We start from the raw sequence: 144179 nt of genomic DNA on the forward strand, positions 1-144179 counted from the left end.
GGAGCAGAAGAAATATTTGAAATAATCATAGTCAAGAACTTTCCAAAATGAACAATAGACACCAAACCACAGATCCAGGAAGTTCAGAGAACATCAAGCAGTACCCAAAAAGTCTACACCTAGACGTCACATACTCAAACTGCCACAAACCAAAAACTTGAAAAGAGCCAGGGGAAGACAAATAAATTTTTAAAGGGCAGAACGAATAAAAACATGGAGTATTTTAAAACATAATTTAAATCTATAAAAAAAATCAAATGATAAACTGCAAAATATGAAATCTAAAATTTAAAATCCTTTGGATGGCGCTTAACAGCCGACTAAACTCAGCAGAAGACAGCATGAGTAAACTTCAAGCAGATCAATAGACAGTATTGAAACAAGAGCAGAGATGAAAAATAATGAAAATAGAACAGAGCAGAAGAGAAATGTGAGACACAGTCAGAAGATCTCCAAAGGATAGGAGAGAATTTGATAAAGCCAGTACTTAAAGAAATCCTGGCTGAGAATAATCCAAAACTGATTAACTACCTCAATCTAGAGAGTCAAGAAGTTCGAAGAAACCTAAGCAGGAAAAATAAAAACAGACCTACACCTATGCACATTATAATCAAAGTGGAGAAAAACAAAGTTAGAGAGAAAATCTTAAAAGTAGGCTGGGCGTGGTGGTTCACGCCTATAATCCCAGCACTTTGGGAGGCTGAGGCAGTGGATCACCTAAGGTCAGGAGTCCAAGAGCACCCTGGCCAACATGGCGAACCCCTGTCTCTACTGAAAAACAAAAATTAGCTAAGGCATGGTGGTGTGCTCCTGTAATCCCAGCTATTCTGGAGGCTGAGACAGGAGAATTGCTTGAATCCAGGAGACAGGGGTTGCAGTGAGCCAAGATCGTGCCATTACACTCCAGCCTGGGTCATAGAGTGAGACTCTGTTAAAAATTACGTGTTATCTTCAGTGGGAAAATGCAAATTACAGTTAACTTCTCAACAGAAACAATGGAAGCCAGAAGACAATGAAGAGACACCTTAATGTGTAGAAACAGTCAACCTATACAGTGAAAACATCTTTCAAAAATGAAGGCAGGCTCCACGCCTGTAATCCTAGCACTTTGGGAGGCGAAGGCTGGTGGATGGCTTGAGCCCAGGAGTTTGAGAGCAGCCTGGCCAACATAGTGAAACCCCATTTCTACAAAAAATACAAAAATTAGCCGGGCATGGCAACACACACCTGTAGTCCCAGCTACTCAGGAGGCTGAGAAGGGAGAATCACATGAGCCTGGAAGGTCGAGGTTGCAGTGATCCCAGACTGTGCCACTGCATTCCAGCCTGAGCGTTGAAGTGAGACCCTGCCTCAGTAAAAGAAGAGAAGAAAGAAGAGGAGGAGGAGGAGGAGGAAGGAGGAAAGAAGAGGAAGAGGAGGAGGAAAGAAGAGGAAGGTGAAGAAGAAGAAAGTGGCAAAGTAAATAAGTTGTCAGACATTCTCAGATAAGCAAAGGCTTAAAGAGCTCTTCACCAGTGTGCTTACTCTACAAGGAATACTAAATTCTTCAGGCTAAAAAGTTCATGTTCCTAGATGGAAGCATGGAAATGCAAGAGGGAGTACATGCCAGAAAAGGAAAGTAGGTGGCTAAATCTAAGATTATTGATCATTTAGAGAAACAATAATAGCAATGTCATGTGAGCTGTATAACAGAAGTCAAATCAATGACAACAATAGCAAACAAGGTGAGGTCGAGAGCAAATGGAATTAAACTTTTGTAAATTTTCTGCATTGTTCAGGATGCAGGAAAAGCACTAATTACTAATGTAAACAAACTGTAATAGAGATATGTTTTGTAATTTATTTTGCAGCCACTAACAAAATGACACTAAAAGATATAATAAAAAGGTTAATGGAGGAGATAAATTGAATAACACAATCTTGATTAATACAAACAGCAGCAAAATAGGCATAAAGGAATACAAAAGAGACGAGATAGAAAACTAAGAGCAAGATAATAGACCTAAAAGTATCATTTTGGCTTCTGAGTGGAATACAGGCTGTAGATGGCAAGAAAGGAAGCAAGGAGACTAGTTAGAAGACTTTAAAAATAACACGGAGAATAGATAATGGAAGTTGGATCAGGTTGGCATTGTCAGAGGTTGTGCAAAGTGGCCAGATTCTGAATGTATTTTGAAGGTAGAATTAATAGGACATGCTATAAATTGGATGAGGGATATGAGAAAAAGAGAGGTGCTGAGGATGACTCCAAAGTTTTCTACCTGAATAACTAAAAAGATAGAATGTGAATCTGAAAGAAATTTAACAGAATGGTCAAGAATAGAATCTATCCATAAGTGTGAACCAAATGGTACTATTATGCTGTGGGCTATTATTTTCAAAGAAATCAAAGCTTTGTTAAACACAAAAACATGTCAAAGACACTTGAAATTGATAGAATTTTTTAACATTTTATAATATTAATAAATATTAATAAATAATTAATAAATATTAATAAATAAACCAAACTACAAAAAATAAAAATAAAAAAAGGAATTTCCAGCTTTCCCTATTCCCAAGACTCAACAAGAGCTGACTTGCTCAATCCAATGGCAAATACTCAACTCAATGGATTTATTAAGCACCTACAGACGCCTTCCAGAGTTACTTACCTCATTGGCATTAACTGCAAAGATAAAACATCCAACCAATTGTTCTTTTCGTGGACATTTAAGTGCCTGTTAGGTACCAAGCACTAATCATAGGCATTTGAAACCCAAAAGGAACAGAAAAACACAGCTCCTGCTTTCTAGGTACTCCTGGATAAACTCCATATAAACTGGCCTGCAGCCAGGAGTGCTGGCTCACACCTGTAATCCCAGTACTGTGGGAGGCCGAGGTGGGTGGATCACCTGAGGTCAGGAGTTTGAGACCAGCCTGGCCAACATGGTGAAACCCCGTCTCTACTAAAAATGCAAAAATTAGCGGGACGTGATGGTGGGCACCTGTAATCCCAGCTACTCAGGAGGCTGAGGCAGGAGAATTACTTGGACCCAGGAGTCAGAGGTTGCAGTGAGCTGAGAACACACCACTGCACTGTAGTCTGGAAGACAGAGCAAGACTCCATCTCAAATAAATAAATAAATAAACAAACAGGCCTGCTCATGTCACAAGGGGGAGGACAAGCGAGAATATTTAACTTTCCAAAGAGAGGAAAGGAAAATCAGGATAGCAGAGTGGACAAGAGCACAGGTTTGATGCCCAGACAAACCTGGACCATTTTTCTCACATGTCACATGGTAATAATATCTATCTCACAGGGCTGTTACAGAATTTAAAACTACAGACACTTACACACATTTACAGACATATAATTGTATCACAGCACCTGGCGCGTAATATACATTAAATAAATTATCATTATTATTATTTGTGTGAGTTATCTCTTTATTGGCTCTCAGCTCCAAATCAACTCTTCTTCACCCTGCTTTGTGAGACTCTGCAAATGTTTCTCCTTTCTCAGCTGGCAGAATTTTTAGCTTCACCAAAAGACAGCACTGGAGTGACCTTAAAAGGCAAAGATAACAGGAAGACACCTCAGCTTCAGATTCTTGTCTTCTAATGTTTTTATTATTACTATTATTATTATTATTATTATTATTATTCAGCATGGGAGCCCAGTGGCATGCTGTTGAGTTCCAGCTCTGCCCTCAGGCCACTCCCTCCACCAGCAGCCACATCCACCAGCAATGGCAGGCCACATCTACAGACCAGTTATGCTCAGCTCACACCCTCCAACAAGAGCAGACCACTTCTAGGGACTACGGCCACCTGCACCCTGGCAAGTTTCTTCTCCATCTGAAGGCTTGGAAGCCATGTTGTCTTCCAAGAAGTTTGCATCTCAGCCTTGGTTGAGGCAGGGAGACCCTTCTGGTCCTAAGTTTCTTTATTGTTTACTCTACCTCAGCCTACAAGTTATAGCTCCTTAAAGTCCTCTTTGGCCCCTCTGAGTAGTTAAGCACTTTCCTCTAGTAAACAAGCCTTTACTTATTAAATTTGTCCTGTTCAAATAATGGGTGTGGTTTCTGTCTCTTTGCTGAACACAGACTGATACATAAGGTTTACCAAAGAGAATGAAACTTGGTATGAATGAATAGCAGGTGGAAAGGTATGCAGACAAGAAAAAGGCTGTCAGGAAATTCCAAGTAGGTAGTTCAATAGAACTGGAGGGTGGGCTGTGGGTGGGACAGGGCTGATGAAGACAGATCTGATTCTGAAGGAATTTTTTTAAGTTATGAATTCTGCTTTCATTCTGTAAACAGGGATCCATGGTGGATTTCAAGCAAGATTCATGACAGATTTGCATTTTAGAAAAATCTCCTGAGTGGCAGTGTAAGAATAACAAGATGAGTATAAAACTTAGAGGGAGACAGAGCAGTGAAAGAATATTGACTGACATTGCTAGAACTCATGAACACCTCCAGTTGCCTCTATTCCCAGGACACAGGAACATTACACTTCCCGGCTTGTTAATGTTATGCATGGCCCCCTAATTTCCTTTGGCTGCTGAATTATGAAGAAACTGATGTGAATTACTTATGAGTCAAAGCGGTTAAGAACCAGTGCTTAATTATCCATGCTCCCTTCTTCTGCTGATACAAACCCTGAAGCCTCATATTGAGAAGACAGAGTTAGGAGACAGTGGACTCCCCACCAACCTGGGCCCTGAGTGACACAATATGACAATACACAGCCCTTTGCTGTCTTGGTTTAAGGAGCGTAAGGAGAAACAACCCACTGGGATTTTAGGCCCCTTAGATTTGGGACTACATGTTCCTGCAGCATGAACTTGTCTATCCAGACTCCATGCAGAGACTTTCTTCTCTCTCTTTTCAGCCAGAATTATAGTTAAACATGGAGTTTGTGACATAGATGACCAACTCTTGGATGAATACACTGAAGTGACCCTGAGTTTAATACAGAGTTCTGTGTCTCTCGATCTGGAAACCAGTCTTGAAAGAGTAAACATCAACTGCCTGGCACTTCATAGCCTCGATTCAGCCATGGTTGTCATCATTTGCCATCACATCAATTCACACAAAGATCAAATACTGGTGATCCACAACAGCTTAAAATCATCTTTTATATATATATGCATATATATATATGTATGTTTTTTCTATACACTATTGTTATTAGGAGAAGAATTTTACAGAGAGCTTTAACTTCAAGAGAGCAAAAAAATCATCCAAGCTGAGTATTGTCAAAAGAATTTCCCCCATAGCTCACAAACACTGTCCTCAGAGCACTGCTATTCAAACTATGGTCTCTGTCCAGTAATAAATACAGATCCATGACAAGATAAGTAAAGAAATTGAACTGACTATTGGTGGCCAGGCACGGTAGCTCACGCTTACAATCCCAGCACTTTGGGAGGCCAATGCAGGGGATCACTTGAGGCCAGGAGTTCGAAACCAGCCTGGCCAACATGGCAAAACGCTGTCTCTACTAAAAATACAAAAATTAGCTGAGTGTGGTGGCGGGCGCCTGTAATCCCAGCTACTTGGGAGGCTGAGGCAGGAGAATCACGTGAACCGGGAGGCAGAGGTTGCAGTGAGCAGAGGTCATGCCATTGCACTCCAGCCTGGGCGACAAGAGCAAAACTCTGTCACCAAAAAAAAAAAAAAAAATATTGGCCATCATCTCTTCAAACTGTTTATGTTGTCACACAGCTTTGGTGACCTATTTTTTTGTTTTGTTTTGTTTTCACTCGTTTCTTTGTGTCTCAGTTTAGGTTATTTATTTATTTATTGTTTTGAGACAGGGTCTCACTCTGTCACAGTTCAGGTAATTTCAATCAACCCTCACGTTCACTGCTTTGTTCTTCAGTTGTGTTTGACAGAGAAGGAGCACCATCATCTCAGACAAACACTGTCACTTTAAATACCAACTCCCTTTCTAGCCTCATACATTTCAAGGAAATCACTTCTCTTCTAACTACAATCAGCCAGAAAGAGCAAACAGTAAAACACAGATAACACAGCTCCGGCACAGAGGGAAGTAGGGGAAAGTCTCTTGGTAACTGCCATACTTCACTCTCATACAGTGCGCCCAGTGAAACAGTGGCCTTAATAAGCACATTCCTTTCCCTTCAGGTGCACTAAGATAGGGAAGCTAAACGCAAACTCAGGGGGTATGCCTGCAGCTGCAAAAAAAAAAAAAAACTTGTGGAAACAAACACACAACTCTCCCTCCCAAATAAACACAACAAAAATCACAAAAGCGTCCAAGCCTCCAATAAACTCTCCTACCCTAAATCCTTAAACACTCTTAGTCTGTAAAAAAAATGAGCCTCTAACCTAACTCAGCCAAAAGCCCCTCTCAGGTTTGTTTGCTCTAAAATAAACCTGTCCTTAACTGCCAAGCCACCTTTCATGTTTCTTTCCTTTTTCTTTAATTCTTACAGGGTTAAGTCTACTGATAGGCCTGTCAAATGCATACTTCATCTCTGCTACCATTGCTGTTTTTTCTTCTGGCATTCCCATTAGACTCTTCCTTACAGCGTCCATCTCTCTGTTGACATTCCCCATCTATTCATGTATGTTGTCCACCTGAGTCTGGTTCTGTTGATTGATTTTTCTCCTGACAGTGGGTTGTTTTTAGTTGCTCTTGTGTGTCCTGTGATCTTCGATTGAATGTTTGACATGTGTAAGACAGTAGAGACTGAAGCAAGAAGTATTTATGCCTGGAAATGGGCATGCATTTCCTTCTACTACCTGCTGGTGTGAGGGGTTGAGTTGATCTAGTGATGAGTTGAACTGGGTCTGGGTTTTGCTATTGCCATTTTAGTTCAGTGCACCACTGGCTTCAGATCCCCCTAGTGCTACTGCATCCCCTTGGTAAGGGCTGGGCTCACAATATTCATGCTCCACCCTCAGCTTTATACCTTCCCCATGTGCTCATCCATATTTTTTGGCCATCCCTTGCTGTAGACTGCTATTATTTGTTACCTGGTGCTTGCTGACCTGGTGTGGGGTCAGGGCCACTGTCTGTTGTTTTGTTCCAGTCTCAGTGTGAGGCAGGCCCAGTGTTCCAGGGCCCAGAGAATGAGGCTTTTTATCCATCCTTTCTTCCCCAGGAGGAGGGGCACTCTAATGGACTGGGACAATTTCCTGCCCGCAATTGCCATGGGCATTTTTCTTTTCCTTCCCAATGTGAACCCCAAAAATCTGAGACATGTCTCAGTTAATTTAGAAAGTTTATTTTGCCAAGGTTGACAACGAGCACCCATGACACAGCCTCAGGAAGTTCTGATGACATGTGCCCAAGGTGGTAGGGACACTGCTTGGTTTTATACATTTTAGGGAGACTTGAGACATCAATCAATATGTGTAAGAGGTACATTGGTTCAGTCTGGAAAGGTGGGACAACTCAAGATGAAAATGGGACAACTCAAAGCAGGCAGGGGGCTTCCAGGTCACAGGTATATAAGAGACAAATGGTTGCATTCTTTTGTGTTTATGGTTAGCCTCTCCAAATAAGGCAATCAGATACGCATTCATGTCAGTGAGCAGAGGGGTGACTTTGAACAGAATGGGAGGCAGGTTTCCCCTAAGCAGTTCCCAGCTTGACTTTTCCTTTTAGCTTAGTGATTCTGCGGCACCAAGATTTATTTACCTTTCACACCACCAACCTCAGTGGGATTTTCCTGCAGCCTGAGGCCAGCAGGGTTTTCTGCCCTTTCCCCAGCAGGTATGGCTTTTGTTTGTTCCAGAAGAATAGTCTGGAAGAGCTTTGTGCATTTCCTGCAGTGGCAGCTGCTCCCCTGCCCTAGGCTGGCACTGTTGCACTCCGTGCCCAATACATTCATGTGTGGGCTCGGTGGCCATCTATAGAGAAGCACCTGCAAGCGAGTGTGACCTCTCCTTGTCCAAAGATCCCAGGAGGTCCACACTTTCAGGCTGACTCACACATAGCCTTCAGTGATTCTTTAAAGGCATCGACTGAGCCAGTCTTCCCCACCTGTGTGGCAGAGCTTTCTCCTTCTCATGCTTGGCCACAGACAGCCATGTTCACACCTCCTCTCCTCAGAGGCTCTTGCCTTCCTTCAACCTCAGGCTGAATGGTTGCCCTGTGACTTCAGCTTCTGATGGGTTCAGGGAAAGCTATGATCTTATAGATTATCTGTTGTTTTACTGTTACTGGAGGAGTGAGGCCCATTCTGATTTTCTACTTCCTAGGTGGCAACTGGAAGCCAGAGCAATGTTTGCAAACATCAGTCAGATCACATCTCCTCATTGCTGAAAACCATGCTGAACACAATCAGAATGAAATCTCCATTTGGTGCAGGGGAGCTTTTAAGCTCCACATGGCCTGGCCCTGGTGTCCTGTCAACCTCAGCCCTCCTGACTCTCCAGGGCCCACTCTCCCCGGCCATATGAAGCTCATTCTCAGAGAAGTCCTCCACTTTTCATTCTTGCCCTGAGGGGTTTGCCTGGCTTTTCCCTCTGCCAGGAATGCTATTTCCTCCATTCTCACTCAGGTCAGAGGGGATGTTCCTTATCCTACAATCCTCAGTTCAAAGGTTACCCTCTCTGAGAGCCCTCCCCTCTTTCCAAAGTTTCCCCTCTCCCTGATCCCATAGAAGTTCAAACATCTTACCACGTTACATATGATTTTGGAAGCTTCTCAAAATTTATTTTTGGAATAAACGAGATGGATGAGGACAAGATTTCTCCCAGCCATATTTATTTGGTCCTCAATATTTTGCTCAAATTATCCAGGTTGGTAGTTCTCAACCTTAGCTGAAACAACAGCGTCCACCTGCCGAGAGTGAAGGCCCACAATAGGCTGCTCTGGGCACCTGGAGGCAGATGGGGTCAGGGACCGGATGTCTTTATAGGATCGGTCTCCTGGGATCATTCAGGGACCACAAAGATATCCAGTTTTCTGTAGGAAGCAAGACATCTGGTGAGTGCTCTATTCTACTTCAATCCTCACTCACTCTCACCAGTGAAGCTGCCTTAGGAACAACACCAGCCAAGCAAGGAGGGTGTTTGGTTTGGGGAAGAAATGATCTATTGACTCCAAAGCAGCCTCTGTGCTAGTGGAGACCCCATCTCAAGAGGAGGGATGGCAGACTCCACAATTCCCAGCTGTCAATACAGGAAGGGGCTTCGTTTTCCTGGGTCACTGAAAAAGAACAAGAGAACTCTGGGGACGTGGTCCTGGAGAAGACTCAGGGGGACAGTCCCTCCCAGAAACACTCTGGGAAAAGGTTGTGGAGTTGTTTTTATCTATAAATGTCCGTATCTGATAGTTCAGGATTTCTTGCTTTTTAGGGTTTCACTAAAGTTTTAGGTTACTAAGAATAAAAATTCCAGTTAACACATACTTCTGTATACAAAATAAGCTAGAAAGGGTTATGTTATTCGTGAAAAAAAGAATAATTTTGTCTAATTCAGAAGTTATCGGAAAGTTAGTTCAAATTACAGATTTGAAAAGGTTATTTATGAAACAATGTAGTAAGGAATCATTAAGTAGGGGAAAAAGATGCGAAAAAAGTTTAAATAATAAAATATTCTTTAAAACCTGATAGAGCATTGGAGACATTTGGCTAATTAACATTTTCATTGTTAAAGCCAAGTCTTGATTAAAGTAAAATAAGAAGTATTGTAAAGAAATGAATCAGCAGTTTGGCAATTCTTTTTTAAATATAGTTAAACATGAAGCTGGGTTTAGTGTGGAGCCAAATTTCACATGCATGCTTGCATTACTTCACACTGTTTACCGTTTTGCTTGGATAGTGCTAGAGTACTTATTGCTCTTGTGCCTAAACTGAATTTCTTAATTGCACAGAATTTATAATAATATTTTTGAACTTAAGGATATTAAATTGTGTATCAGGAATAAAATGTATAATATATGGGTTTTGGGGATTGGTAACACTGTAGCCTCCAAGGTATATTGAGTAGGAAAATTTAGTGTTGGTCTCCTGTTTTTTGTTTCTGCTTCTAGTTTTCAGTCATTTGCTGTTTATTCTCCTCTAGCTTTGTGTGTATGTATATGTGTACGCATATATATAAAACCATGATTTTTTTTTTAGTTCCTAGTGGAAGGCTTTTACTTGGTTCTGTGAATAGTTATTTTGTTTCCTATGCATTTCTGGCAAATCCTTATTTGTTCCATTTATCTGGAATTTCTACACTTCATTTGTTGGGCCACAGGAGTTAATGGAGCACACCAGCTTTCTATCCTTAAACTAATTTTTTGGATTCTAGGCTCCCTGATACTTTAAGTGTGTTGAATATACTCTAATAAACAGAATTTGAGTCATATTTCTCTCTCTGTCTGCCTAATTTCTCCAAAATTTGTAAACTATTTGTGAATATTCTTAATTCCTGGCAATGTGTTTGTTTGCACACAGTCAAGCGGGGTCAACTAGGGCCGCTCAGGGAGAGAGAACCCAGAAACGTGGCATGCTGGCAAAAGGGTAAGAATCTCTTACCAGCCAGTCACTGGCCTCTTTCTGTCTGCACAAACTGGTTAAATAAATAGTAAAAGTCACTGTTTATCTCCTCTGTAAAGTTTTAATTAATACAAAAGAGCTTTAATTAATTGGTTAATAATAATAAGAGGTTAAGTCAAATATTTTGTCAGAAAAGTGAAAAATGTAATGACTTTTATTTTGTTCATGTGACTTGAGTAATCTTTGGGAAATAAAGACAGTTTTAAAGATTGTTGGTAAAATACAAATGTCTTCAAAATGTAAACATGTGGCCTAAGTTATGTTCAAATATTAGGTTTGCTAAATGCTTTAAGGCCATAAACTGCTTCTTTAGCTTTTGAAAATTGTTTAACTTGTCTGTTTTCCCCCAGGTAAGGCCTGAGGACATGTGGAGGTGGCTGCATCCCTAGCTAATGCTGGAAATAATCAAACCTTATCAGAACATAACTTACCAGGTTTTACGTTAAAATTAAAATTGCTGAGAGTCACCGTTATAACATGTAATTAAGACTACTAGAAACAGTTTTACATGCAAGTTGTGTAAGAACAGTAGAATTTTTTTTTTGTAAAATATTATAAAAGGTTTTTGCTTATTTAAAATTTCTGAGTTATCATTTTGGCAAAATAAATAATTTGTGGTAATCTGGAATTCCAAAATCAAACTTCAGTTTTAAAACTTTCTTTCCTGGTGCCTAGCTTTTTGAATGGATCAGAGGGCCCTTGAAAACATCTGGAAAAGAAGTAAACATGTTTAGGTATACGGATTGCCAAAATGATGTTCAATCTTCTTTAGGTTATATTTTTGTGAATAATACTAACATATATTCCAAAATTGTATGGGGTTTCTAAAATTCTAATGTGTAAGTGTATGCTATCACTTATAATTATGGTTATTATGTTAAGTTACTGTAAACCACAGAAATAACCAAATTTCCTTGTATAAAGCTACTAACCCAAGTAGAACAAAAAAAAAAATTAAATGCCAAGAAAAGTCAGATTCTCATGTTAAACCAGCTGATACTGAAATTGTTTAGATATACAATTTGAACAAACTTCACAGTCTAAGTCAAATTACCTTTGATAACTCATCAAAGAGATGAGTGCTATGCACCTAATTTAGAAAAACAACTGATATTCAAGAGGATATACGTCTAATGTTAATAAGCATGGACTCATGGAGAACCAGGATGACCACCTTGTCCTTCTTGAGTCCTTAAAGCTTTTATTATTGTAGGGAAAAGAAAGAGAAATCAGACTGTTACTGTGTCTATGTAGAAAGGAAAGACATAAGAGACTCCATTTTGAAAAAGAGCTGTACTTTAAAACAATTGCTTTGCTGAGATGTTATTAATTTGTAGCTTTGCCGCAACCACTTTGCCCCAGCCACTTTGACCCAACCTGGAGCTCACAAAAACATGTGTTGCATGAAATCAAGGTTTAAGGGATCTAGGGCTGTGCAGGACATGCCTTGTTAACAAAATGTTTACAAGCAGTATAGTTGGTAAAAGTCATCACTATTCTCTAGTCTCAATAAACCAGGGGCAAAATGCACTGCGGAAAGCCGCAGGGACCTCTGCCCTTGAAAGCTGGTATTGTCCAAGGTTTCTCCCCATGTGATATTCTGAAATATGGCCTCGTGGGATGAGAAAGACCTGACCATCCCCCAGCCCGACCCCCCATAAAGGGTCTGTGCTGAGGTGGATTAGTAAAAGAGGAAAGCCTCTTGCAGCTGAGATAGAGGAAGGCCACTGTCTCCTGCCTGCCCCTGGGAACTGAATGTCTTGGTATAAAACCCGATTGTACATTTGTTCAATTCTGAGATAGGAGAAAAACCGCCCTATGGTGGGAGGCGAGACATGTTTGCAGCAATGCTGCCTTGTTATTCTTTACTCCACTGAGATGTTTGGGTGGAGAGAAACATAAATCTGGCTTATGTGCACATCCAGTCATAGTACCTTCCCTTGAACTTAATTATGACATAGATTCTTTTGCTCACATGTTTGTTGCTGACCTTCTCCTTATTATCACCCTGCCCTCCTACTACATTCCTTTTTGCTGAAATAATGAAGATAATAATCAATAAAAACTGAGGGAACTCAGAGACCGGTGCCAGTGCAGGTCCTCGGTATGCTGAGCGCCAGTCCCCTGGGCCCACTGTTGTTTCTCTATACTTTGTCTGTGTGTCTTATTTCTTTTCTCAGTCTCTCATCCCACCTGACTAGAAATACCCACAGGTGTGGAGGGGCAGGCCACCCCTTCATCTATTGAAAGTTCTGCATTCCATGACTCATCGTGGAAAAGATAAAATAATCCAAAGTGAATACATTCATGTAGTAACTTACAAATTACTAAAATAGTTTATAACCAATGTTTGGCTCTATATTCGTGGGAAAACAATTAAAGTTTCAGGTACATTTGGTCACCTGGTGGGCCATTTGAACATTTTGTAAAGGGATTTCACTCAGTTGTTATTTTCAGTGCATGTTTTCTGGTTGTATAAAAGCTTTCTTGGCCAGGCATGGTGGCTCACGCCTGTAATCCCAGCACTTTGGGAGGCTGAGGCAGGTGGATCACCTGAGGTCAGGAGTTCGAGACCAGCCTGGCCAAAATGGCGAAATCCTGCCTCTGCTAAAAATACAAAAAGTTAGCCAGCCATGGTGGAGGGTGCCTGTAATCCCAGCTACTCAGAAGGATGAGGCAGGAGAATCACTTGAATCTAGGAGGCAGAGGTTGCAGTGAGCCGAGATCGTACCATTGCACTCCAACCTGGGTGACACAGCAAGACTCCCTGTTTCCAAAAAAAAAAAAGCTTTCCCATGCCAGAGGGCTGATGTTATCACAGTAGATTATTATGCTACAGTGTAGTTTCACCAGGTAAAGAAAACTTTTTACGGTTTGGATCTTCTGAGAACGTCAAAGAAAAACTGTCCTTGCCATCCTCACTATTACAAAACTTCAGGACCTTGAACTTTGGGTTCATAATCTCACAACTGAGAAGGGTACCTCATCACTCTTGGAACTGTACACCCGTTGAAATCCTTAAGGTAAAACTAGAAAGGAAAGTTTCTCCCCAGAAGAAGATGGCATCTTGATGTGAACAGCTTTTTCCACGTTCACAGATTAAGACTTCTATTATCATGAAACTCTTTGAATATTTTTTCTTGCTTACGCCTCTATAAACAATAGAAGTGGATAGGGGGTCAGTCTGTTATGTGCACTTATGGGGTATACTTTTATTTGTGAAGAAGTTTACAGCCAGCCTTATACATGGATAAACTTATACTTTGATAGATAAAAGATGAAGACGCAATGTAGTTACAAAACTTTAATGGTACATACATTGCCTCATAATCAGTTATGAACAAAACATTGGTTCATTCCTTTTAACCCACATCATGGGTTAAAAAGAACACTGCCAGGAGGTCTTCACTATTCTAGAAGCGCATCATTTGTTAGGCCCTTTTTCCATGGTTTAAAGTAAAAAAAGCAATGATTAGGAATGTATCCCTTGTGATGGACTCTATAGTAAATTATACCATAAAGGACACAAGAAACTTAGAATTCTCTTGTGAAAGTTATAATAGAATTGGCTGAACAAGAAGTATCTGTGCCACTGCTGGCAATTGTGGCCGATGGAAAAATACATCAGGTGAAAATTATAGAAATTCAGTGGTAGGGGATTAACAAAGAGACTACTTGTTAAGTGAGTAGACTCTTCATCTAGCTCATTCTTTGCTCTATTTGATTTTAGGATGTTTGACTTATGGGGACCTCCAAACTCTTTGTATTATACTCCAAACTCTTTGTAATATCCTCCCAATAGTCATAAGAATAGTCTCCCTGGTGCACTGTATTCTCTCTAAGGTTTTAAACGCTTGCATGCAGCCATGTCTAGAACATCACACGGTCTCCCTTCAACCAGAATGACAAGAGCTGAAAGAAATGTGCAACCTTGAGGACACTGCAACCTATCAATGATGTGCTGAGACCGGAAACCCAAAATGATGGTAACTGAGAGTGGCGCTAAGGCCCTAAGTTTTGGTCACACTCTCACCTAAGTGAGAACCTGATCATAAAGGGGGAATATTTTTAAACAAAATTCTGCGAGGCCATTGTTTTGGACTAAGCTCATGCACTAGGCCCCAGCAGAACAAACCAAGCCAAAAGGGAGTTATCTGTGCTAAGAATTTAAGGAAACACACAGATTCTAGAACAGACCAGGGTTTGTTTTTTCTCCTGCAAATCTCTATAACAAACATTCCTGACAACATAGATATCCACCCGCTGAAGTTCCCATTAAATCTTTTAACCAAATTCATTTCCTCTTGTAAAAAAGCTCTGTAAAAAAGAGATCTTTACAGCACTGCCACACAAACAGCAGAACTTGGTCATGTGGGGCCACTTCTGAAAATCTGGGCCCATCCCTATTTCTCTGATAATTCTTATTATAAAGCATGCTTCCTCTTGAATTCTTTAAATGCAGAAAAACAACAGAAAATGAACTGAGCACATGAGTACTCTAAGGCTTCTGCCGCAAATGATGTTTCTGCCAGGTACGATCGCCGTGTCCTGTGCTCTGATATTTTCTATACTGAGCAGTGAGTAGCTACTCAGCTGCCACTGTCACTGCCCCCTCCCCAGCCTAACCAGCTAAAGAGCTGGATGTGGTCCCTGCCAGCTTCCCTGTGGCCTGTGAGCTAAGAATAGTTTTCACATTGTTAAATAGTTTAAAAAAAAATCTAAGTTTCTTGACACTGAACATTATATGCAATTCAGATTTCTGTGTCTAAGAGTTGTACCCGACACAGCCACACTTCTGTAATATATGGCAGAGACCATATAGCCCACAGAGCCGACAGTGTTCACTGCCTGGCTGTCTATGAAAACATCTGCCCACCCCTGAGACAGGGGATCCTATTCTTGGCAGGACTGAAGAGCCCTTGGTTCAGACGCAGACAGGGCTCCCAGGACGAGCACAGCTTGAGACATGGTTGTTTCATAAATTATATTAAGTATTTTTCCTCCCCCTTGTCCCTAGTTTGTAATTTCACAGTGGACAAATGGACAAACCATCATGTTTGAGTTTGAATGCATAGATACATGCAAGATATCTTACAAGAAACAATGCACATCCTTCTACTTCCTCTTTTGGCTCTGCTGACAAGTTTGGTCATGATGTCATTTTACCCCCACTATGCCTGAAAGTACACCAAATGTACAGCCGAGGCAGATACCACAAGACGCAGGCTCCACCCGAGGCCACTCCAGCTTTGCAGCCAACACACTGGCCACCAGGCAGCAGCAGCCAGGCAATGAGACAGAAAGCCAAGAAGGAAAATACGAGAGAAGGAACAATCAGACGCCAGCAATGCTGCATTTACTCCAGACTGAGAAGACAGAGACATGTTGTGAGCTGCAGCTCGACTCCTGCACTGCGCCCACTGCCAGCCACCAGCAGACACCAAGCTGTCCAGAGGGGAGCCAGGTGCACGGGGCAGGGGCAACATAAGCAGCACTGATTAAAAAGCAAGACTCACTCTCAAGACTAAAGGAGAAGCTATCTAAATTTCAGTATAAGCAGTAATTCACTCACTTCACTAGTGTTATATTTATGAAGTTCACCTTTGTGGAAAATGAGAGGAAAGGGGGAGCGATAAGAAAATGTCTTTTTAGGCCGGCCGCAGTGGCTCACACTTGTAATCCCAGCACTTTGGGAGGCTGGGGTGGATGGATCACCTGAGGTCAGGAGCTCGAGACCAGCCTGGCCAACATGGTGAAACCCCGTCTCTACTAAAAATACAAAAATTGGCCAGGCGTGGTGGTGGGCACCTGTAATCCCAGCTACTCGGGAGGCTGAGGCAGGAGAGAATCACTTGAATCCAGGAGGCAGAGGTTACACTGAGCCGAGATCGTGCCACTGCACTCCAGCCTGGACAACAAAAATGAAACTCCATCTCGAAAAACAAAAAAGAAAGAAAGAAAATGCCTGTTTCTAGAAATCTGTGAGATGCTTCTACCTGCAGCTTGATGCTAAATTATCTGAAGAGCAGACACACTTGGAAACCCAGCATCGTGTCCTCAGTCCCAAAGCTCTGGGGGCTGCTTCACAGCTGCTGAGAAAACTGAGGTGAAGAGTTCCATACTCTCCGTATTTAACACTAAAACTCTTGAACAGAAAGGCATCTGCAAGGTCCTCTGTCCCTCACACCATCTCTGTGTCTTCGACTTACTGCCTAAAGAACCCATAATCTTACAGCAGACAGGGGCCTTTCCGTACTGAGTGTTAGGGAATGCCAGGCAGAGGTCATTCCATGCTGTGAGGCCCCTGTCTCCTGCTACCCCCACCCCCTGGCCCTTATGAGGAGCACAGGAGATGTCCTGGTGATGGGCACACGTTGCTCCTCCCACCCAGAGCACAACCATCACCTGATCCATCTTCAGCACAGTTCCTGGAGCCTCCCCATCCATGTGGTCTATCCTGACCCCACAGGTCCCAGGTGCAGAGGGGCCACATCTGCATGAGAGACAGTGTCACCAGGCCGGGGAGGCAGGGGGTGGATAGGGGGGTATCACTTCGTGAGGCTTGCCAATGCATTGCTTTCATTTTTTCTGACCAGCTGCAGATAAATCTATTCTATTCCAGGAACTGTGATAGAACAGCAAGTACCTGCAGAGGCAGAGAGAGGGAGGATGCTCGCATCTAACTCCTAAGACGGGAAAGCCAGAACAACCTGCCCTACACAAAAGCATGCATGCTCTGCGCTCTGCACAGGTCTGCCAGGCCTGATTTCACTACTGGAAGGTTTTGGCTTTTCAGTCTCCAAGGAGGAACGAGTGTGTAGCTGGCTGGTGGCACTGGCCCTGCCCATCACCGCAGCTTGACAACCACTCCCACCTGCCACAAGGTCATCCATTGCCTCACCTGGCCTCACACAGCCTCTCTCCCACCCATGACAGCCCCGCCCTTGTGTGGGGCCCACTGTTTTCAAGGATCATGGGGGTCCTGCCCAGATCCACCTTGTCACCCTGAAGGCTATCCAGCATCCCACAGAGCCTTCCAAATAAAACCTCTCAAGGGGGCGCCCATGTTGCTCAGAATGTGAAGTGCAAAGGCCTCAGGGAGTTCCTGAGAGCTGGGGTCCCCTTGATCCGTGTAGGGTCAACAGGTTTCTGTGCCCTGAAGGAATGAAACTGGGAAAGAAGAGAGGAGCTGATAAAGAACTGATGTGTTCAGGTCATGCGGTTAAAAAAACAACTGCTCAGATGTTCTCTGCGTTAAGGAAACACCTCCAGAGAGGGCCTTCAGTCAGGCAGCTTCTCTCCCTCCTGTGAGCTCGTTGGGGCTGGCATCCTATCCAGAGCAGGCCCTCATTACTTCGGCAAATGAAGGTCAACACCTTCGAGTGGTTCTAGGCTCAGATGTGGGTTGGTCTCAGCTATACCGGGGGGGAAGCAGCACTGCCACCGCGGGGCCTCCCCTGACCCAGGGCCTTCCTCCCACCCCATGGCACGCACCCTTCACTGTCCAGCACATCCCTGATGCTGGCCTTGGTGATAACGGCATCGTCACACTTGAACCACTGGTCTTTGTGCTGCGGGATAAAGCTGGTGTGGTGACCACTCTCCAAGGTCCCTTGATAGTTAATGACAGCAAATAAGGAATACCTAGTGCAGGAGAAAAGGAGAGGGAGAGCGCAGCTGACTCAGTGCTGTCACTCATCACCGTCAGAAACCAGGCAGCCCCGGCAGGGAAGGGGAGGCCTGTGGGCCTGGCTGTTGATCCCCATGGACTCAGGCTGATGCACAGGAGGCTACAGGGACAAGGAGAGCCTGGTCACCCTGCTTGGCTCTCACCCAGGTCCAGCTGCTTCCTGGAACCACATCTAGTGGAAGTGGTGACTGCAGTCAGCAGTGGGGATCCTGGAATACCCCAGCCTTTCATCCTTTCTACAACGCCAAGGCAAGAAGAATGGACACTAAGCTTTCCAGATGGAAGCTCCCTTCTCCCAGAAGCCAGGAGTTGAGATAGGCTCCTCCAACAGGAGGGAGCATCTGTGGTGCCGCATGGAGCAGCCTCTCCTAGCAGAGCCGCGGGCAGCCAGGCGGGAAGCTGGTCAGTGGCAGGAGCTCTGCTGGGCGCCCTGCTGGGCACCCTGCAGGGCAGACAGGAGCCCACCCTTGGCTCTCCGCCAGAGGCCCCTGACACCCGCACTGCTGAGCACCACTTACTTGTTGTTATTGAGACTGTACTGTCCATGGGCTGCTGGGACTGTCCATTCATCCTGCTCTCTTTGCTATAACAAACAACAGCAGAATTCAGCATCATTTAAAATCATCAGACACAGAGACACAAGGCTCTCATGATATCAACGCTTATCCAGGCCCGACCACACACACACTGCACTGGGGTGCACTTTATGTTTCAGGTAGAAATAACCCCACGTTTTGTGAGGATACCAAGGCAGAGCACACCTGGGTCCCGGAGTCACCTGGCCTGGCCCCTGGCCCTTCCAACGTGGGTCCTGAATGGGCCTGGTGATGGGAATTGGATCTGGGACAAATGTGAGTTTGGTTTGTGACACAGAGATGGTGAAGGCACTCTTCCTCTCACATGTAAAGGGTTCATTTGAAAAGGGTAAGTCAAATCCATTCCACAACCTAGACAGCTGCTTCCTCAAAAGGGGCAAAGATTGCTGCTCATTATTTCATGACCGGCACCTCTCCTGGTGAGATGGGGGAGACGCGGGTGCTGGGAACAGGAAGTCCCATGCATTATTTCCGTGTTTTCCCATGGCTGTGGTTGGCCAAAAACACAAGATCTTTGAGACCCTGACCGTAGCAACAGTACTGTCACCTCCCTCAGTATGTGATGTCGTCATCAGGCTGACAACATGGAGCTCTGACTCTGGTGATCTTGTTTTATTCAAGAGGACATCTGTGTGCCACAAGATGGATGGGACAGCCATGAGAAAGGACACCAGGAAGAGGCTGATAACTAACAAAAGGCAACATGCTTTTCACAGTGCTGGCACTGGGATGGTGGCCCTCTAAAATATAACATCCTCCAAATCATAACATCCACGTCTCAACCCTCAGAACCTGAGACCGGGACCTCATTTGTGAAAACGGTATTTGCAGATGGAATCAAGGTAAGGATATCGAGATGAGACACTCCTGGAATGATCTGCCTGGGCCCCAAATCCAATGACCACTGTTTCTGACAGAAAAGCAGAGGGAGATTGGACACACACTCAAGGGAGCCGGCCGTGTGACCAGGAAGCCAGGAAAGGGACACGGCTACAGAAGGAACATGTGGAAACACCAGCAGCTGGAGGCTGTGAGGAATGGAATCCCCCTAGACCCTTTGTAGGAAGTGGGGCCCTGCCAACCCCTTGATTTCAGATTCCTGACCTCTAGAACTGTGAGAAAATTAATTTCTGTGGTTCTAAGCTTCCAAGTTTTTGGTTGTTTGTCACAGATCCATAGGAAACTCATATGTGTCTCACACATTAGTAAACAGCATGGTATTCTGGAGGCTTAAATTCCAAGGGCCCCACGATATTACATATTTGAAAAGGAAAATGCAATCTACAACTGCAAAAGCAACGATGTCTGTCTGTACTTCAACACCTGTTCTGCCAATTAAAGCTCGGCCTTCTCGCTGTGATCCCACCTTGATGACTTTGCCAGTTTGAAAGTGGATCCAAAATTGTTAGAGAAACATTCAAAGCAAAAACAGTGTATCTGGAAAAAAAAAAACTCATTAAAATGTGTCTTATCTTAAGATTAGGATAAATAGGTTTTTGGAAGGTGGGATTTATATTAATATCAACAGTCATCTTATCACAGAAGCTCCGAGCTGGGTTCCTGTCCTGATCACAGTCCCTGTGGACACAGAACAGGCCAACACCCACGCCTAACTGGAGGCCATGTCCAGCTCCAGGGGAAAGAACATGTGCGTGGTGATCTTCTGCCACAGCTTGGCTGAGTGTTCAAATCACTGCAGAAATAGGAAAAGGCAGAGAGAAGAGAAAAGAAGGCTAGAAATGTCACTGGAGTCTTCAGGGGCTTCCTCCGATAACATGTGTCTGTGTATCTCATTGTATTTTACTGAATTGCCTTTTAGCTACAACTGGAATTACAGATTCAATAACACAATGGTAATCCATGCAAGTCCTCATTTACAGGGTTCCAGTCAAGTCTTCAAATGATGGGATTGTTCCGTGATAACACCAAGGATACAAAAAGTAATCTCACAGCAAACCCAGCAAAGCACAGGCAACCAAACAAAGACCCATGACCCATGGCAGAATAAATGAACAACTTGTTTCTTTCACCAGACAGTAGGCAGTCTTTTGCCTAGATCGGGAGTCACGCATTCCAGCCAGTGAGCTAGGAATGGGTGCTTTCCACATTTAAAGAGCTGTAAAATGAAAGAAGAACATGCAACAGAGACTGTCTGACCGCACGTGGCCCGTGGAGCCTGGCACCTTCACTATCTGGGCCTTTAGAGAAAGAGCTTGCCAACTCCTGTACTGGATCCGAATGCTGAGGGCCTTTGTTCTAAAGTAAAAGAAAAACAGAAAACCTGAGGAGGGAGTAGCTGGAGGAATTTGGGCAGAAGTAATAAAAACACAACCACTCTCTCACGACCACTCCCCTCCCCTCCCCTACTTTCACTGTGAGGCCACTGCTTTTGTTTACCACAGCACAGACAGAAGGACAATTCACTCACACCCTCTTGTTTCCTCTGTGCTCTTGCTGACTTGCCGCAGTTATAAAAAATGTTGGCCAGGCATGGTGGCTCACGCCTGTAATCCCAGCACTTTGGGAGGCCGAGGCAGGCAAATCACCAGAAGTCAGGAGTTCAAGACCAGCCTGGGCAACATGAAGAAACCCCGTCTCTGATAATACAAAAATTTGCCGGGCGTGGTGATTCACGTCTGCAATTCCAGCTACTCAGGAGGCTGAGGCAGAAAAATAGCTTGAACCCAGGAGGCAAAGGTTGCAGTGAGCCGGATTGTGCCACTGTACTCCAGCCTAGGTGACAGAGTGAGCCTGTGTCTCAAAAAAAAAAACAAAACAAAAACTGCACACCAAACCAAGAGGCTGCAAGTTGTACTGTGGGCTAAAAACCGAGTCTGCCACTAGAGTTGGCTTTCTGGAAAGCCAACTATTTTGAGATAGGAACAGGCTACAATGGGCAGTTTCTTCATGTTGAGCTGATTCGTGGACTCCTGTTACTTATGGCAATCACTTTGCTTGATCTTGGCACTGCTACCCAACTACTCTGGTCTGGTGAATCTACAAGGTGTTTTAAAAAGGCGGGAGTGGTAAGGGAGATGTAAGAGACAGGAAAAAGAGAGGAAAGGGGTATTTTATCTCTTTCAATGGGTTGATTTTCCTACCAAAAACACCCACATACAACTATGAATGCTTACAATTTCACAATGAAAAAAAGAGAAAATGTTTTCCACCTTTGCTGCCTATCTCTTTAAAGAATATTTATCTTAAATATTTTGTTTCAAGAGAAGACCTGGGGAAGTGATAATTTTCCAAGTACCATATGACCCCGCAGTCAAATTTGAGCCAGAAAAATGAAAACTAATGTTCACACAAAAACTGTCCACAAATGTATACCACAATGTTACTCATAATAATCACAAAACTGGAAACAACCTCATTTCTTCCCATGGATGAATAAAGAAATTGTGGAACATCTGTACCATGGAACACAAGTCAGCAGCGAAAAGGAACGAATTACTGACCCCAGCCGCACCCTGGATGCATCCCCAGAGAGTTATGATGAGCAAGAAAAGCCAATCCCAAAGGGCTCCCTGTTGTATGATTCAGTTGACATGACATTCTGGAAATGTCAGGTTTATGGAAATGGAGAAGGAGTCCCCGCTGGCTGGGGTTACAGAGCAAGTGGTGAGGGAGGAGGTGATGAAGATGCTGGTACTTTCCGCATGAACGTCTCTGTATCCCAGCTAGGGCACCGCACCACAGCACTGCAGGATGTCACCATCAGGGAACTGGGGCAAGGGGTAGCAGATTGCTTCTTACAACTGCATGTGAATCTACAATGATCTCAACATGAGCAGTTTAATGTAGAGAGGAGAGAGGGCTGGGAAAGGTAATTTCCTGATGGTGCAGAGGCAAGAGGTAGGAGGGCTATGTTAGAAGTGCATCTGGCATGGGTGGCAGCTGCCACTGACAAAACCCACGGAACAGATGATTCAACAAAGCACACATCAAATTTTAAAGCTGAAACACTAGCAAAAATCTCAATCTTTTCACAACCATGTATGGAAAGCCTTTGTTTATGGTTTGGAAATTCTGCCATCTCACCTAGGACAAGATGAGAAGACCTCTAAGCAAAGTGGTGCCTGTTTCCTTGCTAGCTTTGGGATCTGCTCTCCATAGGACTCAAAAGGAGCCTTCACTTGCAATATAAAGTGGAGAAGGGTGTGCTCTCCCTCTCCTCCACCTTCCCAGGAGCCAGCACCATGCCAGGTCTCTTCTAACAACACAGGCTTCCTACACATTGTAGTTTGTGAAGTGTGGTTTCTCCCTCATGGCCTACTGTTTTAGCAATGCTTTTTTTTTTTTTTTTTTTTGAGACGGAGTCTCACTCTGTTGCCCAGGCTGGAGTGCAATGGCACAGTCTTGGCTCACTGCAACCCCCGCCTCCCAGGTTCAAGTGATTCTCCTGCCTCAGCCTCCCAAGTAGCTGGGATTACAGGTGACTGCCACCACACCTGGCTAACTTTTTGTATTTTTAGTAGAGGCAGGGTTTCACCATGTTGGCCAGGCTCTTCTCGAACTCCCGACCTACTGATCCATCTGCCTCGGCCTCCCAAAGTGCTGGGATTACAGGCATGAGCCACCGCACCTGGCCAACACTTTCATTTTATTGGAATTTACGACTAAGTTTAATTTAGTTGCAAAGACCTTCTTTAAGAAGGTTCTGGTTTCCACCGTTTCTGAATTAAAAATGTGATACCCCATTTTATTATGTGGACTTAGTGTTACAAAGTTGATGCTTTCAAAATTCTAAACATGCAAACTTTTGGCAGGGCACAGTGGCTCATGTCTGTAATACCAGCATTTTGGGAGGCCATGTTGAAAGGATCACTTGAGCTCAGGAGTTCAAGACCAGCCTGAGCAATGTGGCAAGACTCTGTCTCAACCAAAAAAAAACGAATTTTTTTTAAATCACAAAATTAGCTGGGCTTGGTGGCACGCACCTGTAGTCCCAACTACTGGGGAGGCTGAGGCAAGAGGGTGATGTGAGCCCAAGAGATTGAGGCTGCAGTGAGCTGTGATCATGCCACTGCACTCCAGCCTATGCAACAGAGCAAGACCCTATCTCAAAAAATAAAATAAACATGCAACTTTGGTCCTGTTGACTATGCAGCCAGACAGAAACCAAAAGCTTATACCTCTTCTAAGGAATACTTCCACTCAACAAGGACTCTTCTGTATTACCTTTAATTAATGCAAATAAAACAAAGACTATAAAACACTAGACAGTTTAGGAAGGTTTTCTACTCCTTTTACAATTGTATGCTACAGCTACTTAAATACATTAAAAAAAAAAAACTTCCTAAATCTTATTACTTATCCCAACTAAAGCAGTAAATGAACAATTTCAAAAATAGCCTTAAGCACAGAACATCACAACTAAGTTTTAATCACGTGCAGAGAAGGCTGTGGACCACAGGGAGAGAGCTGGACGTTTCTCAGCTCACACTCCAGGGTCAGTGTTTACTACAAAGGCTAAAGGAGCATCCAGTTTGGCTCTCAATTCATTTACATGAGGAGGTTGGAATAGCAGCTGCTGACACCGACACTCGGCACTGTGCAAAGCTGGGGAACAGAAATATCGAGTGACCGGCCAAAACAAAAGACAAACTAGCACGAGAGACCAACCCAGGCTAATGCTGCATCTTTGCTCAGGCTCTGTCCTGGGCATGTGAAAGAAAAGCCCTCTTTTGGTCCTGATCAAGTACAGCCTTCCCAACAGGAAGACGTGCCCCTTCCACGTGGGTGCAGGCAGGCTTCTCACCTTCGAGGCAATCCGTGATTGTGGTGGTTCCCAGACACATGGCTTTCCTTGTTCACCATGCTTCCTTTGCTCCCTGGGCTCAGGGGCCAGAATGGGGTGGAATAGCTGGGCAGATCCAAGCTGATGACCCAGAAGGGGTCTATGGCAGTGGAGACTGCTGGAAGCAAAGAGAGGGAATGATGCCCATGAGGACTGATGCCCTCCCAGCTCCAGAGGCATCCTGGGGAGAAGGCTGTGCCCACACCCTTTCCCTGCGGCACCCTTTGTCTCGGGGACACTTGGGACGGTGGGATGGATCAAGAGGAGCAGTGCTCACACCCGACCTGTCCTGGCTCCCAAGGTGGCCCCGGGGAGGGGTGTGTGTGAACCCTAAAGCCAAGGGCTGCTCCTCAAGCAAGGGCTTCCTAGCCTGGAGACCATCATAGTCACTAAGGGGCTTTGGAAGTGGATAAACTCATGGGCCCCGTCAGAGGCTCTGAATCCACAGGTCTATTTCAGCTGCATCTGGAACCTGGGGCCTGCAATCTAGGTGACACTGGAGACCTCTTGCACACTTCACAGAGTGTGCCCCAGCCAGGCTGGCCTTTTTTTTTTTTTGGCAGAGTCTCACTACATCACCCAGGCTGGAGTGCAGTGGTGCCATCTTGACTCACTGCAACCTCCGCCTCCCAGGTACAAGTGATTCTCCTGCCTCAGCCTCCCAAGTAGCTGGGATTACAGGTGCCCGCCACCACGCCCAGCTAATTTTTTGTATTTTTAGAAAAGACGGGGTTTTGCCATGTTGGCCAAGCTGGTCTTGAACTCCTGACCTCAAGTGACACGTCTGCCTCGGCCTCTCAAAGTGCTGGGACTACAGGCATGAGCCACAGCGCCCAGCCCCCAGCTGGACATTTAATGCTGCATTTCACAAGGCCAGTTCCTTGCTAGAGATTTATGTGACAACACTGAAAACAAAAACTCGCAGACTGGGAAATTTGCTCTCGATATTTATACAGGATTTAAATCTGAGACAATCTCCTGCTGACGGAATTCAGTAGTTGAGGGCCAGCGAGGAGGTCAAAACTGCGCAGAGCAAACTGGGTTTCTAATGCTTAAAGCCAAGGCCCCTGACGGTCTATGCTCCTTACAGAAAATTGCATCTGTGACATGGCCAGCTGTGGTCTTCCCCGTTTTTCATTGGTCTTATGCAGACTGCAGGTGGCAATCCATTATGAGTTCTGAAATTGTTTTAGTGGATCATGTCCAGGGTTTTTAAAACTTCAACTGGAGTAAAGAACAGAGCCAGGCACCATGGCACACACCTGTAGTTCAAGCTACTTGGGAGGCTGAGGTGGGAGGATTGCTTGAGCCCAGGGGTTCAAGGCCAGCCTGGGCAACATAAAACCCCATGCCTAAAAATAAAAACAAAACCCAGCAGCGTGCACTGAGGTTGGTTGAGAGGGTCCCTCTAATCTAACAAAGCAGTAGATTCTTCCTGCACTCAATGCTTGGAGCTATAAGCAAAGACCACACCTCAAAAGAATTAGGGCCGCTACATAGAGAAAATGGAATGGGAAACCATAAAATAATGAAAACTAACACACTTCAAAGCACATATGTAAATAATCTGCCATGCGTGATCCACCCCTTCTTGAAGGGGGTTATTTTTTTTGTTTCCTGGTCAAGGACTAAAAGAAGAGAAATGGTGGGGGAAGCTTCCAAGAACACACTACTGGCTGTGGACGACAGCCAAGACCTCCACACGGAGGTCTCGCATCCCACCGGGACACCCGCCCCAGGATCTCCCCAAGAGGAAGCACCTCTACCCCACGACCTTCGCTCTCAGGGCGTCTGTTAACCATTTCTCTTGTAGCCTCCTTAAAGACCTCTCAGAGCACACACAGTTCTGGAGACTGGTAGTTCTGGAGACTGGGAGATGTCAGCACAGCCTCGGTGGGTTTCGATGGCACCAAGCACATGGCCTGTCACTTACTGGCAGACTTGACAGGTGACGTCCGACTGCAGCCCACCAGTGAAGATCTGATCTATGAGGCAGCTGCAGTGTTTGGGCTTGTTGGCCTTCTTCCTGTTGTCATCACCCGGGGACAGACCATGTCTCTGGGATTAATGTCTGTGTGCTCCAAAGATGGGGAGTCTCCAAGGGAAGAGCACATTCACCCAGCAGAGACCCGAGGAACCCAGGGCCAATGCTTTAAAAGGCCACGTGAGGCCGGGCACGGTGGCTTTCGCCTGTAATCCCAGCACTTTGGGAGGCCAAGGCGGGCAGATCATGAGGTTAAGAGATCAAGACCAACCTGGCCAACACGGTGAAACCACATCTCTACTAAAAATACAAAAATTAGCTGGGCATGGTGGCACGCGCCTGTAATCCCAGCTACTCAGGAGGCTGAGGCAGGAGAATGGCGTGAACCCAGGAGGCAGAGGTTGCAGTGAGCCAAGATCTCGCCAGTGCACTCCAGCCTGGTGACAGAGCAACACTCCATCTCAAAAAAAAAAAAAAAAAAAAAGCCATGTGAAGACACTCCTCATTTCAGCAGAGGGTCTCCTCATTATTTTAACGTGATGAGAAATCACAGCACTTGGATTTGTAATGCTTTGTAAGATTGAAGCCCCACAACTTCAATCTTGCCAAGAAAGCCCACATAATACCCAAATGACTGAGTAGGGTAACTGATTACCTTTTTCATATAGAGAATGATTGTGTCAATACTTTTCTGGTAAGACAGCTGAACATATGGTGGGCCAGGTACACCCCAGGAAGCCCCTACAACCTCCCTCCCTGACTAGGTATCACCATGCCCTGAGTGCAGAATGCAACATCACAGGATGCTCTCGGAGTGTCCTCATCAGCTGGAGCCCCTGGGGGACAGCATGTCTTCCTGTCAGTTGCATCTGGAAGCGCCATGCCTACCCTGTCTATCCAATACACACTTCATCCATATCTCTGTGTGTGGATAAGTGAAGAAGAAACTTAAGTAGTGGAACTTAATACATATGTGGAATACATATTCTACATAACTTCACTCAACTAGACAGTAGGGATAGTGCATGGGGCTGTCTGTATATAGGTCATAGTTCAAAGAAATTGAATTATGACAGAGGAATAGAGACTGACCACTGAGCCTTCTGAGCAGAGGTTTAAGATTAGAGAGAAAAATGCTACCCAGAAGGAACTCAAATTCGTGGAACAAAATGTTAGAATATCCGTGTAGGAAGATGCAAAGAAAGATAAATGGAAAGATGCCATGGAGGCCACAAGGACAAACAATTGCATGTAACCAAGGGCACATGGCCGGGTCACCTCGCTAAAGGGTTCTGATGATCATGTTTCTAAATAGGGGAACCTTACATTGCTTTTCAGACATTTCCAGGGGAATGATATCAGAAGCACAAGAGTCTTGGTTAGGTGACCATGGACCCCTACAGCAAGATCACTGGCCCCAGTTGAGCACTTACCTCACTGATTATGACTCTCCACGGCTCCATGTCCCCATAGACTGTAGGTGCTAGGACAACCCCTGATGCATTCTAGGTAACTGGTGACTGTTTACTAAATAGTACATTTTATAAATGTGTGCATCAACGCCACTTCAGTGTTCACTACTAAATGACCACCTAGTTCCTTAGCTACTCAAGGCAAAAAATATATATATTATTATTGTTTTTCACATAGTAAATTTTTTATTGGAGGGGGGAGAACATCTAAAATCTACATTCTTAGAAAAATTTTAGTATGCAATACAATATTATGAATTATAATCTTTGTGCTGTACATTACATTTCTAGGCTTAATTGATCATAGTTGACATGACTACAACCATAAAGACTGTTGAGATTACAATGCTCTTTAAAAATAACTCTCTTCAAGAAAAAAATTGAAATGACATCTACAAAAAAGCTGATTGCATTTTTATAATAAACAACTATGAAAGAAAGAAAATATGTTTTGAGAAGAATTTAAAGTACTGAACTTAGGTTAAATTATTTAGTACAAAAAAAGTATTACAGTGTCATTTAACCCATTTGTAGTTTAAAGCCAACAGAATATACATACTTTTAATTGTCATCCTACTAAGAAGATACATACACTGAAATCAACAAGGCTTTAAGTTTTTCAATTTTTAAAGATGCATATTTTAACATTACTGAGACACTTTCCAACACATCTTCTAAGCAAGGCACCAGACTCCAAATTTTTTTTCATGTAAAAAATATTCGTTGGGCCGGGTGCACGACTCACGCCTGTAATCCCAGCACTTTGGGAGACCAAGGCGGACGGATCACCTAAGGTCAGGAGTCCGAGACCAGCCTAGCCAACATGGCAAAACCCCGTCTCTACTAAAAATACAAAAAATTAGCCAGGTGTGGTGGCGAGCGCTCGTAATACCAACTACTTGGGAGGCTGAGGCAGGAGAATTGCTCGAACCGGGGAGGCAGAGGTTGCAGTGAGCTGCAATTACACCATTGTACTCCAGCCTGGGGGACAGAGACTCTGTTTCAAAAAGAAAAAAAAGTCATGTTACTGACCTCTTCATTCATTTTACTGGTCTCTATAACAGACTTAAAAGAAAGGTTATAGACTGTAATTCATGCTGTGTGTTATTGTCTACCTCCTACTTATTCTTTACCTGAAGGTGAAAGGTCTAACCGTGATTTGGAATTGTCGTCAACCCCCAGTATTCTAAGCATATATTATTTTCATTACCAAATTGCATCTTCCCTGCTTGAAGGATTACTAGCAAAATGAGGTGGTGACAAAATCAACATGTGAGAAGTCAAAAGAAGGCAATCTGAGGCTACTGACCCCCTGGCCATGTTATACCTAAGAAGTCAGTCACTCGAGCAACCCTGGATAGGAGGCTACTTTGTGTTGTTGAGGTCACATCCACATCACCTTCTGGCTGAGATGGAGTGAGTTAAATCACAAAAGCTAAGAGTAAAGAGTGTTAGTCAAACAAATAGACCCAATCCTGATATCCCTGAGAATTTCAGATGGAGAAGCATTTTCAAAGAAAACAATTGTTTCACAATGATCTGACAATGAATTTTTCTTGCCTGTAAATTTTATTTGAAAAATAATGATAAAAATAATTACATTTTTCTGCCTTTTACACTCATCTGACCTAAAATAAAATTTCAAACCCCTAGAACCTGGAGGCTATCACCACATATCCTGATCATTCAACCTGGAGTTGACACACCTTCTCCAGTGTCACCACCATCCATGTACATACATGGCTAGTGATGCATCTTCATCAGATGCCTCTGATTAAATCTATCAAGCTCAGTTACTCCTCCTAGGAAGAATCAAGCCATGGGAAAACAGGACTAAGGTTGAGGATAAGAAAAAGGTGAAGTATGGAAAGTACTGGAAGACTGGAGACATGAAATGGGCTGGGGAGACAAGGAATTTAATGGGAGATCCTGAACACACAGGAGAAGAAAAGGGGCAAAAGCTTACAATGAACTACCAGAAATTGGAGGGCACATAAAGATGTCAAAGATAAAAGCCAATTTCACCTAATACACAACTCTGTCTCCAGCAGGTTCTATTCCTCCAGGCTTAGTGGGTGGTAACTATTGGAAGGTTGGCAGAGGTGCGGGAACTAAGAAACAAACCAAGACTACAAAATTACCACTGTGCCTACTTCAATACACCTTTCTTCCCCTACTCCAGGTAACACTCACATAGAAGGCACAGCACAAAATGAATGCCCACTAGTTGGTTAGTAAAAAGTTGTAAAGTAGGCAGAGAATGGCAAAGGCACCATCATACTGTTACCAAGCAAAGGAGGCTCGCTGCTCGAGGCACTAGAAGTCAATACTATAACACTGGGTTTTTGATAAAATAAAAACTTTTATTGCATGTCAACCAACAAAGAAATAGGAAGTCCAGCTCAAATCTGTCTCCCTGTGCTGACTTTAGGGCAATTATTTTATTAGAAATGGTTTTGAGTGTGGATTCTGGGATTAGCAGCTGCTTGGTGAAAGGAAAGAGGAAGTCTGGAAAGTCCTTGGGCATGTGCTCTTATCTCTTCATGCTACCTAAGGGTTCCACGTGCAAATTCAGTGAGGAGTTAGTATGAAACACGCAGTAGAAATTCAGCTGTAAGGTCAGCAAGCTGGGTCTGTGCAGACTCTAGTTGGCCTTATAGGTTCCAATGGATTTCAGCCAGTTTTATTAACCTACAAGCCCAGGCATTTCAGCATTTCAGCAATTTGTTTCTTTTATCTGCCATCCTGTAAACTCGAGAATTTCTATGACTGTGTTCTTTAACTCTTTGGCACATAGTTTCAACGCCCTTCTTCTCAGAGGTGGTCATTCTCACCCTCACCTTCTGGTTCCTGCAGGCTCAGTTCTAGCCTCCCACACTGTATTAGTCTTTTCTCACAATGCTATAAAGAACTGCCCAAGACTGGGTAATTTATAAACGAAAGAGGTTTAGTTGACTCACAATCTCACATGGCTGCAGAGGCCTCAGGAAACTTACAATCATGGCAGAAGGCCACGGAGAAGCAGCTACCTTCTTCACAAGGTGGCAGGAAGGAGAAGTGCTGAGAGAAGGGGAAAGAGCCTCTTATAAAACCACCAGATCTCGTGAGAATTCACTCACTATTACGAGAACAGCATGGGGGAAACTGCCCCCATGATCCAATTGCTTCCACCTCGTCTCTCCTTTGACACGTGGGGATTATGGGGATTACAATTCAAGATGAGATTTGAGTGGGGACACAAAGCCTAACCATATCACACATATCATACACACACCCTAACCTCCCCACATCCCATTCCTTGATGGGGGGGCAGGTGGGGAGGAGGGGTGACATCCCTTGTTCTCAGCCATCACAGGAACTCATGACCCTGTAGCTGCAGATTTGTGGCTCACATTTGTATCTTTTGGGGAAAACTGAGGTAATCAAGGTAGGGCTAGGCCCTGGGGACGAGGCAAGTAAAGGACTTAACCACGTCCGCACCTACCAGGGAAGGAGCAGAGACTCTGTTAGGGCGCCATGCCAGGGGCTGCAGTTTCAGATTCCTGCAGACTCCACCCTCGATCTGGCCACACTGTCCCCAGTTTTTGCGAGGTGACCTGGGGAGGGAGGACAGGACGGATGCTCCGACCTCACCAGGGACTCCACTGGACCGGAGCTCTTCCTCCGCCCAGTCCACGTGAGAGAGCTCCCTGGCCGGCCCTGAGACAGCTCCAGACCTGGCAGCCCTGGAAAAAGAAACTGATATCGCCATCGCTGCCTCCGCTAGAGGGCGCCTGGGGGCGGGGCGCGGGTGGGGCAAGGCGGGCTCCGACAGGAGGCAGGGCGGTGAGCCGAGAGGGGCGGGGCACGGGACCGGGAGGCGGGGCCAGGGGCCGCAAGGCGGAAGAGCCCCTCTAGCCCCCGACCCGGCGCCTTGCGCTCTCTTCACTCTCGGTCCCTCTTCGCGTTCTTGCCAGTCCCGTAGCGCTGGGCTGGTTTCCTCTGAGGTCTCTAAGATCCGCCTACTGCGCCCCGCTCGCCGCCCGGAAGCCCCCAGCCCCTCAAGGACGCATCACCTAATGCCGCAGTCACGGCCACCGTCACAAGCGCCCCCAGCCCCACCCCACCCCGGCCTGCCTGCCGTCTTTCTCCTGCCCCCGCCCCTGCCTACCAGCGCCACCGGGCCGCAGGTGCGGACGACCTCAAAATTCCTCGGCCCGCGAAGGCCGCCAGCTGCGGGGAGGGGAGGGGAAGCGCGGTCCCGCAGCGCCCGCAGGCTCATGTCCCAGGTATGTCCAGACCCCCGAGGCACCGCTCCCAGGGCGATGACAGCCCGCGAGGCTCGGCCTCGGCCCCCGGCACTTTTGGTCCCAGCTACGCCGCCTCGTGGCCTTCCCCCAAGTCCGAGGGAGAGGTGGGACTCTCCCCGACGCAGTTGGAAACCGGGAATCCCCTTTAGGGTCCCGTTCGTGGTGCACCACTGACTCCACCATCTGCAAAGGGATTCTCGTCCAGAATCCCCGAAGGCTTTAGGACAGCGCTTATTCTGTTGAATGAAGAGTCTCTAATTTTCGGAAAGACCACAGGCTAAAAGTCAGCTGAGTTTTCTTGAATAGTTATAGTTAAATTTGAGGCAAGAATTGAATGTCAGTTGATGGCCACAAAGTAGCGGACTGGTACGAACCTACTGGATGGTCATTCTGGTGACTACTTGGAGGCACCGTCCACTTTGTGGATTTGTTTCAGTTGAAATTTATTTCCATAGAACTTATTTAGGTCTCTGTTTATTGCTGATTTGACGGCTTTCCGTGCGGAGGGAAGCCTGTGACTTCTGTGCAGCGTCAGGTTGAAGAATTTAGCAGTGTAAAATGTGTTTTCTGCCTGCCTTGACTCGACAAACCAAATGTGCCCTCCTTTTCTTTTCCAGGTTGTGCCTTTTTAGCCAAGAAGCATGGAAACCATTCACGGCAGGCCCTACTGTTGCAGGGAGCTTGAAGGAGCTGACACACTGTCCAACACCTTTTACTCTAATGAATTGCACACCCCCCTCCAAACGGTTATTCGCCCAACTGCCTCAGAGGACAGGTAAAACAAAAACTAGAAAAAGCAGTTTTAATGTATTAGTGTATTTTATTATGTGAGGAAAAACATTTATTGTTCTGGGGCTCTTCTGTTTTTTGTTTGTTTGTTTTTGAGACGGCGTCTCGCTCTGTCGCCCAGGCTGGAGTGTAGTGGTGCGATCTCCGCTCACTGGGACCTCTACCTCCCAGGTTCAAGTGATTCTCCTGCCTCACCCTCCAGAGTAGCTGGGATTACAGGCATGCGCCACCATGCCCAGCTAATATTTTTGCATTTTTAGTAGAGACAGGGTTTCACTATGTTGGCCAGGCTGTTCTCAAACTCCTGACCTCAAATGATCCACCTTCCTCGGCCGCCCAAAGTGCTGGGATTACAGGCGTGACCACTGCGCCGGGCCGGAGCTCTTCTGCTTATCATATCACAGGGAAGGCAAAACGTGGCAATTAACTGCACCTTCAAGTGTCTGTAAGGAACTCGAGAAGTAAGTGGCTGTGTACGATAAAAGCCACACATCAAATTCATCCACTACATTCTAAACTCTTAGAATGGTCCCTTCCTTCATTGGGAGATTAATACGTTGTAAGCAAAGACTTTTGTAAATAGTACTGTATTGGTTCCCTAACATGCTCATCTACCATCTGCCCAAAAATACTCCCAGAATTTGCTGCTTATAGTTGTGTAAATTTTTGCTTCACCAAATTCCCTGTAACACATTAATTATACATTATGATTTAATTTATGAAAAGCAGTTTGGTGGTTTCTCAAAGAACTCAAAACAGAATTACTATTTGACCCAGCAATCCCATTATTGGATTCTAAGTTGTTCTTATAATTTGTTCTGTCAAAGGAATATAAGTTGTTCTACCATAAAGACACATGCACAGGTATGTTCATCACAGCACTATTCACAATAGCAAAGACATGGAATCAGCCTAAATGCCCATCAGTGGTTGACTGGATAAAGAAAACATGGTACATATACACCATGGAATAATATGCAGCCATAAAAAATGAGATCATGTCCTTTGCAGCAACGTGGATGGAGCTGGAGGCCGTCATTCTGAAGCAAACTAACACGGGAACAGAAAACCAAATATCACCTATTCTCACTTATAAGTGGGAGCTAAACACTGAGAACACATGGAGACAAAGAAGGGAACCACAGACACCGAGGCCTACTTGAGGGTGGAGAGAGGGAGGAAGGTGAGGATCAGAAAACTACCTCTTGGGTACTATGCTTATCACCTGGGTGACAAAATAATTTGTACACCAAACCACGGCAACATACAATTTAGCTGTATAACGAACCTGCATATGTCCCCCTGAACCTAGAAAAAAAGTTTTTTAAAAAAATTACAATGAAAAAAATTGCACCTAACATATCTAGTGATTACTGTGTGTCAGCACTCTACCAAATGCTTTGTATGTAGTAATTCTTTTAATCCTCATGACAACCCTATAAGTACTACTGTTATCTGCATTTTACATATGAAATAACAGATACACACAAGTAATTTGCCAACATCTTAGTGTCAGCATTTCCTGTATTGTATTTACTTGCATCATTTTGAGAAAAGGAAAAGAAAAAAACACCTCAAAATACCTGGACAGTGAAAAAATAGCCTGAGTGGTTGTCTACTTGTTTTGTGGTTGTTTGTTTGTTTGTTTGTTTGTTTAGACAGAGTCTCACTCTGTTGCCAGGCTGGAGTGCAGTGGCACGATCTCGGTTCACCGCAACCTCCGCCTCCTGGGTTCAAGCAATTCTCCTGCCTCAGCCTCCTGAGTAGCTGGGACTACAGGCGCACACCACCACGCCCAGCTAATTTTTTTGTATTTTTAGTAGAAATGGGGTTTCACCATGTTGGCCAGGATGGTCTCGATCTCCTGACCTTGTGATCCTCAGCCTCCCAATCATTTAAGAATTCTTTAGGAAACCAGACAGGAAGTCACCCAGCCTCAGTTTAAACACTTCCAAAAAGGACAGCACTTCCACACCAGGCAGTCCATCCCATTTTTGAATGCTCCTGATTGTCAGATCATTTTCTTTCTAATGAGAACAAGTTTTTACCTTGTAATTTCTGCCTGCTGATTCTGGTTCTTCCCTCTGAAGCTATGCAAAATAGTAATTCATCATCCCATGCTAGCAGCCCTTCAAGATCTGAAGATTCTCTTGGCCCCTGTGAGAGTTCTGTTTGCCAGACTAAACACTGGTTCTCACAGATTCAGCTCCTTTTTCTTCTTGCACTTCGCCTTTCACCATCTCGATCAGACTTCCACAGATCTCCAGTTTACAAACATGCTCTTTATATTAATAACGAAAAAGAATGATTTTTCCGTAATTATAAAACTAACACACATTTCTCATAATGTAGAAATCACAGAAATTTGTAAGGAAAACAAATTCTTTATTTTTCCAACAGAAAAATTATGAAAATGAAGCATAGGAAAGAAACCCTCTGTACTTCCTTTATCCAGAGATAATAACTACTGTGTTAACATCTTAATATGTGTCCTCTCCAATTTTTTTAAATGTAAAGATCATATTCAACATTTTTTAAATCAATTGCTGTTTTCACTTAATGAAAAGAAATATTCTTGTATTGGAGGAAAAGGAGCTCTTGTCACTTCTGGGTCAGTCCTTGCTGCCCCTACTCCTCTACCATTGACCTGATTCATAAGAGTGGTCTTCAGCTCTAAATTCCTGTTCAACTCCAAGGGCTGTCACATTAGGCAGAGCTTCCCTTGAGTCAAATAAAACCCTTAGTGGATTGTGTGTGATCCGGGAATGGGCAGTTGTCCCTGGCTCAAAAACAGCAATGTGAGGTTTTATATTTGGCCTAAAGGAATCCAAGAATTTAGGGCTGCCATATCTGAATGCACCATCAAAAAGCACTGTCAAAGGCTTTTCACTGAAATGTTGATCCCCTCTACCTAAACGGTCCTATAGTTGGTTAGTGATCAGCTCCAAAACCCTTTAACTGGCATGAAATTTAAGAGAAGCACATATTTTAACTGACTATAAAATTCAACATGATATATGGTCAACTATAAACTACAAAAAGGTATTATTTGAAGCTCGCTCTAGGTACAACCATGCTCCTGGCTCCTGATAACTACAACTTGCTTTCCCTTTTATTTCACATGAATTCTTTCCTTTCACAATCGCCAGATTGAGAAAACCAGGATGATCATCTGTTCTCAGAACCCCTCCTCTTAACCCACTCTTAAAAAGCAGCCAGACAGCTTACAAAAGAGTCTCTTTTCTCTCAGTGTTAGTGATGGAACGGCTCTGGACGGTGTTAACAGGACACTGGTGGTAACTCTGTTCTATCATTGCTGAGGCTCACCTCTTCAGACCAGGTGCAGGGTCCATGGCTCCCAATTTGAATCACAAGGTATCTCAACAGCAAAATAAAACAATACAAAACAGAAAGCCCCTGGTTTTTCAGGATTACCTTCATAATGGTAAGGATGAACGTGAGCCCTAGCATACGTTTGCACTCAGCAGCTTAGTTTTCTAAACACGGATGTACTTAAAGGGACACCCTTTTTAAATATCGTGATGTGTCCAGGTACAACTTAGATCATGTAGGCTATACCTACAACCTAGATGCAGCGATCATGGCACTCACTTGGCAGTTTTAACATGACGCAAAACGATTTCCTCACATCAGCCTACTTTTTTTTCTTTTCACATTAGGTGAGGTGAATACAAAAATTAGCCAGGTGTGGTGGCTCACACCTGTGGTCCCAGCTACTTGGGAGGCTGAGGTGGGAGGATCACTTGAGCCTAGAGGCAGAGTTTGTAGTATGCCAAGATCACACCACAGCACTCCAGACTGGGCAACAGAGCGAGACTCTTTCTCAAAAATCAAAACAAAATAAAACAATATAAAAATAGGTGACACAGTCTAGCTCCCCTGTTACCCAGGACTGGTCTACAGACAGGGTACTCCAAAATCACCCGAGGAGCTTTCTAGAAAAACAGATTCCCAGGCTTCTTCTATCTATGGACATTCTGACTCCCCAGGTCTGAGGTGGGAAGGTAATCTGCATTTTTTAGTTTTTCAGCTTACATTGAGAACTACTGAGCTAGCAGCACTGAAAATGTAAGAAAACCAGGACTATGGTTCTGGCTTACCTGATGATCAGGAGCAAGTTAGTGGTTACACTTTAATTACTTTACTCAAGTGGATTTTTTGGGACAATTATGCTAGCCACTATTTTATATAAACTTGCTTGATCTCCATTAAAAATATTAAGTATATTAACAGGTGGTATTTTTTTCTCATTTCTTCTGTTGAAAATTTAACTGGCAGGAACAGCTACTCAAAATCATCAAGATTCCTATCCTCTTTTTCATTCAGCTGACTTCTCCTTACTTCTAGCAAGTTCTCTTAGCTCACAGGGCAAACAAACATATCCATTAAGGAAGTGCCTTGAGAATTGCTTAGGAATTTATTATATAGTAGGATTTCATTATAGAATTTCATTATCAGTTCCCATTTTGTTTCTGGATTCACTTTGCTGTTTTCTGACTCTTAAAACATTTTTTTAAATAATAGTTATCTGCCAACTGAAAATGAGGTTTATGTTTATTTCGAGCTTTTCTTTAATCATGCCTCCCAGTAATTACTGGCTAAATTACTGAATTTGGGGTTTGATGCACAAAATCTTGTACAGTGACTTTAAAATGAAATATTGGTTCATCTATAGGGAATGTATCTTTTTCAAAAACAAGTAAACAATTTTCTATTGCTAGAGATGGTAGCACCAATAATTTGATAATTATTCTCTTTGTTATAGAGATGTATTTTATTTACATTGAGAACTACTGGGCTAGCAGAAAGGGAGAGAGAGGGAGAGAGACATGGAGAGAGAGGTGAGAGAGACAGTGAGAGAGAGGGGGAGGAAAAGAGGGAGAGAGAGAAAAGGAGACAGAGAGAGAGATAAAGAGAAAGGTTTAAAATTTCATTAAAATTATTAAAACATAACCCTCATTTTTAGTTGGTAGATAACTACCATTTTTAAAAAATGTTTAAGAATCAGAAAGCAACAAAGTGAATCCAGAAACAAATGGGAGCCTATAATGAAATCCTATAATGAAATCCTAAATTATTACATCCTAAAATGTCAATCTTTATTTTAATTTGGTTCCTTCTCTACAATTGTGTGAGTATTAAGTCTAAGGGTAGGGAGACATGATACCTTAAAGTAAGAGAGAAATATGACTTATTTATGCATTGTCTTTTATTTTAAATAATTTCCTGCAACTTTCCAGCTTTAGGTGGATGCCAGCCCAAATGATTGATTAGCATTTTCTACCGGCTCATCTTCCGGGGACAATGTAATATACGGGGGTCAGATGTTGAGAAATTGACTCATTTAGGTTTTGAACGTAACTTTTACAAACTTAGATATTAAAGCTTAGGTTGTCATTAATCAAATGCATTTAAATATTTTTCACTTGTCATGTCCCCCAAACCGTGTCTGTTGATCGTTGTCAGACAGCTAGGGAGGACGTAGAGGTCTGAGAGCTGAATGCCAGCATCCCTTCTATAGCACCCCAAATCAGTAGGCCCAGGACTCTCCTTCCCTAGCTAGTGCAGGGTTAGCAAACTTTTTCTGTAAAGAGCCAGATGGTAAATATTGTAGGCTTTACTGTCTCTGTCCAGCTATTCAACTCTGCCATTGTGGGGCAAAAGCAGACATAGACTGTATATAGTCCATAAATGAATGGTCATGGCTGTATTCCAATAGACTTTTGTTTACAAAAACAGGCAGGGAGTTGGATTTGGCCCATGGGCCATGCTTTGCCAATCCTCAATCTAGTGACTTCACAAGATAATACATTCCATTTGTAAGACAGTCCTGAGTGTTGCTTCTTCATTCTATTCAACAATTATTACAGGTTGGTGGCAGGGGGGGGCGGTTATGTTAAGCCAAGCACTGTACTGGTAAAGAGAAAAAAGTAGCTCCACAGTTCATACCTCTTTCTCTTTCCCTCTCTCTCTCTTCCTGTCTCTCCCCTTCTCTCTCCCTATCTACCTACCTATCTCCCCTTCTCTTTCCCATTCTCTCCCCCTCTCTCTCCCTCCCTTTTTCTCCCTCTTTCTTCCCCCTTCCTCCTCTCACCTGCCTCCCCCAACCCTTCACCCTCCCCTTCCTCTCCTCCATGTTTCTGACTGGCTCCCACTGTTCTCAGGGTATAGTCCAGGGGATTTAGAAGGCCCCACAGGATACTGTCCTTGTTTTCCTCTCATGCTGCACCTCTCACCGTGGCCCTTCTCTACATGCCCCAAGTTCTAGAATTCTATGTCAACTCTTCTAATAAAGTTCAAAATTCAACTCTATTTTCTCAGCCCCTAAGATCTGGGTAAGTTCTACTCAGATCTTTACTCCATGCCTTGTGGAATTCCTCCAAATTTATCCAAGTTCCCGGGACAAGGATAGGGATAGCATTTGAAAGTCTCATGGTCACTTCTGACTTTGGGTTCCTGGTTCCACTTAAAACAACACACTGACCCAGATGTGAAACTCAGTCATCCCTCCTTTTTCTCTAAGGACCTTGTCCATGCAGAGCATTTGTGAGCCTGGTAAACTTCACTGAACTGTTGGGGATCAGGAAGGAGAGTCAAACCATGCCATGCTACATGTAACCAAAACACCTTATTAGCCATAACTTCCACATTCTTAAAAGGTCTTTAACCAGCTGTCACCAAGGGTTTCTCCCTGGGTTTTCAACCAGTGCAGTCTCCAGTAGCCTCACCATCCTGCTGGCTCCTCTCATCTCCCTCTTCCCTTACTCCCCTTTCCTCTCCTCTCCCTGTTTCAAGAGCAAACCAACAAGTTTCTCCCACTGCAGAGCAGTTTAATCAGTCTGAGCTTGCTTGAGCTCCTACCAACACCCATACTTTCAGAGTCTCTGTGTCTACAAGTGGCTTAGCAGAATATTTTACCAAACAAAAGTAATTCTTCCCTAAGAGAGATTCTAGACTGAAGCCAACACTGTCAGGAATTTTCCAGTCTATTAAACTCTAGGCCTTTCTACCTGCTATTCCCTTGCATGTCCCAGTATTTCCTCTCTTTCCTCTAGATAATTGCTACTCATCCTTTAGAACACATCTTGTGATTCCCCCAAGAATCCTTCCTCCTTAAAGGATTCCTGTTTGTCCTGCAGAGTGCCTTATGGGTATATACCATAATACCAATCCAGGACCAATTAAATCCAAGCTTAAGTTTAGGATAGATGCAAACTGAGGCCATAAGGGAACTGGTTAACTTCTGACTCACCTTGAACATGGGAGGGTAAGCATTTTAAGGTCCCAGCTTTTTTTTTTTTTTTAATTATTATACTTTAAGTTTTAGGGTACATGTGCACAATGTGCAGGTTTGTTACATATGTATCCATGTGCCATGTTGGTGTGCTGCACCCATTAACTCGTCATTTAGCATTAGATGTATCTCCTAATGCTGTCCCTCCCCACTCCCCCCACCCCACAACAGTCCCCGGAGTGTGATGTTCTTCCTGTGTCCATGTGTTCTCATTGTTCAATTCCCACCTATGAGTGAGAACATGCGGTGTTTGGTTTTTTGTCCTTCCGATAGTTTACTGAGAATGATGGTTTCCAGTTTCATCCATGTCCCTACAAAGGACATGAACTCATCATTTTTTATGGCCGCATAGTATTCCATGGTGTATATGTGCCACATTTTCTTAATCCAGTCTACTGTTGTTGGACATTTGGTTTGGTTCCAAGTCTTTGCTATTGTGAATAGTGCTGCAGTAAACACACGTGTGCATGTGTCTTTATAGCAGCATGATTTATAATCCTTTGGGTATACACCCAGTAATGGGATGGCTGGGTCAAATGGTATTTCTAGTTCTAGATCCCTGAGGAATCGCCACACTGACTTCCACAATGGTTGAACTAGTTTACAGTCCCACCAACAGTGTAAAAGTGTTCCTATTTCTCCACATCCTCTCCAGCACCTGTTGTTTCCTGATTTTTTAATGATGGCCATTGTAACTGGTGTAAGATGGTATCTCACTGTGGTTTTGATTTGCATTTCTCTGATGGCCAGTGATGATGAGCATTTCTTCATGTGTTTTTTGGCTGCATAAATGTCTTCTTTTGAGAAGTGTCTGTTCATGTCCTTTGCCCACTTTTTGATGGGGTTGTTTGTTTTTTTCTTGTAAATTTGTTTGAGTTCATTGTAGATTCTGGATATTAGCCCTTTGTCAGATGAGTAGGTTGCGAAAATTTTCTCCCATTTTGTAGGTTGCCTGTTCACTCTGATGGTAGTTTCTTTTGCTGTGCAGAAGCTCTTTAGTTTAATTAGATCCCATTTGTCTATTTTGGCTTTTGTTGCCATTGCTTTGGGTGTTTTAGACATGAAGTCCTTGCCTGTGCCTATGTCCTGAATGGTATTGCCTAGGTTTTCTTCTAGGTTTTTATGGTTTTAGGTCTAACATTTAAGTCTTTAATCCATCTTGAATTAATTTTTGTATAAGGTGTAAGGAAGAGATCCAGTTTCAGCTTTCTACATATGGCTAGCCAGTTTTCCCAGCACCATTCATTAAATAGGGAATCCTTTTCCCATTGCTTGTTTTTGTTAGGTTTGTCAAAGATCAGATATTTGTAGATATGCGGCACTATTTCTGAGGGCTCTGTTCTGTTCCATTGATCTATGTCTCTGTTTTGGTACCAGTACCATACTGTTTTGGTTACTGTAGCCTTGTAGTATACTTTGAAGTCAGGTAGCATGATGCCTCCAGCTTTGTTCTTTTGGCCTAGGATTGACTTGGCGATGCAGGCTCTTTTTTGGTTCCATATGAACTTTAAAGTAGTTTTTTCCAATTTTGTGAAGAAAGTCATTGGTAGCTTGATGGGGATGGCATTGAATCTATAAATTACCTTGGGCAGTATGGCCATTTTCACGATATTGATTCTTTCAACCCATGAGCATGGAATGTTCTGCCATTTGTTTATATCCTCTTTTATTTCATTGAGCAGTGGTTTGTAGTTCTCCTTGAAGAGGTCCTTCACGTCCCTTGTAAGTTGGATTCCTAGATATTTTATTCTCTTTGAAGCAATTGTGAATGGGAGTTCACTCATGATTTGGCTCTCTGTTTGTCTGTGATTGGTGTACAAGAATGCTTGTGATTTTTGTACATTGATTTTGTATCCTGAGACTTTGCTGAAGTTGCTTATCAGCTTAAGGAGATTTTGGGCTGAGACAATGGGGTTTTCTAGATATACAATCATGTCATCTGCAAACAGGGACAATTTGACTTCCTCTTTTCCTAATTGAATACCCTTTATTTCCTTCTCTTGCCTGATTGCCCTGGCCAGAACTTCCAACACTATGTTGAATAGGAGTGGTGAGAGAGGGCATCCCTGTCTTGTGCCAGTTTTCAAAGGGAATGCTTCCAGTTTTTGCCCATTCAGTATGATATTGGCTGTGGGTTTGTCATAGATAGCTCTTATTATTTTGAGATACATCCCATCAATACCTAATTTATTGAGAGTTTTTAGCATGAAGCGTTGTTGAATTTTGTCAAAGGTCTTTTCTGCATCTATTGAGATAATCATGTAGTTTTTGTCTTTGGTTCTGTTTATATGCTGGATTACATTTATTGATTTGCATATGTTGAACCAGCCTTGCATCCCAGGGATGAAGCCCACTTGATCATGGTGGATAAGCTTTTTGATGTGCTGCTGGATTCTGTTTGCCAGTATTTTATTGAGAATTTTTGCATCAATGTTCATCAAGGATATTGGTCTGAAATTCTCTTTTTTGGTTGTGTCTCTGCCAGGCTTTGGTATCAGGATGATGCTGGCCTCATAAAATGTGTTAGGGAGGATTCCCTCTTTTTCTGTTGATTGGAATAGTTTCAGAAGGAATGGTACCAGTTCCTCCTTGTACCTCTGGTAGAATTTGGCTGTGAATCCATCAGGTCTTGGGCTCTTTTTGGTTGGTAAGCTATTGATTATTGCCACAATTTCAGAGCCTGTTATTGGTCTATTCAGAGATTCAACTTCTTCCTAGTTTAGTCTTGGGAGGGTGTATTTGTCAAGGAATTTATCAATTTCTTCTAGATTTTCTAGTTTATTTGCGTAGAGGTGTTTGTAGTATTCTCTGATGGTAGATTGTATTTCTGTGGGATCGGTGGTGATATCCCCTTTATCATTTTTTATTGTGTCTATTTGATTCTTCTCTCTTTTCTTCTTTATTAGTCTTGCTAGCGGTCTATCAATTTTGTTGATCTTTTAAAAAAAACCAGCTCCTGGATTCATTAATTTTTTGAAGGGTTTTTTGTGTCTCTATTTCCTTCAGTTCTGCTCTGATTTTAGTTATTTCTTGCCTTCTGCTAGCTTTTGAATGTGTTTGCTCTTGCTTTTCTAGTTCTTTTAATTGTGATGTTAGGGTGTCAATTTTGGATCTTTCCTGCTTTCTCTTCTGGGCATTTAGTGCTATAAATTTCCCTCTACACACTGCTTTGCATGTGTCCCAGAGATTCTGGTATGTTGTGTCTTTGTTCTCGTTGGTTTCAAAGAACATCTTTATTTCTGCCTTCATTTCGTTATGTACCCAGTAATCATTCAGGAGCAGGTTGTTCAGTTTCCATGTAGTTGAGCGGTTTTGAGTGAGTTTCTTAATCCTGAGTTCTAGTTTGATTGCACTGTGGTCTGAGAGACAGTTTGTTATAATTTCTGTTCTTTTACATTTGCTGAGGAGAGCTTTACTTCCAACTATGTGGTCAATTTTGGAATAGGTGTGGTGTGGTGCTGAAAAAATGTATATTCTGTTGATTTGGGGTGGAGAGTTCTGTAGATGTCTATTAGGTCCACTTGGTGCAGAGCTGAGTTCAATTCCTGGGTATCCTTGTTAACTTTCTGTCTCGTTGATCTGTCTAATGTTGACAGTGGGGTGTTAAAGTCTCCCATTATTATTGTGTGGGAGTCTAAGTCTCTTTGTAGGTCACTCAGGACTTGCTTTATGAATCTGGGTGCTCCTGTATTATGTGCATATATATTTAGGATAGTTAGCTCTTCTTGTTGAATTGATCCGTTTACCATTATGTAATGGCCTTCTTTGTCTCTTTTGACCTTTGTTGGTTTAAAGTCTATTTTATCAGAGACTAGGATTGCAACCCCTGCCTTTTTTTGTTTTCCAGTTGCTTGGTATATCTTCCTCCATCCCTTTATTTTGAGTCTATGTGTGTCTCTGCACGTGAGATGGGTTTCCTGAATACAGCACACTGATGGGTCTTGACTCCTTATCCAATTTGCCAGTCTGTGTCTTTTAATTGGAGCATTTAGCCCATTTACATTTAAAGTTAATATTGTTATGTGTGAATTTGATCCTGTCATTATGGTGTTAGCTGGTTATTTTGCTCGTTAGTTGATGCAGTTTCTTCCTAGCCTTGATGGTCTTTACAATTTGGCATGTTTTTTGCAGTGGCTGGTACCAGTTGTTCCTTTCCATGTTTAGTGCTTCCTTGAGGAGCTCTTTTAGGGCAGGCCTGGTGGTGACAAAATCACTCAGCATTTGCTTGTCTGTAAAGTATTTTATTTCTCCTTCACTTATGAAGCTTAGTTTGGCTGGATATGAAATTCTGGGTTGAAAATTCTTTTCTTTAAGAATGTTGAATATCGGCCCCCACTCTCTTCTGGCTTGTAGAGTTTCTGTCGAGAGATCAGCTGTTAGTCTGATGGGCTTCCCTTTGTGAGTAACCCGACCTTTCTCTCTGGCTGCCCTTAACATTTTTTCCTTCATTTCAACTTTGGTGAATCTGACAATTATGTGTCTTGGAGTTGCTCTTCTCAAGGAGTATCTTTGTGGCGTTCTGTGTATTTCCTGAATCTGAATGTTGGCCTGCCTTGCTAGATTGGGGAAGTTCTCCTGGATAATATCTTGCAGAGTGTTTTCCAACTTGGTTCCATTCTCCCTGTCACTTTCAGGTACACCAGTCAGATGTAGGTTTGGTCTTTTCACATAGTCCCATATTTCTTGGAGGCTTTGTTCATTTCTTTTTATTCTTTTTTCTCTAAACTTCCCTTCTTGCTTCATTTCATTCATTTCATCTTCCATCACTGATACCCTTTCTTCCAGTTGATCGCATCGGCTACTGAGGCTTCTGCATTCTTCACGTAGTTCTTGAAACTTGGCTTTCAGCTCCATCAGCTCCTTCAAGCACTTCTCTGCATTGGTTATTTTAGTTAAACATTCGTCTAATTTTTTTTCAAAGTTTTTAACTTCTTTGCCATTGGTTTGAATTTCCTCCTATAGCTCGTAGTAGTTTGATCGTCTGAAGCCTTCTTCTCTCAACTCGTCAAAGTCATTCTCCATCCAGCTTTGTTCTGTTGCTGGTGAGGAACTGCATTCCTTTGGAGGAGGAGAGGCACTCTGCTTTTTAGAGTTTCCAGTTTTTCTGCTCTGTTTTCTCCCCATCTTTGTAGTTTTTTCTACTTTTGGTCTTTGATGATGGTGATGTACAGATGGGTTTTTGGTGTGGACGTCCTTTCTGTTTGTTAGTTTTCCTTCTAACAGACAGGACCCTCAGCTGCAGGTCTGTTGGAGTTTGCTAGAGGTCCACTCCAGACCCTGTTTGGCTGGGTGTCAGCAGCGGTGGCAGCAGAACAGCGGTGGCTGTAGAACAGCGGATTTTCGTGAACCACAAATTCAGCTGTCTGATGGTTCCTCTGGAAGTTTTGTCTCAGAGGAGTACCCGGCCGAGTGAGGTGTCAGTCTGTCCCTACTGGGGGGTGCCTCCCAGTTAGGCTGCTCAGGGGTTAGGGACCCACTTTAGGAGGCAGTCTGCCCGTTCTCAGATCTCCAGCTGCGTGCTGGGAGAACCACTACTTTCTTCAAAGCTGTCAGACAGGGGCATTTAATCCTGCAGAGGTTACTGCTGACTTTTTGTTTGTCTGTGCCCTGCCCCCAGAGGTGGAGCCTACAGAGGCAGGCAGGCCTCCTTGAGCTGTGGTGGGCTCCACCCAGTTCGAGCTTCCTGGCTGCTTTATTTACCTATGCAAGCCTGGGCAATGGTGGGTGCCCCTCCCCTAGCCTTGCTGCCGCCTTGCAGTTTGATCTCAGACTGCTGTGCTAGCAATCAGCGAGACTCCGTGGGCGTAGGACCCTCCGAGCCAGGTGCGGGACACAATCTCCTGGTGTGCCGTTTTCCAAGCCTGTTGGAAAAGCACAGTATTAGGGTGGGAATGACCCGATTTTCCAGGTGCCGTCTGTCACCCCTTTCTTTGACTAGGAAAGGGAACTCCCTGACCCCTTGCACTTCCCGAGTGAGGCAATGCCTCACCCTGCTTCGGCTCGCGCACGGCGCACTGCACCTACTGTCCTGCATCCACTGTCTGGCACTCCCTAGTGAGATGAACCCGGTACCTCAGATGGAAATGCAGAAATCACCCGTCTTCTGCGTCGCTCACGCTGGGAGCTGTAGACCCGAGCTGTTCCTATTCGGCCATCTTGGTTCTGCCCCCAATTTGCCGGTCCCAGCTTCTTGTGTAGATGGTCTCCTTTAGTTTCCTCGCTTGGCTGATTTCCATATCCCTCATCTTAAAACAAAAATGTAAATTTGACAGGATTGGCCCTGCCCTAAGGGCAGGAGTGGCTTCCCTGCTTGCTTACTTCACTGGGTTCCTATTTACCCTCTATGTAGCACTCATCCCTTTCTGTCTTGTCAAAAAGCTAGTTGTTTTTAAGATTTTTTTTCTCTTCCCAGTATTTTTAGTTGTTTTCAGTGGGAAGTTTGGTCTAAATAACCTAGGCCGCCATTACTGGAAACTGAAAGTCATTAAATCCTTCCTAAGTAGGAAGCAGAACTTTTGCCAGATACATTTGCAGGTGTTTTTGTGAGGCTGTGTTCCTAACCAGAAGATTTCATTCCTCTATCACAGTAAGCAGTATAGGAAACAAATCCATCTCTTTGGCCTTACTCATTTATTCAATAGTATTATTTGGGTACTTCCTGTGTGTCAGGCGCTGGGTTAAAGGTTACAACAGTGAGCCAATAGAATACCTGCCCTTCACTCCTTTGTTAAGAAAAAGCAGAGAAAATCATCTGAGCTACCAGTTCCAAGATTTAGGACTAACTAATTTAGGAAACTCCCATGTCTCCAGTCCTCTGCATAGTACTGTTGTAAGGGGTGGGACTTGGAGACATGATTACCATACAAGGTAACTATTGAATAGAATAGTGCTTCTAAAACTTTAGCATGCACGAGAATCACCTGGAGGGCTTCTTAAAACATTACTGCACCCCATCCCCAGAGATCCTGATTCTTAGGTTTTGAGATGGAGCCTGAGAATTTGCATTTCTAAGAAGCTCTTAGGAGATGCTTATGCTACTAGTCTAGGGACCACTCTTTGAGAACCATTGTTATAGTAGCCCTAGATAAAACTTATGAGCAAGTAGCTCCTTTACAAGATTAGGAATATTCCTTTACAATGCTCTCCATTTTTGAAAATCCAACGATAATCTTTAGCCAAGACCATTTAATGAGGAAGAAGGATTTTCAACAAATAGAGCTAGAACAACTGGATATCCACATGCGAAAGAATAGATGCATGAGATCCCTTATCTCATATTGTATCCAAAATTAACTAATCATGAATCAAAGACCTAAGCGTAAGGGCTAAACTGTAAGATACTTAGAAGAAAACATAGTGATAAATCTTCGTGGCCTTGGATTTGTAACTGTGTTCTTAGATATGACTCCAAAAGCATAAGCAATAAAAGGAAAAACAGATCAAGTGAACTTTGTCAAAATTAAAAAACTTTTTTGCTTCAAGGGACACTATCAAGTAAGTAAAAAGAAAATGCACAGAATAGGAGAAAATATTTGCCTATCATACCTGACAAGTGACTTGTATGTAGGATATATAAAGAACTCTTATAACTCAAAAATGAGACAAATAACAAAAAATGCAAAGGATCTGAATAGATATTTCTCCAATAAAGATATTGCCAATAGGAACATGGAAAAAAAGGCTCAACATCATTAGACATTGGGGAAATGCAAATCAAAACTACAATTAGATACCACTTCACATCCACTAGAATGGCAATAATTTTTTTAAATTTTAACAGAAAATAACAAGTGTTGGCAAAGAAGTGGAGATATTGGAATCCTCATACAATGTTGGTAGGAATGTAAAATGGAGCAGTTACTGTAGAAAACAGTTTGGCAGTTCCTCAACAAATTAAACAGAATTACCACATGACCCACTTCTAATTTAATTCCCCAATGAATTAAAAACAGCTATTCAAACCAAAACTTGAACATGAATATTCATAGCAGTATTATTCACAAGAGTTAAAAGGTGAAAATAACCCAAATGTCCGTCAACTGATGAATGGTGAAACAAAACGTGATATGTCTATATGGTAGAATATTACATAGCCATTAAAAGGAATGAAGGGCTGGGCACAGTGACTCACGCCTGTAATCCTAACACTTTGGGAGGCCAAGGCAGGGGGGATCACCTGAGGTCAGGAGTTCAAAACCAACCTGGCCAACGTGGCGAAACCATGTCTCTACTAAAAATACAAAAAATTAGCCAGGTGTGGTGGCGGGCACCTGTAATCCCAGCTACTCGGGAGGCTGAGACAGGAGAATCATTTGAACCCTGAGGTGAGGTGGAGGCTGCAGTGAGCCAAGATCGCACCATTGCACTCCAGCCTGGACAACAAGAACGAAACTCCATCTCAAAAAAACAAATAAATAAATAAATAGAATGAAGTATGGACACATACTACAAAATGGATGAACCTTGAAAACATTATGCCAAGTCAAAGAAGGCCATCACAAAAGGCCACGTGTTATATTATTCTACTTACAGGAAATGTCCAAAATAGGCAAATCTACAGAAAGTAGATTAGTATAATAGTTGCCAAGGGATAGAGTGAGGGTGGGGAGTATAGGGCATGATGGCTTAGGAATACAGGGTATTCTTGAGATGATGAAAATGCTGTAAAGTTGACTGTGGGGATGCTCACACTTATCTGTGAATAACCTTTAAAGCCATTGAATTATACGCTTTATTTTTTAATTAATTATAAATTTATAAAATAGAGACAGAGTCTTGCTATGTTGCCCAGGCTGGTCTTGAACTCCTGAGCTCAAGCAGTCCTCCTGCCTTGGCCTCCCAAAGTGCTGGGATTACAGGCATGAGCCACTGCACCTGGCCTGAATTGTACACTTTAAATGGATGAATTGTGTGGCAAGTGAATTAAATCTCAATAAAGCTGTTTTTAAAAATAAACACATGGGCAGATGCAGTGGCTCACACCTGTAATCTCAAGCACTTTGGGAGGCCAAGACGGGTGGATCATCTGAGGTCAGGAGTTCGAGACCAGCCTGGCCAACATGGTGAGACCCCGTCTCTACTAAAAATGCAAAAATTACCCGGGTGTGATGGCACGCCCCTGTAATCCCAGCTACTCAGGAGGCTGAGGTGGGAGAATTGCTTGAACCCAGGAGGCAGAGGCTGCAGTGAGCCAAGATCATGCCACTGCACTCCAGCCTGGGCAACAGAGTAAGAACCTGTCTCAAAAAAAAAAAAAAAATTAAAATTAAAACAATAAACACACTACAACTGATGACCAAAAAAAGGATAATTTGTAAGTCCTCAGAAATTTAACCTCATTCTTTCAGCAGTCCCATGATGCCTAAATAACCAGTATCATCATCTACCTGACACTGAGAATTCTGTGTTCTGAAGATTTAATCTGAAAATACTTATGAAGTGGTAGGAATTTTATGCAATCTGTTATGCAATTTTGTGCATCTGTTATGTTGCTAAGGCTCTTTAAAGTCTCTCTTTTTTCACAGGTATCAGGAATTAAGGGAGTCACTTCAACAATGTAGGCTTCCTTGGGGCGCTGAAAGAGAGTACGGTGGGATAATACCAATTTCACTCCCGGAGGACCACAGGCCAAAGCGTGAGCCTCCTCGTGTCATGGGCAAAGGACATCAGCATTACGGATTTGGTGGAGAAACCTGGCCAAGGTAAATAAACTTTCTGCCATTCACAGAGAGGTCTTTATTATCCATTTTTCTTTACTTCTATTGTGTGTCCTTTGTTTGCTTAAATCTGTCTTCAAACTTATTTCTCTTACTATTTATGAAAAGACACAGAATGAAAAATTAATTTCTAGTTGTGAAATAATAATAAATGAATGGTTTTTGCTCTCCTTAGTGATGTTAAAATATTGTGATCAGAAATTTTGATTCATTTAATTCCTTTACTTACTTATTGTATCCTATCTAAAACTAAATGGGAATATTCCTGAGATAGAAAGAGAGAAAACAATTAAATTTTAAATATTTTTGTTTGAGCAAAGACCTGGCCTAATCTGTACAGGTGCTCTTGGTTTTTGGAACTTTTGATTTGTAATTTGTTTGTCAGTCTTTTTGATAGTCACTAGAATCTGCTGGGCATTGTTTTCAAGTGTTAAAAGCTTTCAATAATAGTTTATAAATCTTAAAGTTACTCAGCAGCTCTATTCAAAACACATTAAAATTCAACAGAAAGCAGAAAAAAATCTGAATAGCAAATGTTATATTAAATATTTCCTAAGGATTAAGACATTTACTCACAGCAGAGTCTATCATACACTTGACATGGAGCCTTCTTCCTCCTGCTTTATCTAATAATCCTGATTATCTGGTTTATGAACACTCTAGTTAACTAGTTCTTTGTTCTAAAGCAGGTAAAAGAAATAAATTAAGGAAGACAAGCCACAGCAAGAGAGAGAAACATTAACAACAGGGACATGTGTCAAAGCCTCAGAAAAGCAATAAAAAGCAGACAAATAAAAAGGCCTGACAGTCACAGGCCAATAAGAAAGATTCAGACATCAACACACATTATAGATAGTGAGGACCTCATGTTCATTCATTCACTCAACAGATGTGTTTAAGCCCACGCTTTCATGGAACTGTAATGTCTTTGTGAAGCAGACCCTGCCATCCTTGTTTTACAATGAATAAACAGACCCAAGAGATTCAGCACCTTTCCTTGGGTCAGACAATTATAAAGTTGTGGAATAGGGATTTGAGTCCAGATGTATTGACTCCAACACCCAAGTTCTTTTCATCTGTTCATTTTATTTATTCATCTGTTTATTCATTTATCTGCTCAGTAATTTAAGCATAGGAAGCATTGTTCTAGAGACTGGGGAGATAGCTCTATATGGAATTTACAGCTACTGCCCTCCCAAAATTTAATTATTAAAAAATGAACAATACTTTATAAGAATTAGAAGTATTCATATGGAATTCCAGCATGTAAAAAGAAAGCTAAAGACTTGTTTCTTAAGGGTAATCTACTTTGAAATGAGATTTGTGCATGATCTCTTACTGAATGTGACAGGGAAAGAGAAAATACTTGTTCCACTTAGAATGCCAGTTATACCTGGCATATCTCTTAATTTTTTTTTTTTGAGGTGGAGTTTCACTCTTGTTGCCCAGGCTGGAGTGCAGTGGCATGATCTCAGCTCACTGCAACCTACCCCTCCCGGGTTCAAGCAATTCTCCCGCCTCAGCCTCCCAGCCTAGCTGGGATTACAGGCGTGCACCACCATGCCCAGCTAATTGTGTATTTGTAGTAGAGACGGGGTTTCTCCATGTTGATCAGGCTGGTCTCAAACTCCCAACCTCAGTCCACCTGCCTCGACCTCCCAAAGTGCTGGGATTACAGGCGTGAGCCACCGCACCCGGCCAATCCTGTTCTTCTTAAACTAACCATTGCTCTCCAGCCTGGGCAACAAGAGCAAAACTCCATCTCAAAAAAAAAAAGAAAAAAAGGAAAGAAAAAAAGAAAGAAAGAAAAAAGAACAAGATTATGAGAGGATATTAGATTAGCTCACAAAACTGTAGGATGCCTAGAGAAATAGGCTCATTGTTCGGCATCCAGGAATAGAGGCCACTCCCAGGACTGGCCTCATCAGGGAGGAAGTGCCTCTTTAACTGGACACCTCTGCTGCCACCTATTGGCAGTTTAGATGTCCCTCATGAAGCTCATGTTCTCAGGCTACTCACAGTCAAATCAAAGTCTAGTATAGATGTGGATGATGGACAGAACTTAGGGCACATTTGCACTCTGGCTGCTAGGAAGGCTGGGAAGTGGGGTGTTCCAAATGTGGGGAACTAGCAAAATATAGAGAGCGTATTGTAAAGATGATAGTCTTGAGTGCCAGTGGACTGTCACTCTAAACAACAGCAGCAACAATAACATGCTTTTCTATTCAACACACGGTACATGGACCAGCAACATCAGCATCACCTAGGAAATGGTGAATGCCACATCTCAGCCCCCACCCCAGATTTACTGAAACAGAATCTGCATTTTAACAAGATACCTCAGATAATTCCAACATGCAGCAAAGTTGGAGAACCGCTGCTTCAATGTAAGAAAATGTGACTGGGCGCGGTGGCTCACCCCTGTAATCCCAGCACCTTGGGAGGCCAAGGTGGGCAGATCACGAGGTCAGGAGGCTGAGGCAGGAGAATCACTTGAACCCAGGAGGCGGAGGTTGTAGTGAGCCAAGATTGTGCCACTGCACCCTAGCCTGGGCGACAGAGTGAGACTCCGTCTAAAAAAAAAAAAAAAGCAACAATTTTCATACAAATGAAAATACACTCACCTCCCCAAAAGCGGAGGCCAAAGGAAAGCAGTTTCCAACTTTGCTATATCCAATTCCAAGTGCCCACTCCTGTCTAGTTCAGTTGTAGTCTTGTCCCGATATTCTATACCTATGCTCTCTAATAAAGTTAACCATCACCAATGCATCCTATATGAAATAATAAGGAAAATGAAGAAGAAAAAAGAAAACATGTAAAAGTATATAAGACACAGCAAGGCAGAAAATATGAGAAGCGACTATAGCCCTCATTCCTGCACTTGGTCATGAGGCTATCATTGGTGTTATAATTTCCTTCCTCCAGAAAAGAAATCATTGTATGAAAAAGACACTTGCACACACATGTTTATAGCAGCACAATTCGCAATTGCAAAAATATGGAACCAGCCCAAGTGCCCATTAACCAAGTAGATGGAGAAAACGTGGCATGGATATACCATGGAATACTACTCAGCCATAAAAAGAAATGAAATAATGGCATTCACAGCAACCTGGAGGGAGTTGGAGACCATTATTCTAAGTGAAGTAACTCAGGCATGGAAAATCAGACATTGTATGTTCTCACCTATAAGTGGGAGCTAAGCTATGAGGACACAAAAGCATAAGGATGATACAATGGACTCTGGGGACTCGGGGGGAAGGTTGGGAAAGGGGTGAGGGATAAAAGACTACACATTGAGTACGGTGTACACTGCTTGGGTGATGGTTACACCAAAATCTCAGAAATCACCAGTAAAGAATTTATTCATGTAACCAAACACCACCTGTTCCCCAAAAACTATTGAAATTAAAAATGCTTTTATAAATAATAATAATTTCCTTCCTTCACTACCTATTCCAAGTTCCCTTGCCCTCAGCCAGTACCTGAGCTGGTATGAGTACATTACTTGATAGAACAATCCAAAAGTATGCTCTAAGAGATCTTAGCTTTTTAGTGGTTCTGCCTGTGTAAGGCTGCTCTAGTGTTTCATTAACTCCATGCTACTGAAGACAATACTAGGTGTTCAAAAGTTTCCCCAGGTTCCAGAAATACTCCTTTCCCCCATCATTGTATAACATCCTCTGGCCCTTGATATTCAGGATCAATCATCCTGCCCAAAATTGCCACATCATCATCAATTCAGCTTCCAATGCAATTGTGACCATTGTTGTATCCCCTGATGGAAGTGTTTCTCCCTTGACCTCTAAACCACCAAAGCTCAAGGTGGCTGGGGAGGGAGTCAAATTTTCTCAAGTGTAACCATAAGTATAACAGTAAGAAGCACCACTCCCACTTCCACTCTTTGGTTTTCAGACCATTCATTCTGGCTAAGGGGGAATCTATTTATTGGTCACTGGTTCAGAGCTTGTCCCACACTCTTTAGGACAACACTCAGCCATGATTGAATATTCAGTAAGCCATCCTAATGTTCTGTAAATATGGCAAGATATAACATTCTATGAATATGGTGAATCATTTGAATTCAACCAACTGTTGCCCAGTGTCTTTTGTGGTAAATTGAGTTCTTTAGTCAAAAACAATATTGTTTAAGATGGCATGGCAATGAATGAGACATTTAGTAAGTTTACCGATGATGTTACTTGCAGAGGCATGGTGAGAAGGGAAGGGAAATCCCTATTTTGAAGAAGTGTCTAAAATTATGAGGATAGGTTATCTCTTTGATGATGGAAGGGGTTCAATGTAATTATCCTACCACCAGATGGCTGACTAGTACATCCAGGGATAGGTCACCCACGATTGGTCACTTCTGCTGGCAAACTCAAATGTGCCAATAGCCAGGTGAGTCTTAGTGAGGGAAGTTCATGTCACTGAGTCCATATGTGATAATTTCTGTGCTGCTGCCATGATCACTTCGTTATGAAGCCACTGAGCAAGCACCGGGGTGACTGGAGAAAACCTGACACACACAGAGCTGGTCGTTGTATCTACCTAATTATGGAGAACATCCTCAATGGTGGGGTTCTCTAGGTGAGCATTCTTGTGGGGTACAAATAACCCTCACACTCCAGGGCCATTCGGAGGCTGGGAAAAGCAAGTTTCTTGGAATCTGCATTGGGTAGATGATATTCGGAGTACACGCACTATAAAAATGTAGGCTGGGGCCTGGCACAGTGGCTCACGCCTGTAATCTCAACACTTTGGGAGGCCGAGGCGGGTGGATCATCTGAGGTCAGGAGTTTGAGACCAACCTGACCAACGTGGTGAAACCCCGTCTCTGCCAAAAATACAAAAAAATTAGCCGGGAATGGTGGCAGGTGCTTGTAATCCCAGCTACTCAGAAGGCTGAAGCGGGAGGATTGCTTCAACCTGGGAGGCAGAGGTTGCAGTGAGCCAAGATTGCACCACTACACTCCAGCCTGGGCAACAGAGTGACACTCCATCACACACACACACAAAAAAAATGTAGGCTGCATGTTCAAAAGATAATTGGGCAGCCACAAGTTGCAGTTGAGCATAGTCTACATGAAAAGGTTATAGATGAGGTCCATTCTCTTTTGACGACTACCCCCCAGTCTCACTCTCCTTCCTAGAGGGAACCACTGTTACCATTTTGGTGTCTCCTTCCATGCCTTTTGTTATGCACTTACACGGTTATACATGTACACATTGAAAATATACAGTGTTATTTCATATATGTGTGGAATCACTTGATACATAGTATTAGGCAGTTTGGTTTTTTTTTCTCTCTACAATCTAGAAATAGTCACATGTCTGTAAATGTAGATAAACATAGATATACATCATTCTTTTTAATTTCTCATAGTATTCTACAATATGGATGCATCATAGATTATTTAGCCATCATGTATTGTTTCTTTTCTCTCTGTTTCTTTTTACATTAACCATACTTTAAAAAGCATCCTTGTACAAGCCTTCTTGAGCTCATGCTCAAAGGTTTCTAAAAGGCAAATCCAGCTGGGCACAGTGGCTCACGCCTGTAATCCCAACACTTTGGGAGGCTGAGGTGGGCGGATCACCTGAGGTCAGGAGTTTGAGACCAGCCTGGCCAACATGGCGAAACCGTCTGTATGAAAATTAGCCGGGGATGATGGCGGGTGCCTGTAATCCCAGCTACTTGGGAGGCTGAGGCGGAAGAATCACTTGAACCCAGGAGACAGAAGTTGCACTGAGCCGAGATCACGCCATTGCACTCCAGCTTGGGTGACAGAGCAAGACTCCATCTCAAAAAAATTTTAAATAAATAAATACATGCCAAATCCTATGTGGGTCACAGTATAGGGATTTTTTTAAATCTTGGTGCATGTAGCCCAAATGATTTATATTGTCATGATAGTGTCTCAAAGTATTTATTTCCTCATACTCTCAGCCATCTACATTATCAAAATGTATAGTTTTTCCCCATCTAATGAGTATAAAGGGTATCATGGTTATGAGAATGTATTTCTCTGCTTACTAGTTGGGTTGAGTACTTTTCTTATCTTTTAGGTATGGCCATTCACATTTCCTTTTCTATGTTTATTCTTCACCCATTTTTATTGTTTGTATTTTACTTATAGATTCTTGTTGGTTCTTTATGTTCTGGAAACAATCCTTTATGTGTTATCTTTATTAATATTTGCAAATATTTCTTCTAATTTTTATTTTATTTGAACTTTTATGGTTTTTGTCTGATAATTAAATTTAGCTTTTTAAATTTATTTATTTATTTATTTATTTATTTATTTATTTATTTTTTTTTTTGAGACAGGGTTTCACTCTGTTGCCCAGGCTGGAGTGCAGTGGCACGCTGTCAGCTCACTGCAACCTCTGACTCCCAGGTTCAAGCAATTCTCATGCCTCAGCCTCCCGAGTAGCTGGGATTACAGGTGTGCGCCACCATGCCAGCAAATTTTTTCTATTTTTAGTAGAGATGGGGTTTCGCTGTGTTGGCCAGGCTGGTCTTGAACTCCTGGCCTCAAGTGATCTGCCCACCTCAGCCTCCCACAGGGCTAAGATTACAGGCGTGAGCCACCACTCCCGGCCTTATAATTAAATTTGATGATGAAATTTTCTTTCAGGCTTTTGACTTTTAAAAGAAAATTATTGTTTTAAAGGTCCTTCCTACCACCAAAGAAAAAGCATATTCCTATACATTTTCTTTTAATTTTTATATAGGTTTTTCCCCAAATTCTTTAGATTTTTAAATCCATCTGAAATTATCTTTCTGAATAGTGTAAATAGAGATGGATTATTTTTCAAATGAATACTGAATTTTTTCTATATTAAAAAATACATCCTGGCTGGGCATGGTGGCTCATGCCTGTAATCACAGCACTTTGGGAGGCTGAGGCGGGAGAATCATTTGAGGCCAGGAGTTTGAGACTAGCCTGGGCAACATAGCAAGACTGTGTCTCTACAAAAAAAAAAAAAAAAATCAATAAATAAAAAATTTTAAAATTTTAAAAAAGAAAAATACATCTTTTTTCCACTGGTTTAAAATGACATCTTTGGCCAGGCTCAGTAGCTTGTGCCTGTAATCCCAGCACTCTGGGAGGCCAAGGCAGGAGGATCTCTTGAGCCCAGGAGTTCAAGATAAGTCTGAACAACATAGCAAGACCTCGTCTCTATTTATTATAAAATAATAATAAAATAAAATGACACCCTTTCATATATTGAATTTCTACATATACGTGGATATATTATTAATCTACTTGTCTTTTACTATCTCACCATTATACTGTGTTAATTTTAAAACATGTTTAATTTAATCTTTTCTTTATTTTCAGAAAGCTTCCTATTGAACAATTTTATTATTTGACCCAGAACAAAAAAAGTGATGTCTATGGAAATGATTCTTTGTAAGTCTGGATTTTTTTCCTTATATAAAATCAAATAACACTTTTAAGTGGAAATGAGTTATACGAGACATTTTTAAAGCCCCAAATGGGGACTTTTAGAGAAACAAATTATTTTTTTTTAAATAGAGACAATTAACGTCAGAAACCAAGACCAAACAAACAAAAGCAAATAAATAACAAACCAATAGTTTTTAGTGTTTAAAGAAATCAAGAAAATAAACAGGAGCTGATGAATAGTAATGTTCAAAGGGATTCCTAAAAGTTATCTTTGTCCATTTTCCTGCCTTTGACCTACTTACCCAACCTAGTAAGAATCTGCTACATTTATTAAGATATCAATAGAAAATGCCATAGTGGCCCTCAATAAATTTTCAACCAGAATTTTACAAGGATAGAAGTTTTTTATTATCATCTACAAATAACTCTTAATAACACTTCCTAAGTATCTTTTTTAACGTAAGGCATACTTGTTAATTTACCCATCGCTTAAAGGTATTCTTTTCAAGTGTATTATTTTATTACACTTTTAAATAGTTTGTCATGTACATTACAAAAGCATACATTTTTATTTTTAGATAAAAATAAAACACAGCTGGGCACAGTGGCTCACGCCTGTAATCCCAGCACTTTGGGAGGCTGAGGAGGGTGCATCACCTGAGATCAGGAGTTCAAGACCAGCCTGGCCAACATGGCGAAACCCTGTCTCTACTAAAAATATAAAAATTAGTCGGGCGTGATGGCGGGCGCCTGTAATCTCAGCTACTCGGGAGGCTGAGGCAGGAGAATCACTTGAACCCAGGAGGCGGAGGTTGCAGTGAGCCGAGATCGCGCCATTGCACCCTAGTCTGGGCGACAAGAGTAAAACTCTGTCTCAAACAAACAAACAAATATTAAACACGACAGAATTGAAGTGACAATGAAACTATCACTTCTTTATTAAGAAGTACTAGTTGTTGATAGGTAAAAATTTAATATAGAAGTTAGCCACTAGATGGCGCCAAAAAGACAAAATTTGTATTTGTCTCGGTTTATCCCTTTGGGATTAGTGAATTTTGCAAAGCAGATGTGAGGGTGGCAGTAAAATTAATGGGCTGATTTAGGTCAAGGAAGAGGTGTCTCAGCATTTGTTACTTTCATTTTATCTTTTCAGATCTTGAAGTTTTAAAAAAGATTTTATATTTTAAATTTAAATTTTTTCATTTCAAATCAAATCAATTTTAGGCATATGCTTATCAATATTGTAGTGGAATTTGTCACATGAGAATAATTTTAGATGCTAGATTAATGTATTATATATAGTTGCCAATGTATTAATAACAACTCTAGATTCCTTGGATTCATATATTCATCACTTCCCTGCCCTTTGTGCCCCCACCATCTTTCCAACTCAGTGATGTTGATAGAAGATAGAACATGCTTTTTTTAGTTTCGTGCCCACAGATTTAGAGACGAAATTTAAAAAGATATAAACTTTTATAGTTCATGGGAATCACGTGTTTATAATACATTACAGGATAATAAATTTGTATGGCTTACATGCCACTTTCTAGGGAGTATCTGCTAGCATGGAGGAACATCTAAAAAATTAAACAGTGTATTCAATTTTACTGACTTTTACTATCAAATTGATAACATTCTGTTCATTTTTCACACCTGAAGTCTTTCAGAATTTTATTTGCATAGGCTGAAACGAATTGTTGAAATCCAATGTAGATGGATGATTACCCATCTTTAGTCGACTTTTTTCCAGAGCTACAGGATTATTTCTTGGCATGCAAGGTTCGGAGTAATTAGTAAATGCACAGCCTTGGAATGAACTGCTTCAGAAAAGGCATGCTTCCAGGAACTTGGTCAGCTTTGTTCTATTCTCTCTGCTGACCGGGCAACATTTACTATCATGAGAGATCAGCAACACAGAGCAAAGGTAGAAAGCACACATGGTACTTAAATATCCTCTCCAGCCGGACCACACTCGGGTCACTTTAGGCCATGAAATTGCACCACATGTATAACGTCGGGCTTCCTCAGAGCACTTTAGCTACTGCCTGATTATGAGAGTAAAGGTCAGAAACAACCAGAGCTCTCTTATCATTAGAAGTAGTCATCCCTTGTATCTTCACCGCAAATGGAAAATGCAGAAACAGTAGTGAGCAGGACTGAGGTTAGAATAAATGGATGGAAAAATTAATCAACAGACAACTGAGATAAGGAAACAACATATCTCTGTCTTGTCAATATTCAGGAATCCAGAAAGTTAATCAAGAATATTATCTTAATGACATTACAGTTTGAAAATTGGGTATATCATTATTATTATTTTTTTGAGACAGACTTTTGCTCTGTCACTCAGCAACCTCCACCTCCTGGGTAATCCTGAGTAGCTGGGATTATGGGCATGCACCACCATGCCTAGCTAATTTTTTTTGTATTTTTGGTATTTTGGGTATTTTTCTATTTTGTACGTTGCCCAGGCTGGTCTCGAACTCCTGAGCTCAAACGATCCACCCGCCTTGGCCTCCCAAAGTGCTGGGATTACAGGTGTGAGCCACCATGCCCAGCCTATATCATTAATCAAGTTTCTAATAGGAATATAACCCTTTAAAAGCCCTTAATATAAGTTAGAACTTGTTTCCTGTTTTTATTCTAGGATACCCAAGCCGCCTAATTCAACAGTGGGGTAAGTAAATAACTTATACTTTTCTTCTCTGTTATAATCAAAGAAAAAAAAATTGACATTTCCTATGTCTTAGAAGTGTGAAAACAAGTGAGACTTTCCATGAAAACTTTTCTTTTTTTTGAGACAGAGTCTCACTTTGTCACCCAGGCTGGAGTACAGTGGTGCCATCACAGCTCACTGCAGCCTGACCTCCCTGGGATCAGGTGATCCTTCCACCTTCACCTCCCAATTAGCTGGGACTACAGGTGTGCACCACTATGCCTGGCTAATTTTTGTAATTTTTGTAGAGATGGGTTCTTGCCATGTTGCCCAGGCTGGTCTTGAACCCCTGGGCTCAAGTGATCCGCCCACCTTGGCCTCCCAAAGTACTGGATCACAGGCGTGAGCCACAGTGCCTGGCCTGAAAACTATGTTTTAACAGTTGGAAGGAAAGGCTGGTGCAAGTCCAGGGTAACATTACTTTGATTTCTCTCCTATTATATCCCCTGCAAATCTTTTTTAGTAAATGTTTTATTTTCATATAACTTTAAGTTTATAGAATTATTAGAAGATAGTGTGGAGAGTTCCCATATACATCATATGCAGCTTCCCCTATTGTTAACATCTCACATTAATATGGCACATTTGTCACAATTAATGAACCATTGCTGATGCATTACTGTGACCCAAAATCCATGCTTTATCCAGATTTCCTCAATTTTTCCCTCATGTCCTTCTTCTGTCCCAGGATCCCATCCAGGGTACCGTGTTACATTTAGTCATCATCTCTCCTTAGGTTCCTCTTGGCTGTGACAGTTTCTCAGACTTCCCTTGTTTTAATGACCTTGACAATTTTTAGGATTATTGGTTAGATATTTTGTAGAATGCCCCCAAATTGGGCTTTGACTGATATTTTTCTTATGGTTAGACTGGGATTATGTATTTGGGGAAGGAAGACCACAGAGATAAAGTTCTGTTTTCATCACATCGTAGCAAGGGTACATGCCGTCGGCATGATCTGTCCCTGGTGATGTTAACCCTGACCTCCTGGCAGAGGTGTCCTCGGCAGGTTCCCCGCTGCACACACACTCTTTCTTCCCTCCTTTCCACACTGCACTCTAGAAGAAGCTCTCTGTGTGTCTGTGTGCAACCCACACTTAAGGCATCTGGATTTATACTCCACCTTCTTGAAAGCAGAGTACCTGCATAAATTATTTGGCATTCTACATGGGAGATGTATCTATTCCACTCCATTTATTTATTTATTCAATCACTTATTTCTCTCAGTATAGACTCATGGAAATTTATTTTGTGCTTTAGTACTTAGTAGCAATCAAATACCACTTTCTTTTGTTACTAAGATTGGCAATGAGGAGCTCTGTGAGTTCACTCGTATATTCCTTTGACATTTCCCCATCATTGTGGGGTTTTGGCTTTTTTTTTTCCCTTTAGCATTTCCTTTCTTTCTGTCACTCTGAGATAATCCAGGCTCACCTTATATAATAGCTCCCAGAGTGTCCAGGCACAGTGGCTCACGCCTGTAATCCCAGCACTTTGGGAGGCTAAGGCGGGCGGATCACAAGGTCAGGAGTTCAAGACCAGCCTGGCCAACATGGTGAAACTCCATCTCTACTAAAGATACAAAAAATTAGTCGGGCATGGTGGCATGCACCTGTAATCCCAGCTACTCAGGAGGCTGAGGCAGGAGAATCGCTTGAACCTGGGAGGCAGAGGTTGCAGTGAGCTGAGAACGCACCATTGCACTCCAGCCTGGGTGACAGAGCAAGACTCTGTCTCAAAATTAATAATAATAGTAATAATAACTCCCAGAAACCCTGGCTCCTTTGATTGGGGACAGGTGTTAGAAGCCAAGATCTGAGCACCCAGTGTCCTCCATGCCACTGGAGTCCTCTGTCAAGCTTAACAGAAATTATTAAGCTGCCATTTTAAAAATTGTGTTTCAGCTAAAGACCTATTCAAAAGGCTATTAAAATTAACGCCTAGGTTTTTTTGGTTTTTCTATTTTTTAAAAAACGACAAAGTGAAGAACCCTTGTCTTGAGCTTTTCAAATTCTCTTCATAAACAGTTTGAAAAGTAGAGTCCTTTTTGTTAGGTCATATTTCTTGGATTCACCTTTCTGCTTGTAGCCTGGCAAGTTCCAAGGTGGGAGGCCGGAAGTCTGAGATCAAGGCATCAGCAGGGTTGGTTCCTTCTGAGGACTGTGATAGAGACCCTGTCCACCGCCTCTCCCCTGGCTTCTGGGCTTTGCTGGTGATCTTTGGCGCTCCTTGGCTTGTAGCTGCATCATCCCAATCTCTGACTTATCTTCACATGGCATTCTCCTCAGGTGTTTGTCTGTGTCCAACTTTCCCTTTCTTAAAAGGATACCAGGCATCTTGGGTTAGGGGCCCACCCTGCTCCAGTATGGAATAACTCAGTCTTAACTCAGTATATCTGTAATGACCCTATTTCCATACAAGGTTACAATATGTGGCCCTGGAGATTAGGATTTCAATATATGGATGGGGGCGGAGGGGAGGAATTCAACACATAAACACTTGGTCTTGCTTTTTTCTACTTAATTTTCTTGTTATGAATAACATTTCTCTATCCCATGGACTTCCTAATTTTGCTTTTCTTCTAGTTTAGACAGCTCCCACATGGTTTTTTTTTTTAACCTCTGCCAATTCTCCAAATGATAGGAAAATTATATCCCTATGGTCTCTTTAACATGTTTATTTTTTCCTTCAGTGTGCTAGCTGTTTTTGGCTTTTTGATTTGAAGCAGTACTGTGTATATAAACAGGCGGTATATTTTGTTGATTGACTGCTTAAAGAAACAGATGGCCTGGGTTGAAAGTTCATTCAAACATGGTTAGAGATCACTTTGCTGAAGCAGAATGCCCGAAACAATTCCTGGGAGCCTCTTAAAATAAGACACAGTAATTAAAAGCAACTAGAAATTCTTCCTATACCATTCTAAAAACACAAAACTCATTTATTTTCTGCTTTATATTTTTTATACCAGTTATGAAACTTACTCACTGATAAAGAATTGGGCATGATTTATTTTAAAATTAAATTTAGTTTTGTCTAGCAAAATTAAGAAAATGTCCTGTTTTGTGGTATACATTCCAAGAGAATGCTAATTCCATGAGCAGAGGGACATTGACTCACTGTCCTATCCCCCAGCATTAGAACAGTTTCTGCCATTAAAAAAAAGTGTCCCAATAAATATTTGGTGATTAATTTTTTCAATCATACTTCTTTCTGTTCTTTTCATTTTGTTTTGTTTCCTCAATAAATCTTAGAGAGATCTGCCTGCCATATCCAATTGAACACCCCTACCACACACACATCTGTCGCGGCGCCATGTTCCCCACCTTCACGTCACCTGAGGACCTCTACACGGGCATTAAAGCCCGTGCCCGGCAGCCCTTTCCTCCCACGGTGCCAACCAAGGCTTATGATTCAACAGTTTTGAAGACAAGAGGTAAAATGTGATCTGGAATCAGAACTGTATTAATTCTTATTATTGGGATTTCTTCAATAATAAAATTAAAGCAAGGAGCACAAAGGACTCAAGTCACAAATGTGTGACTCACTGGATCAGGAAACTTGTTCACAGCTGCGACTTTACAATCAGCTGGAGCGCCACCACAGACCCATCATATCAGACTCTCTGCAGGTGCTCCCAAACTTTCCCGTCGACACAGCCTCCCATGTTAGAATCAGAAACCAAAACGATGTAGAATTGGTGGTTTTTATTCCACTTCTATTTTCTATTTTTATTTCTTTCCTGCTCTCACAGTTTAGCTTTTAAAAATTTCATCCTAGCCCAGGTGATCAGCACAAGGGACAGTGTTTGGATCAATCATAGAGTCTGGACGTGGGTGCAGCAGCAGTGATAGAATTGAAAGATCCCCATTGAAATAAGATGCAGAAAGCAATGGGAGTAGTTTGTTCAGTCCTTCTTAACACCCTGGAGCACGTTCTCCCAGCTGCAAACCTTGGAGTCTTTGTGAATGTGTTTTATCAGGAATCCCGTACACTAGTCATCGAATCTCTCCCACACTAGACACCTCGGTCTTTGCTGAGGAGACCTACACATGTGCGTAAACAGAGAGGCCACCTCTGGAGAAAGAGTGAAAACACTTGAGAGAGGGATAGAAATGATACGTGGTAGGCAAAGGCAAATATTTGTTGAGTGCATTTAGGTGAGGTAGAAAAGACTCAAGAATTGTCTTATCCTGCAGTTCCTCTATACATAAATATTTGGACCAAAATGCAAGGACAGAATATTGCCATCATCAGCCTCAAACTCAGTGTCTTATTAGCAGACAGTAACGTTTTAAAAGCTAGCATAGTGAAGTATGTAAGAGCATGGATTCCGGAGTCAGACTGCAGGAGTAGAATTCTGGATCTGCCACTTATTCACCTGTGGTCCATGGGAGAGTTTCTGAACTTCTCTGTTCTGCTTCCCAGTCTGCAAAATGGGAATATTATTAATAGAACCCACTTATCAAATAACAGAGATAAACGTTAGCAGTTATTCTCTTACCCTGCTAGCATATAATGACTGCAATATGTATGTACCATGCTGAACTTTCCCATGGCCTCTCAGACCAGGCAGCATTGGAAAAAGGCAGTGAAAGCTGTATCAAGTATACTGGCTGTCAGTATCGAGCACCATGCTTAGCTATATAGCAGAAGTGGGGAGAGATGGTGCCGTGCAAAAGAACTATAAATGTTCTAAAGGAAATGATAGGTATGATACCTAAACAAGTAAAATTTTTATGACTTTGTTACATAAATTGTCAAAGTAAATTTCTTTTTCTCAATCCTGAATTCAGTAATTTCTGAAATTATCTGAAGCACATATAGTTAGCAAGAAATCACAGAAATATGTGTTGAATTCATAACAACACTTTTTTTTTTTTTTTGGAAACAGAGTCTTGCTCTGTTGCCCAGACCTAGAGTGCAGTGGCACTTTCTGGAACCTCTGCTTCCCGGGTCCAAGTGATTCTCCTGCCTCAGCCTCCCAAGTTAGCAGGGACTATAGGAATGTGCCACCACACCCACCCACTCACCTAGTTTTTGTATTTTTAGTAGAGACAGGGTTTCACCATGTTGGCCAGGCTGGTCTCGAACTCCTGACCTCAAGTGATCTGCCTGCCTCAGCCTCACAAAGTGCTGGGATTACAGGCATGAGCCACCATGGCCAGCCCATAAAAAACTTTTCAATGCAGTAACATAAGGGACTGCAAAAACAAGTTGTCCTCTTAATTTCCTGCTCTTCCAAGCCTCTACCTCTCTCCAACCATTCAGTCACTATTAGGGAATTTTTAAAAGATGAGCATACTCTAATCCTTATAAAAAAATCTTTCCAGGAACTAGTACAGCATTTGGTTTCTACTCTTCCACTTATTTTAATTCTTCTTTATTAGAACTAAGAAGCATGGGCCAGGTGTGGTGGCTCATGCCTGTAATCCTAGCACTTTGGGAGGCCAAAGTGGGCAGATCACTTGAGGCCAGGAGTTCGAGACCAGCCTAGCCAATATGGCAAAACTCTGTCTCTAGTAAAAATACAAAAATTAACCGGGCGTGGTGGCGCATGCCTGTAGTCCCAGCCAACTGGGAGGCTGAGGCATGAGAATCTCTTGAACCCAGGAGGCAGAGGTTACAGTGAGCTGAGATCATGCCACTGCACTCCAGCCTGGGTGACAGAGAGACTCTGTCTCAAAAAAAAAAAGAGAGAGAGAAAAGGGAGGGAGGGAGGGAGGGAGGGAGGAAAAGGAAGAGAGAAAGAGGAAGGGAGGGAGGGAGGGAGGGAGGAAGGAAGGAAGGAAGGAAGGAAGGAAGGAAGGAAGGAAGGAAGGAAGGAAGTAAGTTAAGAGTGCAGGCTCTAGAATCAGATTGCCTGAGTTTGAATTCTACCTTTGAGATGTGGACAAATCACTTATTCTCTCTCTGCTTCAATTTCCTTATCCACTAAAGTTGGAATAACAGTACCTTTCTTATAGTAATGTTAAAAATTGCATGTGATGATATATATAAAACAGTACAGTGACTGGCACATGCTAAGTGTTCAATAAACGCCAGCCCTTGTTCTTATTACATATGAAGATGGGTGTTCAGAACATTCTTTAACTTGAAACTTATCACGAGAGTAAAGCAAGCCATGCTGTTTGGTAAAGCTTATCAAATATAAAACAAAATCTAAAAAGCTGTATTGTTTAAAATGTTCCCTTTCAACACCTTTTTGGTAAGCAAGTACTAACTCAGTTTCAGAAAACTTGATATTTAGGCAGAGAAAAGCCAAAATAGATAATATAGAAATGTATTTGTTGAGCCCCCAGAGACCAGAAAAAAAGATCAGAAAGAGGATCCAGGAACACTTATTATTTACCTAAGATCTCTCTCATTAAGAAGAAAGGTGAAGTACTAGTGACTTCTATTACTACTGAGAGCACTAGGGTTAAAGACTCATTCACACTTTGTATGGCCCACATGCTGCTCCTGTACATGCTCAAGAATTCAAGAGCAACAAGTCAGGTGTGGTGGCCTGCCCTGCCCTGTAGTCCCAGCTACGCAGGAGGCTGAGGTAGAAAGATCATTTGAGCCCAAGGGTTCAAGTCCAGCTTGGGAAACATAGCAAGACGCTATCTTAAAAAAAATAAAAAAAAGAATTCAAGAGCAAGCTGAATCTCTCTAAAGCTGTAACTACATAGGTAAAATGTACACCAACATCCGTCTCTACCTTGTATTATCTCATTTCTATTTATTGTACCTATTAATCCTTAAAAGACTGTTCTTATTTATTGCTTTTCCTGAAATTTTCAGGTAATCCTTATAGATATGAACTGATTGATATTCCCCTGGATTCAAAGAAGAAAGCACTGACTTGGCCAGGTCAGGGTGTATATTATGATGTAAGTATCTTTTTAAATATGTGTTTAAAAGAAAGTAACAAATATTTTTGGTCAATATATTTATAAAAATCTAGGCTTGACATGGTGGCAAACACCCATAATCCCAGCACTTAGGGAAGCCAAGGTGGGCAGATTGCTTGAGGTCAGTTGTTTGAGACCAGCCTGACCAACATGGTGAAACCCTGTCTCTACTAGAAAATACAAAAATTAGCCAGGCGTGGTGGTGCATGCCTGTAGTCCTAGCTACTCAGGAGGCTGAGGCACGAGAATCGCTTGAACCTGGGAGGTGAAGGTTGCAGTGAGCCAAGATCATGCCACTCCACTCCAGCCTGAGCAACAGAGTGAACTCTGTTTCAAAAAAAAAAAAAATCTAAAAGATTATTTTCATTTTCTATCTGAATGTAAAATTTGAGATTTTGACTATGATTTACATTTTTCAGTTTTCTTAGCTGATTTCATGTACTGTTGGTAGTTGTGGAACATTCCACAGTTACCAAAAAAAAAGTTTGCCCCCAGGAAGATGGTGGAGGAGGGCTGCATTTCTCACACTGTGTTCCTCCAACCCTGTTCTTACAACTTATAATACATCCAGTCACTCCAAATATGCAGAGAGTAAATGGGAGATTTCCAGAAAGATTTGCAAGCTATTATTGTTCCAGCCATTATTATCATATTGGTGTCAAGTCTAAAATGAAATAAAACAATAGCCACCATTTATTGAGAAATTGCTACACACCTAACCACTCTAAATACATCATTTAACCCTTTCAATAACCTCCTAAGGTTAGCATCATCATTTCCATTTTATAGTTAAGGAAACTGTGACTCAGAATTTGTGACTATGTCATGATCACAGAAATCAGGTTTGTGAAGTTCTAGTCTCTGACCTTAACCTCTGTCCCATAACTCCACATGGATAAAAAGAGAAAATTATAAATCAAGAGGGAAAATATCTAGACGTTTGAAAATAATAATAGCTAACATGGTTGGTGAGAAACAGTGCCAAGTGTTCTCCATATATTATCTCTTGGCATCCAGCAATCCATGAGATAGGCAAGTGATAATTTTGGGATGTTGGAAACATTTGAATTTTACTTGGCAAACCATTATGACAGGCCCAGCATGTGGTCACCGCCATGTCACAGAGTCATCTATAAAGTAAGTCATTTCCCGTTTGTTTTTTTAAAGTTAAATGTCAAAAAGAATTCCTAATGAAGCATCTGTTTTACTGGATCTCTTTCAGTTTTTAAGCAAAATCTATATCTAAACAACCCAGAAATATGAGAAGTTATTCTAGAATCCGTCCTATCATTACGTGTTCTTATAGCCAAAGGCTCCACATCTGTAGCTAAGTTTCTTCCTAGTCATTAAAATCCTGTTTTCCTCACATCACATTCCTTGGCAACCATCCTGAATAGCTCCCCTCTGCCTGAGTGTAAAACCCGATGCTTTAACTGAGGTGCAGAGACCCCTCAGGATCTGCCCTTACCTCCAGCCTGCAGCCTGGCCCCACCTGCTGGTTCCCAAACAGGTTCATGCCATTTCCCTTCCTGGAATGCCCTCCTCCCAAGGCCTCTCTGCCCAACACTTGCTAATTCAAGGCTCAGCTCAACCCTCCTTGTTTCTGTTATGTAGCAAAGAGAACCAGGTCAGGAGGCCTGTGTGCTTGCTGGTCACTCCTCTGTTGCCATTTGCTGTGTAAGCGATACTAGGCAGATTATTTCCCTTTTCGGAGTTTTAATTCATAAAACCTATCTGGGTAATTTCACTAAAATCTGTCCTGTAAATTTCACAAGATATGAGGATCATATGAAAGATTCAAAACTAGAAAATACTATAATTTATAAGGCATTATTATTACTCCAGCAGAAATGATATCTCCCTCTTCTGACTTCTACCACACATACTATAACCAGTAACTTTTCACATGTATTTCATATTTCATCAACTAAATTATGAGTTATTTGAGAACAGAATATGTTATGTGTATATCCCCACAGTGCATTGTACATAAATATTTTTGGCTGATTTATTTATTTATTTCTTATTTCTGATGATTAATCCCACTTTCTTAATCTTTATTAACTGCTCTTAATTTCCAACCTTTCACATTTTCTTCTGGCTCATCCCTAACTCTAATCAAGTTTTGCATTTCCCTGGACAAAGAAGTAAAAATAAAATAGATACTGAGCTTCATGGGAGTAACTCATGACTCACCTTTTTTTTTTCCCTAATCTCTGGGATAATACCCTATACTTGTCCTTCCAAATTTCCTGCCTTTCATCATTTAATTGGGGGAGGTAATCTACAATGTTCTTTATCTACAATGTTCTATTCCCATTAAAGGATTTTTTTTTAAGAGACGAGGTCTCATTATGTTGCCCACTAACCAGAAAGGGGGAATTGTTAAGTATAGCCTACAGCTGCCTCCTCATGTCTTTTAAGTTTGGCCTAAAGATTTCTCCATACAGAATGAACTGCATCCTAACTGGATGCATAAACAGACTGCAACCTACTCTTGTGCCAATCACCTAGTTTTGGCCAATCAAAGGCAGCCAACTGTTCAAACCATGTTCAAATAAGACAAACATTAAGCTGTAACCAATCTGGCTGTTTCTGTGTCTCACTTCTGTTTTCTATAGGTCACTTTCCTTTTTCTGTCCATAAACCTTCTTCCACCACCTGGCGGCGGCAGAGTCTCTGAACCTATTTTGGTTTGGCGACTGCCCAATTTATGAGTTGGTTTTTGTTTAATTAAATGCTTTAAATTCTAAAATATATACATAAAAATGAGAAACAAAAGAAAAAGAGAGCCGGGCGCGGTGGCTCACGCCTGTAATCCCAGCACTTTGGGAGGCCAAGACAGGTGGATCACGAGGTCAGGAGATCGAGACCATCTTGGCTAACACGGTGAAACCCCGTTTCTACTAAAAATACAAAAAATTAGCCGGGCATGTTGGCGGGCGCCTGTAGTCCCAGCTACTCGGGAGGCTGAGGCAGGAAAATGGCGTGAACCCAGGAGGCGGAGCTTGCAGTGAGCCGAGATCGCGCCGCTGCACTCCAACGTGGGGGACACAGCAAGACTCCGTCTCAAAAAAAAAAAAAAGAAAAAGAGATGGCCAGATGCGGTGACTCACGCCTGTAATCCCTTTGGGAGGCACTTTGGGAGGCCAAGGCAGGTGGATCACTTGAGGTCAGGAACCTGACCAACATGGCGGAACCCTGTCTCTACTAAAAATACAAAAATTAGTTGAGCATGGTGGGGCATGCCTGTAACCTCAGCTGCTCAGGAGGCCGAGGCAGGAGAATTGCATGAACTCGGGAGGCAGAGGCTGCAGTAAACCAAGATGGCACCACTGCACTCCAGCCTGGGTAAGAGTAAGACTCTGTCTCAAAAAAAAAAAAAAAAAAAAAAAAAGAGACAGATTCTGTCTCATGCTGCCTTTCCCTGCAGTGGCTGTTCACAGGTGCGATCATGGTACACCATATCCTCAAACTTCTGGCCTTATGCATTCTCCTGCTTCAGCCTCCTAAGTATCTGGGGCTGCAGCTGTGCACCACCACACCAGGCTCAGGAGGATATTTTTTATAGTATTTACCTTTCCTATTGCCAGAGCAGTGGTCCTCAACCTTGGCTGCACATTAGAATCGCCAGGGGTGCAGGCTGCACCCCACACCAATTAAATCATTCTCTGAGAATGGAACTCATAGCAAGAATGCCTTGTTTTTCAAGGACTTGTAACTTGCATTTCTGGGATAATAGTCTTCTCTCTCCTTCTACTCTACCCAGGGAAGGAGAAGGGACACTACTAACCTGATAAGCAGGTCCAAAAATGTGTCACCTAGCTGCAAAACAGAAAACTCCAGGAACCATATGTTAGTACTTTCCATCCAAGCCAATAAGAAAATATGTATAACATACTGCTCTAAAACTTATCGGCTCTGTGACCTGGGTAACATACTTAATCCTTCAATACCTAGTTTCCTCATAGATAAAGCAGGAATAATAATAAAATCTATCTGATAGTGCCGTCCTGAGAATGAAATACACAGAAAAGCACCCAGCATGATATTGGTACACTGTAAGTTCATAATAAATATTAGCTGCTCTCAGGATTATTATTCCAATGGTTATAATACTTTGTTGACCTAGCAACATAAAGAAATGGGTAACCTTGGAAAGGAGAATATTCCACATAAGAATGTTAACCTTTTAAAAATTAAGTCCTGGGGCTTCATGTTAACGGTGTGTTAAATGTCGTTTTTCCCTCCTCCTTTCACGTTGCATGTGGATGCAGCAGCTGTGCCTTCAGCAGCTATTGAGATCAGACACCCCTTTCCCACCCAGACCCCAGAGCTGCCCTAGCTTTGCCTCTTTGGACTGGCCCAGTTTTCCCCACCAGAGTCATTAGTGATCATTGTACTTATCACTCTATTCGGGGCCTCTCCTGCTACCCTTCTCTTCCCACTGAGATCTCTTCTCACTGACCATTTCCATCCATTACCAAACCAATCAACATTCCTTTTCCTTTTCCAATTGGCAAACATAAACAGGTTTTATTTTTATTTTGAGATGGAGTCTCGCTCTGTCACCTAGGCTGAAGTGCAGTGGCACGATCTCGGCTCACTGCAGCCTCTGCCTTCCGGGTTCAAGCAATTCTCCTGCCTCAATCTCTGGAGTAGCTGAGCCCACAGATGTGCGCCACTATGCCCAGCTAATTTTTGTGTTTTTAGTAGAGACGGGTTCACCATGTTGTCCAGGCTGGTCTCAAACTCCTGGCCTCAAGTGATCCTCCCTCCTGGGCCTCCCAAAATGCTGGGATTACAGGTGTGAGCCACTGTGCACGGCCCATACATAGCTTTTAATACTTGACTCGTGTGGGCTGTTTGTTTCATTGCTTACTCAAGTGGCTGAAGACTTTTGTGCTATTTCTCAAGAACTTGAATGTCTAGCCTTAGCTTTTAGGATATGAGAATAGTCTCTAGGATGAAATCTACCTTGTAATCATTTTTTGATAAGATGAGATATAATCACAAAGGTCAAGTGCCATAAACCTCCTTACCTAGGACTTTTTGAAATGTTTTTAACAAAACCATTTTCAAAACCTCACTGAGAATAACACAATGTTCATTACAACCCAGCTTTCTGCACACTTAAATATTTGGACAGACCCGTGGCTTCCCTTTGAAAGAGGGCTCACTGATATCACCCCTTCAAAGGGGAGCAGTTTTTCTTCTTGATCCACCTGCCATCTTTCCAATCGAAAATGCCCATCCCCATCCTAGAAATACTTTCCTCATTCCAGGGACAGTTCTCTCTCCAACATACCACCCATACTCCACACTCATCCTTAAGTGGCCGTAATGAATTTGGTGATCATGCAGGGACCTCCTTTAGAAAGGAGTCATCTTACCAAATAACTGGACGCCCACAGTGCACCTCTCTGTGGCTGCCAGCACCCTGTGCCCCCTCCCACCTGCTCAGGCCCATTGACAGACAAGGTGCCCAGAATGGGAAACAAACTGTCTCTCTCCTCATCTTCTGTCTCACACCCGCAATGTTCCCACCATTCTATCTCAGGCAGTGCTGTTATCCAACCAGGCGTCCTCTTCTCCCTTTAGCCCTCTCTCTTTCCTAAGCCCTGACTAGATGCCAAAAATAATTCTCTCTGCCAGTCTCTTATTTGCTCCCTCTCTCCGTCTCTCTCTCTCTCTCTGTCTCCATCCCAGATATAAATGAACGAAGTCCTTATCATAACCTGTTAGTGTAAAAATGGTGCTAATACAATAGAATTAATAAAGAACCAGTATTCCCAAATGCTAAAGCTTCTGCAAATGGCAATGTGGTCTCCACAGTAAACCTTTTAACCTCCCCTATTTAACCTGGTTAAGCCCCATCATTCAAGACTAAAATAAAACAAACAAAAAAAACTTATATTTGCTTTTTTTGTTTCATTTAATATACTACAACCATGTTATTTTAGTGACAGTTTATGGAGTTTTGGTGCCTAGCACAGAACTCTCAGAACCTTGTACATGGTTTTACATGCAATAGGTATTCAGTAAATGTTTATCAAATAGGTTATGAGTTACATATATTATATGAGCTATGCCAGGAATGTAACCACAATTTATATAGTACTATTCCTCTGAGAATATATTCCAAATTCAAAACAACTAATGTCACTTATTTGTAAACTGGAGTGTCTGTCTAGAAACTAACATCTCAGGAACTGGAATTCCTTTCTGCCGTGGGCTTATCTTCCATATCACATACAAACTGTACCCTGAGTTTAGTGTATTGAGCCAATGAATACCTTTGGAGTGAATGATTTCCACCACCCCTCTCTCACTATCCTCTCAGAGTAACATCCCCTTAACATAGTGAAAACTGGCCAGTTCCCCTCTCAAATGTTTCCTGCCTCTTTAGCCCCTTCTCAAGACGTCACAGCCTACAGTAAAGTTTCACATTGCTTATTTCCTTTCCCGTGCCCTTGAATGTGTTTCAGTAGGTTTCTGTTGTTAGTTCAACCAGTGTAAGACACAAGATTAATCCAGCCCCATAGAACAATATTTTTTTAAAAGTCCTTCTTGGCCGGGCATGGTGGCTCATGCCTGTAATCCCAGCATTTTGGGAGGCCGAGGCAGGCAAATCACCTGAGGTCAGGAGTTCGAGACCAGCCTGGCCAACCATGGTGAAACCCCATCTCTACTAAAAGTACAAAAATTAGCCGGGCATGGTGGCACACATCTGTAGTCCCAGCTACTTGGGAGGCTGAGGCAGGAGAATCACTTGAACCCGGGAGGCAGAGGTTGTAGTGAGCCGAGATTGCATCACTGCACTCCAGCCTGGGGGACAAGAGCAAGAGCAAGACTCCATCTCAAAAAAAAAAACAAAAAAACAAAAAACAGTCTTTCTTATTTCCAAGTAAGCTGGCTCTGCAAATAATGAAAAAGATAAGGAGATCAAAGGGGGCTTTCTTTATCCCTGAATAAGTAAGCGACATATTTGTTAAAGGTTTATAGGGGTAGCAGTGCCTTTTACCATGATTATATGTAAAATGGAATTACTCTAATCTCACAGGATTGCTATGAACAGCATAACCCTTAGGCCCAGGAACTTTAGAAGGCCCCACATTTTAGAGGGCCAGTTCTGGCCTTCCTCTGGCTGTGGCCCTTTCTGTGGAGCAAGAGGATATGTTCGTCTGGAGCCCATGCTTCTCTGTCTCCCTCCCCTGATCATGATCTTGAACCACAGAATTCCCTGACCAAATGGCTTTGAGCCCAATCCTAGGCCCTTCTTGGGGTCTCTTCCTCAAGTCCATCTTCCCAAGGGTTGGCAGTGCTGCCAAGCTGGTATATACCTCATGGCCAAAGGAGTGACCAAAACATGACTGCATGCCTGTTTGCTAGAAGTGGGGTGGTGGGTAAATGGGGCGGGTAAAGAAGAAAGCAGTCAGGGTGTTGAGGCCAGGGGCCAGTGGCTGGCTCTTCCTGAACCACCCTGTCCCAGTGCAGAACTCGAAGTAGTCCAAGAAGTCCAAATTTAAACCTGGTCTTCCAGGTTGTTCCAGAGATATTTTGTCAAAGCAGGTGAAAGGAACATATTTTATTTAACATTTATTTACTTGATTTATAAATTTAACTATTTAGGCAAATGGAATACGGACTTCCATTTGTACTTTCATCCCAGGCCCTCAAGTGTTAAGGGTGGGCCTGGCTGTGAGGGCACCCAGCAGCCTAATGTTGAAGAAATGCTAGTTCCACACTTGCCACCGCTATCCATACCTCTGCTCCTGCTGTTCCTTTGGCCTCCACATCTCTGCACATCATTCAAGGCCCAGTTTCTGCATATAACATGACATGGCCTCTTGTCTCCACCCTCCCTCCCTGTTTCCCAGCTCCATTTCCCCATTCAGGTGAATTCAATCTCTCCCTTCTTTGAACTTTCAAATAATTGTGTCTCGTGGTCGAGCATGGTAGCTCATGTCTATAACCCTAATGCTTGATAGGCTGAAGTAGGAGGAACACTTGAGGTCAGGAGTTTGAGACCAGCCTGGGCAACATGATGAGACCCTGTCTGTACAAAAAGTATTTTTTAAAGAAAAAGCCAGGAGTGGTGGTACAGGCCTGTAGTCCAGGCTGTTCAGGAGGCTGAAGCCAGAGGATCACTTGAGCCCAAGGGTTGGAGGTTTCAGTGAGCTATGATTGTACCACTGCACTCCAGCCTGGGTGGCAGGGTGAGACCCTGTCTCTGGAAAAAAAAAAAAAAAAAAAAGTGTCTTTACTTATTTTATGACAAAGAATTACTTTTTAAAATCTTTTTGTCATTTGTGTTTCATGCTTTATCTCCCCTACTAGCCAATATGTTCCTGGATGGCAAGATTTGTTTCGGATCCGTGCTTGTTTCCAGCCACTACTGTGCACATATAGGTGCTTAGTAAATATTAAGTATCATAAGAGAGATTCTGAGAAAAGGTGAATTTCTAAGTAACCAAAAAGACTGCAATGAAACTCACTTATTCACTCATATTTACATGCATAGCTCTTTTGAAAATATAAAATAAAACTCTATAGTTACATCTGAAGAATGAAAATTTTATTTGAATTTGAGTGATTTAAACTTCATTGGAAATTCATAAAAGACATCAAATGGTTTCATTTCAGGCATGGAAGGAAAAGTAGAAGGCACACAATTTTAGCTAAACTTAGCCAAAAGACCACCTCAGAGCCCTTTGTATTGCTAATAAAATTTCACTGGAGGTAGAGTATTCAGGGACATTTCTCCAATACACATTATCAAAGTCCCTGCTAAGGCAAAAGACTTTTAGAAAAGACCTTACTATTTATTTGATAGAATATTGTGTTTAACTCTATATATGGTTCCAATTATAGCAATTAATAATTAGTAATTAATGACCAAAAAAAACAGTATCTGACGTCAGCCTGGAATTTCCTTTGCCTCTTTCCTGCTGAGATGATGAATCAGCTCTTATTCTAGTAGATGACATTAACAGCAGTAATCTTTATGTTCATATTTTAGTTTCCCAGAGGTGTTGAGAAAAATAAGCCAGTATTCTACCCAAAACCTCCTAAAACCTTCGCTCCTAACACTTCTTTACATTCATGGGACCCTATTTGCTCTGCCAAAGAAGCCAACATACAAAGAAATCTTGAGAGGTCCCACTGGCTCACTTCGTACACTCATGATTTTACAGGTATGAGTTCACTTTCATACAAGTAAAAATCAGAACAAAATTGGAATATTTAACAAATGCTATGACAAGCCTTCAACTTCTCATATTTTTGCCTTTTTCTCAATCTAAGTATTTAAATCCTAAGTAATAAGAATTAAGGTGGGTGGTAAATTCCTCTTCATAGGTAGCTGGGAGGTAGGGTTGGTTTTCATTTTATTGGTTCTAATTATATTACAAAGGGAATGGGTAAGTTTTCCTATAAAGGGTAATATAACTGCCATTCTCTGTTTACCCTAACAAAATAATAAGATGATGTTTCCATTAAGGTCTGGGGCCCATGGACCCCCTTGAACTGGATGATTACCATGAAAAGATGGTAGCAGAGTTAACAGGAAAGATAGGATTTGACCCAGAGCCTGTAAGTAATTGCAGTCAACTCTCAGTTATTTGGGGGGAGAGTGCTGGGCTCCTTCTTGCTTTGCCACTTTTTGTGTATCGGGTTTTAGCAACCAAGTTAGCAAATGGAAATTTTTACTCATTTTAGAAGTGAATTCTGAGCTGATTTGAACTGGTTTGAATACTTTGTCTGCTGTTTGGGAAAACAAGCAAGATTTCTTTTCTTGGGCCAGGCGCGGTGCCTCACACCTGTAATCCCAGCACTTTGGGAGGCCAAGGCGGACAGATCACGAGGTCAGGAGTTCGAGACCAACCTGGCCAATATGGTGAAACTCTGTCTCTACTAAAAATACAAAAATTAGCCAGGCGTGGTGGCACTCGCCTCTACTCCCAGCTACTCAGGAGGGTGAGGCAGAAGAATCGCTTGAACCCAGGAGGCAGAGGTTACAGTGAGTTGAGATCGTGCCACTGCACTCCAGCCTAGATGACAGAGCAAGACTACGTCTCAAAAAAAAAAAAGATTTCTTCTTCAGAGTGGTTTTTTTTTTAACAGTTTTTCTACTATGCTACTTTTGCTGAAATAACTTACAAAAGAAGTAGTTTACAAAAGAATTTAACTAGTAATTTAATGAGATTCCTAGTAAATTCCGTAGATCTTTGCTTTTTTTTTTTTCTTCTTGAGACAGAGTCTCACTCTGTTGCCAGGCTGGAGTACAGTGTCATGATCTCAGCTCACTGCAACCTCCACCTCCTGGGTTCAAGCGATTCTCGTGCCTCAGCCTCCAGAGTAGCTGGGATTGCAGGCACGCACCGCCACACTCAGCTAATTTTTGTATTTGTAGTAGAGACGGGGTTTCACCATGTTGACCAGGATGGTCTCAATCTCCTGACCTCGTGATTCGCCCGCCTTGGCCTCCCAAAGTGCTGGGATTACAGGCGTGAGCTACTGCGCCCAGCCCTTTGCATATTTATGTATCTTGTACATTACCATTGCTTTTGAAGAAATAAAGGCTTCCTCCTGATATTCATTAATAATTGAGAGCTGGCTGAATTACAAATGAAAAGCCAATACATTCTCTGCAGATATCAATAGAGACTTTTAAATTGATTATGCGAAATGACCTGGAAGAAATAATCAAGCCCTTTAATGAGCAAAAGTATAATCTGTTGGTTTAATCATGTAAATGAGATGAAATGACCTAATAGTTTGCATATGTGTTGTTTTATTTGAGGCCTAAATTTTATTCTCGATGACTACAAATTTTGAAAACAAAATTAACATTTTAAAGATATATAAATTGTGAAAAACACATGGAAAAACAACTAAGATTATTTCAGTTTGAACACTTTAAAAACTGAGCTGGGTCAGGCTCGGTGGCTCAAGCCTGTAATCCTAGCACTTTGGGAGGCTGAAGTGGGTGGATCGCCTGAGGTCAGGAGTTCGAGACCAGCTTCGCCAACATGGTGAGCCCTGTCTCTACTAAAAATACAAAAATTAGCTGGGCGTGGTGGCGGGCGCCTGTAATCCCAGCTACTCTGGAGGCTGAGGCAGGAGAATCGCTTGAACCGGGAGGATGGGGCGGAGGTTGCAGTGAGCCAAGATCGTGCTGGGCAGGGGGAAAAAAGAAAACAAAAAGACTGATCTGAGGGCCGGGCGTGGTGGCTCACGCCTATAATCCCAGCACTTTGGGAGACTGAGGTGGGTGGACCACCTGAGGTCAGGAGTTCGAGACCAGCCTGGCCAACATGGTGAAACCCTGTCTCTACTAAAAATACAAAAATTAGCTGGGCATGGTGGCGCATGCCTGTAGTCCTAGCTACTCAGGAGGCTAAGGTGGGAGAATCACTTGAATCTGGGAGGCGGAGGTTGCTGTGAGCAAAGGTTGTGCCACTGCACTCCAGCCTGGGCAACAGAGTGAGACTCCGTCTCAAAATAAATTAATAAATAAAATAAAAACTGAGCTGAACATACTGATTTTACATTTGCTTCAGCATTTCCTAAGGTGATATAACACCAGGAGCAGGTTTATAGACTGTGTTTTATCATTCACTGAAGGGTTTTTAATAATTTTTATGTTGAATTTGCAATGAGCATTCTCTAAGGATAGAAAATATTATATGAACACATATTGTCAGGTGTGTTCAACAACTGTCCAGATTTCCAGAGATTCGACCCTGTATGGTATGTACAAAATACATATTCCATTATATACAGGATGTTTGCCAAATTTGTTATATACAAAATCATTGTGCAAGCAAATCAACTCTTAAATATTTATGAATAACGAGATAAAATATACCTAAGATAATTGGAAGTTTAAAGGAAAGTTTTAGTGAATCTTGCTGGTTTCTGATTAAACCATAAAGAACAGACTGGGAAAACATGTTTTAATGGTAATAAAAATGTATATGAAATATTTTATTGTAGTAGTGTAAAATAAAAGCACTAAAAACTGCTTCTTGCATACAGGAATATATATGGTCAAAGTACAATATGATAAGTCCTGTCCTTTTTTATGACAAAATTAACAAAGCACATCAAAGAGCTGAAGTTTTTTCATCACAGTATTTACTCAAACTTGATTAGCTAAAGGCTGTAACAAATTTGTTACCTCAATATGGAAATTTCTCTGTGAACGGATTAGCTTTCAAAAGGATGTTCCTAAGTCCATTTTTTTCAGTCCAAGCTACAGTGATTATTTTCTCACTACTCTTATTTGTATTATCTCTGCTGTCAATTCCATCATCATTATACATACATTCTTTGGTAGTTTTTTTACTTTAACATATTATTATAGGCCAGGCGCAGTGGCTCACGCTTGTAATCCCAGCACTTTGGGAGGCCGAGGCGGGCGGATCACGAGGTCAGGAGATCGAGACCACGGTGAAACCCCGTCTCTACCAAAAATACAAAAAAATTAGCCGGGCGTGGTGGCGGGCGCCTGTAGTCCCAGCTATTCGGAGAGGCTGAGGCAGGAGAATGGCGTGAACCCGGGAGGCGGAGCTTGCAGTGAGCCAAGATTGCGCCACTGCACTCCAGCCTGGGTGACAGAGCGAGACTCCGTCTCAAAAAAAAAAAAAAAAAAAAAAAAAAAATTATTATAAAATGTTTGAAACATACAGAAAAGTAAAAAAAAATTTATAATTAACACCCATATACTCACCACCTAGATTCTACCACTAACATTTTACTATGCTTGTTTTATCACATAATCTATCCATCTTTCCATCTCTCTAACCATCCATCATCCAGAAATAATAAAAATATATTATTTGTATGCATTTTAGAGTAAATTGCAGACATTAGTATACTTCACTCCTAAACATTCAGCATGTATATTATCAACCAGAGTTCAATATTTATTTGCAGTTTTTTTTTCTTTTAAGGTAAAATAAAGTTCAATGCAATTGCACAAATCTTAAGTGAACATTCATCGAGTTTTAACAAACACACCTTTGTAACCCAAACCCCTATCAAGGTACAGAATACTATCATTCCAGAAAGTTTCCTCCTCATACCCTCTCCCAGTCAGCTGCGTCCTCTTCCCACCACCCAGCATGTATCTATTAATAGCACTTTAAATACACTCACTACTTTCGCAGTTACCAGACATAATTGATAATGTTATTATCAATTATCAAGTGATAATTGATAATTCATAATGTTTATAAAACAACTTAAAAAGAAGCACAGACATGACACCTCACACCAATGTTTCTCAAAGCATAGCAAATCTCCAGACTCACCATCACCTGAAATGCTTGTTGAAAATTCAGCTTCCTGGGGCCCACTACAGACCTTCTGACCCACAGTCTTGAAGGGTCTTAGGAACTTAGGAATTTCATGCCAGCTCTGCAGATGATTCTGATTCAGCCAAGTTAAGTTTAAGGGCCCTTGCTAAGGCCTAATAAAGGAGACTTTGGCTGAGATTAAATAACTGCACACACTGCGAATGCCATCTGTTAGTGATGGACAGAAGTTTTATTCCAGTGATTGCTTTATATCTTTGAAGTTTAAAAGCAGAGTTCCCACACAGAAAGAGTTCTGTATAGCCAAATAAAAAACATGCCCCTTTCATATTCTCTAAAACCAGTAAAGGAGGAAAATGTATTTGGACCCAAATTTCAATGTCTTTAAATTAATATCAAAGAGCATTGCAACGTACACCCCTACATCCATCTCGTGTACTCAGACAATGAAAATGGGTATGACTTTTGACCTACCATTTGTGGCAATATCCCTGATTAAATTTTTTCTCCTTTTTATCCCACAACTACAGCAAGAAAAATTCCATCCTGTCTTCAAACCTCCCAGACCGTTGGAAGGACGAATTGCCCGATTAATTCAGAACCGGCGTTCTCTGGAGGCTATAGTCCAGCAAAGACCACGTTCCTGTCCAGATTGTACTCCTAGAGTTTTGTGTAATTTTCATACCTTTGTACCCAGTTCTAAAGAAATGATGGCACTTAGTGATAACACACCAGCCAGTGTGACCCATAAAAACCAGGATATTGAAAAGAAGATCATAGAAGAACAGAGCTTGCTGTCTACCTATGAACCCCAATCTTGTTGCCCAACAAAAGACCTGACTAGCATTTATGACATAAAGCCATTTCCAAAAATCACAGATACTAAAAAGACAGAAGATTTCTACTGGAGACAGCAGTCACTAAAAACCCAACCCACACCTTACTGTAAACCAAACCACTGGATTCATTACGAAAATCTTAAATCTCCCCTATGTGATCAGTATAATATGTGTCCAAACACTGTTAGCCTTAGTAAACCTAGTGTTTTACAAAATAAACAAGACACGGAAGCTTTCACTTTAGAACATTTTTTAAGTAAGCCAGAAGAAGAGTTGTTCTTGAACATGGAAAACAATGAAGAAACAAGACCTATTCTTGGTTGGATTCCTAGAGCTGGAGTGACCAAGCCTCAGACCAACCTGCTGGAGCTTAAGAACTCTTTTTCAAAAACTGGTGCACAAAAGCGTTTCCATAAATCAATTCTAGAAGACCATAAAGACCTCAGGGATAATGAGCATTCGGGGATGAAGCACCAATTCTATGGCCATAATTCCTATTATTTCTATAATTGAGATACTCATGCTTTCCTTCAAAACCCAGCCTCTTGCAAGAAGTTAAAAGATACAACAGAATTTCCTTCATATTGCTGGATTCTGTTTTCTAGATTAAACCATAAGGACCTTGTTAATGAGGTTTACATTTTCAGGAATTTAAGTTAATATCTGGTTGGAGGAACCCAGAAAAGGTGATGTTCTGACTTCTTGAAAAGTTTAACAATTTGGCAATAAAATATTAGAACTAGAAAAATGTATAGTCTTTAATCTCTCATCTTCAGATTACAAGGAAATTTTCCAAAATCACAAAAAGCAATGTGTACAACAAAGTTTACATCATTGTTTCACCAAAAAAAAAATTGAAAAGCTGGAAAGAACTCAAATGATCAATAATGAATGAATAACTATACAAATTATAGTATCTTAATAAAAATGAGAACACTGTCCCTTTATATAAATTTTTGTACATAGTAGCATTAGGTAGAAAAGACAAAACCCAAACACCCAGTTAATTGAGGGATGGACACCTCTACAAACTATATTGTCTTAAAAGTATGTGGACTCTGTTCCTTTATGTAAACATGTAAAAAATAAGTCAGCGAAAAAAATGAAACCCAAAACTCTCTGCATGTACACATTACAAATTGAATTGTTTGCTTACTCTTAACCTTCTGACTGAGAAACATAACTATTTCTTTTATGCAGATAAAATTATTTTACTGAAGATCTAGCAATGGCCTTAATTAGCAACTGGTGAGTTCTAATTATAGCAAGAAAGGATGGCTTGGTATCAGTTATTACAGAGCCCCAAATCTTCATTTCTGGAGTGTGTTCTCTAAGAGTTTGGCTAACTCCCATATGCAAGTCAATTCATTTAATGTGCCGAGAGGTAGATTTTAAACATAGTCTATCGTGGAAGTTCAAGAGGAATTTCTTTAAGTATTTTGTGAATATTTATTTTAATTTTATGACCAACATGTCATTTGGTTATAACCTCCTTAAAACTATTCTGGGCTAAAGTTAGAGAATCTTTTTCCAACTGCATTCTGTACAGCACTAGTTACATTATGACAGGAAGTAAAAGTTGACATGGTGAAATAACACTGGGGAAATCGGAGCAACAATGTCAGTTGCATGACTTGGTCACTGGGTTCTCTATAGCCTTTAATATGTAATGCAATTGGGAGTGTCCGAGGTGAGGGAGATACACTTTTTATCACAGAGTAGATCATTGGACTGGAATTCCAAATAATAAACTTTGGAAGATGTAACTCTCCGGTATAAAAATTTGAGGTTTTGATTGCACTCCTAGAGTTTTGTGTAATGTTCATACCTTTGTACCCAGCTTCCCTGGGTTGCATGGAAATTAGTTAGAAATTACATTCTAAATATGGTGTTCACTCTGCCTACCTCCATGCAAGGGTGGCGCAGCCTTCTCTTTAGGCATTGTCATAGTCATGCTCCTCAACTAAGAGGAAGCCAGCCTTTCCTTTAACTCTGCTGATTGTTAAAGCTAATGAATCTGCCCTTATTTGATGACAGAAAATACCAAACTCCAAGCATGCTCATCAAAAAGCTCAATTTTTTTGTTTTGTGTGTGTGTTTTTTTGTTTTTGGTTTTTTGTTTTGTTTTGTTTTGTTTTTTTACAAAATGTATTAGTTTACTAACTGGTTCTTTTTGGATTTTTTGTGTGTTTTGTTTTTGTTTTTTTGTTTTGAGTCAGAGTCTCACACTGTTGCCTGGGCCGGAATGCAATGGTACAATCTCAGCTCACTGCAACCTCCGCCTCCTGGGTTCAAGCGATTCTCCTGCCTCAACCTCCCAAGTAGCTGGGATTACAGGCACCTGCCACCATGCCCAGCTAATTTTTTATATTTTTAGTAGGGAAGGGTTTTCACTAGTTGGCCAGGCTGGTCTCCAACTCCTGACCTCGTGATCCACCTGCCTCGGCCTCCCAAAGTGCTGGGATTACAAGCGTGAGCCACCACACCCAGCCTACTAACTCTATTTTTGTCATACATTGGCAACCTCTTTAATATCCAGAGATTTGGTATTATAAAATTAAGACTCACTTGTCCAGTACATGCACAATATATACAGTACAGAAAAGTTAAATCAAATGAACATAATATATAGAGCAATGGATAAGCTGAAATGTTCTAGTACACATTAGGAAAACACCTTTTGCAATTTCCTCCCTCATTCCTCAACCCAATGAATGATACAGAGAGTACACTATTCACAGAGTTGGTTTAACAATTCTATTATGCTTCCAAACACGGTATTTTCCATTAATTTTTAAAAGCTATTTACAAAAAGTGTTACTCTACTACTTCTGCTTTTAAAATATCAGGCACATCCGAATATCTACAAAGACTAAATATTTCATATCGGAACTTGTCTACTATATACACAGTAGTTAAATTACACACATTACAAGGGTCACAATCTGAGAGATCTTCTAAATATGACCACTTTGGCTTTGAACCATTCCATCCTCACTTCCTTCTCTCTGCCTTCAATCCAGTGGACAAACATAAGCGTGTGTAATGCTTAGAGATGGTGGAACAAATTCATATCCAAAAGTCATTTGCAGAAGACAAGCTTGCTATTAATTTCAACACAAAGTGTACAAATTCTACTAAGTGCTTTCATACACTGGCAACCTCTTTAACACCTAGAGACTGGATGTTGCAAAATTAGGATTCATTTGTCCATTATATACACTATATACACAGCAAAACAAAATGCACAAAACATACAGAAAAAAACAGTTCCTGAAAATGTCCAGATATGAACACACTAGCATATTACCTTTTGCAATTCCTTCTCTCCTACCTCCTCTAAACCACTGAGCAAATACAGACAATAATATACTGCTCACAGAAGTGGTGTAACAATTCCATTTCCAAAAGCCAATATTTCCTATGAATTTTAGCAAAAAGTGATATTTTACTACCTCTACATTTAACATACATAAGGAGTTAATTTGTCCACTATGTGTACAGCAGTCTTGAATAAATTGCACACATGTAAGAGTAGTTATAATTTGAAAGAGCCTTTAACATATGAACATTCTGGCCTAAAACCCTTCCCATCTCCATCAACTCAGTGGTCAATAATGCTCAGATTTTCAGAAATTTGAGCAAAATATATAAAACATACTTGTTTACTAACCCTACTTTTGTCATACACAAGCAACCTCTTTAACATCTAGAAAAACTAGATGTTGTAAATTAGGTATTGTTTATCCTTTATATACACAGATAAGTACAATAAAATGCATAGAAGTGAGGAACAATGGTTAATCTTGCCTCACTGTGGACATCAGCATAGAGCTCTTTGCACTTCCTTTTCCTCTCTCCTCCCCTGAAACAGTGCACAAACACAATGTGTACTACTCAAGAGGTGGTTTGGCCATTCTCCCCCCAAACAACATTTCATATGGAATTTTAACAAAAAGATATTTACAAAATGTATTATTTTACAACCTCTACTTTTACTTTTAACATAGGTATCAGGCACCAAATACCCACAAAGCCTAGATATTTCAAAAGAGTACTTAGCATTGTCAATGATATATACAGTAGTGAGGAATAAAATGCATACGACAACAATGGTTATCCTGAGAGACAGGACTAGCTGAATTTCCTAGGCCGACTAAAAATCCCTAAGCTTAGCTGGGAAGGTGACCCCTTCACCTTTAAACACGGGGCTTGCAACTTAGCTCACACTCGACCAATCGGATAGTAAAGAGAGCTCACTAAAATGCTAATTAGGCAAAAACAGGAGGTAAAGAAATAGCTAATCATCTGTTGCATGAGAGCACAGCGGGAGGGACAATGATCGGGATATAAACCCAGGCATTCGAGCCAGCAACAGCTACCCTCTTTGGGTCCCCTCCCTGTGTGTGGGAGCTCTGTTTTCACTCTATTTCACTCTATTAAATCTCGCAACTGCATTCTTCTGGTCCGTGTTTGTTACGGCTCGAGCTGAGCTTTCGCTTGCCATCCACCACTGCTGTTTGCCACCCTCGCAGACCCGCCGCTGACTTCCATCCCTCCGGATCCAGCAGGGTGTCCACTGTGCTCCTGATCCAGCGAGGTGCCCATTGCCACTCCCAATCAGGCTAAAGGCTTGTCATTGTTCCTGACGGGCTAAGTGCCTGGGTTTGTCCTAATCGAGCTGAACACTAGTCACTGGGTTCCACAGTTCTCTTCTGTGACCCATGGCTTCTAATAGAGCTATAACACTCACCACATGGCCCAAGATTCCATTCCTTGGAATCCGTGAGGCCAAGAACCCCAGGCCAGAGAACATGAGGCTTGCCACCATCTTGGAAGTGGCCCGCTGCCATTTTGGAAGCGGCCTGCCACCATCTTGGGAGCTCTGGGAGCAAGGACCACCCCTCCCCTGCGGTAACAATAATATGAAGTGTTTTCTAAATATGACCAGTCTGGCATAGAACCTTTTTCTCTTCCTTCTCAGGTCTTCCAGCTCCACGTCCTCTAACCCAGCAGTCCACAACCTTTCTGGCATCAGGAACCAGTTTCGTGGAAGGCAATTTTTCCATGGACCGGGGCATGGAGGAGGATGATTTCAGGATGATTCAAGTGCATTACATTTATTGTGCACTTTATTTCTATTATTATTACATTATAATATACAGTGCAATAATTATATAACTCACCATAATGTAAAATCAGTGGGAGCCCTGAGCTTGTTTTCTTGCATCTAGATGGTCCCACGTGGGGGTGATGGGAGATGGTGACAGATCATCGGGCATTAGATTCTCATAAGGAGCATGCAACCTAGATCCCTTGCATGTGCAGTTCACAATAGGGTTGGAGTTCCTATGAGAATCTAATGCCACCATTGATCTGACAGGAGGTGGAGCTCAGGCAGTAATGTGCGTGAAGGGGAGTGGCTGTAAATACAGATGAAGCTTCGTTTGCTCACCCCCCACTCACCCCCTTCTATGTGGCCCTGTTCCTAACAGGCCACAGAGCAGGGATTGAGGGCCCCTGCTCCAAACCACTGAACAGATATGGATGTGTGTTGCTCCCAGTGTCACTGAAACTGCATTTGCAAAAATGATGAAAGTCAAATAAATCTGACATAGCTATTTCCATCTTGCTTCTAACCTCACAAGCTGTGTGTTCACTCCTGGGCATAGGCCAAGCTAACTATGGGAGGAATTTATAGTTTAACTGTAAGGCAAAGACCATAATAGCTCCTTCCTTCCCAAAACTAACCCCCTACTTGCTCAGGAACCAAAAACCACCCTTGAAAAACTAATGAAAGGTCACAAGGTTAGGATTATGGGAGGGGCCTGAATTGCTAAGAAGTAGGTGTAGTTAAGTGATAACTGGCTGGGCGCGGTAGCTCACGCCTATAATCCCAGCACTTTGGGAGACTGAGGTGGGCGGAACACCTGAGGTCAGGAGTTCAAGACCAGTCTGGCTAACATGGTGAGACTCTGTTTCTACTAGAAATACAAAAAATTAGCTGGGCATGGTGGCACACACCTGTAATCCCACCTACTTGAGAGGCTGAGGCAGGAGAATCTCTTGAACCTGGGAGACAGAGGTTGCAGTGAGCCGAGATCACGCAATTGTACTACAGCTTGGGCAACAAGAGCGAAACTCCGTCTCAAAAAAAAAAAAAAAAAAGAAAGAAGTGATAACCAGCCACTGTCACCAGTTCGCTTTTCTTTTTTCTTTTCTTTTTTTTTTTTTTTTTTTTTGAGATGCGGAGTCTTTCTCTGTCACCCAGGCTGGAGTGCAGTGCAGTGGCATGATCTCAGCTCACTGCAACCTCCATCTCCCAGGTTCAAGTGATTGTCCTGCCTCAGCCTCCCAAGTAGCTGGGATTACAGGCATGCACCACCACACTGGGCTAATGTTTTGTATTTTTAGTAGAGACAGGGTTTCACCATGTTGGCCAGGATGGTCTCATACTCCTGACATCAAGTGATCCATCTGCCTTGGCCTCCCAAAATGTTGGGATTACAGGCGTGAGCCACCACACCCAGCCACCAACTATCTTTGAAAAACCCTAGCTTCCATATTCTTAGAGAGGCAGATTTGAAAATTATCTCCCATCCTTCTGCTTGGCTGACCCTCTGATAATTAAACTCTTTCTCTGCTCCAAAAACTGTTGCTCTCAATGCATTGGCTTTTCTAGGTAGCAGGCAAGAAGAACCCACCGGGCTGTTACAGCACTTCCAGAGGTAGCCTAATAACTCCCCTCCAAAAAGTCATTTTGGTGGAGAGGTAGAGCAAGATGGCCAAATGGAAGCCTCCAGGAATTGCCCCCGACATAGGAACAACAAATTGAACAACTATCCACACAAAAAAGAACCTTCATAAGAACCAAAAATCATGTGAGCAATCACAGTACCTGGTTTTAACATCATATTAAGGAAAGGGGCACTAAGAGGGAAAAAAGGCAGTCTTGGATTGCCTACACCACCCCTTCCACATCCCCCAGCAGTGGCCACATGGCATAGAGAATCAGTGTGCTTGGGGGAGAAACAGGGCAGTGATTGTGGGGCCTTGCATTGGAACTCAGTGCTGCCCTGTTACAGTGAAAAACAACACTGGGCAGAAATCAGCCAGTGCCCAGAGGGAGCATTTAGACGAGCCCTAGCTAGAGAGGAGTCATTCATCCAAGCAGCCAGAACCTGAGTTCTAGCAGGTCCAGCTACCGTGAGCTAAAGTGCTCTGGGGGTCCCAAATAAACTTGAAGGGTAGAATAGGCCTAAAGAACTACAATTCCTGGGCAAGTTCTGTTGCTGGGCTTGGAGCCATTGGGCTTAGAATGTACGTGACCTAGTGAGATACTAGCTGGGGAGGCCGAGGGAATGCTTGCATCACCCCTCTCCAACCCACAGGCACTGCTGCTGACAACACTGGGAGAGACTCCTTCTCACCACTTGAGGAGAAGAGAGGGGAGAGTAAAGAAGACATTGTCTTACAACTTGAATACCAGCTCAGCCACGGTAGAACTGTGCACTAGGGGGAGGCCCCCATTTCATGCCCTAGCCCCCACATGAAATTTCTAGAGACACCCTGGGCCAGAACGGAACCCATTGCCTTAAAGGGAAGAACCCAGTCCTGGCAAGATTCATCACTTGCTGACTAAAGAGCCTTTGGGCTTGAATAATCAGTAGTAGTAGCCAGCCATGCTGGCTTCAGGTGTGGTGGCTTCAGGGGAGAGACTCCTATTTGAGGAAAGGAGAGGGAAGAGTAAGGAGACTTTTTCTTGTGACTTGGATACCAGCTCAGCTACTGGGGAGTAGGGCACCAAGCAGGCTCCTGGAGGCCCTGATTCCATGCCTTGGCTCCTAGACAGCATTTCTGGACATGTCCTGGGCCAAAGAGGACCCCACTGCCCTGAAAGGAGAAACTCGGGACTAGTAGCATTTATCACAATCTGACTGAAGAGCCACTGTGCCTTGAGTGAATGTTGGCATAGTACTAGCCATGGGCTAGTGCAATGGTGGTCATGAGGAAGGACTGTGATGCTTGAGGAAAGAGGAGGGAAGTGAGAATAGCTTTATCTTGTGGTTTGGGTGCCAGGTCAGCCACAGTGGAATAGAGTACCAGGTAGATTCCTAAGTTCCCGACCCCAAGCCCTGGCTTCCAGACAGCATCTCTGGACCTGCTTGAAGATGGAGAGAACTTGTTGCCCTGATAGGAAGGACACAAGGCTGGCTGAATTCACCAGCTTCTGAATGCAGGCCTTGAGGGAACATAAGCTACTGTAGCCAGACAGTGGTCACTCCAAGCCTTGGACCAGACCCAGTGCTGTGTTGGCATCAAGTCTCTCCTAGCACAGTCACAGTGGAGGCGGCCACAAGGGTGCTTGTGTCACCTCTCCCCTAGCTCCAGGCAGCTCAGTGCAGAGACTCTATTTGTTTGGGTGAAAGTAAGATAAGAGAACAGAGTCTCTGCCTGGTAATCCAGGGAATTCTCCTGGATCTTACCCAAGATCACAAATGTGGTATCCCTACAAGTCTGCAAAAGCCATAGTTTTACTGGGCTTCGGATGGCTCCTGATGCAGATATGGCTGCAGTGACCAAAGACTTAGATCACAACACCCAAGTCCCTTCAAATATTTGGAAAGCCATCCCAAGAAGGGTGGATACAAAAAAATAAAAAGCCCAGACTGTGAAGACAATAATAAATACCTAACTCTTCAATGTCCAGACACCAACAAAAATCCACAACCATCAAGACCACCCTGGAAAACACGACCTCACCAAACAAACTAATGAAGGCACCAGTGACCAATTCCAGAGAGAAACAGATATGTGACTTTTCAAACAGAGAATTCAAAATAGCTGTGTTGAGGAAGCTCAACAAAATTCAAGATAACACGGAGAAGAAATTCAGAATTCTACAAGATAAATTTAACAAAGAGATTAAAACAATTAAAAAGAATCTAGCAGAAATTCTGAAGCTGAAAAATGCAATTAACGTACTAAAAAATGCAGTCCCTTAGGGGCAGAATTGATCAAGCAGAAGGAAGAATTAGTGAGCTTGAAGATGGGCTATTTGAAAATACACACTCAGAAGAGACAAAAGAAAAAAGAATAAAAATGAATGAGGTACACTTATAAGATCTTGAAACTAGCTTCAAAGGGCAAATCTAAGAGTTATTGGCCATAAAGAGGAGCTAGAGAGAGAGATCAGGGTAGAAAGTTTATTCAAAGAGATAATGACAGAGAACTTCCCAAACCTAGAGAAAGATATCAATATTCAAGTACAAGAAGGTTATAGAACACCAAGCAGATTTAACCCAACGAAGACACCCCAAGACATTTAATAATCAAGCTCCCAAATATTGAGGATAAAGAAAGAATCCTAAAAGCAAGCAAGAGAAAAGAAACAAATAACATAAAAAGGACTTCTAATAAGTCTGGCAGCAAACTTCAGCAAACTTATCAGTGGAACTTTACAGGCCAGGAGGGAGTGGCATTACATTTTTAAAGTGCTGAGGGAAAAACTTTTATCCTAGAATAGTACATCCAGTGAAAATATCCTTCAGATACGAGGGAGAAATAAAGACTTTCCCAGGCAAACAAAAACTGAGGGATTTCATCAACACCAGACCTTTCCTACAAGAAATGCTAAAGGGAGTTCCTCAGTCTGAAAGAAAAGGACATGCGTAAGCAATAAGAAACCACCTGAAGGTACAAAACTCACTACTAATAGTAAGTACACAGAAAAACACACAATATTATAATACTGTAATTGTGTGTAAACTGTTCGTATCTTGAGTAGGAAGACTTAGAGATTAACCTAACCTACCAAAAATAATAGCTACAACGACTTTTCAAGACATAGTATAATAATATATAAATAGAAACATGAAAAAGTTTTAAAAGTGGGGAGAGTGAAGTTAAAGTGCAGAGTTTTTCTTAGTTTTCTCTTTGTTTGTTAGATTTTTGTTTATGCAATCAATGTTATGTTGTCATCAGTTTAAAACAATGGGTTATAAAATATTATTTGCCCTGGGCGCGGTGGCTCACGCCTGTAATCCCAGCACTTTGGGAGGTTGAATTAGGCAGATCACGAGGTCAGGAGTTCGAGACCAGCCTGGCCAACATGGCAAAACCCCATCTCTACTAAAAATACAAAAATTAGCCATGCTTGGTGGAGGGTGCCTGTAATCCCAGCTACTCAGGAGGCTGAGGCAGGAGAATCACCTGAAACTGGAAGGCAGAGGTTGCAGGGAGCCGAGATTGCGCGACTGCACTCCAGCCTGGGCAAAAGGGCGAAACTCCATCTAAAAAAAAAAAAAAAATTACTTGCAAGCCTCATGGTAACCTCAAATCAGAAAACCTGCAAACAGAGGCTGGGCACAGTGGCTCACACCTGTATTCTCAGCACTTTGAGAGGCTGAGGCAGGAGGATCACTTGAGCCCAGGAGTTAAGACCAGGCTGGGCAACTTAGTGAGACCCAATCTCTACAAAATATAAAAATAAAAAATTAGCTGGGCATGGTGGTGCATGCCTGTAGTCCCAGCTACTCAGGAGGCTAAGGTGGGAGGATTGATTGAGCCCAGGAGGTCAAGGCTGCAGTGAGCCCTAATCATGCCACTGCACTCCAGCCTGGGTGATGGAACAGAACCCTGCCAGAAAAAAAAAAAACAAAAAAAACCCTACAACAGATACACAAAAAATAAAAAGCAACAAACTAAAACATATTAGAGAAAACCATCTTCACTAAAAGACCGACAGGAAGGAAAGAAGAGAAGACTACAAAACAACCAGAAAACAAATAATAAATAAAATGGCAAGTGTAAGTCCCTATTATCAATAATAACATTGAATGTAAATGGGCTAAACTCTCCAATAAAAAAAATAGAGTGGCTGAATGGACAAAAAGCAAGTTCTAATTATCTGTTACCTACAAGAAACACACTTCTCCTATAAAGACACACATATGGTGAAAATAAAAGGATGAAAAAATATTTTCCATGCAAATAGAAACTAAAAAATAAAGGCAGGAGTATGTATATATCAGACAAAATAGATTTCAAGACAAAACTATAAAAAGAGATAAACAAGATCATTATATATTGATAAAAGGGTGAGTTCAGCAGGAGGACATAAACTGTAAATATGTATGGACTCAACACTGGAGCACCCAGATATATAAAGGAAGTATAAGAGAGACAGACCCCAATACAATAATAGCTGGAGACTTCAACACCCCCACTGTCAGCTTTGTACAGATCATCCAGACAGAAAATCAACAAAGAAACATCCGACTTAATCTGCACTATAGACCAAACGGACCTAATAGTTATTTACAGAACATTTTATCCAACAGCTGAAGAATATATGTTCTTCTCCACAGCACGTGGATTATTCTCAAGGATAGATGATATGTTAGGCCAAAAAACAAGTCTTTAAAAATTAAAAAAAATAGAAATCCTATAAAATATCTTCTCTGACTATAATAGAATAAAACTAGAAATCAATAACAAGAGGAACTTTAGAAACTATGCAAATACATGGAAATAAAACAGTATGCTCCTGAATGACCAGTGGGTCAATGAAGAAATTAAGAAGGAAATTGAAAAATTTCTTCAAGCAAATGAAAATGGAAACATAGCACAACAAAACCTATGAGCTACAGCAAAAGCAGTACTAAGAGGGAAGTTTATAGCAATACATGCCTACATCAAAAAGTAGAAAAACTTCAAAATAAACAACCTAATGATACATCTTAAAGAACTAGAAAAGCAAGAACAAACCAAATCCAAAATTAGCAGAAGAAAAAAAAATAAAGATGAGAACAGAAATTAATGAAATTGAAATTTAAAAATACAAAAGATAAATGAATCAAAAAGTTAGTTTTTGATAATATAAAATCAACAAACTTTTAGCCAGAATAACTAAGAAAAAAAAAACTCAAAATCAGAGATGAAAAAATATACATTAAAACTGATACTACAGAATTCAAAAAGTCACTAGCAACTACTATGAGCAACTATATGCCAATAAATTAGAAAGCCTAGAAGAAATCGATAAATTCCTAGACACATACAGTCTACCAAGATTAAGCAATAAAGAAATCCAAAACCTGAACAGTCCAATAACAAGTAATGAGACCAAAGTCGTAATAAAAAGTCTCCCAGCAAAGAAAAGCCCAGGACTAAATGGTTTCACTGCTGAATTTTACCAGACTGAATTGGTATTTTATTTGTTTTTGTTTTTGCTTTTTTGAGACAGAGTCTCTCACTGTCGCCTGGGCTGAAGTGCAGTGGTGCAATCTCGGCTCACTGCAACCTCTGCCTCCCAGGTACAAGGAATTCTCCTGCCTCAGCCCCCTAAGTAGCTGGGATTACAGGGGCCCGCCACTACGCCTGGCTAATTTTTTTGTATTTTTAGTAGAAACGGGGTTTCACCGTGGTCTCAATCTCCTGACCTCGTGATCCACCCTCCTCGGCCTCCCAAAGTGCTGGGATTACAGGTGTGAGCCACCGCGCCTGGCCTGAGATAACTATCTTAAATTTGTAAAAACCTAAAGACTCCACCAAAGAACTATTAGAACTGATAATCAAATTCAGAAAAGTTGCAGGATACAAAATCAACAAACAAAAATCAGAAGCATTTCTATATACCAAAAGCAAACAATCTGAAAAAGACATCAAGAAAATAATCTCATTTACAACAGCTACAAATAAAATAAAATGCCTAGTAATTATCTTAGCCAAAGATGTAAAAAGATCTCTGCAATGAAAACTACAAAATGTTGATGCAGGAAACTGAAGAGAACACAAAAATATAGAAAGTTATTTCATGTTCCTGGATTGGAAGAATCAATATTGTTAAAATGTTCATACTACCCAAAGCAATCTACAGATTCAATGCAATCCCTATCAAAATACCAATGACATTTTTTACAGGAATAACAAAAATAATCCCAAAATGCATATGGAACTATGAAAGACTCAGAACAGCCAAGGCATCCTGAGCAAAAATAATCAAACTGAAGGAATCACATTACCTGACTTTAAATTATGTTACAGAGCTATAGTAACCAAAACAGCAGGTACTGGCATAAAAACAGGCACATAATCCAATGGAACAGAATAAAGAATCCAGAAATAAATGTATATGTCTATAGTGAACTCATTTTCAACAAAAGTGCCAAGGACGTACATTGGGTAAAGGATAGTTTCTTCATAAATGGTGCTGGAAAAACTGGATATCCATATGCAAAAGAATGAAACTAGACCTCGATTTCTGGCCATACACAAAAATCAAATCAAAATGGATTAAAGACTTAAATCAGGCCGGGCGCGGTGGCTCACGCCTGTAATCCCAGCCTTTGGGAGGCCGAGGCAGGTGGATCATGAGGTCAGGAGATCGAGACCATCCTGGTTAAAATGGTGAAACCCTGTCTCTACTAAAAATACAAAAAATTAGCCGGGTACGGTGGTGGGCGCCTGTAGTCCCAGCTACTCAGGAGGCTGAGGCAGGAGAATGGTATGAACCCGGGAGGTGGAGCTTGCAGTGAGCCAAGATCGCACCACTGCACTCTAGCCTGGGCGAAAGAGCGAGACTCCGTCTCAAAAAAAAAAAAAAAAAAAGAAGACTTAAATCTAAGACCTCAAATTATGAAACTACTAAAAAGAAAACATTAGGAAAATGCTACAGGACATTGATCTGGGCAAGAATTCCTTGAGTAATACCCCACAAGCACAGGCAATCAAAGCAAAATGAATGGGATCACATCAAGTTAAAAAGCTTCTGCACAGCAAAGGAAACTATCAACAAAGTAAAGAGACAACCCACAGAATGGGAGAAAATATTTGCAAACTATCCCTCTGACAAGGTATTAATAACAAGAATATTTAAGAAACTCAAACAACTCTATAGGAAAAAAAATCTAATCCCAATCAAAAAATGGGCAAAAGATATGATAGATCTTTCTCAAAAGAAGGCTTAAAAATGGCAAACAGGTCTATGAAAAGGTACTCAACATCATTGATCAAAGATATGCAAATCAAAAGTACAATGAGATATCATCTCACCCCAGTTAAAATGGCTTTTATCTCAAAGACAGGCAATAACAAATTCTGGTGAAGATGTGGAGAAAAAGGAATGCTCATACACTGTTGGTGAGAATGTAAATTAATAGAACTTAATGAAGGTTTAGATGTTCCTCAAAAAACTAAAAATAGAGCTACCATATGATCCAGCCACCATATGATCCAGCCACCATATGATCCAACCACCATATGATCCATATTTAAGTATATACCCAAAAGAAAGGACATCAGATATCAAAGAGATATCTGCACTCAAATGTTTACTGCAGCACTATTCACAATAGTCAAGATTTGGAAATCTGTTGATGTCCATCAACAGATGAATGGATTTTTTAAAATGTGGCTCATGTACAAAATGGGGTACTGTTCTGTTATAAAAATTAATTAGATCCTGTCATTTGCAAAAACACGGATGGAACTGGAGGTCATTATGCTAAGTCAAATAAGCCAGACACAGAAAGGCAAACTTCACATGTTCTAACTTATTTGTGAAGGCTAAAAGTCAAAGCAATTGAACTCATGGAGATAGAGAGTGGAATGATGGTTAACAAAGGCCAGGAAGGTTAGTGGTTGGGGGTAGAGGGTATTAAGAATGGTTATTGGATACAAAAATAAAGTTAGAAGAATGAGGCCGGGTGTGGTGGCTCATGCCTGTAATCCCAGCACTTTGGGAGGCCGATGCGGGTGAATCACCTGAGGTCAGGAGTTTGAGACCAGCCTGACCAAATAGTGAAACCCCGTCTCTACTAAAAATACAAAAATTAGCCTGGCGTGGTGGTTTGCTCCCGTAGTCCCAGCTACTTGGGAGGCTGAGACATTAAATGGCACCACTGAAGAAGAATGAATAAAGTCTAGTATTTGGTAATACAACAGGGTGACTACACTCAACAATAATTTATTGTACATTAAACAAACTAAAAGTATAATTGGATTGCTTGTAACAGAAAGAAAGGATAAATGCTTGAGGTGATGGATAGACTGTTTACCCTGATGTGATTATTACACATTGTATGCCTGTATCGAATATCTCATGTACCTCTTAAGTATATATATATATTTACCTACTTCATACTCATAAAAATTTTAAAAGGTACGTATACGTTATCATTGCATCCTCTTAATTTTATTTTTCAGTTCCAGAATTTCTAATTAATTCTTTTTCAAATCTTTTTTTAAAACATTATAATTTCTAGTTCCCTTTAAAAATGTTCAACTTTGGCTTTTTTCTCTAGAACATCATAAATGTAAATGTATTACAGACTGCCTGATAATTCCAAAATCAGGAATCCCTATGATCTTTTTTCTTGCGTCTGCTGATTCTCATTCATATTGTGTATGCAATTATTTTTCGTTGTTGGCTGAATACTTTATTTGAAAATTTTATTTGTAGAAATAATTTGAAGTCTAGCTGATATTATCTTCTGCCAGAAATAATTTTCATTTGGTTTTACCAGGTATCTGATGGCAACAGAACTCCTTATTCCAAGTTCAAAAGTTGAGGCTTTCCTTGGCCAGCCAGAAAATATGTCAGGCCGCAGACCTTGTAAGATCTGGGTTTTGGCCAGTTCACCCTCACTACCAGGGTGCAGCCTAAATGCTGGCCTAAAGTAGGGGGTGGTTTGCCAGGTTCCAAACCCCTGTAAGCCCTGAATTGATATAATGGATGGATGGATGGATAGATGGATGGATGGATGGATGGATAGACAGACAGACAGACAGACAGACAGACAGACAGACAGACAGACAGATAATGGGAATCCTCAGTGGCCTGGATTGAGATACTCCTCTGGAGATTTGTGTTTGCTTCTGCCAAACACGGGGATACACTGCCCATCTACAATGTCTTTGTTCATTTTTCAGATAGTTTTCTCAGACTATGCGAGTAGAGTACAATCAAACCCTAAGCCTGCATGAAGGCAGACCTGTGGTTATGAATTCTTAGGGAATACTTTTTTCTGCCACTTGATACTAAGGCCAAGAGAGACAAGACTAACCTGGTTCTTCTCTTTGCTGGTGGAAAGACTATTTTATTCCTTAGATTTAAGTGTACCAGGATTACGCATGGATCTCTGCCAACTTTCCCCTCAACTCGCCCATTACCATTTTGTATGAGCTTTACTTCCATTTTGCTGCACTGCTATTACAACCTGAGGCTCTTTCATTCAACACAAGTCCTTAAAATGGCCCTGGAGTCAGCTTATGCTTATCACACCCTTTTCAGTTCTCATGCCCTACCTCAAAATCTCCAACCTGGAGATGTCTCTTACTTGTGTCTCAATTTTTATTGGGTAGGGTGGGGGATTTTACTAGACTTTTTTAATCTGAAGAGTTTTTAAAAATACAGTCGGCCGGGCGCGGTGGCTCACGCTTATAATCCCAGCACTTTGGGAGGCCGAGGCGGGCGGATCACGAGGTCAGGAGATCCAGACCACGGTGAAACCCCGTTTCCACTAAAAATACAAAAAAATTAGCCGGGCGTGGTGGCGGGCGCCTGTAGTCCCAGCTACTCGGAGAGGCTGAGGCAGGAGAATGGCGTGAACCCGGGAGGCAGAGCTTGCAGTGAGCCGAGATTGCGCCACTGCACTCCAGCCTGGGCGACAGAGCGAGACTCCGTCTCAAAAAAAAATAAATAAATAAATAAAAAATAAATAAAAAATAAAAAAAATAAAAATAAAAATACAGTCGTCCCCACTTACCCACATTGGATGCCTGAAACTGCAGATAGTACCAAACCCTATATATATAGTAATGTACAACATAACAATGTTTTGGTAAATGATGATCACAAATACAATGGTGTTTTGTTTTGTTTTGTTTTGTTTTGTTTTTTGAGATGGAGTTTCGCTCCTGTTGCCCAGGCTGGAGTGCAATGGCATGATCTCGGCTCACTGCAACCTCCACCTCCCGGGTTCAAGTGATTCTCCTGCCTCCGCCTCCCAAATAGCTGGGATTACAGGCGCCTGCCACTATGCCTGGCTAATTTTGTATATTCAGTAGAGATGGGGTTTCACTATGTTGGCCAGGCTGGTCTCGAACTCCTGACCTCAGGTGATCCACCCGCGTTGGCCTCCCAAAGTGCTAGGATTACAGGCATTAGTCACCGCACCCAGCCAATGTTGTTTTTTTTTCCTGAACCTTTTCTATGTTTAGGTACACAAATACCATTGCATTGCAATTGCCTACAGTATTCTGTACAGTATCACGCAGTACAGGTTTCTAGCCTAGAAGCAGTAGGCTACACCATATAGCCTAAGTGTGTAGTAGGCTTGTATTAGTCTGTTTTCACACTGCTTTAAAGAAACACCCAAAACTGGGTAATTTATAAAGAAAAGAGATTTTATCGACTTACAGTTCCACATGGCTGGAGAGGCCTCGGGAAACTTATGATCATGGCAGAAGGGGAAGCAGGCACATCTTACATGGTGGCAGGACAGAGAACACATTTGGAAATGCCAGACATTTATCAAACAACCAGATCTAGTGAGAACTCCCTATCACAAGAACAGCATGGAGGAAACCATGCCCATGATCCAATCACCTCCCAGCAGCTCCCTACCTTGACATGCGGGGGATTAGAATTCAAGATGAGATTTGTATGGAGACACGAAGCCAAACCATATTAAGGCTGTACTATCCAGGTTTGTGTAAGTACATTCTACAATGCTCACAACGACAAAATTACCTAACATCATATCTGTCAGAACATATCCCTATTGTTAAGTGATACATGGCTGGACTGTGGTTTTGTCTATATAGTACATACATAACTATGATGTAATTTAATTTATAAATTAAGCACAGTAAGAGACTAACAATAATCACGAAGTAGAACAGTTATAACAATATACTGTAATAAAAGTTATGTGAGGCCAGGCATGGTGGTTCAAGCCTGTAATCCCAGCACTTTGGGAGGCCGAGGTGAACAGATCACAAGGTCAGGAGTTTGAGACCACCTTGGCCAACATGGTGAAACCCCATCTCTACTAAAGATAAAAAAATTAGCCAGGCATGGTGGCACGTGCCTGTAATCCCAGCTACTTGGGAGGCTGAGGCAGGAGAAGTGCTTGAACCCAGGAGGTGGAGGTTGCCATGAGCCGAGATTGTGCCACTGCACTCCAGCCTGGGCGACAGAGCAAGACTTCGTCTCAAAAATAAAAAAATAGATACATAATTTTTAAAAAGATGGAGGTGGGGGAGTAGATATAACAGAAATGAATATGAAAAAAAGTGGTTTGCAGAATGTTATTGTTCTCTTCAACTAATTCTCTTAGGTACCGCAAGTAAATTGTAGGTACCATGAATCTCTTGAATACATATATAACACAAAATTTATGGTATCTAATTTACTACAGGAAGGTGCTAACTGTTCATTTTTGTGGTTGTTCTTTCTGTCTCTTCATCTTCCCATTACTTTCTTTTTTTCTTTTTCTCTTTTTTTGAGACGGAGTCTGGCTCTGTCGCCAAGGCTGGAGTGCAGTGGTGCTATCTCGGCTCACTGCAAGCTCCGCCTCCCGGGTTCACGCCATTCTCCTGCCTCAGCCTCCCGAGTAGCTGGGATTATAGGCGGGCACCACCACGCAGGGCTAATTTTTGTATTTTTAGTAGAGATGGGGTTTCGTCATGTTGGCCAGGCGGGTCTCGAATCCCTGACCTCAGGTGATCCACCCGCCTCGGCCTCCCAAAGTGCTGGGATTATAGGCGTGAACCACCTCGTCCGGCCAATAAACACCTGACTGAATACGGCAGTGCCAGACAGAATACAAGGGGGGGCGGGGGCGGAGAACAGAACACAAGAAAGGAGGAAAAATTAATCAGAACTTGGGGCCAGAATTTGAGGGGAAAAGGAGTCAAGAAAACCAGTGACAGAACTGAGCATGTCAGGAAAGGGATCTAGTTTTAAAGGATAACTATGATAACTAAAAGCTGTGGTATTAACGCCTTTATTTCTAATATGACCTCAACTGCATTAAGCTTATTTGAACATGACCTTCACCTAGGTCAGAAGGGATGCAAATCCTCTAGATTTCCAAGAATTCTCTAATCATCTAAAAATGTTTCCTCCTAGATGTTGCCAGCAAACCTGTGTTCTTTCGGCACACGAACGCAAGGGGGAGGAGGGCGTTAGCAGAAAAGACGCCAACAGGTAAGGGGTCAGAGGGATAATCCTGTCTCTGCCGCAAATGCAGCACCTTCCTCAGTCTTGGGGCGTCCATCAAGCGGAGAGCTGGAAGATGACTGAAAGTAACAGAGTAGAGGTGGAACTAGAACAAGGTCACGAGCTGGTGCCCAACTCGGGTAACTCCTGGTTCCAGGCTGTCCCTCTAGGATGCTGTTGGCGCCAGCCGTGATAGTAGGACAGAGTCTGGGTAAAGGTCGCCTGCTGACAACATGGTAGCTAGGAGACCTCTAGGTGCGCCAAAATTAGGGCGTCTTTTCCCGGACGGGCAAGACGCCCTGCTCAAAGCTCATTACATCACCACGCCCAAGAACTGATACTTTATTAGGGCAACGGGCCAACCAGGCGACTCCACCCCACCCTCCCCGCTCCTCCAGTACACGCAAGCCCACAGAGGCCCGCGAGTGACGTCACCCCTCCCGACACCACCTCGTTGTCGTACGACCAAAGGCCTGTCGTAACGGCCTGGCAAGAAAGGCCTCGAGAGGAAGGGCACGCACGCCGCACACCCTAACTTGCTCGCCGGCATGCGCGCGCAGGTCCTTGGCGCAGGCCTTGGGACTGGAGCCAATGAGGTGCGGCGACGTTACTGCGTAGCCGCCAGCTCGGCCGCACGTCAGGGCGCGGGAGCGCGGAGAGGGTTTGGTTGCACTTACACCGGTACTTAAGCACGGACCGGCGTGTCCTTGGACTTACAGAGTGGGGACGTCCGGCTTCGGAGCGGGAGTGTTCTTTGCGCCAGCGACTAAAAAGAGGTGAGAGTGGGTCGCGGAAGCCGCACCTGGTTAGAGGCAGAGCTGTGGGAGGCGCGCATTCGCGAGCGACCGAGAACCACGCGGGGAGCCTCCGAGTGGAGCCCGCGCTGGGTGGGAGGGCGGGGAGTGAGGACCCTGGACTGTGGTCAGACCGAGCCGGGCGAGTAACGGCTTGAGGTGCGGCGGAGCCCTAACTAGGGACAGGTGTGGTCTCGGTCAGGGACTGGAAGCGGCTTGGATACAGATCCGAGGAAGAGGCGGCCCCTTCCGTAGTGGTTGCTGAAGGGCTATGGAAATGATAGGCAAGACTTCCCTCCCGGAAAGCCGAAGCTTAGCGCTTCACGTTCTTCTTCAGAGGGCAAAAGCTGTTGCTCTTCTAATAGGGGGCCATTTCTTTTCGTGGGCACGTTTCTTCCGTCAGTCGTTCTGACATCCTAGAAACAGTTTCATCAGTCACCTTGAAACCGGCTTGGTTGGGTGACCTCGTAGTCGCCCCAGGGGATCACAGGTAGGGGAGTTGGGATGTCCCCGGGGGACCGTGCAGCCTGCCCCTGCGCTGGCATTCACAAGTTCGAGTGTCAAGCTACTCCTGTGACCTGGGCAGGTAGAAACAGCCAGGACCGCTTTTTAAACATTTGTGTGCTTTGCGTTATCCTCGGGGAGAGGTGGCTTTACATTGTAGTAAGATTGAATGATTAGGTGGTCTTAAAAGTTGCGGTTGTGGTGATTTTGGTTTAATGTGTTCGCCCTTCAGTTTCAGATCTGTGACTTCGTGACCATGATTGTCTCTTCTGAAACTGGAGTTTGAATTAGGTTCCCTCTTTTCGTGGGCTTTAACGTTCCTTGACGTATACACACAAAAATACGTTTTTGAGGAGGTGCTCCTAAAAATGTTTTTGGTATTAAAGAGTATTTGGTATAAAGAGTATTAAAGTAAAACAAGATTCATTCTGGTATTTAATGACATAAATTAGCAATGGATTGGTAATTAAGTTGGGGCTTTCGTTTTTAGAATTAAATATGGGTGATGTTGAGAAAGGCAAGAAGATTTTTATTATGAAGTGTTCCCAGTGCCACACCGTTGAAAAGGGAGGCAAGCACAAGACTGGGCCAAATCTCCATGGTCTCTTCGGGCGGAAGACAGGTCAGGCCCCTGGATACTCTTACACAGCCGCCAATAAGAACAAAGGTAAGAGTCACTTGTTAAATAAAACAGCACAAAACGCAGGAATGTAACCTGTGGCAAACTATCAGAAGTGTGAAATACTTAACCGATGCATTCTTTCTTGTTTAGGCATCATCTGGGGAGAGGATACACTGATGGAGTATTTGGAGAATCCCAAGAAGTACATCCCTGGAACAAAAATGATCTTTGTCGGCATTAAGAAGAAGGAAGAAAGGGCAGACTTGATAGCTTATCTCAAAAAAGCTACTAATGAGTAATAATTGGCCACTGCCTTATTTATTACAAAACAGAAATGTCTCATGACTTTTTTATGTGTACCATTCTTTAATCTCATACACCAGAATTCAGATCATGAATGACTGACAGAATATTTTGTTGGGCAGTCCTGATTTAAAACTAAGACTGGCTTGTGGTTAAATGAATATGTTCAGTTTTTGAATTTTAATAGTAACTCCAATTCAGTAAATGCTATCACTGTTTACCCCTTTTAAAGATATGATTAGACTTCGTTAGTAACGTTCAACTTTTCACAAAGATGGTGAGTGCCATCTTAAAACTTACTGGAGATTGGTTTTATATTTAGATTTATATAACTGGTTATGTGAATATATTTAAATACTGGGGAAATTCCTTCACTGTCTTAGAACCAAGCAAGATTCACCTGTGTTTTGTGTTCATTTGCCTCTTAAAGGGAAGGGTTGAAGATAAATAAGGTAGCAATGTCTATAGTTTTGACCTTAACTATGCCAATCTAATTATAATTCCCTGTATTTAAAGTGGTTCCTTTTACTTATCGAAAGACATTTTAGTGTGGTTTATGTGTAATATTAAAGATTATTCAACACCTCTCACATCTTACAGATCTATAAGGTCACATGCTTTTAAAATAGTAGCAAGTTAAACTTCACTCTTGAATTCTTTACAATCTAAGTCAAACTAAGTTATAATTTAGGATTGTCTTTAAACAGCCATTCAGAAACATAAAACTGTAGAACTGTGTATTTGTGATTGGGAATGGTGCTTTTGCCAACTTAAAAGGATTAAAGTAACAGAGATATACGCAAATTTTAAAATTATATGTGATCACAAGACTAAAGATAATTAAAAAGAAAACCACAGATTATGATTTTTTGACTGTGATTGATGACTGATGCAAAAATTTTAATGATTAAAAAGTGCAGGAGCCCTAAATATCAGTGCAGCAGTGTTAACCAGTCATGGTGCTAGATTGTTTACTTGGTTTTCTAGGACTGCCTGAACTAGAATAACACTTCACTAACTGACTCTTAGTTTCTTTGCCCAGATTGAGAACTGCAGCATTTATGCCAGACATGGACAGGAATGCCTCTGGTCATAGTTTTGTGATGTGTAACAGTGTATAATTACATACTGAATTATTTCATGCATAGTCTGTGCCATACACATTTAGAGTAGTCCTTGGAGATTTTATGGAGATGGTGAGCACAAGGTAAGTCATAAAGAATAATGAGAAAATAAATCTATGCTGGTGGAGCTGTCTTTGTGGGACAGTGAGAAGACTGAGAAGATGTGAATCCATGGTCTCAAAGGTGATAGGGATGATTAGATAGGTGTTTAAGGCCTGAAAGCAATTTATAACATGTGAGTCTTACTTTTATTTATAGAAGAAATGTGGAAAGCGGCGGGGCGCAGTGGCTCAAGCCTGTAATCCCAGCACTTTGGGAGGCCGAGGCGGGTGGATCACGAGGTCAGGAGATCGAGACCATCCTGGCTAATACGGTGAAACCCCGTCTCTACTAAAAAATACAAAAAAATTAGCCGGGCGTGTTGGTGGGCGCCTGTGGTCCCAGCTACTCGGGAGGCTGAGGCAGGAGAATGGCGTGAACCCAGGAGGTGGAGGTTGCGGTGAGCCGAGATCGTGCCACCACACTCCAGCCTGGGGGACAGAGAAAGACTCCGTCTGAAAAAAAAAAAAAAAAAAAAGGAAATGTGGAAAGCTTGCTGTAATTCATATTTGAAGTCCTAGTCTGAGTTCTGGTGGGGAATTTAAAAATGCATACTGGAAATCCTTTAAAGATTTCAGACTTTAAAAGGCCTTATAGCAGAGGACTTGGTGACTGCATAAAGTTAGTGGTATTCAGGGACAGTGTAGCAATTAGCTTACAAGGGGACACTTCTGGACTAATGTGAAGTGAAGGCTAGAGAGTTGATTTTTTTTTTTTTTTTTTTTTTTTTGGCATCCTGGAAATGATACAGGAAACAAACATTAAGATAGATACAGAAATGCGTTCAACCTTTCATCTTGGCTAGTTGTGGGGTTTTGTTTTTTTGAGACATGGTCACTCTGTGGCCAAGGCTGGAGTGCAGTGGCACGATCTCGGCTGGCTGCAACCTCCATTTTCCAGGCTCAAGTGATTTCTCTCACTTCAGCTTCCCAAGTAGCTGGGACTACAGGTCTTCGCCACCATGCCCAGCTAATTTTTTTATAGAGATAGAGTTTTGCCATGTGGCCCCAGGCTAGTCTCAAACTCCTGAGCTCAAGCAATCCGTCCACTTGCCTTGGCTTCCCAAAGTGCTGGGATTACAGGTGTGAGCCACCAGGCCCTGCCTGGTTTTCAAATTCAGAAATATTATTATTTAACCCAGAGTAATCAGCCCAGTAGTAACTTAGGTTTAATTTTTTTTCAGGTTTAAGATTTTTCTCATTTTTTTTTTTTTCTGAGACGGAGTTTCGCCCTTTTCGCCCAAGCTGAGTAGTGGTGCAATGTTGGCTTACTGCAACCTCAGCCTTCCGGTTGCAAGTGATTCTCCTGCCTCAGCCTCCCGAGTAGCTGGGATTACAGGCATCCGCCACCAGGCCTGGCTAATTTTGTATTTTTAGTGGAGATGGTGTTTCACCATGTTGGCCAGACTGGTCTTGGACTCCTGACCTCATGATCCACCCACCTCGGCCTCCCAAAGTTCTAGGATTACAGGTGTGAGCCACCACGTCCAGCCAATTTTTCTCATTTCTATACCTCCTTTATTAAGGTCTGTGTTGGCACAGATGAGTAACTGCCATGTTCTAGGTCAGTTATACCCAAGTACTTCTGGTGGCTTAAAATGTAAGTGATTCTGTAACTTTTTTATTTTTTTGAGATAATTTCACTCTTGTTGCCCAGGCTGGAGTGCAATGGCGTAATCTCTGCTCACCACAACCTCTGCCTTCCAGGTTCAAGCAATTCTCCTGACTCAGCCTCTCGAGTAGCTGGGATTACAGGCATGCGCCACCACGCCCAGCTTATTTTGTATTTTTAGTAGAGACAGTGTTTCTCCATGCTGGACAGGCTGGTCTCGAACTCCCGACCTCATGATCCACCCATCTCGGCCTCCCAAAGTGCTGGGATTACAGGTGTGAGCCACCGCGCCTGGCCAATTCTGTAATTTTTTAAAAGGACATTTCTGTCAGGGATATATACTTTCAGAAATAAGGAAATAGGGAAAAAAAGAGCTAGCAATATAACCCACATGTTTTTTTTTTTTTTGAGACAGTCTTGCTGTCGCCCAGGCTGGAGTGCAGTGGCGCGATCTCGGCTCACTGCAGGCTCCGCCCCCCGGGGTTCACGCCATTCTCCTGCCTCAGCCTCCCGAGTAGCTGGGACTACAGGCGCCCGCCATCTCACCCGGCTAATTTTTTGTATTTTTAGCAGAGGAGGTTTCACTGTGTTAGCCAGGATGGTCTCGATCTCCTTACCTCGTGATCCGCCTGCCTCAGCCTCCCAAAGTGCTGGGATTACAGGCGTGAGCCACCGCGCCCGGCCACATGTTTTCATTTAGAATCAAAAATAAGGGCCAGATGTATTTAAGGGGTATTCAAATGCCACCTACATGCTTATTTTGTCTAGAACAGTGCTGTCTAATAGAACATACTGTGACGATGGATATTTTCTAGACTTTTGCTGTCCAGTATGGTAGCCACTAACCACATGTGGCTGTTAAGCCCTTGAAATACAGCTAGTGTGACTAGAAAGTATTTTATTTTAAATTTACATAGGCACAAGTGGCTAGTGGCTACTGTATTGACATTCTGAGTCTAGGACTAGAACCAGTGGTCTGTAACAAAAGTACTTCCCCTGTACTCTATTAAATCTAGAATTAGCCAGGCATGGTCGCTCACGCCTATAATCCCAGCACTTTGGGAGGCCAAGGCAGGCAGATCACTTGAGGTCAGGAGTTTGAGACCAGTCTGGTCAACATGGCGAAACCCTGTCTCTACAAAAAATATAAAAATTAGCCAGGTGTGGTGGTGGGCACCTGTAATCTCAGCTACTTGGGAGGCGGAGGTTGCAGTGAACCAAGATTGTGCCACTGTACTCCAGCCTGGGTGACAAGAGTGAAACTGTCTCCAAATATCTAGAATTTTGCAGGTACATCATATTGCCCTTCAGAACAGATTCCAGTTCCTGTTGTGCTCACCTTTATAATTTTACCATATGTTTTATCTATTTGTAAATTGGCAGTTTTAGATAGATAACATTCTGGTGGTAGCTAGGGATGTACCTTTTGTCATCCTTTTCCTGCACTTTTCTCAAATTCATTTATAGATGTACAGTTTTGCTTTAACCACTGAAGATTGCTGTAAATTATAAAGGGTGTGATAGAATCCACATGGCTGTTAAGAAGGAGATCTTAATCAAGGACAGTTGACTGACTAGTCTCAGATTGTTTCATATCATTTAAACGTGAGCAAGAGTAAACTAGATAACTGGGCGTCGTGGTGCACACCTGTAGTCTCAGCCACTCCGAGGCAGGAGGACTGCTTGTGCCCAGAAGTTCGAGGCTGCAGTGTAGCTATGATTGTGCTATTGCACTCCAGCCTGGGCAACAGAGTAAAGGAAACTCCATCTCTTAAAAAAAAAAAAAAAAGTTGTCTGGGTGCGGTGGCTCATGTCTGCACTCCCAGCACTTTGGGAGGCCGAGGCAGGCAGATGGAGTTTGAGACCAGCCTGGCCAACATGGTGAAACCCATCTCTAGCAAAAATATAAAAACTAGCTGGGCGTGGTGTCGGGCACCTGTAATCGCAGCTATTTGGGAGGCTGAGGCAGGAGAATCGCTTGAACCTGGAGGGGGCGGGGGGTTGTAGTGAGCCAAGACCGTGCCATCACACTGCAGCCTGGGCAACAATAGTGAAACTCCATCCAAAAAAAAAAAAGTTTTCTTAGAATGGAAAATATTCATTCATGAGCTCTTTTGGCAATCTGTCATCTTAATCAGGATATTCTCAAAACCAATAAGATGTTGCCAAGTTGGGGGTGAGAGCTATGTAATGCAAGGCGTATGCCTGATCAAGTATACAAATACACCCAACCAGAAACTGTCTCCCACATAAGTCTCTTCTAGGCACTGTCGGGGTACATACTGAGCTGCTGCTTTGGCTGTATTTTCTGTGCCTCAGAATAACCATTGTCCTGGTGTTCATATCCTTAGAGTTTAGTACAAAATGTTGGATATCCATTTAATAGGTTCCAGGTTATCTTAGTTGGAGTTTGGGGTATTTGAAAACGTCATGCCTTCAGGCTATCATTTCCCTCAGCTAAATAAATTTACTGCATTCATTTCTCAAATAGTAAAAGTGCACGTTGTATGTGTCTGAACATTTAAACATGTTAAAATGTTAAATTTAACATTTTAAATTTAAACATTTAAATATGTCTGTAACTTGAACAGTGTAGTTTCAGAAAGGACCACTGGGCTAGTGTAATGCAGAAAATGCTGGGTCTAGGATTAGGAGAAAATTGTGTTTAGTGTGTGTCAATAAACAACAGCCGGTGGACCCAATCTGACAAGATGCCTGTTTTTGTAAAGAAAACTTTATTGGGCTTGGTGCAGTGGCTTATGCCTGTAATCCCAGCACTTTGGGAGGCTGGGGTAGGCTTATCACAAGGTCAGGAGTTTGAGACCAGCCTGACCAACATGGTGAAAGCCCGTCTCTACTAAAATACAAAAATTAGCTGAGGAGGGTGATGGGCACCTGAAATCCAGCTACTTGGGAGGCTGAGGCAGGAGAATTGCTTCAACCTGGGAGGCAGACTGCAGTGAGCCAAGATCGCACCACTGCACTCCAGCTTGGGCAACAGAGCAAGACTCCGTCCCAAGAAAAAAAAAAAACTTTATTGGATCACAGTCACATTCATTATTGTTTAGGGCTGCTTCGGGCTACAACATTAGAGGTTAGTGGTTGTGACAAAGCCTAAAATATTTAGTGTGGCATTTTACAGAGTTTCTCAGTTCTGTGTTTAGAGCTTTGCTTTGTCAATCTGTGATTAACACAACCTCATATTTGTGGAGAATGGGAATAAGCACCTCAAAAGATTCATTGAATGATGGGTGAAGGCCTGTAACTGGCAAGCACAGAAGAATTTGTTCGTATCTATGTCAAATTCCTTGAAAGTCACATAGTGAAAAATCACTACTTCCAAGGTTAGCAATAACCTGTTTGTCGGTATTTTCTATTCTCAATTGACTCAATCTGTGTGACATCTGACACACTTGACTGCTTTTATTTTCTCACTTGCCTCAGTTTTAGTTTCACATTCACATAGAATGAAACAGACATAAACATCCTTATGTATGTGTAGCTGTAATAATCTCTTGATAACCCACATACTTCAGCATGACGTTTTGCCCAAATTCTAGTCCCTGAACTTAAATTGCTTTGTAGTTATAAAGTGCATTCACATCTCAATTCATCCTCAGCACCTCATAAAGCATTGGGGACAGGCTCAGAGGTTGTTACTGCTAAAGGTCAGACAGATACACTCCTTTGTTAGCAGTACCACATGTACTGACACCAGCCCTTCCTCGGTGCCTTCTAAAACTCCACATAAACTGGGTTATCTCTTTTAGGCTCTACAGAACATACACACTTTGTTAATAGAAACTGGGCTTTCTCTAGGCCCGTGCTCTTCTCAGCCCTCACAAATAGAGACTGCTTCCACACGGTCCACAAAAGAGGCCATGTAGTCTTGGCATCTTCCAAATCATCACTCTTCTCTCACAGGCAGAGCTACTTGTGTGAGGTTTCTGATATCTGCATGGAACTTTGGACCTTTTGCTGTCGTCTGTATACTTCTAGACCATTACATTCATTCACTGGGCACTTCACCTGGCTTATGATCTCTACCGCAACCCTTTTTTATTTTTAAAAGTTATCCTGGTAATAGCTGTATACATTCAAAGAACCTATCCTTAATGCCACTGTAGCCTCAATTTTTTACTTGATTTTAACTCTTCTGAGGGCTTTCCCATCATTATAATTTAGACTTATCTGTACTCCAGAACTACTACACCTCTGAAATTAGAAATCCCAATACACCAATCTTTGATCACGACCTCATATTGTTCCTTGTCTCTCATTCTTCTTTCTGCTGTATCTCCTTGAAATCACCAAAACCCCTAGATCCCGATCATACTCTTCAGCCTCCCTTCCTCGGCCAGCCTCTCAGTGTATCTCTTCCATCACTGCATTGCCTACATCCTCTACCTTTGTCACTTGTGTTTCCTTTTGTGGCATCTGTTCTGCAAACAACCTGAGAACAGCCCAGCAATCTTTCTCTGCTTCCATACCTGATCTGAACTGTAGGAGATAATCACACTGCCGTCCGTCAGCACCACTGTAAACTTACCGTCTCTGATTCAGCTGAACCAGCAGAAACCTTGCGCAGCTGTGCTTTCATGTATCCATTATCCCAGTCTTCACTGTTAGATGTTCATCATGCTCCTCATGATTCTTATCCCCACTGCCTTTCTTATAGCAGATGGCCTTGCCTCCCATTTCAGATATGAATTCTTTACTTCCTGACTACAAGGAAGGTTTCTGTTGTACCCCTTCCTTCACTTTGAATGTTCTTAATTCAGATATGTTTCAGAATGGTCAATCACATCAGAACAGTCGCTCTACATATTACACCCCAACATGGTCATTCTAACACCCATTCTCAACCCCCTTGTCCTCTGCCTCCCTCTCCCATAAAAGTTGGAAGGACTACATGTCTACTTTCGTTTTAGCCCAGGAAATTTGCATGGGGAGCCACATTTAAACAATATAAATAAATTCTGGAAATTAATATTTTCTAATTCAGTTTAACGAAATTATAGTTGTCTCTACCTGAATTGGGCATGTGTAGTGCGTCCAGACCAAGAGATGACACATCTTTGTGATTTGGGGATAGCAGGAGAAATGTATAGATTTTCTAAGTCACCTGCACGGAGTTGGGGCATGTTGTGTTGTCAGTAAGATGAAAACTTCTATACTTGTTTACTGGTGAATGTTAGAGGAAGACAGCCCAAGGATCTGAGACCTCCACTGACACTGCATAATGGAACCTTAGGCACATTAACCTCTTTGTACTTTAGTTTCTTCATCTGTAAACTGGCACTAATTATTTCAGCCCTTAGGGTGGTTTTAAGAATTAAACAAGAGAATGTACTTGGCATGTTGCCTGACAGTCAGTAAACATTCAAAGATTAGCTATTCTCGAACTAGATGGGCAACAATTTATCAAATTGTTTAACAATTGGACATATTGCCTGGGAGAGAGGATGCTCACTGAGATGATTCTTCAAGTGAATTGAACAGGATGGTTTAGTGGGAGAGAAGTGCCTGGACTTAGGGATTTGTATTCCTGACTCTGGCCCTTAATTCTAACCATTGACTCATCAAGTGATATCTCATGCACTTTTAGTGACCTGGATCAAGAATCAATTAAGTTCAACCTCCACCAACTTCATTTACCTTGAAAGCTTTTCTAAGGGGGGGCCGAGGCTTGTAGTCAAAAGGTATGTACACACTGATATGTATACACTCTCATCTTCTAAGTGTGCCTAGTTTCTCTAGTAATCTAAGAAAGGCATAGTTTTTAATATCCCATTTACTGGTATAATGCCAGCGCTAGTCAATTTCTCCTGAATCTTAAAATCAACAAGAAGAGAAACAAATCAAGATGGGAATATGTGCATTAGAGGCAGCTTAGAGTGGGAAATGTTTAGGTGATTGGCTGCAACCCTCCACTGTTCCATCTCCCAGGAGGATTTATTAGGATGTTCCATCCAGGTCATAGCAGGATGCCACCTCGAAGGCCCTTACCTATGAAGAACTAGTGGTTCTGCCTCTCATCCTGTCACAATGCATTGCTAACTTGTGTTGAGTAATGTTCAGTAGTTATGTTGTTAGAGTTTTGATTCTGGAACATTAGCACCTCCTATAATTCTGTTTTTTGTTTTTATTTTATTTTTTTGAGATGGAGTCTTGCTTTGTTGCCCAGGCTACGGTGCAGTGGTGCAATCTCAGCTCACTGCAACCTCCACCTCCTGGGTTCAAGTGATTCTCCTGTCTCAGCCTCCCAAGTAGCTGGGATTACAGGCATGCCACCATGCCTGGCTAATTTTTGTATTTTTAGTAGAGATGGAGTTTTGCCGTGTTGGCCAGGTTGGTCTTGAACTCCTGACCTCAGGTGATCCACCTGCCTTGGCCTCCCAAAGTGCTGGGATTACAAGTGTGAGCCACTGCTCCCGGCCCTCCTCCTATAATTCTTCTTTTCTTTTTTTCTTTTTTTTTTTGAGACGGAGTCTCGCTCTGTTGCCCAGGCTGGAGTGTAGTGGCGTGATCCCGGCTCACTGCAAGCTCCGCCTACAGGGTTCACGCCATTCTCCTGCATCAGCCTCCCGAGTAGCTGGGACTACAGCGCCCGCCACCACGCCCAGCCAAGTTTTTGTATTTTTAGTAGAGACGGGGTTTCACCATGTTAGCCAGGATGGTCTCAATCTTCTGACCTCATGATCCGCCTGCCTCGGCCTCCCAAAGTGCTGGGATTACAGGCATGAGCCACCGCGCCTGGCCACCTCCTATAATTCTTGAATGGAGCATATGTGATAGTGATAACAAAAAATCACTATGCAGACAAACACTGTATGTTGAGTGCACAGGTTAGAGATGGTATAGGAAGAGACCTATGGGAGAGATTTTTAATTTACGAGTCTCCTGAGTTAGACTAGGTTAAGATTAAGAACCAGTGCTTAGTGGGAAGTGACAGGGCCAGCCCATTTCACCCCCTCCTAACCTGATATCTCTCAAAATAAGAATGAAGGAGGGTTCTTTGTGCTGTACCTCAAGGTCAGGGAAAGATTCATTTAGGCTGAGCATGGTGGCTTATGCCTGTAATCCCAATGCTTTGGCTGAAAAAGAAGGATCACTTGAGGCAGGAGTTTGAGACAAGCCTGGTCAATACAGCAAGACCCCATCTCTACAGAAAATTTCTTATAAAATTAGCCATGCATGGTGGCATGTGCCTGTAGCCCTAGCTACTTGAGAGGCTGAGGCAGGAGCATCGTTTGAGCCTGGGAGTTAAGGTTTATGGTAAGCTATGATTGTGCCACTGCACTCCAGCCTGGGCAACAGAGTGAGACCCTGTCTTAATAAAAGATTCAGAGAGTCTTTTACCATTATAAAGCAAATGTAGGCTGTACATGCCAGATTCCTTTTGTAGATATCCTGTCTGAAGTTTCTGATAGCTTCCTACTCATTATGCTAACCTTGATCAAGCAGGTTAGCACCAAGGCCTATATTAGATACAAAAGAATACAGGCAAGGTATGTGATTTTCTAAGGGATCCTGTCAGCTGAAGCAGTTCCCCCCTCCACCAAAGTTGGTTCTCCAGCAGAATACCTTGGAAGTGGAGAGCTAATGTCTTTACTCTTAGCCTTCTACACAGCAGGGGCTATATTAAAATCTAACTACCTTTTGAGTTCATAGGAAGGCAGGGAACTGCCATCGGGAAATAGCCACCACCTCCCCACCGTTGATTCTTCTAGTTTACTGGTCATTCCTTCTCAACTTCATCTGTAGGCCTCTTTTTTGTCCAGTCTTGCAGAGATTGCTGTTGGTCTACTCAATACCCATTCTCTCCTTCATTTTTAGTAACAGAACTTTGGTTCTTTTCAGGGAAAATTGTACCTATAAGAGACTACGTTGTCTGACTTCCATAGATGTGATTAATGGGTCAAGTGGAAGTCAGTTGGGTGGGACTTCTGGGAAATCTTCTGTAAAGAGACCTGACTCAGATAGGAGGACTGCCCTTTTGCCCTTTGCTTTTCCTCTTTTTCCTGACTAGAACCACGATGGAGTGGCTGAAGCTCCACTGGCAGCCAACTGGGTTTTTGGCACCTCTGAGGATGGAAGCCACACACCTGAGGATGGCAGAACACAAGGACAGAAGGACCTGGCACACTGGGGAAGTGATGAAGCTGCCATGCTAACTCAGACTTCTTTAACAGTTTAAGAATTGCCCTTCTTGGCTGGGCGCGGTGGCTCACGCTTGTAATCCCAGCACTTTGGGAGGCCAAGGAGGGCGGATCACGAGGTCAGGAGATCGAGACCACAGTGAAACCCCGTCTCTACTAAAAATACAAAAAATTAGCCGGGCGTGGTGGCGGGCGCCTGTAGTCCCAGCTACTCGGAGAGGCTGAGGCAGGAGAATGGCGTGAACCCGGGAGGCGGAGCTTGCAGTGAGCCAAGATCGCGCCACTGCACTCCAGCCTGGGTGACAGAGCAAGACCCCGTCTCAAAAAAAAAAAAAAAAAGAATTGCCCTTCTTATTTAAACTATTGTCATTTCAATTTCTGTAATATGCAGCTGATACTAATTCTTTTTTTTTTTTTTTTTTTTTTTTTTGAGGTGGAGTCTGTCTCTGTTGCCCAGGCTGGAGTACAGTGGCAAGATCTTGGCTCACTGCAACCTCCACCTCCCAGGTTCAAGCAATTCTCTGCCTCAGCCTCCTGAGTAGCTGGGATTACAGGTGCCCACCACCACACCAGGCTATTTTTTGTGTTTTCAGTAGAGATGGGGTTTCACCATCTTGGCCAGGCTGGTCTTGAACTCCTGACCTCATGATCCACCCACCTCAGCCTCCCAAAGTCCCAGGCCACGCCTGGGATTACAGGTGTGAACCACCACTCCCGGCCACTAATTCTGATACACTCACTCCTTATGTAATAGTGATCCCTAAAGTTATGCCTTCAGAAATTTTTCTTTGTATTTTTTCCCCTTGCAATATCCACACGCATGCCTTAAGAACACACGCCAATGACTTCATATCCACAGTGCAAATCTGTCTTGAGCTCAACAGCCATACACTCAACTGTGTTTTAGACATATTTATCTGAGCTCTCCCACGGACACTGCAGAAGGCTAAATAAGGGCTCAAACATGTCCATGCCCTAATCCCTGGAACCTGTGAATGGTACCTTGTATGGCAAAAGGGACTTTACAAATGTGACTAAGTTAAGGATCTTGAGATAGAGAGTATAACCTGCAGTATTTAGATGGGCTTGATATAATTACAAATATCCTTATAAATGGGGGAAGCAGGAGTCAGTCAGAAGGCAGCAGTGTGACAGAGGAAGCAGAGACTGGTATGAGGTGGCCACAGTCAAGGAGTACTGGCAGCCTCTAGAAGCTGAAAGAGGCAAGGAATGTGTATTAGTCCATTTTCATGCTGCTGATAAAGACATACCTGAGACTGGGTAATTTATAAAGGAAAGGGGTTTAATTGACTCATAGTTCCACATAGCTGGGGTGGCCTCACAATCGTGGTGGAAGATGATAAAAGAGCAAAGGAGTTTTTACATGGTGGCCAGCAAAGAGAATGAGAACCAAGCAAAAGGGGTTTTCCTTATAAAACTATCAGGTCTTGTGAGACTTATTCACTACCACAAGAACGGTATGGGGGAAACCAAACCCATGATTCAATTATCTCCCACAGGGTTCCTCCCACAACACATGGGAATTATGGGAGCTAAAAATTCAATATGAGATTTGGGTGGGGACACAGCCAAACCATCTCATTCCACCCTGGGCCCTCCAAATCTTGTGTCCTTACATTTCAAAACCAATCATGCCTTCCCAACAGTCCCCCAAAGTCTTAATTCATTTCAGCATTAACTCAAAAGTCCACAGTCCAAAGTCTCACCTGAGATAAGGCAAGCCCCTTCTGCCTATTAGACTGTAAAATTAAAAGCAAGTTAGTTACTTCCTAGATACAATGGGGGTACAAACATTGGGTAAATACAGCCGTTCCAAATGGGAGAATTTGGCCAAAACAAAGGGGCTAAAGGCCCCATGTAAGTCTGAAATTTAGCAGAACAATCAAATCTTAAAGCTCCAACATGATCTCCTTTGACTCCGTGTCTCACATCCAGGTCATGCTGATGCAAGAGGTGGGTTCCCATGGTCTTGGGCAGCTCTGCCCCTGTGGCTTTGCAGGGTACGGCCTCCTTCCTGGCTGCTATCATGGTCTAGCATTGTCTGCAGCTTTTCTAGGTGCACAGTGCTAGCTGTCAGTGGATCTACCATTCTGGGGTCTGGAGGATGGTGGCCCTCTTCTCACAGCTCCACTAAGCAGTGCCCAGTGGGGACCAGTGTGGGGGCTTCAACCCCACATTTCCCTTCCACACTGCCCTAGCAGAGGTTCTCCATGAGGGCCCTGTCCCTGTAGCAAACTTTAGGAACATTTCCACACATCCTCTGAAATCTAGGTGGAGGTGCCCAAACCTCAGTCTTTTTTTTTTTTTTTTTTTTTGAGATGGAGTTTCGCTCTTGTTGCCCAGGCTGGAGTGCAATGATGTAATCTCGGCTCACCACAACCTCTGCCTCCTGGGTTCAAATTATCCTGCCTTGGCCTCCTGAGTAGCTGGAATTATAGGCATGCGCCACCACGCCCAGCTAATTTTGTATTTTTTGTAGAGACAGGGTTTCTCCGTGTTGGTCAGACTAGTCTCGAACACCTGACCTCAGATGATCTGCCCACCTCGGCCTCCCAATCTGCTGGGATTACAGGCATGAGCCACTGAGCCTGGCCAGTTCTTGACTTCTGTGCACTTGCAGGCTCAACACCACAAGGAAGCTGCCAAGTCTTGGGGCTTGCACCCTCTGAAGTCCGAGCTGTACCTTGGCCCCTTTTAGCCATGGCTGGAGTGGCTGGGACACAGGGCACCAAGTACTTAGGCTGCACAGTGCAGAGGGGCCCTGGGCCTGGCCCACAAAACCATTTTTTTCTTCGTATGCCTGCAAGCCTGTAATGGGAGGGGCTGCCACAAAGGTCTCTGATATGCCCTGGAGACATCTTCCCAATTGTCTTGGCAATTAACATTTGGCTCCTTGTTACTTATGCAAATGTCTGCAGCCGGCTTCAATTTCTCCTCAGAAAATGAGTTTTTTTTTTTTCTATTGCATCATCAGGCTGCAATTTTCCAAATTTTTACGCTCTGTTTTCCTTTTAAAATTGAATGCTTTTAACAGCACCCAAGTCACCTCTTGAATGCTTTGCTGCTTAGAAATTTCTTCCGGCAGATACCCTAAATTATCTCTCAATTTCAACATTCCACAAATCTCTAGGGCAGGGGAAAAATGCCACCAGTCTCTTTGCTAAAACATAACAACAGTCACTTTATTCCAATTTCCAACAAGTTCCTCATCTCCATCTGAGACCACCTCAGCATGGATTTCATTGTCCATATCACTATCAATCAGCATTTTGGTCAAAACCATTCAACAAGGCTCTAGGAAGTTCTAAACTTTCCCACATTTACCTGTCTTCTGAGCCCTCCAAACTGTTCTAACCTCTGCCTGTTACCCAGTTCCAAAGTCGCTTCCACATTTTTGGGTATCTTTACAGCAGCACCCCACTCTATACCAGTTTACCGTAGTAATCTATTTTCATGCTGCTGATAAAGACATACCTGAGACTGGGTAATTTATACAGGAAAGAGATTTAATTGACTCAGTTCCACATGCCTGGGGAGGCCTCACAATCATGGTGTAAGATGAAGGAAGAGCAAAGGGGCATCTTACATGGCGGCTAGCAAAAAGAATGAGAATGTGAACCCCAAAATTTGAGACAAGTCTCAGTTAATTTAGAAAGTTTATTTTGCTAAGGTTGAAAATGCACACCCATGACACAGCCTCAGGAAGTCCTGATGACATGTGCCCAAGGTGGTTGGGGCACAGCTTGGTTTTATACATTTTAGGGAGACATGAGACATCAATCAATATATATAAAAAGTACATTGGTTAGGGGGTTTCCAAGTCACAGGTAGGTGAGACAAATGGTTGCATTCTTTTGACTTTCTGATAAGCCTTTCCAAAGGAGGCAATCAGAATATGTATCTATTTCAGTGAACAGAGGGATGACTTTGAATAGAATGGGAGGGAGGTTAGCCCTGAGCAGTTTCTGGCTTGAATTTCCTTTTCCTCAGCTCACTGCAGCCAAGATATTTTCCTTTCACAAGAGCCAAGTGAAAGGGGTTTCTCCTTATAAAACCATCAGATCTTCTGAGACTTATTCACTATCATGAGAACAGTATGGGGGAAGTCACCCCCATGATTCAATTATCTCCCACTGGGTCCCTTCCACAACACGTGGGAATTATGGGAGCTAAAATTCAAGTTGAGATTTGGGTGGGCACACAGCCAAACCATATCAGAATGGACTCCCTTATCAAATCCCCAGAAGGAACCAGCTTTGTTTTCACCCTGATTTTTAGCCCACTGAGGCTCATTTTGGCCTTCTAACCTCCAAAACTGTAAGAGGATAAAGTGTACAGTAAGTTGTTACAATAGGGGTGGGAAATTAACACAAGCACCTCAAACCTAACATATCCAAAATAAATTCATTAATTTTCTCCCAAAACCTGATCCTCTTATATTGCCTACCTTTACACCATCCAAACCAGAAATTACTCATATATACTAGATTATCTCATTCCCTCCTCCTCACTCATCACTGGGTATCTTTGGTTCTACCCATTATCCTTCAAATCAGTTCCTGATTCAAGCTTGCATATCTTCCATCTGTGCTGTTACTGCAGCCCAGTGGTTCTCAGCTGGGGGCAAATTTGTCACCTAGGGAACATTTGGCAATGTCTGGAGACATTTTGGTTGTCACCACTGTGTGGGGGGCTGCTACTTGCTGGCATCTAGTGGTTAGAGGCCAGAGATGTTCCTGAACATCCCACAGTACACACGACAGCCCCCACAACAAAGAATTATCTGGCCCAAAACATCAATAGCACCAAGGATGAGAAACTGCTACAGTCTTATAACTAGTCTCCCTACCTCCCATATTAAGCCACTCCAGTCATGATCATTATAAATTCCAATTCCCTGATTAAATCTATTTTGTTATTAGTCATAACTTGAAATCCCTTTTCAATAGCATCAATATCTGGATCATTTGTGAATCTGTTGGCTTTTATTTCTCTCTGTTTTCAGTCATTTTGTCCTTTTTCTTGAAATGCCAGGTTATTTTTAATTGAATGCTGATTGGGCTATGAAAAGTGATAGTGGCTCTGTAGGTTATCTTACTCCAGAGAAGGTTTACCCTTTCTTTTGTTAGTTGGAATGATTATCTTAATCTGTTTAGAGACTGTGCTGACTCAAGGCTGGGTTGAAAATGTGGAAAGACTTTTACCTCTGGCTCAATTCCACTTTTTTTTTTAAGATGGGGTGTCATTCTGTCACCCTGGCTGCAAATGGCACGACCAGGGCTCACTGCAGGCTCAGCATTCCAGGCTCAATCAATCCTCCCACCTCAGCCTCCTGAGTAGCTGGGACTAAAGGTAAGTGCAACCATGCTTGGCTAATTTTTTTTTTATTTTTTGTAGAGATGGGGTCTTGCTATTCAACTCCACTCTTCTTCTTCTTTTTTTTTTTTTTTTTTTTTTTTTTGAGACAGAGTTTTGCTCTTGTTGCCCAGGCTGGAGTGCAGTGACGCAATCTCGGCTCACTGCAACCTCCGCCTCCCGGGTTCAAGCCATTCTCCTGCCTCAGGCTCCAGAGTAGCTGGGACTATAGGCGCCCGTCACCACGCTGGCTAATTTTTGTACTTTTAGTAGAGACAGGGTTTCCTCATGTTGGCCAAGTTGTTCTCTATCTCCTGACCTTGTGATCTGCCCGCCTCAGCCTCCCAAAGTGCTGGGATTACAGGCATGAGCCACCGTACCCGGCAGCAAATGTCTTAAGGGTAGGCTGTTGGGCACATATTCTGCCCCTTCCTTCTCACTGAGACATTCCTCCTTCAAGTCTCTGGTTATTGTTTCCTTATCCACAAGATACTGCCAAGAGCTCTATGGTTTCTCTGCCTTTCAGTAGAGGGTCTCTACCCAAGCCCTGTCCCTGCGTTCTTAGGCTTTTGCTTCACACCCAGAATTGGTAATCATTCAAAGAGGAAAAATGTAGCTACAGAATATCACCTCACCTCTCTTTGCAATTCTTTCTCCTTTCAAGTCCTGATTTCTTCTCCATTATCTTCAAGCAGATTTTTAAAAAGACAACAAAACAAAACAAACAAAACCCTGGTTGGGTTTTTTTACAGGCGCAGTGGCTCACGCCTGTAATCCCAGCACTTTGGGAGGCCGAGGTGGGCAGATCATCTAAGGTCAGGAGTTCCAGACCAGCCTGGCCAACATGGTGAAACCCCATCTCTACTGAAAATACAAAAAAATTTGCTGGGCGTGGTGGTGGGCACCTGTAATCCCAGCTACTCAGCATGCTGAGGCAGGAGAATCGCTTGAACCCGGGAGGTGGAGGTTGCAGTGAGCCAAGGTCGCCCCATTGCACTCCAGCCTGGGCAAAAAGAGTGAAAATTTGTCTCAAAAAAAAAAAAGAAAGAAAGAAAAAAAGCAACCCTGGTTTTTCTTACCATTCTCAGTAGGAGTGCTCTGCTGCAAGATACTTCATCTTTGGCTCCACACAAGAAAGAAGTGGACCTCAGGCCTCATCAACCCCCCACCCCCAGCCCTCCCTCTTTATCTTGGACCTGCAGGTTCACTTACAGATGACCTGCCGTTATGAAGAACTTGCCTAACATCTCAGCCCTGCCTTAATGCCAGAAGAGTAACATTGTCTTTCCTCACAATCTCCCCGCATCTTAGTCCCATTTGTTTCCAGATCCCCAAACTAGCCTCCCTCTACATCCCAGGCCAGCGTAAATAATACTTGGACTTTCTTTACTTTTCTCAAAAGCAGGATTGCCTGCTTTCTAAATCCTGTGATTTTATTTTGTAGTGGCTCCCACTCCTGTCTGCTTGTTAAAATTCTGGAGTAAATGCTGTGCCTGCTCCAAATAAATTATGGAAGAAAACACATTTGGACACTCACAGATATATTGCATTCTGTTTTTCCATTTATTCCCAAGATAAAAGGTTTGATAGCCCTCTCGTAGTTTGAATTCTCTTCTATGGGTTGTAAATTAGTCAAATTGTGACTATTTTGCTAAGCAGAGTCAAAGATCCCTATTAAAAACAATAATGGTGGCTATTTTATAACTACGGTATTTTGTGCTTCAATTGCATGGATACTATGGGTTTTCTATGCCTGGTCTCATTTAGCACTTAATCCTGTGCATATTGGGGGCAGGGGCAGTAACTGTTGACTGCACTTTATTTAATCAGGAAACAGAAGCTAAGAGATGTTAGATTGTTCATTAGTAAGTTATAGAACTAAGATTCAAAGTCAAGACTCTCCGACTCCAAACTCTTGCTCTTCCTAATACAGTTCTGCCTCCTAGCCCTTAATTCTCAGTATCTGATGTTACATAATTTCAAACCCTGGTCAGTCATTGTAACTACCCATGGGTCCCCAGAGAGAATGTGGATGTCTCAGAATGGTCCATCACCTTGACTGAACAGTTAAAATGCAGTGACAACATAGGACATGTTTAGAGGCTGATAATAAAATTTAAAAATATTATGCCTTCCATCAACAGATGAATGGATAAAGAAAATGTGGTCTATGTACACAATAGAATACTAGATAGCCTTTAAAAAGGAAATTCTGGCTGGGCGCGGTGACTCACTTATGTAATCCCAGCACTTTGGGAGGCCAAGGCAGGCGGATCACCTGAGGTCAGGAGTTCGAGACCAGCCTGGCCAACATGGTGAAACCCCATCACTACTAAAAATACAAAAATTAGACTGGGTGCGGTGGCTCACACCTGTGATCCCAGCACTTTGGGAGGCTGAGGTGGGCAGATCATGAGATCAGGAGTTTGAGACCAGCCTGGCCAACATAGTGAAACTCTGTCTCTACTAAAAATACAAAACTTTGCCGGGCATGGTGGTGCACACCTGTAGTCCCAGCTACTTGGGAGGCTGAGGCAGGAGAATTGCTTGAACCTGGGAGGCAGAGGTTGTGTGGTGAGCCAAGATCACGCCATTGTACTTCAGCCTGGGCAACAGAGTGAGACTCCATCTCAAAAAAAAAAAAAAAATTTGCCGGGCATGGTGATGGACAGCTGTAATCCCAGCTACTTAGGAGGCTGAGGCAGGAGAATTGCTTGAACCTGGGAGGTGGAGGTTGCAGTGAGCTGAGACTGCACCATTGCACTCCAGCCTGGGCGATGAGTGAAACTCCGTCTCAAGAAAAATATAAATAAATATAATCCCAGCACTTTGGGAGTCCAAGGCAGGTGAATCAGGAGGTCAGGAGTTGAAGACCAGCCTGGCCAACACAGCAAAACCCCGTCTCTACTAAAAATACAAAAATTAGCCGGGTGTGGTGGCAGTTGCCTGTAATCCCAGCTACTCGGAATGCTGAGGAAGAAAATTGCTTGAACCCAGGAGGCGGAGGTTGCAGTGAGCCGAGATCACACCACTGCGCTCCAGCCTGGGTGACAGAGTGAGACTCTGTCTCAATAATAAATAAATAAATAAATTAATTAATTAATTTAATTAAATTAAAAATAAAAAGGAAATTCTGCCATTTGTGACAACATGGATGAACTTGAAAGGCATTATGCTAAGTGAAATAAACCAGGCTCAGAAAGACAAACACTGCATGATGTCACTTGTATGTAGAATCTGAAAAACTCGAACTCATAGAAGGAAAGAGTAGAATGGTGGTCACCAGAGGCTGGCTGGTGGGTGGAAAGAGAGTGAAAAAAGGGGAAATGGTCAAAGCATACAAAGTTTTAGTGATTTATTGCACAGCAGGGTGACCATAGTAACGCATATTTCAAAATTGCTATAAGAGTAGATGTTTAAATGTTTTCACCATAAAAATGATAAGCAGTTGATGGATGTGTTAATTACCTTGAATTAATCTTTCTACAGTGTATGCATATATCAAAACAACACACTGAACCCCATAGATATATAAAAATATTATGCCTAAGTACTAGTTAGTGACTGAGAACACACAAAGAAGATTGGAAGCTTTAAGTACATTATTATCTCTCAAAAGAAAAATAAAGAGATTATTGGTACAATCATTGGTGACTTGCTGATGGGGCAAAGGGCACTACTGACCTCCTCCGGGCTATGCAAAGATGAGGAGCAAAAGATGTAGACAAAGAGGTGGAATCGTGGCCTATGCAAATACCCAGCTGGCCCCTCATTGGAGTGACTCCCCGGACTCTTCCAGGTAGGTCTACATGTGCTGTTAGTTCCCAAACCCAGTTAACGTTTGTCACTGGAACTGCCTTTTTCTCCAGCACGATTTGTTTTAAATATGTTCTAGTCAGGGCTCCTAGCAAAGAAAAGAGATTTCATCAAGATATCTCAGATAAAGGAAAGTTTTGGAGGTTTGGGTTTTTAAAGAATAAGATATACTACCAACAATGAGAAGTCTGAAGGCCAGGCATAGTGGCTCACACCTGTAATGGGAGGCTGAGGCAGGAGGATTGCTTGAGCCAGGAGTTCAAGAATGCAGTGAGCTATGATTGCGCCATTGCACTCCAGCCTGGGTGACAGAGTGACACCCTGTCTCATAAATATAATAATAATAATAATAATGAAGATTCTGAGGTTTTACTCTACTTGGAAGCTAACAAGTTAGCCTGCCGCCATTTTGTGGTTGCTGGCAAAAGACACAAGACTCTTGGTCAGAGACAAAGGATAATTTATTAATTGCTAGAATAGCAAAAGCCAGAGTATCATCATTTCTGTGTCAGTTCCTTAACTCCAAGTCCCACAGGGTGACACAAAGATGGCCAGATATTACCTATACCTGCAGTGGGTTACATTACACAAGGATCCCAGAGCACAGGGAACCTGAATCTTTTATAATGAGCCTAAACCTGAATGACTTTGCCCCCTTGGGAGAAATTATCTTTATTTTCCTAGTCAGTAAACGAAACTTGCCTTTTGCTCTAGAGGAACACACTATCTTTATCTTCCAAGGCTGTTCATTATACAAACATCCTTGAGAAAAATAATCCAGAGCTAAGTCTCTATTCTCCAGAACAGTACCTCTGTTCACAAGATGAGTGGCCACATGAGAGACTCATGGAGAACTGTCTCCCAACACACCCGACCCATGGAACGTGTGGAAATTCAAGGACAAGGCTGGGCCTCACTGAGTCAGGAGCTAGAGGATGGCAGGGTTTGGGGATCTTAACTCCAGAGCACTACTGTTACTGGGATTCAGCCACAATCCACATGTCTTACTGCCCTGCTACCAACTGGAAAATCCTTTTTTAAATTTCAATGCAAAATACAATTGACCCAGAGCCTTTTTCATCCCAGACCTTAAGTCATATATTGCTGATTAATCTGTGTTCTGGCTTTGGTCCGTTTTCATCAATGGCTTAGACAATAGTGGTTGGAAGAGTTCATATGGTCTTAAAAACCTTCATGTGGGTGTTGATGCCTCTAGGAGGGTTCAAATCATGATCTCTCTCTTCCCCACACAAGTTATAAATAAAATGAAAAATAAAACAAAGAACAAGTTAGATGGGAAACTAAATACCACCTCATCTACTAATAAAGATGAAGCTGGGAAGCTTAGGGCAAGACCCAGCGAGCCTACTAGCTGGACCCTAGAGTTAGACAGATTTCAGCACCCACTTGCAGGCAGTGCTGGACAGAGGAGTTAGAACGTCTGCTTCCTTGAACTGTTAGCTTCCAAGAGGAAAGAGAGATTCAAACCATACAGGCCTGTTTCAATTCTCCCTAAATTTACAGAAGAAGAGGTAAGGGAGCGAGGAGATGCCATGAGTTCTATTAACTGAGCTTCCTCCACATAGATGGACACATGGGGTAGTATTTGTTTTTTCTAATAGTAGGAAGCAGTAACCACTGATATTAGAATCATCTTCAATCTCTTACCCACTCCCCCGACTCCCATTGCATGCTGGGCATCCCCTTCACATCGTATATTTCCCATCACAGTCTCTGAGGCCCTGGAGGACAGGGTCAATGTTCTATTTATCTTTGTAAATAGAACAAAGATTTTCTGTATCCCTAACAATATACTATTTGGCAGTAGGAAACTAGTAAATATTCCATGAATTAAAATGCATGATCTCCCCAACAATAATTTAAGCTCTGGGATGGCAGAGACTACCTCATTTAATTTCTATTTCTCACACTGCTGTCAATTAATCTTATCTGATTGCATGAACCAGAGATCTCAGACTCCCTCAAGAAATGGGGGTTTACTGGAGAAAAAACTTACTGTAATGTTGGAAGCTGGAATGGCATACGCCTTAAAAGTAACTCTATTCACAGTCTGAGGCAGCTTTAGGGACCAGATTAACAGGTTCGCCCCTTCAGCAGTTGTTGGATCTTTCTTTTCTTTTCTTTTTTTTTTTTTTTTTTTTAAGACAGAGTTTTGCTCTTGCCGCCCAGGCTGCAGTGCAATGGCATGATCTTGGCTCACTGCAACCTCCACCTCCTGGGTTCAAGCAATTCTCCTGTCTCACCTCCTGAGTAGCTGGGATTACAGGTGCCTGCCACCATGCCTGGCTAATTTTTGAATTTTTTAGTAGAGACGGGGTTCTACTATGTTGGCCAGGCTGGTCCTGAACTTCTGACCTCAGGTAATCCACCTGCCTTGGCCTCCCAAAGCGCTTGAATTACAGGCGTGAGCCACTGCGCCCAGCCATTGTTGGATCTTTCATCTAATTTGCTACCATTAATATGGCTCCTCTTTTTAGTATTTGCTTCTCTTTGATGTCTTCTCTATGCCTGTTATTGACTAGCTGACCCTGCCCCCATCCAACCACCTAAGTGAGAAAATTTAATTGACTTGATTAACTCTCCTTGATAGGTAGAGCTTTTTAAACCAAGCCACTTCATAGGTTGCTTGGTGCCCATCTTTGTCCTCATAGCCTTCTCTTATTCCAAGAACCACCTAGGGCCCGTATCAATTAATTCAGGGCTCTCAGGAAGGTACTTTTCCTAGGAAGCAGTTGGTGGGCCTGACAGAACTTGTGACTGGAATTTCTAATAAGGGTCTTACACAGGGCTTAAATTAAATATTTATGTTATCTGAAGAGTGAGTCTGAAGAATTTCATTGCTGCGTATAATTTATTTAATCCTGTTTAGTAAATTCTAGATATTTGTTTGAGCCTTAACACTGAGCTAGGTTATAAATATTCTATTCTATGACTAGTATCTGTCAGTTATTTTGAGATTCTGGAAGAGTTTGTGAATCTCTCTCTTCACAGTCAGTTCCCTGCCTTTGACTAAAAAGCCAACTTGTTTTTGAAGTTAAACATTTTCCCCAGTGCATTGGAGAGCTATGGCACTTTGTTTTCAAATGATCATTCACCAGGATGATACGTTCCTTCCTCTCTCAGAATCATTCAGGACAGCGCTTTTACAAATATAAGCAATTTCAGGTTAGTCTGATTTGGCCTTTCAGTATTGCCTTATGTCTTTCTTAAAAATTTAACATGAATTTATTTATTTATCTATTTATTTTTCTAAAAGGTTTTTGAGATGGAGTCTTGCTCTGTTGCCCAGGCTGGAGTGCAGTGGTGTTATCTCTGCTCACTGCAACCTCCGCCTCCCCAGTTCAAGCAATCCTCCTGCCTCAGCCTCCCAAGTAGCTGGGACTACAGGCATGTACCACCATGCCCAGCTAATTTTTTTTTTTTTTTTTAGTGGAGATAGGGTTTTGCCATGTTGGCCAGGCTGGTCTCGAACTCCTAACCACAAGTGATCCACTTGCCTTGGCCTCCCCAAATGCTGGGATTACAGGCATGAGCCACCGTGCCCCACTAACATGAATTTTTAACATACCTTTTGGCTGGGCAAGGTGGTTTACACCTGTAATCCCAGCTACTTAGGAGGCTGAGGTGGGAGGATCACTTGAGGCCAGGAGTTTGAGACCCCCATCTCTAAAGATGAATAAATAAAAATACACATTTTGTATATTCTATCAATATTTTACATACATTATCTCAGTCTTCCTTACAGCCCTATGAAGTAAGTGTTTTTAGTGTTTTACAGATTAGAAAATTAGAGCCCAGGGGTCAGATGTGGTGGCTCATGCCTGTAATCCCAGAATTTTGGGAGGCTGAGATGGGTGGATCACTTGAGGCCAAGAATTTGAGACCAGCCTGGCTAACATGGTGAAACCCCGTCTCTACTAAAAATACAAAAATTAGCCTGGTGTGGTGGCACGCACATGTAATCCCAGCTACTTGGGAGGCTGAGGCACGAGAATTGCTTGAACCTGGGAGGCAGGGGTTGCAGTGAGTAAAGATTGCACCAGTGCACTCCAGCCTGGGCAACAGAGTGAGACTCCATATCAAAAATAAATAAATAAATGAAAAAGAAAATTAGAGCTCAGGAAGGTTAAGTAATTTGTCCAAGTGTGCACAACTGATGAGCACAGGAATGGAGGTTTCAAACCCAGGGCTGTCAAGGGCTATGGTCTTTACACTCACCTATGTTGAGTCATTTTCTAGGCTCTTTCAGAACACAGAGTATTATGTGGTGGATCACAGAAAAGTGAAACTGCCTTGCAGCTCTCTTCTTTCTTGCTCACCACCTCTCCCTCCCATAGTTGCATTACCTGATGCAACTAATTGGATTCTCTTTGTTCCATCCATCCACCAATATCTACTACATATTTTGATGCTTAATACATAAAAATACCTATTGGAAGCCTAAAATTACATAAATTTAAATTTAGATGATTTAATAACACATTATAAGGTCAGATATGATCTAGGAACTCTGAAGAGAATAAATGAGGAAATAAAAAGTATAACAAAAAATAACAACAAAAAAAATTAAAGTGTTCTTGAGAGTAGGGTGAAAGAAAAAATCAGGGATCTAAAGAACTTCACATTCTTCTCAGTTTTTCCTGGAGCTGGCTCTGTATACACGTGATTCTGAGGGTGACAGCAGCTTTTAAAAACTGGTAGCCAAAATTCTAACACTTCGCATAAAATAAAAGATGCATTGAAAAATACCCCTTGGCAAATCAGGGCGACCTGGCATTGCTTGGCCTCGTAGTGAACACAAGAGGGCGCTAAACTCCACAGTGATGCACAGGCCACTAAGGCCCACCAGTAGCATGGCAGCATGTATACAAATAAGCAGCATGTATACAAATAGTTGTTTTCAATCAATATTTCTTAAAAGTTATACCAAGTGTTAAAAAGACTTATAGCTTCTCTCCTAGTTATATTTACCTCTAGTTTAGTAGATATCCATCTCAGTTAATTTTATGATTTTATGTGCCTGGAAAATTTGCCAGAGACCAGATGGAAGGTCTTTTTTTTTTTTTTTTTTTTTTTTTTTAGGACAGGCAGAGTCGCCCTTCTGTCCACCGTATCGGCTAGGCTGGGAGTGGCCAGGTGGTTGCGATCCTTGACTCTACTGGCACAACCTCCGCCTCCCGGGCCTCAGCCTCCCGAGTAGCTGGGATTACAGGTGTATGCCATCACACCTGGCTAATTTTTTTGTATTTTTAGTAGAGATGGGGTTTCACCATGCTTACCAGACTGGTCTCGAACTCCTGACCTCAAGTGATCCACCCACCTCGGCCTCCCAAAGTGCTGGAATTACAGGCGTGAGCCACCATGCCCGGCCGGTCTTAACATTTCTAAAGAAATCAAAAAAAGGTTGGTCAGGCATAGAAGCATAGAAAGAAAGGTTGCAGAAGCATCAGTAGGGACCATGCAAGCTGTCTCGGTGAAGGAGGAGCCTTAGCAATGACTTCAAATATTGCAATTCCATAAGAAGACCTGCACCGTCTTAGCTGGAGACCATTAACTTCCCTAAAACCACTAATTCTTCACATCAGCCAACCCCCATGCTCTGATTCCATACTCACAAAGCAACCTCTGACAATTATTTGGCTTCTCATGGGTGTCTGTGTCCAGGGATGGAGTGCTGAAGAACAAAACAAACATTAAAAATTCTCATTTCCCATGGCAAAACAAAACAAAAATGGGAATACTATAAATAAGTACTGGCCGGGGGCAGTGACTCATGCCTGTAATCCCAGCATTTTGGGAGGCCGAGGCAGGCAGATCACTTGAAGTCAGGAGTTCGAGACCAGGCTGGCCAACATGGTGAAGCCCTATCTCTACTAAAAATGCAAAAATTAGCCGGGCATGGTAGCAGGTGCCTGTAATCCCAGCTACTCGGGAGGCTGAGGCAGGAGAATCGCTTGAACCCAGGAGGTGGAGGTTGCAGTGAGCTGAGATCGCACCATTGCACTCCAGCCTGGGGGAAAAGAGCGAGACTTCGTCTCAAAAATAAATAAATACATAAATAAATAATACTATATTTGGTAGCAGTTATATTTCTTATTTTGGGAGAGTCAAAGGACAAGGAAGATTTTTAAATGGCATCCAGATTTTAAATCTATGTGTCAGAGAAAACCACTAACAGAAATAGGAAAGAGTTTGGGGACAATGGGAATTAAGGTTTTGCCATGAATATGAGGTGCAGGTGGCAACTATCAATGAGCCGTCGGAAATGAGATATTGGTACTTGGGAGAGACAGGGAGGAAGATACCTGTTTAGGTCTCACTGGCACGGAAAGATTATGGCATGGATGGGATTACTGGGGTGGAGCGTGGAGAAAGAAGAAATGAGGCCTGGGGCCAGTCGCGGTGGCTCACGCCTGTAATCCCAGCATTTTGGAAGGCCAAGGTGGGCAGATCACTTGAGGCCAGGAGTTCGTGACCAGCCTGGCCAACATGGTGAAACCCCATCTCTACTAAAAATACAAAAAAATTAGTTGGGCATGGTGGCATGCACCTGTAATCCCAGCTACTCGGGAGGCTGAGGCAGGAGAATCGCTTGAACCCAGGAGGTGGAGGTTGCAGTGAGCTGAGATTGCACCACTGCACTCCAGCCTGGGTGACAGAGCAAGACTCTGTCTCAAAAAAATAATAAAAAATAAAAAAGTCCAGGTGTGGTGGCTGACACCTGTAATCTGAGCACTTTGGGAGGCTGAGGGGGGTGGATCACCTGAGGTCAGGAGGTCAAGACCAGCCTGATCAACATGATGAAACCCCGTCTCTACTAAAAATACAAAAATTAGCCGGGCATGGTGGCGGGTGCCTGTAATCCCAGCCACTCAGGAGGCTGAGGCAGGAGAATTGCTTGAACCCAGGTGGCAGAGGTTGCAGTGAGCCAAAATTGCGCCATTGCACTCCAGCCTGGGTGACAAGAGCGAAACTCCATCTCAAAAAAAAAAAAAAAAAAAAGAAATGAGGCCCAAGGACGGTTTTAGGGGCTAGGAAATAAAACCCAAGAAAGACAATGACAGGATAGGGAGGATAGACATCATTTGGAAAAGGAATGAGTAAGAGAGTAGTATCAAATGCTGCAGAAAAAAAACAAAAAGGACAAGGACTGGATTTTTCCATTTAAAAATCACCAATGACATTCGAGAGGACAAGTTTCAACAGATACATCGGGTTAGAAGTTAAATACCAACCAGTTAACCAGTAGGTGGCCCTGGAACATCTTGTCATATCAGCAGCAAGAAAACCCTCATCTTGGAAGTCAACTTGAAAAGGATAACACTGGCCAAAGATGGGTTAATATGAGTGTCAATAAGGATAGTAATGATATTAGTTCTCTATTGCTGCTGTAACAAATTGCCACAATTTAGTGGCTTAAAACAATAAAGTGGCACTTCTATAGGTTAGAAATCCAACCCAAGTCTCACTGAGCTCACATCAAAATGTCAGCAGAGCTGTGTTCCTTCCTGCATTTCTAGGGAAAAATCTGTTTCCTTGCCATTTCCAGCTCCTAGAGGTTGTTGCCTGCATTCCTTGGCTAGTGGCCACCTTCCTCCATCTTCAAAGCCAGCAATGGTAGAGTCTTCATATTACATCACTCTGCCCTCCTCTTTTGCCTGCCTTGTCTACTTTTAAGGACCTTTGTGATTACATTTGGCCCACTGGGATAATCCAGGCTAATCTCCCTACTTTAAGGTCACCTGGTAAATAACCTTAATTCCATCTGCAATCTTAATTCCCCTTTGCCACATAACATAGCATACAAGTTCCTGGGATTCGGACATAGATCTCTTTGGGAGAAGCATTATTCTGTCTACCACAGCACTACAACAGATTGATATACATCAAATATGTTTAAATGCATGAGTTCAAGATAATATTAAGACAAACAAAACTCACTGTGAGGAAACTGACACAGTGCTTTTGAAAACTGGTAAATAAAGAGAAAAGATCAAGTATTTGTCCTGCCTTCCCTGTAAGAACTCTTACCTTGGTAACCAAAAAGTTGATAAAAGTTTTCTTTATAAAAGTTAGTACCTGGAAAGCTAATACATGAGCAGCAGATGTCACCATTTCCCAATGCTTAGTGAATTAATGAATCTGAGCAGTGATTATCAGTGATGGCTAACATCACAAAAACAAAACAGATATCTGGATATTCTGTCTTCTGACAGGAATACAGAATACACCTGCAACTCCTTCTTGCCAACACAACTGATCCCAAAACTAGTGAAGCCTCCACCTTCAACCACCAGTTTACAGGAAATACAGGGGACAAAGGAACACACGAAATGACCACATAGGTGCAGTGAACAAAACCCAGACTGTGGGAAAGTCCACGGGGCAAATGACCTATTTCTTCAAGAAACTATAAGAACAACAACAACAAAGATAGAGGGCAACTTATTGTTGGAAGACTTAGAAATGAAACAAAGCAACAATGACAATGCATGGATTTTATTTGGGTCCAAATTCAAGCCAACTAACTTAATAATTTATAAGGCAATTAGGAAAATGTAAATAATGACTGCATGAATAATTGATGATATTAAGAAAGTGTTTGATTTTCTCAGGTGTTCCAATGAAATGTTTACAGATTAAATGACATAATGTCTGGGATTTGCATCAAAATAACCTAGAGGCAAGGCCAGGGGAAGGTTGGGGAACAGATGAAACAAGAGTGGACAAGATGAGACGATTACCATAAACTGATAATTGTTGAAGCCAGGTAATGGGTTCAGGGAGTTTCATTATACTGCTTTCTTTCTCTTTTTAAAAATACTTGCAGTTGTCTACAGTTAAGGAAAAATACCATTTAGAAAGGTGGTTGAGCCCGGGCGCAGTGGCTCACGCTTGTATTCGTGCTTCCACTTCGTCAGCTGCAGGCTGAGGGGAGAAAGCTCTGCCTGATCTAGGTACTGCATTACATTTTGTGTCCACTGGGCGGCAATATCAACATTTGATCCTGCCTGCCACTTACTCCTCAGGAGGCAGCAGTGCCAGATTACATCTGTGTCTGTGAAGTTCCACCTTTCCTGCTTCTGATCTTTTCTTCCCCCATTCTCCACCCTGTCAAACGTGGAGCTGCCCAGAGCCATGGTGACTGGGAAAGAGGAGCAGACGGTACAGGGTAGGAAACAGAGAGGAGGCTGATCCTCCCACCTTTCCTCAAGTTGGGGTAGAGGAAAGGCTTTCATCTTAAAGATTTGCATTTTGGTTTTTTTTTTTTTTTTTGAAACGGAGTCTCGCTCTATTGCCCAGGCTGGAGTGCAGTGGCGCGATCTCGGCTCACTGTAAGCTCTGCCTCCCGGGTTTACGCCATTCTCCTGCCTCAGCCTCCTGAGTAGCTGGGACTACAGGCGCCTGCCACCACGCCAGGCCAGTTTTTTGTATTTTTAGTAGAGACGGGGTTTCACCATGTTAGCCAGGATGGTCTCGATCTCCTGACCTCGTGATCCGCCCGCCTCGGCCTCCCAAAGTTCTGGGATTACAGGCGTGAGCTACCGCGCCTGGCCTAAAGATTTGCATTTTGACTAATGCATGAGATAAAATTTTAACTAGTGGCTTGGCCCTAGACAAGACCAGAGGATTTTTTTTTTTTTATTACCTAAGAGTAGAGCTGATACTGAGTCAGTCCACACCATTATGGCTGGACCCATTGTCAAAATACTCAAATCTCCTGTACTAGTTGGTAAATAGCCCCAGCCTGCACCCCTGGTGTTCACTCACCACCCTGGCTGCCATAACCCTGATGCCGGAACCCTCCATGAGCCCTGCCATGCAGCAACTAAAGAGGTCACACCTGGCCCAGCAGGGGGCCCCCAAGAGCTGCTCTATTTTGGCCAGTGTGAGTTCCAATTGGGGTTGCAGCTTAAACAATTAAGATTGGCCAGAGAAATCACGGGACAGGGAAGGGGAGGGACCAGTCCCACTAAGCCTGTGGGGGAAAGGAATAAAGTTATATTGATTGTACTTCCTTTTGGTTAAAGTACCGACTACACAATTATTGACATACTTAGGAAAATCAACAACCACAATGACAAAATGAAGGAAATGAAAAAGAGTCACAGGGTATAAGATAAACCTATACAAATAAACTGCATTTCTACACCAAGTTAAATTTAAAATGATTAAAAATTCCATTCATAACAGCAAAAAGGCACTAGTAATTCAAGACAGGAGATTTTATCAAGGAAGTAATTTCTTTCTTTTTTTTTTTTTTTTTTTTTTGAGACGGAGTATCGCTCTGTCACCCAGGCTGGAGTGCTGTGGCGCGATCTTGGCTCTGCAACCTCTGCCTCCCGAGTGAAAGCGATTCTCCTGCCTCAGCCTCCTGAGTAGCTGGAATTACAGGCGCACGCCACTGTGCCCGGCTAATTTTTGTATTTTTAGTAGAGACGGGGTTTCACATGTTGGTCAGGCTGGTCTCTAACTCCTGACCTCGTGATCCGCCCGCCTCAGCCTCCCAAAGTGCTGGGATTATAGGCATAAAAACTACCGCACCCGGCCGGAAGTAATTTCTAAATCCCGGGAGAAGATAGAAAAAAAAAAAAAAGCAAGCCACATGAGTACACATGAGTATGAATGGAAGAAGACTAAACATGAGAAGATGGTAAGAGGCTCTAGGTCAGTGGTTTTCAAAGCATGTTCCTTGGATCAGCCTCTCTACTAAGAACTTGAATATGGTATCTCTCTCACCCTTCACAGCATCCCTATTGGCTGGACATCATCACCCATACTTACCAATGAGGAATGGAGGTTAGAGGGGTAAAGTGCTCAGCGCCTGAGGTCCCTCCCAGAGTTTCTGAGTGGCAGCACCAGGGTTCAAATACAGCTCTGCTTGACTCCAAAGCTGTTTTTCCTACCAAACAAGGCTGCCCCCCAATTAATAGGATGTGGTAAAAATAATTTCGTAGATGGTAAAGAGCTATAGAATCGAATCCTGATTAAGTACAGCATGCTCTACTCCCCTGCTCCTGAATGCCAAGAAGCTCTAGGCACTTCCACACGTCTTATGTGTGTCACTTTCTTTGGGTTTCTATTAGCAAAAGTTTAGATCACAACCTTTTCAAAGCTGGTAAATCAACTGATTTGCTTGCATTTGAGCAGGAAACGTAGGCTGAGTACCTTATGGCCAATCGGCTCTCACTGCAAAAGGGCAAACCAAATTGCATCACTGGCTACACTGGAACCAGAGGAGGAAGACGACTCCAATGAAGAACTCAGATCATGGTCTGAGTGGGCTCACATGCTGGCTCCATTCAAACAAACCTGTTATAGCACAGCTCAAATTGGCCCCTCTCTGTCCTTAGCAAAGCATAGAAGAGAGGATCTATTTCACCTTGGTAGCCACATCAGGTGACAGAATTTAATCCCCTGGGGAAAATGCTCAAGATTAATGTGGCCAGTTGGGTGACAGTGCTGAATTACCTCAAGCTCAGATTTCTCTCACAGATCAAGTGCTAATTAACATGATATAGACCAGTTACATATTGTAGCTATGGTACGTTCCAGGAAAAAGCACATGCCTATGTATATACATATATATATATATATATGAACGTTCCTACATATATATAAAAGTACATATATATAATTTTCTTTTTTAAAATTTACCCTTTTAACATTTGTTTTAAAAATTATCTTAAGCAGAATCATATGAGTTTACTAATATTATATTCTATATTTCCGCTTTTAAAAATCCTGTGTCTTCCCTTTAACAAAATTTAACAAGATTTGCCAATCTTGCCTTTGTTCACGACCAATATTCCCCAAAGCCCCCGGGTTTCACTAACACTAATTATAAATGGGCTTTTGATGGTTCGACTGTTCCTTATAGCAAGAAGATGAAAAGGCTTCCAGAGAGAAAGCAAATCTCAGATTCTTTGTCCTTTTATCCTTTTTCTTCTCTCAGAAGCGCTTTTGCCTGACATCTCAGGAGTTAGAAATTCACAATCTAGTAGAAAAAGTAACACCCACTACCAGATTAACAATTAATTCAGCACCGCCCACTGAGTGAATCATGGGATTTCCAGTAGTGCACAGAATACTCAATGGGACTTCACTGCTGGCTGTAGCTAATAGCTGGGGAGAAGTCCAGGAACAGAATTAATAAAAGGAAGGAAGTTTCTCTTGTGAGGACAGTCAAGCAGGTTTAATGCATCCTTAAAATTACACATTTTAAATGTTTAGTATTTAAAGAGAAAATGTATATGATTCTCTCTTTCATAATTCTAAGATTTTCAGTCTTTGTTTTCTTATCCTTCTCCTTTTTGATCTGTAAAAAAAACACATATTATCCAGAGAAGCCTGGGAGATGGGTCAAAGGTTTGTGCCCTACCTCAGAAATTTTCAACATCAGCCCACAGTCACATATGTCAGCAGCTGTTGCACCTTCCACTTGAGTTAGGGGGGCGTCTTCTAAATCAGGACTTCCCTAGGGCACATGAGAAGCCAAGTGTAAGAAGAGCTCATTTTTCAGGCATCTTTCTGATCATATTAGAAATGTTTAAAATGAGGACAGGCTCTGATATCATTAGATTTAAGGCCCAAATGTCATTTCAGTCTCAAGGGGACTCTTAAAAATAGGCCATTATGTGGAGAGCACTTGCAAGGCTCCAGGGGAAAAGGCGCTCAGAGTAAAAAGGATTATGATATTTAACAGGCACATTTTGCACATTCTAAGAAGTTGGGGGTGAGGGAGAAGCATTACCAAGTCCACCATTGTGCATATATTACAGCATATAAAGGTTGCCATTGTACTTGAGTTTGAGTTTCCATCTGTCAAGGTTGCATTGACATGTACATTTGCTATCAGGAATGTCTGGACTCCCTTGACAATAAGAAAACAAAACACTTCTGTGCTTATGGTTGTTGGTAACAATAATGGGGGTGAAATCTGTCAAAGCTGGGGGTGAATGGTGAGGAGGGCCCTTGCACTAAGTCACATATAGTTAAGCTGTGAGTGGCACATTTGGGAGGGTGTGTTATCCGATCCCACGAAAGAAGAGGGCTGACTTGTGTACCTAGCATTCAGCAGCTTTGGGGTCTTTTACTATCACTGCAATTTTCTACACGTGATCTTTAGAGTTAGATGGCCTGTTTGAATCAAGGTTTCACTATTATAGCTTTTCTATCTCTAATAATGGAGCAATCTAGCTTCTTCACATTTGCATTGATAGTGTGTTATGTGTACCTGTTCTGGCCTGATCCAGCAAATGAAGTTTGCTAGCTGTCCTCTAGCAAACACACTGAAACGCAACATTCACCTCAAGACTAAAGATGTTTTTCTTCCTTGAGACAGAGTCTCGCTCTGTCCCCCAGGCTAGAGTGCAGTGGTGCGATCTCCGCTCACTGCAGCCTCTGCCTCCCAGGTTCATGCTATTCTCCTGCCTCAGCCTCTCAAGTAGCTGGGATTATAGGCGTGTGCCACTATACCTGGCTATAATTTTTGTATTTTTTAGTAGAGACGGAGTTTCACCATATTGGCCTGGCTGGTCTTGAACTCCTGACCTCAAGTGATTCACCCACCTCGGCCTCCCAAAGTGCTGGGATTATAGGACAGGCATGCATGAGCCACTGCTTCTGGCCTAAAGATTTGATCAAAAAGACAGAAAGCTCTGTGACTTTGGTGAGCCTTTGAGCCTCTGTTTACTTATGAGAATGATATTCATAATATCCACTTCTTATGGTTGTGATAACATGATAGGACTGTAGTTTGGATTATTTGGGTCTTTTTTAAAGCTAGAAAAAAAAGTCTGGCTAGCCACGGTGGCTCATGCCTATAATCCCAGCACTTTGGGAGGCCAAGGCGGGCAGATCGCCTGAGGTCGGGAGTTCAAGACCAGCCTGGCTAACATGGTGAAACCCCGTCACTACTAAAAATATAAAAATTAGCCCAGCATGGTAGCAGGCGCCTGTAATCCCAGCTACTTGGGAGGCTGAGGCAGGAGAATTGCTTGACCCTGGGAGGCAGAGGTTGCACTGAGCCGAGATCACATAATTGCACTCCAGCCTGAGCGACAGAGCGAGACTCCATCTTAAAAAAAAAAAAAAGAAAAAGAAAAAGAAAAAAAAAGTCCTCGAAAGTTCCTGGCAGTCTTTTGTCTCTAGAAGTAGAGGAGCTATCGATCCACCTTTGGAGGAGTCTTGCTTTATTTTGAAAAGAAAAAAACACCAGAAGGGACAATTTTAGTTTAAAACGGCAAATCTCCGGTATAAGTGCATTTGTATATACAGTGATGCGCCACTTAATGATGGGAATATGTTCTGAGAAATGCGTAGTTAGGTGATTTCATCATTGTATGAACATCATACAGTGTACTTACACAAACCTAGGTAGTGTAGGTTTAGTAAAGGCTACTGCACACCCAGGCTAGATGCTATAGCCTATTGCTCCTAGGCTACAAACCTGTATGGCATGGAACTCTACTGAATTCTGTAGGCAATTATAACACAACAGCAAGTATGTATGCATCTGAACATATCTAAACATAGAAAGGGTACAGTAAAAATATGGTATTACAATCTTATGGAACCATAGTTGTATAGGTGGCTCGCCGTTGGCCAAAATGTCATGCAGCACACGACTGTACCAATGCATTTAATCTTTCCAACATTTAGAATTGTTATATTTATTTAACACAAGTATTTAGTTGCTCTTACATGCCAGTTATTGGTCTAACTGCTTCGCAAATTTTAACCCATTCAATCTTCATAGCAACTCATATTATATGTATGAAGTAAAATCACTTGCTCAAGGCTGCATAGCTAATAGGGAACAGGCCAGGATTCATACTCAGGTAGGCTAGCAGCAAAGCCCGTGCACTTAGCCACTCTGCCACATCCCAGACGCTCTGAGTGTAGTGTCTGCCCTGTTTACCACCATATTCTAGCCCCTAGGAAAGTAACTGGACTCTAGCAGGCACTCCAAAATTGATTGAGCCTGGTTGCCTGGCACCATTCTAAAACACTTTATACATAACAACTAGCCTAATCGTTTTAACAACGCTGTAATACATAGCTACTGTTATTAGACTGAGTATATCATTTATCACCCAAACCAGGATATTATTAATAATCATAGTGGAAGAACAAGGGTAAGCCAGGACTGTCCCAAGCAACCCAGGACATATACCAACCTGTGTTATTATTACTGTGACTATACAGATGATGAAACGGAAGCAAAGGGAGGTTAATTAACTTGCCAAGATCACATATTAGTAAGCGATGGCATCAGGATTGGAAACCAGATAGTTGGACACCAGAGGCTTCAGTGGTGACTGTTTAATGGGGAAGTGAAACTTAGAGAGGTGAAGCATCTTCTTCAATGTTACACAACCAGGTAGCCCCAAATCCCGTGCTATTTCTGTTATACATACTTCCCCTTCTAAGGCATTTATACCAAAGAGATCATTCATGAACCTCTTTGTCTTCCAAACCACCTTTGAAGAAAGAAGTGCTCTGAAGGAAATAAGCACTCTCCATACATGGGAATGAGTTTTGCTAAAACCTGTGGGAAAATATTCAGGCAATATTTATTAAATATTAACTCACAAATATTTGGGATTTCCAGATATCTTTCTGTTATTGATTACTAGTTTAATTCTCTCATGGTCAGAGAACATACTTTGTGTGATTTCAATTCTTTTCAATGTGTTGAGTATTTTATGTCCTAGAAAATGGTTTATCTTGGTGAACGTTTCACATTTGAAAAGAGTGTGTGTCCTGCTAAGGTTGGGTAGAGAGTTCTAGAAATGGCAATTAGATCCAGTTACTTGACAGTGTTGTTCAGGTGTTCTCTTTCTTTGATCAGTTTCTGTCTACTTATTCTAACAATTACTGAGAGGAGTGTTAAAGACAATTATAATCGTGAATTTGTCTGTTTTTCCTTGCTGTTTCATTGGTTTTTGCTTCTGCAATTTGAAACTCTGCTGTTGGGTGTGTACACAGTTATGATTGTTATGTGGTCTTGGAGAATTCTCCCATTTATCATGATGTAATCTCACTCTTAACTTTTTAAATTTTAATTTAATTTTATATTTTAGGGACAGGCTCTCGTCCTGTTGCCCAGGCTAGAATTCAGTGGTGCAATCACAGCTCACTGCAGCCTCGAATGTTTCTCCCACCTCAGCCTCCCAAAGTGTTGGGAATATAGGCATGAGTCACTGTGCCCAGTTTATAATTGGGTCTTGTTTTTCATGCAGTCTGACAATATCTTTTAATTGGTATATTCAGATCATTTATATTTAATGTAATTATTGATGTGGTAGGATTTTTGTCCACAATTATTATTTTGTTATTTGTTTGTTGTCTCTGTTTTTTGTTTCTCTGTTCTCCCTGTGCTGCCTTCTTCTGCCTTCTTGGAATACTTTTTGGTATTTCATTTTAATGTATCTTTTGAATTTTTGTCTATATCTCTTTGTATTTTTTTCTTTTAGTGATTACTCTAGGGATTATAATTACATTTCTAAGCTTTCATAGTTTATTTAGCATAATTTTTTTTTTTTTGAGACAGAGTCTCTCTGTGTCGCCCAGGCTGGAGTGTGGTGGCACGATCTTGGCTCACTGCAAGCTCCGCCTCCCAGGTTCACGCCATTCTCCTGCCTCAGCCTCCTGAGTAGCTGGGACTACAGGTGCCCGCCACCACGCCCGGCTAATTTTTGTATTTTTAGTAGAGATGGGGTTTCACCGTGTTAGCCAGAATGGTCTCGATCTCCTGACCTTGTGATCCGCCCACCTCAGCCTCCCAAAGTGCTGGAATTACAGGCATGAGCCACGGCGCCTGGCCAGCATTAATATTTACAAGGCCAAGTAAAATGTAGAAAGCTTGCAATTATATATAGACTTCTTTGAACCACCTCCGCTAGAATTTTGTGTTATAGTTGTCACATATATTACATGCATTACATTGAAAATCCCACCATATAATTTTACAATTTTTTGTTTTCAGTAGTCATAAATATTTTAAAAGGTTTAAGAGGAAAAATAATTATATATATACACACACATATATACATACATATACACATATACATATACAGATTCATCTATATATAAATATAGATGATAAAACAGCTCTCATTCCTGCTACTTTGTCTTCACTCTTGAAGATACAGATTTCCCTCTGGTATTATTTCCCTTTCCCCTGAAGGATTTCCTTTAGCATTTGTTTTTGAGGAGGTCTGCTAGACACACATTTCTTTAGTTTTCCTCCTCTCAGAATGTCTTTATTTCACCTTCATTCTGAAAAGTTATTTTTTCAGGATATAAAATCCTAAGTTGACAATTCTTTTCTCTCATCACTTAAAAATTATGTTGTGGTTCCATAGTTTCTGATGAGAATTCATGATGATTCCCCTGTGTGTAACATGTCATTTTTCTATAGCTGCTTTTTTATTTTTTTTTTTTTTTTTTTATTTTTTTGAGACAGAGTTTCACTCTTCTTGCCCAGGCTGGAGTGCACCATCTCAGCTCACTGCAACCTCCACCTCCTGGGTTCAAGCGATTCTCCTGCCCTCAGCCTCCCGAGCAGCTGGGACTATAGGCATGCACCACTACCCCTGGCTGATTTTCTTTTTTTTTTGAGACAGAGTCTTGCACTATTGCCAAGCTGGAGTGCAGTGGCATGATCTCGGCTCACTGCAACCTCTGCCTCCCAGGTTCAAGTGATCCTCCTGCCTCAGCCTCCTGAGTAGCTGGGACTACAGGCATGTGCCACTATGCCCAGCTAATTTTTGTATTTTTAGTAGAGACAGGGTTTCACCATGTTGGCCAGGATGGTCTCGATCTCTTGACCTTGTGATCCACCCACCTTGGCCTCCCAAAGTGCTGGGATTACAGGTGTGAGCCACCGTGCCCAGCCCAGATTTTTTTTTTTTAATTTCAGAAATTTCATTATAGTGTATTTAGACATGGTTTCCTTTCTATTTATTCTGTTTGGGGATGACCGAGATATTTGAATCTGTAAGTGTATGTTTTTCATCAGATTTGAGAAGTTTTCAGCCATTTTCTTTTTAATATTTTTTTCTCCCCCCAGTTTTTTAACTTCTTCTGGGATCCTAATGATAAGTATTTGACCTTTCAATAGTGCCTTATTAGTCAGTGTTATCCAAAGAAACAGAATCAACAGATTCAGGCGGATCACAAGGTCAGGAGATCGAGACCATCCTGGCTAATACGCTGAAACCCCGTCTCTACTAAAAATGCAAAAATTTAGCCAGGCGTGGTGGCAGACGCCTGTAGTCCCAGCTACTCTGGAGGCTGAGGCAGGAGAACGCTACTCCCAGTGTGAACCCGGGAGGCGGAGCTTGCAGTGAAATGGCGCCACTGCACTCCAGCCTGGGCGACAGAGCGAGACTTCGTCTCAAAAAAAAAAAAAAAAAGTCGTCTTTGGCCAACATGCAGTGACTCACGCCTGTAATCCCAGCACGTTGGGAGGCCAAGGCGGGTGGATCACCTGAGGTCAGGAGTTTGAGACCAGCCTGGCCAACATGACGAAACCCCGTCTCTACTAAAAATACAAAAATTGGCTGGGCACAATGGCAGGCGCCTGTAATCCCAGCTACTAGGGAGACTGAGGCAGGGAGAATCTCTTGAACCTGGGAGGCAGAGGTTGCAGTGAGCTGAGATCATGCCACTGCACTCCAGCCTGGGCAACAGAGCAAGACTCTGTGTCAAAAAAAATATATAAATATAAAAAAATTAAGTCATCTTTGGCAATCTTGGTGTTGGCATCTATTGTCTTTTCTCTTGAGAATTGGTCACATTTACCTGGTTCGTGTCTGTCAAGTAATTTTGCTGCTAGATATTGTTAATGTTGTATTGGGTAGACTCTGAGTCCTGTTATAATCCTCTGGATCCCCGGGCAGAAATAAAAAAAAAAAATAGAAAAAATCATTTGGAAATTATTGACTTTTTTTCCCGTTCGTTTTAGCAAACAACCTAACTGGTTACTTTCAGACTGTAAGTTCTGTAGACAATGGCTTCAATGTCAGTTCAGTTTTCTAAACCTTTGTTGTACTTCTATGGGTATATCTGATTCATCTACAACTCAGGGAGAGCCTGAGGTTTGTGCAGGTTGATGCACAGATTTGGAGAATCCGTATCTCCAGTTCTCTTCTCTCTGGTTCCCTCCCACTCTCTCCATAGCCCACAGAGACCCCTCCCGCTCCTTTGGTCAGAAAGATGAGTTTCCTGTGGGAATTTTAACCATCCACGCTGCTGCTCTACCATGCAGCTTTATGACTGGAATCTTCTCTCTGGGCAAAGCTGTGAAAGAAAAGAGAAAAAAATGGGAAACTCATTCCCTTGCAGGTTGCTTCTTCAAGTTTTGACTCCTTTTCATAATCTACTGCTGTTGTTTACTTTTCAGAACTTTTGGGTAGTTGCTTTTTATGTTTTGGACAGTGTCTTGTAATCAGCAGAAGAAAGAGACTGTACAGGGCTTATGTAGTGGACCAAGCCAGGAGCAGAACACTCTATAAAATCTTAAAATACATTTATACTTTGACCCACTAATCCCATTTCAGGAACTCTGTCACTAAGAGAAAATCGCCTGTACATAAGGATATGTATACATTAATAGTTACTGCAGTATTTTTTGCAATGGCAAAATTAAATTAGAAGCAAACTGAATGATCATTAACAAGAATGGTTGAATATTCCTGCACTGTGGAATATTTTGTAGCTATTGAAATGAATGAGTTGAATCTATAACCACATGGCAGATGATTGCCAGTTGTCCCTCAATATCAATTCCCCTCTTCTTACATAATATTAGATTTTTTTCCCCCAGTGAAAGAGTACATTTCCCAGTCTTCCAGGTACAGTTTGGATTTGTGTCCCTGCCCAAATCTCATGTCAAATCATAATCCCCAGTGTTGGAGAAGGGGCCTGATGGGAGGTGATTGAATCATGGGGCTGACTCCCCCTTGCTGTTCTCATGTTAGAGTTCTCCTGAGATCTGCTTGTTTAAAAGTGTGTAGCACCTCCCCCATCTCTCTTCCTCCTGCCTCCTTCCTCTTCACCTTCTGCCATGATTGTAAGTTTCCTGAGGCCTTCCCAGCCATGCTGTACAGCCTGTGGAACATAAGCCAATTCAGCCTCTATTCTTTATAAATTACCCAGTCTCAGGTAATTCTTGTTAACAATGTGAGAACGGACTAATATACTTCCTTAAAGCTAGGTGGTGTTATGTGACTAAGTTCCAGCCAATAGGATGTGAGTGGAAGGAATATATGCAAATTTTTGTCTTGCTGTTTTTTTTGTTGTCGCTAAGACTGGTGGTCTGGCTCTGTCTTCCAGGCTGGAGTGCAGTGGTGTAATCATGGCTCACTGCAGCCTCAAACTCCTGGGCTCAAGTGATCCTGCTGCCTTGGCCTCCCAAAGTTCTGGGATTACAGGCATGAGCCACAGTGCCCAGCCTGCCTTGCTCTTAAAGGGAAGGAGCTTGTCCTCCTTTCCATCTTTCTTCCAACTGACTGAAATGGGACATGATAGAAGGAGTTGGAGTAACTGTCATGAATCACGAGATGGAAGCTTTTTGTTGAGCCACAATAGGAAAGGACATAGGTCTACAGCATAGTCAAACTACTATACCAGTCCTGAATCACTGATCCATGTTTTCAACTGGGAGATACATAAACTTATATCGCATATAAGTTTCTGTATTTTGTTATCTCTTTAATGTAGCAACCAAATTTATATCCTAAAAAATGTATCTATTGGCCTGAAAAGACATACATGAAATATTATTGAGAAAAGCAAATTGCAAGTAATGTCTACATTATGATTCTATATTTGTAAATATCAAATGTAACCCATAAATATTTGTGTGCATGTATATATATGTATATATGTATCTATACACACACAAATATATATACATGTGTATATATATATACACACACACATATATACACACACACAAATATATATACATATGTGTGTGTGTGTGTGTGTATATATATATATATATATATATATATATATATATATACACGAGGTTATACATCAACTATTAGCTTTGGTTACCTCAAGGGTGAAGAATGGAGAGATATTGGAGAATATTTAATATTTGCAATTAATATATATATATGGATTATATAATTTATGAGCAAATATTA

The 144179-nt window shown here is 42.3% G+C and overlaps 2 protein-coding genes and 1 pseudogene across 4 annotated transcripts; 2 read left to right on the forward strand and 1 right to left on the reverse strand.

Annotated features, from left to right (window-relative positions):
• Window positions 1-17086: 17086 nt before the first annotated feature.
• LOC100599010 lies at window positions 17087-26398 on the reverse strand (annotated as a pseudogene).
• A 5538-nt stretch (window positions 26399-31936) lies between these two features.
• Window positions 31937-83139, forward strand: C17H7orf31 (chromosome 17 C7orf31 homolog). 3 transcript variants are annotated; one of them, XM_030796872.1, is made up of 11 exons: window positions 31937-32320; window positions 32491-32633; window positions 32959-33116; window positions 49970-50146; window positions 57511-57582; window positions 60230-60259; window positions 63550-63731; window positions 67082-67170; window positions 76214-76388; window positions 76694-76785; window positions 81044-83139. In XM_030796872.1, the coding sequence occupies exons 3-11, from the start codon at window positions 32983-32985 to the stop codon at window positions 81863-81865; spliced, it is 1773 nt and encodes a 590-aa protein (XP_030652732.1). In that variant the 5' UTR covers window positions 31937-32320; window positions 32491-32633; window positions 32959-32982; the 3' UTR covers window positions 81866-83139. The 3 variants fall into 3 exon arrangements, with proteins under 3 accessions (XP_030652732.1, XP_030652731.1, XP_030652733.1); XM_030796871.1 differs by lacking the exon at window positions 32491-32633; XM_030796873.1 differs by lacking the exons at window positions 32491-32633; window positions 76214-76388; window positions 76694-76785 and having other exon boundaries at window positions 32258-32320; window positions 81044-82100.
• An 18080-nt stretch (window positions 83140-101219) lies between these two features.
• On the forward strand, window positions 101220-103668 carry LOC100580069 (cytochrome c). The gene is made up of 3 exons (XM_003270423.4): window positions 101220-101356; window positions 102369-102545; window positions 102651-103668. The coding sequence occupies exons 2-3, from the start codon at window positions 102377-102379 to the stop codon at window positions 102797-102799; spliced, it is 318 nt and encodes a 105-aa protein (XP_003270471.1). The 5' UTR covers window positions 101220-101356; window positions 102369-102376; the 3' UTR covers window positions 102800-103668.
• Window positions 103669-144179: the final 40511 nt, after the last annotated feature.

The sequence above is a fragment of the Nomascus leucogenys genome, chromosome 17, assembly GCF_006542625.1.
Source record: "Nomascus leucogenys isolate Asia chromosome 17, Asia_NLE_v1, whole genome shotgun sequence".
Taxonomy (NCBI): domain Eukaryota; kingdom Metazoa; phylum Chordata; class Mammalia; order Primates; family Hylobatidae; genus Nomascus; species Nomascus leucogenys.

Bases quoted from the DNA above. Each gene is read 5' to 3' on its own strand.
- C17H7orf31 (XM_030796872.1), top strand. From the start codon at position 32,983: ATGGAAACCATTCACGGCAGGCCCTACTGTTGCAGGGAGCTTGAAGGA. The intron at 57,583-60,229 runs GTAAGTCTGGAT...TTTTTATTCTAG, and splicing joins GTCTATGGAAATGATTCTTT to GATACCCAAGCCGCCTAATT. The intron at 76,389-76,693 runs GTATGAGTTCAC...GTTTCCATTAAG, and splicing joins GTACACTCATGATTTTACAG to GTCTGGGGCCCATGGACCCC.
- LOC100580069 (XM_003270423.4), top strand. From the start codon at position 102,377: ATGGGTGATGTTGAGAAAGGCAAGAAGATTTTTATTATGAAGTGTTCC. The intron at 102,546-102,650 runs GTAAGAGTCACT...TTTCTTGTTTAG, and splicing joins AGCCGCCAATAAGAACAAAG to GCATCATCTGGGGAGAGGAT.